The following is a 107,973-nucleotide window of genomic DNA, read 5'->3' as shown; positions in this document are numbered from 1 at the left end:
TTTGCTTATTTTGATGCACAGAATTAGAAAGCAATGGATAGAAGATGGTCTATTTCAAGGAATGAAACCGAAATGTCTATGTATAAGATTGTTTTGCCCATTTGTTTATGAGAGTTGGGTATGACAGGAGAAATGAAGTTGAATACAATAGTTTTCTTTTCCCAAGTCATGGCTTCTTGTGCTCTGTTCTTTTACTCTTTTACTCTTACTCACTTAGGAAGGGAACTGGTTAATTTGTTGGTCAGTCACTGCAATAAATATCTATCTATCTATCTAGAACGCAATACCAAAATGTTATTTTAAAAGTATTATAGAGTTAACAACAAATAGGTAATGAATAAATATAGATTGAATATAAAAGTGTGTGGCCAGTAAAAAAAAAAGTACAGGAAGGTGTTTTGTTCAGAGAGAATAAAGATTATACTAGAAACAAATATGGAGGAAGAGTGAATAGACTGAGAAGAGCAAGAAACTTGGCAAGGTATGATAAAAGCTGGCCAATCCCAATTGGGCTTCCAAGTAAGGAGAATCAGAGCTGGTCAATATTGTAATGAGTAACCACTAGTAAATACCAGAGCTGTAGTTTCTATTGAAAAGGTTTAGAAAAAAAAAGCACAGATTGAAGCATGTGAGGATGTAAACATTTCATACATATGTCAGGAAAGATGCAAAGATAGCTTCATGAATTCAACCAGGAACTGTATATAGTTTCAAGCCATTGTAAAATGTCATTTTATGCCTGTCATCCCTTGCTCATTATTCTGCATTTTCTGCCTAAAAATCCTACCCAAATGCTCAAAATGCATATGGAGGTGCATCTATTACAATTGTTCTGGAAGACAACTATATAGAGAGGAGTTTGCAAAACAAAATTTTGAGTGTATTCATATTATTTGCCAAGCATCCTTGAACATATATCTTGTTTTGTTGCATTATAGATATCCAAGTGCCGTGTCATTGTATACACTATATGTATATATGTATACAATATATGAACTGATAGGGGTATGATGGTTCAACAGTTAAAGATGCTGAGCTTGTCAGCTGAAAAACTGGCAGCCCAGGTTGGAAACCCCAGCACTGCACAACAGGGTAAGCTTCCAATACTTTGCCCCATCAGCTCCTGCCAACCTAGAAGTTTTAAAGCATGCAAATGCAAGTAGATAAATAGGTACCACTTTGGTGGTAAGGTTGCAGTATTCTGTGCACCTCAGCATTTAGTTATGCTGGTCACAAGGCCATGGCAGTGTCTTCAGACAATGCTGGCTCCCTCAGCTAAGAAATGAAGATGAGCACCATCCTCTACATCAGATACAACTGGATAGGAGAAATTTACCTTTATATGAGTTGCAGAAATCCAAATAAATATTAGACAACTATTAAGACTTTTCCGTATCTCTTTTCCATCTTCTCATTTTCATTATATCAGCCAGTCTACATATTCACCTTGGAATACCCCACTGAACTTTTATTCAGAGAAGAAATATATTTCATTTACAGACTGAAATTGCTTTCAGATCTTTCATGTAGAACAGGAGTCACCAATCTCGGTCTGCAGCCCAGTGCTTGATAGCGGTCGTGCAGGTGGTGTGTGAGTAAGTGAAGCTAAATTTGTGCAAGCGGTGAGTATGTGTGAAACTCTCCCTCTTCATCACTGCTGGTCTGCATAGCTGGAAGGGTTATGGACTACTGATATAGAATATATCACACTTCCTCAAGATACATGTCATGTTGTGTTTCATTCTTTTGTTTTTCTCTTATGTTACTATTTTAAAAATAGAAATACATTTTAAAAAAGAAAATATATCAAAAAATCATTTGGCTCAATTTATAAATATATTAAATATTGAGCATACAGAATAATACTGATCAATCTTTGCATTAGACTGATAAAGAGCTAGATTGTAAACAAGATGCAAACACATACTGTGACTAAAATAATCCATAGTCATTATTTCAGTGAAGAGTACTAGTATTTGTTGTCCCTGTAAGGATGAAGCCATTATTCCTGATAAAATGCTAAATCCCAACTTTTACCCCCAATCATTTAAGAGTACATTTACATCTCTAAATCATATTGATTTTTGCCACAAACCTATATGTAACAATTCGGGAAATAGGGGAACAACCCTAGATTTTATCTGGAAATGTCTCCTCACCCATTTTACATTTCAAAATTGTGAAGATTTCATCTAGCTCTCTAAAAATATTCTCTGTCCAGTTAAGGATAAGAAAACCTTTTGTGAATTAGTTTCATCTTAATAACATAAAAATATAAATTGTATTATTTAAAATTCTTATCCATACATTTCTTAATTGAAAAAGAAATCGGATGCTGTTGTATATGGACAGAATTGGAACAGCTTACCTTCAGAAGTTGTGGATATTCCATCACTGCAGGCTTTTTAGAAGAGACTGGATATGTGTCTCCTGCTTGAGGAGGGTTGGACTAGAAGACTTTCCTTCCAGCTGTTATTCTGTTAATTATTAAATCCTACCCTGTTTCCCGTAAAATAAGAAATCCCCTGATAATAAGCCCAATCAGGCTTTTGAATGCATGCACTAAAATAAACTACCCCCCCCCATGAAAATAAGCCCTCCCCGAAAATATTTAACGGCATGCGCAGCTGGTCCCCGCCATTTCCTCTGGTTAAGGTTAGGGAGACAGAGCTGGAAATCAGGTAAGATGTAAGAGAAGCCCTGTCTTGTTCCATGTCCCCCGAAATAATAAGACATCCCCGAAAATAAGGCCAAGCACTTATTTTGGGGTTCAAAAAAATATAAGACAGGGTCTTATTTTCGGAGAAACACGGTATCATATAGTAGCCGTATTTTAGCTTAGATAAATTTAGTGGGTTCTCCTCCCATAGAAAATTTCTTAATGCTTTATTGCTTAAAATAATAATTTTAACATAGAAATATGTTAAATAAATGTATAAAACGTTAGTGTTATTTTGTCCCATAAATTCAACAGAATTTTAATAATTATTTAAGATTTTTGAGAAGGAAAGTAGAATACACTTACATCTATAAAAATGTTTCCTTGGAATAATTACTTAATTTTATTAAAATAACAACAGTAATAATAACAATATTACAGTATTATTATTATAATTATCTGAAAAATTCAACAAGTAAAATCCCACATTTTATAAATGTTCATACATTAGAACCTAAAAGAAATATAACAATGTCACTCTGAATAACTGAATAACCTGATAAATTAACAAATATAAAACTGTTTGGTATATGCATGTAATTTTCAATCATGATTGACATATAATAACAACTCACAGTAATTAGTGTAAGAATGTTTTGCAAGCCAATAGTTAAGGCAATATCTCCAATATCAAAAGTAGGAGAGAAAGAACATCCTTGATGAATTCCGCAAGACCACTGGCTACATAAAGAGATAATTTCATATGTATTAGCAATAGCAATAGTAATAGCACTTAGACTTATATACCGCTTCACAATGCTTTGAAGAACTTTCTAAGTGGTTTACAGGGTCAGCATATTGCCCCCAACAATCTGGGTCCTCATTTTACCGATCTTGGAAGGATGGAAGGATGAGTTAATCTATTAGCCATTTCAAAAGGAGTGGGTAGTTTCATTTTGGTCCAAATAAAAAAAGGAAGAAATCCAATTTTTTAAAAAAATCCATTGCTCCATATTCAAAAATGTTTTCTGAATTCAACAAGATCAGCATTGCAGATTTTAGCTTTTTTGAAATACACAACCGAATTATCAATTATCACATCTTGATTTTAATTTTAGCCACAAGCCCACTACTTATTTTATCTTATGTAAGAGATATAGCCACAAACTTAATTACACAAAAATGGCCTTTTGAGGAACTTAAGAAGATAACTGACTCGAAAACTTTTTTTTCACAATGGTGAACCAGTTCCTACTATGGTACTCACAGGCAGGAAACAGTTTTTCTATCATTGTTCCTCTATAAGTGTATGGAATTATATTTCTCCTACTCACATAATTTTCAAGATTAATGGCCTTGGATAGATTTGACCTCCATAAATTTACCCATTCCTCTTTTAAAGCCATCCAAATTAGTAGCCACATCACTATATTTTTTGTAATTAATTCCACAGGTTAATTATATAGTATGTGAAGAACTTCTTTTATCTATACAAAATCTCCTTTCAATTGCCTTCACTGGGTAGTCTTAATATTTTGAGTAAGAGCGAAAAACATCTTGTCCATTTTCCCAGGCTATGTATTATTTTAAACAATTCATGTCCATTGTCATATTTTTTTCAAGTTAAAGAACCCTAAGCATCCTGATTTTTTTTTGAAAAAAGTTTTTGTTAAAAAAAAAAACCACATACAAATTTTTTGAACAAGATATCAGTCAGGTACATAATTAAACACTTTCAAATTTCACCCCCTCATTGTATTGTTTATTCAATATTTTTCCCTTCCACTCTTAAAATTTAATTATTTGCACATTTCTATCAAAACATCTGTTCCACCCCTTTATCCTGAATGGTATTGAATCAAATCTAGTTCCCACATTTTTGCCCCCTTTCTTGCCCCTTCCTTCTTCATTGAACAAAATACAGCCATACTTATCCCTAATGTTATCAAAGACAGACCAGTAACAAAAAAAGATAAAAACAAGGTAATCTCTATAAAAATCTCTCCTACATTAAATCTCACCTTAATTTCAAAAAGGTCTCCCATCACTTATTATTCCATAATCCCATTCCAAATAAGAAAAAAATTAAAATAATAAACAAGATAAAAAGAACAAAATGAAAAGGAGCAAACATATACCATTTCTCACATAATTCCATAGTTATATTCAAATATTCTATTGAAAGTTTTATCTCAAATTATTTCAATTTCACTACATATGTTTAAAAACTGCATATTTTCTTAACTTATTAGATTCCTTGCTATCCCATCCCTCCTCAACATTTTTATAATCCTCTAATCTTTAACATAAATTTTAGTTTTACATTATTATACCACGCTTTTTATATTCTTCTCTATCATTGCTGCATGCAGCTCATTTCTTTAATATTCCAGTTCTGTAATCATTTCTTATATTTCTTGATTAAACGATAGTTGTATACTTCTTATTGTCCATTGTTTTCTACTTTATTCTTTGATGTTATGAGTCTTAAAGATCAGCCATCTGGTTACAAAAATCCTCCTTTGAAATTGTCCTGAAATCACAAAGACATTTCCCTCCTATATTTCTTCTTCTGCCTTTAGGTGTCAGTCTTTAGTCTATAGTTACAATCCACAATTAACAAAGTATCCATTTTTGAGCTGCACCTTTTTCCTCTTTGTTTCAATTTGTTGCCTCTTTTCAGTCCTGTTTAAATAGTTTCTTATAATCCTTTAAATCCAAATTTATAAAGAATAGAGGAACTGGGAGATGCTCAATTAAAATCCATTTTTAAAATCTTAGTTAATTCCTCTCTTTTTTCTTCTTGCTTATAATCTTTAAATAATAGATAAAAGCCTCCAAAATTCTCCAAAGTCAATTTTAATTAAAAGTCATATTTTTCTCTATTTTCTCCATTCAATTAGGGCTCTAGACTTAGTTCCAAGCCAACTTTTGTCAGGTTTTAGGTATCATTAATTATTTCCGTCCGTTTTCATTTCCTGTTTAAATTAGTCAATTTTTCTTTAAATGCTTGTTGGCAAAATTGCTCCTAGTGCCTCTTCGTGAGCTGGTACTAACTCACCCAGCTTCAATATCTTGTTCAGTACTTATGCTTTATCCTCCTGCCCGTTCTTGTGGCCGTCACGACTTCAGGCAGCTGGTGATGGCTGCGGTCCTCCTCGCTGGGTCGAGGAAAAAATCCGGAGCTACAGGGAATTTGCAACTTCACTGTCCGCTCCAGCCGCTCCCTCATTCTTCGCTGCCCCTGCAGGGCAGCTATGGTCCAGACCAGACCCCCGTATCGAGGGGATTTTCAGCACTCAGCCCGGAGCTCTCGGGGTTCGTGTCCATTCCGTCGTGACGCTGGCCACGCCTTTCAGCATCCTGATATTTTCTTGCAGGGAAAGTAGCCAAGCCTTCTGATCATTCATTTATATTCTTCTGACCTTTCTTACTCTGTTATCCTTTCCAAAGATGGTGATATAAACTGTACCTCAGATGCAGATGTACTATGGATCAGTGGTGGGTTGCTACTGGTTCGCCCCGGATCGGGCAAACCTATAGCAGTGGCAGGAGGTTCCACCCAGATGTTTCTGCGCATGCACAGAAGCATCGCATGCACCCACGAGCAAACCAGTAGCAACAGGTTTTAAAACTCACCCCTGCTATGGATGATATAATGACAGCATCTTCGTTTCCTATCCTGCTATTCATCTCTAGCATGGAACTTACTTTTTTTCCTAGTTGCCAGACACTGAGTCAAAGTCTTCAGTATACTACCCACTACAACCCCAGGATTTATTTTGATTAGTTCAAACTGCAGCTTCAATTTGGATCACTTTACATTTAATTTAAGTCACCTTTCCCCTATAATTGACAGAACATTGTATTGTAATCTTTTATTGCAAAATGCAATCTATATGATAGTATTGTGGGAAGACACACCCATCTGGTTCCAAGCTGGGAGAAAGGCAATTCAAACATGGAGGCTGATTGGAAAGATGATTTATTGATGAAGCAGAATCACATGGGTTTGTGGTTCTGGGCAGCTGACAAAATGGTCTGGGTTTTTTTTATACCTTCTCTGGACTTTGTATTTGAGCTTCCTATTCATGTGTAAGAACATGTATTCTATTGGCTGTTGTCAGATTCCTATGCGGTCATGTAGGGGTTATATAGCGGTCATAGCTGGCTCTATAGGAAAAAGAGGAAATGCAAATCCTAGGTGTTTGAGCTCCCAGGTTTGGTTAAAATTTGGACTGCTCTGAGATGAGGCAATGAAGGGGCTTGCGTTCTGAAAGGGTATTGGGCAATTCCTATTGTGGCTTAATGGCTTTGTCCTGGTTTGGATCTTGAATGAGGGCTAATCAGACTTTGCTGCAGGGAGTTTCAAAATAGCCTGTCTTGAATGGATTTCTGCCTACAGTATTTGTTTTGCCTATGAATAGAACTATCTAGATACTTGTCTTCCTTTTTCAATAAGCTCTTTATCTCTTAAGTGCTGACATCTGCTGTCGGCTCTTAAGGAAAGTGTGGGTTGCTTTCTGCCTCTAAAAAACATGTTTCTCCATTTCTCCCTTTAGGGAGATATAATATTCTGCCTTTTTATTTATTTATTTTATTTATTTATTTATTGTTTGAATTTATATACCGCCCTATCTCCCAAAGGACTCAGGGCGGTTCACAGGCATATAAAAACATCAATATACAAATTAAAACAATCATTAAAAAACTTATTCTACTGCCCAATTAATTAAAAGTAAAAAATATAGATATTAAAATCAATTTAAAAACCCCTCTAAATTTAAAATCTAAAAAACTAAAAAACTAAGCCAGTCCTGCACAGATGAATAAATGAGTCTTGAGCTCGCGACGGAAGGTTCGAAGGTCCGGAAGTTGACGGAGTCCTGGGGGGAGTTCGTTCCAGAGGGCGGGAGCCCCCACAGAGAAGGCCCTCCCCCTGGGAGTCGCCAGTCGACATTGTCGGCCGACGGCACCCTGAGGAGGCCCTCTCTGTGGGAGCGCACTGGTCAATGGGAGGCCACCGGTAGCAGGAGGCGGTCCCGTAAGTAACCTGGTCCTAAGCCATGGAGCGCTTTAAAGGTGAGAACCAACACCTTGAATTGCACCCGGAAGGCAACCGGCAGCCAGTGCAGCCTGTGCAGGATAGGTGTTATATGGGAGCTTCGAGTCGCTCCCTCAATCACCCGCGTGGCTGCATTCTGGACCAGCTGGAGCCTCCAGGTACTCTTCAAGGGGAGCCCCATGTAGAGAGCATTGCAGTAATCCAGGCGGGAAGTGACGAGGGCGTGAGTGACTGTGCATAGGGAATCCCGGTCCAAGAAGGGACGTAACTGGCGTATCAGGTGTACCTGATAAAAAGCTCCTCTGGTGACGGCTGTCATATGTTCTTCTAACGACAGCCGTGCATCCAGAAGGATGCCTAGATTACGAACCTTCTCCGTGGGGGCCAAAGATTCGCCCCCCACAGTCAGCGATGGCCTCAGCTGATTATATCAGGATGCCGGCATCCACAGCCACTCAGTCTTGGCTGGGTTGAGCTGGAGCCTGTTTTTCCCCATCCAGACCCATACGGCTCCAGGCACCAGGACATCACTTCGACGGCTTCACTGGGGTGGTTTGGGGTGGAAATGTACAACTGCGTATCGTCAGCGTACAGATGACACCTCACCCCAAAACCACGGATGATCTCACCCAGCGGCGTCATATAGATGTTGAACAAGAGGGGCGAGAGAACCAACCCCTGCGGCACCCCACATAAGAGCCTCGCAGCCGATCTCTGCCCCCCTGCCAACACCGTCTGCGATCGGTCGGAGAGGAAGGAGGAGAATCACCGGAAAACGGTGCCCCCCACTCCTAACCCCTCCAGCCGTCGCAGCAGGATACCATGGTCGATGGTATCAAAAGCCGCTGAGAGATCTAACAGGACCAGGGCAGAGGAACAACCCCTGTCCCGGGCCCTCCAGAGATCATCAACCAGTGCGACCAACGTCGTCTCCGTGCTGTACCCAGGCTGGAAACCGGACTGGCACGGGTCTAGATAGACAGTTTCCTCCAGGTACCGAGGAAGCTGATCCGCCACCACACTCTCAACAACCTTTGCCACAAAGCGAAGGTTGGAAACTGGACGATAGTTTGCTAAAACAGTTGGGTCCAGGGAAGGCTTCTTGAGGAGGGGCCTCACCACTGCCTCTTTCAGGACGGTAGGGAAGATACCCTCCATCAAAGAAGCATTCACAATCTTCTCACTGAATTAATTAGTTTATTCCATTGATCTGTATCTCCCACTGTCCCCCCCCCCTTATTTATTTATTTATTTATTTATTTATTTATTTATTTATTTATTTATTAAATTTTTATACTTTAATTTTTGTATATTTTTATATACATCTTCTCTGGTTTTATTTGCAAATACAGCATTACATAGGTAAAATTTCATGTATTTTCATTTCCTATGTTTTAAGAATAGAATAGAATAGAATAGAATAGAATAGAATAGAATAGAATAGAATTTTATTGGCCAAGTGTGATTGGACACACAAGGAATTTGTCTTGGTGCATATGCTCTCAGTGTACATAAAAGAAAAGATACGTTCAGCAGCAGATTTATTAACTGGTTGCTGGAGTTGAATTCAATTTGAAGGAGGCTTTACCATTTTTAAAAAAATACTGTGGTACACTCTGTGTTTATTTGTGTATGTGTATATCGACTACCTATGGTGGAAAACAGGTGGTCCTTAGGACCTGGAGGGATCCCAAGGAAGCATTTTGCCTGGCTGGTAAGGCTGTGTTAAGGAGACCTGGAAATGAAAGTAAAAAAGACCAAGAGGCACATGGAGGGAACAGCGGGGGCAGCAGCAGAAGCTGCTCTAGGATCAGAATTCTGCCTTCTGCAATGAAGTAACAGTGACTAATTATTTATAACAATATCTCTAGTACTGCCATACCATTAATCAAGGCAAGTAACCATAGTGAAAATTTCCAAGCAGAAGGGGTGAGTAGGTTAATTTTTTTTGTCTGCTAAGAAAAGGGGGAAAACAAGGTGGAGGGAGAAAGATGTGAGAAATCCCCCCCCCTCCCAGCAATATTACATAGATTCGCAGAACAGGGACAAACATCGTAATTGCAGATGCAGCCCAATCCTCCCCAATCAAAAAGTCTCGGTCGTTCTTTAAAAACACAGCTGGGAGCAAATTGGTAAAGGCGATTTTCCCCGAACGAGATGGGGGATCGGAGGGCTGGCAGGAGTTTGGGAGTGAATGGCGGACCCAGAGCCCTTTTGGAACGATCGGGACTTCCTACTGTTTCTCTCCGATGGGGCCAAGGGATTGTAAGCTGCCTTGCCGGTGTTTGTTTTTTTTTTACTAAAAACACTCATTATATGCAATTTCAGTGAAAGAAAAACTGCCGACTTTTAGTTCTGCTGGATCTGGCATTTTGTAGCCTGACTTATCAAAGTTACTAGTGTAACGGCATGGAAATGGTTTCCTGTGTAGTGTATAAATATTTTTTTATATGTCACAAACATCTTTCTGCGCTGTGGGGCTATTTTAGCTTGGAAATAACCGTGACAGCTTGCTATGAGTTTGGGAGAGTGCCTGTAATAATACTGTGGGTTTTTTCCGTTTACTTCCGCCATAGAGATATATCTTAATGCCGGATCGCTTTACTAAGCGAGGCCGCGGCTTGGAGGCCTTAGATTAATAGGGGTAGGACGGTTTTATTCCAGCGGAATTTGAATTAAAAATCGTGTTTTTAATGAGGGCAAAGTAAGGAGAACGGTTTGAAGAAGCCAAGTAATATAAAATGAAAAACAGTTACTGTTCATAAGTGCATATTGTGCTATAATCTGAATGCCAAAGGCTTTCTAATATTTGTTAATATAACAAACTATCATTCATGCATAAATGTCGTGTGCCTGTTGCATTAATTTAATAGGTTAAGCAAATTACGTTACTAGCATGGAGAATGCATGGTAGAAGAATGGCAAATGTGTTTAAATTGCTACTGAGAATGCAGCATTTTATTCTGCATGACTAGGGGAAAGTAGGTGAGTGTCAGGAAAACAAGTAAATTAGGCATTATAACTTCCAGGTTGATGGGATATACTGTAGTAGTGTATGTCTAGTGTTCGTGGGATAGTTTGGGATAGTTCTATGTTATTCTGTTTTTAATCTGTCTTTTGGTCATTTTAAGAAAACTTCACCTAAATTGTGAAAGTTTGTCATATTTTGTCAAAAATGTTTGAATAAAGTTACTGCACTACTTTACACAACTTTTCAAAACAGTGCTACCATCTGTATGATCCTTAATATATTGGAGGGGTAGGTGATTTGTGACTTGTAAATCATATGTGGTTTAGCATTGTTTGTTATTAGGAGTTTGGTAATCTCCAAATTTGAAAAAAGAATGTCTCTAATCTTTCTAATGTGCAATTAAGATTCTTAATGGCAAAATTGCTTTAAAAAAAAGGAATTAGGCAACAAGTAATCATCCATACATACAGTGTTCAGGGTTTTCAACCTGATTTCCCCCATCTCTGTCTCCATGTGATATATATGTGCATGCAAAGATAAATAAATATATACATATAAAATATATAATATAAATATAATTTGCAAAAATTATAACTGTTGAATTAATGAATATAGTATCCAAAGTTATTGTATATTATATAAATAAATAATACTGTTCTTAGCTAGTGCTTTTTAAATTTCAGATTGGTAAATTTCAGATTTTAAAAAGTGTAACTGAAAAGTGTTAAGTACCTTATAAAAAAGGTAAATAGGCCTTTGGTCGAAAAGTCTTACATTAAAGCTGCAAATAAGCATTCAGGAAAGGTGGAAAAGCATACAGGATGTAATAAAGGCAATTATTATAGTTTGCATTTAATTTAAGCAGTTAATAACAGTTTTAAGATGAATACAGGTAAGGATATTATGGCAAAATTAAAACATTCTTACATAATAGAAAATATTAAGGTGAACAGGAAGGGATGGTACAAATGTGCAGTTTGGTTCTGTGTTTTGAATTAGATGCTGTATAAGGATTTCAAATCTGCACTTAAGACTGAGCAATTGAAACATTCAGACTTTATAGTGCAGCTAAGGCTAATTAAGAATAGATTTTCCTATTTGTAATTTGAAGTATCAGAACCTCAGCTGGTAGTTCTGTACTATATTTTTATTTTTTTTCTGAAAAAATGTTCATTTTTTCCCTCTTTTTCTGCTCCTTGTGGCACCATAAAACTTTACTTTTGTTTATCTTGTAAACATCTTATACACCCATAGAAATATTTTATTTACAAGGTACCATGTAGAAAAGTACCATTCTGAGTAGGATTTTAAATATATTTTTAAAACAACATTGGCAATATTTTTCAAGTACATAACTTTAATTAATGGACTATATCATTAAGGACCAATTTTGGTGCAGCAAAGTTATAACCTTTCTTTTTTAAATTTCAGCAATAGAAATTTTGTACAGATAGTCCTCAACTTAAGACCACAATTGAGCCCAAAATTTCCATTGCTAAGCAAGATGCTTATTAAGTGAGTTTTGCCCTATTTCACAATCTTTCTTGCCACAGCTGTTAAGTGAATCACGACACTTGTTAGGTTAGTAACATGGTTATTAAATGAATCTGGAATTGACTTTGCTTGTCAGAAGGTCGCGAAAGGTGATCACATGACCCCAGGACACTGCAACCATCATAAATTCTGTATATGCCCAGTTGCCAAGTGTCAAAAGTCACTTTTTTCAGTGTCGTAACTTCAAACCTTGGTTACCACATTTAAAGCGCTCCATGGCTTAGGGTCCAGGTACTTACGGGACCGCCTGCTGTTACCTTATGCCTCCCACCGACCTGTACGCTCACACAGAGAGGGTCTCCTCAGGGTGCCGTCCGCCAAGCAATGTCGGCTGGCGGCCCCCAGGGGAAGGGCCTTCTCTGTAGGAGCACCTACCCTCTGGAACGAACTTCCCCCTGGTTTGCGTCAACTACCTGACCTTCGGACCTTTCGCCGTGAATTGAAAACGCACTTATTTATTCAAGCGAGACTGGCCTAAATTTTTTAAACTTTTTGAATTTTAAATAATTTTAATTGGGGTATTTTTATGAATTTTATGGGTTAAATTTGATGGTTTTATATTTTTGGCCATTTATAGAATATGTTATTTTAAATCTCTGTTTTAATTTGTATATTGTATTGTTTTTATAATCTGGTTGTACACCGCCCTGAGTCCTTCGGGAGAAGGGCGGTATAAAAATCTAAATAATAAATAAATAAATAAATAAATAAACAGTCACTAAAAGAATATTTGTAAGTTGAGAACTAGCTGTAAACAATGCACAGTTCTGTTGATTGCTATCAATGTAGTGGGGTACCCCAAGGCTCTGTGGTTTTCAACATCTTCATCAATGATTTGGATGAGAGGATAGATGGAGAACTCATCAAATTTGCAGACAAGAAGTTGGCAGGAATAGCCAACACTCCAGAAGATAGGCTCAAGATCCAGAAGGATCTCAAAAGACTTGTATATTGGGCCCTATCCAAAAAAATAAAATTCAGTGGTGAGAAAACTAAGGTTTTACCTTTAGACAAGAAAAACCAAATGCACAGGTATAGTATATCTCCAATCTTGGCAACTTTAAGACTTGTGGACTTCAACTCCCAGAATTTCTCAGCCAGTTTTGCTCCTTTGGGAGTTGAAGTCCACAAGTCTTAAAGTTGCCAAGGTTGGAGACCCCTGGTATAGATGGTACCTGGCTCAATAGTACCGTGAGAGGGATCTTGGAGTCCTAGTGGACAATTACTTACCGTATTTGTTGCTCCATAAGACACACTTGATCATAAGACGCACTCCCGTTTTTAGCCTTCACGTGCCCCATTTTTTGCCTCCACACATCCCGTTTTCAGCCTTCGAAAAAGTCCTGCGCAAAGGGTGGGGGCCTGCAGGTGGGAAGAGCTTCAGCAATATTCGCTCCATAAGACACAGACATTTCCACCCACTTTTGGGAAAAATGTGTGTCTTATGGAGCGAAAAATAGGTAAATATGGCCCAGTAGTGTACTGCAGCTGCTAAAAAAGCCAATATTCTAGGCTGCATTTATACAGGGATAGAATCAAGATCACATGAAGTATTAATACCACTTTATAAGCCTTGGTAAGATTACACTTGGAATACTGCATTTTGTTTTGGTCACCATGATGTAAAAATGGTATTGAAACTCTAAAAAGAGTGCAGATAAGAGCAACAAAGATGATTAGTTGACTGGAGGGTAAAACAAAGAATGGTTGCTGGAATTGGGTATGTCTAGTTTAATGAAAAGAAGGACTGGGGGTGACATAATAGCTGTGTTCCAATATCTCAGGTGTTACCACAAAGAAGAGGGAGTCATAGCTATTCTCCAAAGTACCTGAGGGCAGGACAAGATGCAGTGGATGGAAGCTATTGAAGGAGAGAAGCAACCTAGGAGAAATTTCTTGACAATCAGAAAAATTAATCAATGGAAAAGCTTGCCTCCAGAAATTGTTCTAACATTGGAAGTTTTTAAGAAGAGAGTGGACAACCATTTGTCTCAAATAGTATAGGGTTATAGAGACAGTTATAGAGGTGCAAATGACAGAGTCAATAATTCCTCTGTAGAACTGAATCAGCAGCTCCTTGGGCAGTTTGAGCTTTCTGAGTTGGCGCAGAAAGAACATTCTTTGTTGTCCTTTTTTGATGATGTTTTTGATGTTAGCTGTCCATTTTAGATCTTGCGATATGATAGAACCTAGAAATTTAAAGGTTTCTACTCTTGATACTGTGTTGTCTAGTATTGTGAGAGGTGAAAATATGGAAGGGTTTCTCCTAAAGTCTACCACCATTTCTACAGTTTTGAGTGTGTTCGGTTCCAGATTGTTTCGGTCGCACCACAAGGCTAGTCGTTCGACCTCTCGTCTATATGCGGATCTTGAATTTTTTTCTTCCTATTCCTTTGCTCTCCTTAGAAATGTTGTATATACTTTTGAGAAGCATAATGAAGTAAGCTTTTGCTTTTTCTGTATTTTTAGGAAGGGAAGTTATTGGAATTTATTTACTCACATTTGTGGACAAATATATTGCTAAGTGCTTATATTTTTATTTCTTTGTTTGAGGATGGAAAGAAAATACTAAATACTAACATATTTCGGAAAGAAATTTAATCATGCTATGTCCATGTTAAAATTTAAACTGAATAGATTTGTACAATTGTAAAAAATTAAAATATTCTTTTTTACTATTGCAGTGATGCAATGGACAGACAAAAAAGAAAAGAAGAGATAGAAAAAGGTCTTCAGTTCATCCAGTAAGTAACCAGATTTGGTAGTGGTGGAGTTTCTGTTTTCATTTATTTGTAATATAAAATCCTACTTCGCTCAATATATCATCAAACATCCAAACAAGAATCAAATCACAATTCTATTATGGTTGCATCAGTGTAAAAATATGGCAGTGCCCAAGAAGTTACTTGTTGGAACTATGTGACCTAATTTAAACATATTACCCTCATGTGGAGTTTGGAACCTAGAAATATTAGACTTCCATCAATGTATTTCAATTAACATACTTGTAATGGAAAACTTCTGAGACCAAGGAGGGATATAATTTCTTAGATTTCTATTTATCTTTTTCTGTAACTTTGAGGTGATGTTCTTCAGCTGATTTATTCTATTGATTGGCTTTATAGGAATGTTATCAGATAAATTGAGAGTTTGAGGCTTATATTCAGTTTTTGTTGCCTTCAGCAACATTTTCTAATAATAGAGGAGTTGAACTTTGTGGTACTTACAAACATTCCTACACATGTGGGCCATGGATACTAGCCATAAATTTTCCTTCTTCCATTTGTGGAGAGTTTACTGAATTTTATTTTTCATTAAAATTGCTCGAAATACTTGACAAACACCAATGTATCAGTCAGCCTATAATATTGGTACCTAATAATACTGTCCTTCTGGAAAACGAGTATCTATTTTACTGTGGAAATTTCCTATCCATGATTAAATTATATGTGTAATATACATGTCTTTATGTGTGTTAGATCGATTTACACATTTTATGACTGTTTTATTCTTTTATAACGGTTTCATTCATTCTTCATTCTAGGTCTACATTACCATTAAGCCAAGAAGATTATGAGGTAACTTTAAGATTTCACATTCTTATTTTAAAGTATCTAATGGTATTATGTAAATTCAGCTTAACCTGTTGTAATGTTGGGGAACAGAAGAATATTAATAGTTTTCTAGAGTGGTTAGGTGAGCATAGTTTTATGTGGAAAAATCAGCAATCATTCTCAGCTCTATTTGGAGCTACAGTAGAATTTCACTAAGGAAAGTTGTATTTATTTATAACATTTTTACTGCTTTTGATTATCATAAAAATAATCTCCAAACAGGCCTTGCACTTTATTCTTACAGGAGACCATGTTTGTATATTTTATTTATTATAAATATTTTACTCAGGTTTACTCATTATTACAACATCTTACAGAACTGACAATGAACTAAAATATATTGTTAAACATAACTATCTTAACTGCAGAACAAAAGCATGCACAGTAGTGAAACATGTAGGAAGTGTAGGATCAGTAATGAGATGGCCCTGCTGAAGAAAAGTTCATGCATTTTTGGAAATACAGCAGAGAAAAGAGAGTATAGACCTCTCAGGAAGAAGCATCAAAATACAGAGGCAGACACTAAGAAGTTCCTGCTGTTTGGGTTAAGTTATTATTAACTGGACTGGATTTTCTGGCTTAGTTAAACAGAATTGTTGACTTTTCTGACAAGGATTTTTTTCATTCATCCCAGTAGGAAAAAATAGAAAAGAAAGCTTTGGATCTTCCTATTCAAAGTCAGCCATTTAGAATGTAACAATTCTTGTGCCCATCCTGAAATGAAAAAGATCAGAATGAAGATGATTTTAATGTGGAATCTTTGGTGTTGTTTGAGCTTAGTTTTTTGCTTGCAGTGTTTTGTTACCTGATTAAGTAACATCAGTGTTAGTGAGTGTCAGGTTTGTTCCCTGCTTATATACAGTAGCTTGCCCTGCCACTGCTGGCTCCTTGATTAGATTTTCTGCTTGATTCATCCCTGAGCTACACATTTTCTCTTCTGTTGGATGATTTTAATGAGAAATTCCATTTTTAAACCAATGATGCCACTGCAAATACAAGTAGCCCTCGACTTAGAATGGCAATTGGAACTGGAATTTCCATTAGAAAGTGATACAGTTATAAAGTGATAGCAATCCAGCAGGGAAGGTCACAAATGACAGTGGTTGTAAACGTGGTGCAAGCTGATTGCCAAGCACCCAGATTGCAATGTGGGATGAAGGGATGCTAGGATATCTGGACTTCCTAGGACTTGTCATAACCACCATTTGTTCAGCACCATTGTAACTTCAAATGGTTGTAGGGTTAGGGTTAGAATCGGGAGTCTTCAACGCCCGGTCCATGGACCACCACCAGTCTGTGACATGCCAGAAACTGGGCCGTGCAAACAAGTGAAGCCCCATTGGCAGGATTCAGGCAGCACATGAAACAACAACCCCTCCAGTCCATGGAAAAACGTCTCTCCACAGTACTGGTCCCTGGTGCTCAAAAGATTGGGGGCCACTGGGTTAGACTATTATATAAGGAAAATAAGACAACTATCAAACACCCAGTATTTTGAAAAATCGGATCAATCAACTAAAGCAAACAAGTTACTATTGGTTGAAGAAAACATTGGGTTTCAATATATGTTAGAAGCTGAATGCTCAATGCAGAGAGGATGGTTTCACCTGAGCCTTCTGTTTGGATATTGTTAGGCCGACTCTACATATTCTTCCCCCTTCCTTGTTTTTCTTCTTTCTCTTGAGCACTGTCCTCATCATTTTATAAAATGTGAAGACTACTTGAAACCCAGTATCTACAGTATGGAGACTGCTTGGTGCTTCAGTCAGTCAAGCAAAGTACTCAGTTTTTAAGTCAGAAATTTATTTGTTAGAGGAACTCACTGTTCCTGAGGTTTGAATGACATGTACATCCACTAGTTTTCAACTGCTGTGCCAGAGGCTTTTTAACAACCAAAGATGATTTCTGTCTATTCATATCTTGGGATTCAAATGGTTTACAAAATGATTTTAATAGCACTATTGTGCCATACTAAAAACTTGGGATTTGTTACATCTGGTCTCTATTGTGTAATAAAAGCATCATGTTACAAAGAATAGGTAGGTCTGAAACAGACTATAGTAGTACAATTGATTATTTAGTGCTTTTGAGCCATTACTGCAAAGAATAATACGTTAAAATGTTGTGGAGGGAATCATAAAGTGAAAGGCTTGAAAGTAATTATTAAGTTTTTTATCCTCCTCTTCACATTCTTCCTTGTAGGCTTTTTTACAAAAATTGGTGCAAAATTTACTTGCAGAGGGCAATGATTTATTCAGAGAGAAGGATTATAAGTTGTCACTGGTGCAGTATGTTGAAGGGTTGAATGTGTCTGAATATGCAGCTTCAGATGAAGTGAACATTCCTGCGGATCTTTTATGCAAACTGCATGTCAATCGAGCTGCCTGCTACTTTGCTATGGTGAGTACCCCTTTCACTATGTCATATATCTGTGTACAGGTACTTGTGGCTTACTGACTGCAATTAGGACCCTCAACGCCAATCCTAAGTGACACCATTATAAAATAAAATGTCATGTGACTGCACTTGACTTACAACATCATTTTGTCAGTTCTAGCTGTGGTTATTAAGTGAATCCCTGTGGATTATTAAGTGCAGCATCATATAACCAATTTGTAACTTCCTCTCGATTTCCCCATTGACTTTGCTTGTCAGAAACTGAAGATTGCAAATGGAAATCAGGTGACCCTGGGACTCTGCAAACATTGCAAATGTGAGCCCATTAACAACTGTCCAAAGTGTAATCACATGACTGCAGAAGCTGTAATTCTGAGGACAAATTTTGTACTTCCAAGTGGTCAATGAATGAGTGGTCGGTAAGCAAGGGATACTTATACTTAATAACGTGATAAATCCAACTTTCACATCCATGGAATGTCACAGAGAAAATTACTGGATGCATGAGTCTGACCTTTAGAAGATGGAAGAAGGGGAGGCCACTTTTGCACTTTCATATTCAAAGCCACAAAACTTGAAAACAAAAGAGGAAGATCATTTGATCAAAGCAAATGACAAGGTGACATAGTTAATTTTTCACTTGGGTCTTTGTAAGATGGAAGCTCTATACAGTCCTCGACTTACAACCATTCATTTAGTGATCGTTTGAAGTTATAATGGTAATCAACAAAGTGACTTCTGACCATTTTTCACACTTTAACAACTGTTGCAGCATCCCCATGATCATGTGATCAAAATTTGGATGCTTGGCAATTGGTTCTTACAGTGTTGCTGTGTCATGTGTTCACCTTTTGCAACCTTCCGAGTAGCAAAGTCAAGGGGGAAGCCGGATTTACTTAACAACCAAGTTACTAACTTAACAATTGCAGTGATTCACTTAACAACTGTGGCAAAAAAGGTCATAAAATAGGACAAAACTCACTTCACAATTGTCTTGCTTACCAACAGAAATTTTGGGCTTAGTTGTGGTCATCAGCCGAGGGCTACATGTACTGTAAAGTGTGAGAGAAATATACAGCTACTATCCCAAAGGTGCTTTTTCAGGAGGCAACTGGACTTTCTTATTTTCTTTGAAGATGTTTCACTTCTCATCCATGAAGCTTCTTCAGCTCTGACTGGATGGTGGGGAATGGAAAGATTTATATTCATTGCAGACAGCTGATCATTTGCATTCTTTTAGAGAGTCATTGAGGCCACTTGGAGGTTTATCTGTGTCCTCGAGGTCACCTGAGTATGGGTGTGGAGCCTTCTTGGCTGCAGGATGTTTTTGTTGTGTCTCGTCCGATCTCACCACAGCCGGGGTCTTCTTATCTGCTTCCGAACACGGAGTAATGTCCTAGTATGCCTCCCAGCCCCAGCCCTGGCTCCATGCCCAGACAGGCTGAAGAGGAGGAAATACCTCCAGCCCCCAGCTCTGGCTCCATGCCCAGGCAAACGGAGCAACTAGACCCCTCCCTCTCCTCCACAGCATGTGAGCCTGAGGGAGGTCAATTACCAACAGCTGCAGACTGGAGTGACCCTCGCGTCAGAAGACTTGATAGGCGGAGACAACAGAAGGAAGGGAGGGGCAGGCCTGGATAAGTGCTGAGTCATGGAGCCACACCCCATGGCCTATATAAAGGATCTGCTTTCTGGCATTCTCTGAGTCAGGCAAAGTCTAAACAATCTTGCTAAAGTCACTTTCTGGTCTCCTGCCTGCCCTGAGGACTTTGCTAGGACTTTGGCAGAGCTGCAGAGGCACGCCTGATTCGGATTTCCCTGACCCGGCTGTCAGCGGAGGAGTGGGACACGACAGTTTTCTGCCCTGTGTCCCTTCATTGTTGAACACAGGCGCAGGCTGTTGGAGATGAGTTGATGTTGTCTGCATCTCAAATTGAAGCACAAATGGTTCTTTGCAATTTTTCTGGAAATCTGTTCATACTCTTGCACCATTTGAAGGGTCTTAATCCCAAAGTTCATAGCTAAATGTCTATGGAGTTCTCAGTCATCCAAGTCATGATTGTCCCAGAGGTGCTTTTTCAGGAGGATAACCATGTCCTGGATGATTGAGAATCTGCATAGATATTTAGCTATTCACTTTGGAATGAACACCCTTCAAATGGTGTGAGAATAAGAACAGATTTTCAGAAAAACAACTCTCTAAAAGAATGCAGATGACCAGCTATCTGCAAGGAATATAAATCCTTCCATTCCCCACCATCCAATCAGAGCTGAAGAAGCTTCTTGGATGAGAATGAAACATCTTCAAAGAAAAACAGGAAAGTCCAGTTGCCTCTTGAAAAAGCACCTTTGGGGAAACCATGACCTGGATAACTGAGAATCTTCCTAGACATTCTATTTATCACTATCTAGTACCTGAAAGGCCACATTGTTAGTTACTTCTGATAGAACCCTCATCTATTTAGGATTTTCTTCGATCCTTTTACCCTTTATCAAGAGCCCATAAGAATAGTAGTGACTTAATTAGAATTATCTTTTGGGGGATAGGACATATGAGTTCTGTTTGTGTTAAAGTTCTTATGATCACATTTATTAATTATCTAAAAGGGCTTACATAAAAAAGCTTTAGAAGATAGTGAGAAGGCTCTGGGATTCAACAAGGAGAACATCCGTGCTCTCTTTCGGAAAGCCCGCTGCTTAAGTGAGCTAGGAAGACACAAGGAAGCTTATGAATGTAACAGCCGCTGTTTGCTCTCACTCCCACATGTAAGTAGTAATTTCCTCTTTTCTAAATATTTTGTATTATTAATAGAAAAACAGGTAAAGGCTTTAAATGACTAAAATGATATTAGAGTTGTAGCATATTTTACAGATAATCCTTTAATTTCAACAACACACGACCAGAATTGCCATTGCTGAGTGATATGGTTATAAAGCACAATATCATGTGACTGCCTCATTAACAGTGGCACTTTGGGTAGTCTCATTTATTGTTGTAACCAAAGACATATGGGTCATTAAGTGCGAAGGAAGGAGTCCCAGACAAGGAGTGTGGGAGGGTAGGCCCAGGGCAGGCTGGGTGAACTCAGGGAGGCTGGGAAAGAGGGTGCGGGGCATATACCTGTATGCAAGTTCACGGAGGCATAGGGAAGGAAGGTGCTGGTGACCACATGTCTATGTGCAAGTCCATGGAGGCAGGGAAAGAGGCCACTGTTGGGTGGGTGCCTATGCGTGAACACAGGGAGATTAGAGAAGGAGGGCACAGGTGGGTTCAGAGGGAAGAAGGGTGGCAGTGTGTGCATGTGAAAGGGTGGGAAGACTTACCTGAGTGACTGGTGATCTTCCCTCTGGCTTTTTTGTGGAAAAACCAGAGAATGTTGGCAACAGCTATCACAGGACTCTGGGATGCTGCAACCAGTTGTAAATACACTTATCAAGTTAAATACACTTATCAAGTGATTATCAAGTGCCTGAACTTTGTTCACAAGACTGCTGATGCACTGCAACAGCTGAAACTTTGATGTGTTTTTGTTCAGTGGTCATGTGATCATCATTTGTAGCCTTCACTGCCAGCTTCCAGTAAGCAAAGTCAATGGGGAAGTCGGCAGGAGATTGTAATTGGTGACCCCAGGATGCTGCATCTGGGCAGTCTTCACCTAATGATGGCAACTGGGATTGCTGGAACTGCAGTCACGAAACATCATGCCTTATAACTTCATTACTTAGCAATGGAGTTTCTGGTTCCAATTACTGTTGCATTAGCAAATGTATTGTAAATATTTACAACAATGTTACAGTCTTTTATGCCTGCAGTATTAAGTTGAAATCTGGTTCTAATGAATAAACTCTGTGTGGTCATGATTACACTCTATATTGAGTTATGATATATAATGAAATATTTGGAGCAAAAAAATCTGCTGATAACATACCATTCTAACTTTTGTACCTATTATAGTTTCCAATTAATTTTACAGTGTGGCAGAGATTCATTTCATAACAATGCAAATATGTCTTCTATGGTTTTTTTTATAAAAAAAAAATAATAGGAGCTACTTAACAGAGTTCAGTTGAATTGAAAGAGCAAAGGATAGAACAATACAAAATTAGGTAAAACTTGTTTCACTGTGTGTACTATGGGCTTTCTTAAAAAAAATGATCAGAATTATTGCAAATAATACAAGATTAAATTATTTACTTTTTGTACTTTTCACTGCCAATAAAATAGATGACATCAGTTTTGTATTATCTGTGACCACCGTATCTGGAAATACTGGTAGTCCTCAACTTACGACTACAGTTGGGATCAGAATTTCATTGCTAAGCAAGGCAGTTAACTGAGTTGCATCCAATTTTACCACCTTGTTTGCTATGATTATTAAATGAATAATGCTAAAATAATAATTTATTTTATTTATTTTAATTTTGTCATAACAATATATGTAGGTATCGTACAAAAAGATTATATAATATATAAACACATATATGAGTAAATATAAGGAGGTATAAGCATATATATATATATATATAGGAAGAAGAAAAGAAAAACAATAGGACAGGAACGGTAGGCACGTTTGTGCGCTTATGCACGCCTCTTATGGTCCTCTTAGGAATGGGGTGAGGTCAATAGTAGAGAGTTTTTGGTTAAAGCTTTTAGGATTTGTTAAGCAAATCCAGCACACACACACACACACACACCCATTGACTTTGCTTATGGAAAGCTGACTGGTAAGGTTGCAAATGGTGATAACATAACCTCAAGACACTTCAGTCATTGTGAATACATGCTGCTTGCCAAGAACTTAAAATTTTGATCACACACCCTTGGAAATGCTGTGATGGTTATAAGTATGAGGACTGGTCCAAGTCACTTACTGGTTGTAAGTTGATGCCATTGTAACTTTGGTCACGAAACGGATAATTATAAGTTGAGGACTATCTGTAATTGTAATTGTTTTCTCTACTGAAGGATGAAAGTGTGGTCCAGTTGGGTCAGGACCTTGCACAGAAGCTGGGTTTAAGAGTCCGGAAAGCATATAAGAGGCCTCAGGTATGATATTTGCATCCTACTTCCCATGACAGTATACATACTTTATTTTCCCCCCAATCCTGAAGCTTGAATCTGTTACATCATTTTACCTACAGAGTCCAACAGAGACCTACAGAGTCCAATATTAGCTGAAAATTTTTGGTCTGTATTGAACGCTCATGCATAGGCAGTATATATGGGTACATCCAAACTAGGCTACCTGTATATCTTATAAACTTTTCCCTTATTAAAGGTGACATTTCTTTATTGTGTCATTTATCATTCTTTTAAGTGTCTTAAACGTCTGCTACTTCCTCTCTCTCTCTGCAGCAGGATTCAGAAACATTTTCTGTACTGAGTAATGGCCTGACATCTGCCTTACCAAATCAGGTATATCGTTATTGTTTAAACAGTGAAATTAATACAATGGATAACACGTTTTCCTGCTTGGGTGAACATAATTTGTTAGGTAAAGTTCTTAATTAAAAATGTGAATTAAAAAAGGCAAGAGGTAGCTATAGCAAAATGTTGTGTTGATGAAGTGCTGCATCACCCACCTGAAGAGCATCTTAATGTTCTCCATTTAGAAGTATGCAGCTAGCCAAAGTTTCCAGACATCCTTGTGGACAAGAATCTCAGAGGGAGAATGAGCTATGTTTATTTTTTTATTTGTTTAAAACAATTATATGTCCATTTATTTTAAAAGTAATCTCTGGGTAACTCACAACCAAATATACATAATTGCGTATATCTGCATTTTTATTTTCTAAATAATTTCTGAGCATTTTTAAATTTTAAAAAGTTACTAAAAGTGAAGGTATTTAAGAGATAAATAACACCATCTCAGTCTTTATAAGATTAACTCTGGCTATATGATTTGAACAAAAAAACATCTTTTTAAGAGCTAGCTCTTTGCTTTTCACTTTTTCTGAAAAATAATTCTAAAGCTTCAGGCCCAAGTACAGTTCTTGATGACGACAGGGAATTCTCGACTTACGACCATTCAGTTGGCACTGAAAAATTGACATGACTGATCCTTGCACTTAACAACTCTAACAACAATCCTGTGGTCACATGATCAAAATTCAGTGTTTGGCAACTGCCACATCCTGGATTAACATGATTGCAACCTTTCCAGGCGGCTTCTGGCATACATACATTGACAGAAGCCAGATTCGCATAATGACCATGGTGATTTGATTAACAACCACAGCAAAAAATCAGAGGTGACTCGTGTAATGACTGCATCACTTAGCAACCGAAGTTCTGGTCCCATTTGTGGTCATAAGTTGAGAACTACCTATAGATCTTACAGCAATAGAGTAATTTGGGAAGAATTGATTTTTCCTATTGTTTGTAATGAAAATTTATTACAATTACTTAGGGCTAGCTTTCAAGGCACAGTCTAGACCTATAAGAATAGCAATTAAGTAGACCTGAGTTTAATTGAGATGCAAATGGAAAATCTTTGAGAACATGTCTGTTCCCATAATGCTAACATGTAAAAGAGAGAGTCCTCCCATATAATTGTCTTTTTTTTTATTAAAAAGTTTTACAAAAATTTTTACCAATACATCCCCTCCTCCTCCCACCAACCCTCCCCCTTCCCCCTCCCCCCACCTTCCCCCAATCCCCCCCAACAACTTCCCAGAGCAATATACAGGGTATAATATCTAACAATCATAAGCTAGAATACACAAACTATCCATAGATTCCCATCCATCCCCTAGAACCTCAACTCCCCTTCTCCATAGTAAAGAAAAAGGGGGGGGGAAAGGAGAAAAAAGAAAATATACAGTACATTCTATTCATTCATAGGCTATTTGATAGTTCTTAATACAATATTTGTTTTAAAAATAGTCGATCCATCTTCTCCTTTCCAATATGCATCTTTCTTGTGAATAGTCTTTCTGGTACGCTGAAATTTCTGCCATCTCCAGTAAGTTCACTGCTTTTAGCGTCCAGTCTTCAATGATAAGCAAATATTCCATCTTCCAATATTGCACAGCCGGTAATCTAGCTACTAATATTTAATTTAAAATCAATTTACGCCCTTAAACGTTATCTTCTTCTTCAAAGTATTTTGTATAATCCACCAAATTTATATATCTACCATATATAATAATAAATAGTATCAGCCCAACCAGATTTCCAACATTTATATTATAAATTCAAATACGTACAATCCAGTGTTTAGAATCTAGATACCATCTCTAAGACATTTTACAAAATTTTCCTCTTAAATTTTTAACTTATATAAATTTATCATTTAACCCAATCCCTTTTATCATACAATCCTTACCTAATTCCATTTCTTATTCTATTTTTATCACCTTATATAACCCCTCAGTTTTTATCCAGAATAACTTAATTTTTAACAAATCCACCATATATAATCAAATATCATTGCATTTAAATTCCAGATACCATCTACAAAACATTTTATAAAACTTAACTAGTTCCATTCCTTATTCTATTTTTATCAACACCTTATGTTCCCAAAATCAACTTTTAACTTATTTTCTAACAGATCCACCACTTATAATCAAATAACATTACTACAAAATCTTCTTCAAGATTTAAACAAATACACAGTACTTTTTAAATATATTCAAAAATTTCAATTATGATTTACCCTTTCCCATTAAAGGAAACTCTTTTCGCTTGATATTGCTGCTTCTTTACTCTTTGTTCTTTTCGTTTAATATCTATTCAAGTCAATATTTGCTCATTTAAATCCCCTACTTTTTCCAGTCTTTCTTCTTCAGCAATTGCCATCCCACCTTTAAATTGTGTGTACTTTACTTCCTTCCCCCTGCGTTTTTCCAATCTCTACTTCGCTTCCCATCTTAGCTTCTAGCAGTGGTGGACTTCCAGCCTTTAATACGTTAGTATAAAAATCTCTTGCTTTAAAAACTGTGTTAAGATGATATTTTCTTCCTTTATAATTTACTGTTAGTCCAGCTGGAACATCCCATCTAAACTGCATCTGACGGTTTCTAAGTTCATCCACCAAGAAAGTAAACTCCTTTCTAGATCTTAACATTTTAGGAGGAATTTCTTTGAACACTAATATCTCTTGTCCTGATATTTGAATTTTGTAAACTTGTAAAATTTCATTCCGAATCCTCCTAGTTGTAAAATAGATAAAATCCAGCACATTTAAAGAGGACTGAGAGCACAACAATGTTAACAAAAGCTTCCTTAAGTTTCACTGAAACGTTTTACTTTGCAACAAAGTCAAATCTGTTCATAAACTCCTTATTTGGATTGGGTAAATAAATTCTTCAGTCCTTCAACTTTTCTCTTTAACATTTCTTCACATAAGTATAAAATCCAACAGAGTTAAGGGCGCTAACGATGCTAACAAGGACTTCCTTAACTTTTGTTTTCACGCCCTATTAAGCAGAGGCGCCATTTCCTTTCTTCTCAAGTATTGTTCAAAGATCGAGTTGAGGTCTGGTGCTTACATCAGCCTGTCCTCCTGCCTTTGCTCTGTCTGCTTAAAGTAAATTAAGATTTATCTTCATCTTTATAGCAGAGATGGTCGCGGTGTTTTGTTCTGTTAATGCAGAGGGTCCCGGATCCGGAGCTTTCGCCAGGCTTAAATAGGGAGCTCTCACCCTTTTTGCCCCTAGAATTTTTTCTGGGGCTCTCGGGGAGCTCTACCTCCGCCTGGCAGCTCACCTTTCCCTCTTCTCCAGAGGGAAAGGCTTCCAAGCTGTCAGACAGCTGATGAGCGCTATCTGAACAACTAACGAGATCACGGGGCTGACGGTCCAAAAGGACCGTCTCCAACGCCTGTGGCACCACCCGGAAGTCCCCATATAATTGTCTTTTTGATAAATTAGAGTCAAAATGGAAATAATTAAATAATTTATGTAGTGCAATCTCTGCCGTTTTAACATAAAAGCATACAATTAGTGTTTGGCTGTTTTTGAAAGAGAAATCAATCTCATAAGAGAAAAAAAGTTTTCTTCTTTCTAAGCATTATTGACCACTGGTGACAGTCAGAACGAATTCCTGCGGTTTTCTAGGTAACGTTTTCAGTTGGTTGGCTACTGCCTTCTTCCTAGGGCTGAGGGAGACCTAAATGTCAGTGATTGAAAGCATGGAGCCCTGCCCTCTTTGAAAGCTGGCAGCCTCATAAATTAAAAAGAAAAGAATAAACTATTTGGGGGTTATCCAAATGAAAAGATAACGAAGGATGTATCTCACCATACATAATTCAAGCGTTAAGAACATATGAATGCCCACTTATACTTCTATTAGCTAGACATATAATCTTCCTCCAGAGAAGTTAAGTAATTATTGCTGTTTTCAGAAGAAGTTGGTTGTATGGAATGGTGATGACTGACTGTTGTAACAATAAAAAAAATCAGTTCTGCAGAATTATTAATTATCATGGGATTCAGCCAATCATAAAGGTACAACTCTCATTCTGAAGCATTTTTCATAGGGAATCCAATCTTGCATTTCTATACATCTAGATTAGTTCTTTGTAAAAATTGGAAAAAGAAACTGAATTTGATCAAAAGAGAATTTATTACGTTTTTCCTGTTGCAGACCAATGGATTAGGCTCCATAGATGACATTGAAACAGGTAATGAATGCATTTATGCTTCTTTGATTCATAGTTATTCCCACCACCACCCTCAACTGGAACAAGAGGTTTTGCTTTCAGAAAGGAATCTGCAAAATATTTGGTTGTCAGTTTAATTTGTCACTAAGGCATCTAACAGGAATAGCAGGAAATACCTGGGAAAAGACGAATCCTTTCTTTTTGAGAAGTCAGCACAGTTCTTTCCATTGTTCTCAATTGAAACAATATAATTGGCTGTATTGTTCAACCAATACAGACTGAAGTTTATAAATATGAATAGTGGCAATGATAGAGCCATTGCTAGAAACATCTGACCATCACCTCTATATAAGAATGATTTGTAGTTCTGAAAAGTGTGTTTGAATTGGCCATCATGAAGCAGTTTCTGAGAGTATAATTCTTGCAAATAGGCTAATGAATCTTTTCACAAAGATGAACAGTTGTTTTGAAGATGAGAGAAATTATTAGTTAAGCAATAGAGGAAATACTCTGCACTCAGAATGTTCTGTGTTCTGACTCTGGGCTCTTCGAAGAGACAGATACAAGCATCTGTCTCTGGAGAGCAACTACTATTCAGAATAGTCAATGCTAATATTTACAAATATATTATTATTTTACATTTGCTTTGTGTTTACTCTCTTGAATGCATTGTATGTAAGGGTGGTCCTTAGCTGTAATCTCTCATACGTAATCTTTCAGATAGCTCTGTGGTCCTTCAGTGCATCGTTACTCCTAGTGCTCCTTCTGTCACTGCCAGCAAATCCAATGCCTTTTCATCAACTGACTTGGATACGAAAACCCTGCCAACATCACTCCCTGCAACTAACCTGCTCCCTTCTACAGATGTGGCATCTATACCAGAGTCTGACAGTGTAGACGACTTTACCGAAGGAGAAGTTCTTGGAGATGAACTGGACTCATTTCTGGATTCTATTGCAGATGGGTCTCAGTACCCACTAGTAAGAGTGACTTTTGTAGATGCTCCTCTGTTTTAGTCACCGTTCTCTTCATCTTAATCATTGCAGGGTTTACTTAATACATTCCATGCTCACCCTCCATCACTGTTTTTTAAACTTCTCCCTTCTAAATAATGGAGGACATTTGTGATGTGTGTTACGTAATGATACATGGAATTGTTCATTATCTCAGAGAAAGGACTAGCACAGTCTTACTATTTGCAATTGTCTAAATAAGGATAAGCAATTGAAGACTAAGATTATATAGTTCCTCTCCTTAGCTCCCACTTTTTTGTGTGTACAATTAATCTTACGATCCCAATTGGCCCCAGAGCTTCTGTCACTAATTGATAACGGTCATAAAGCATGATGTCATGTGACAGTTTCATTAGCAACTGCAATCTCGGCAGTCCCAGTTGCTATTGTAACTCCAGACACAAGCAGGAAGCAGAGGGAGTTCCAAATAAGCACATGAGTGGGGGAGGTCTGGCACAGGTTACATATGTGTTTGTGGAGGTTGCTGCAGTATGGCACAGCCTCAGGGAGACCTGAGAAAGGGGGTGTGAGAAGGCTGGGAAAAGAATATGCTTCTTGGCTGCCACACCCTGGGAAGTCTCAGCAGCACAGTGCTAACTAGCCCCATCCCAGGAAGCACAAAGGAGCTTCTTGGCATGCTGTGGCTCTGGGGTTGTAAGACGTCCTTGAGCTGCAGTGCAGTGCCATTCCTGAGGAATGGGCATAGCTTGTTAAAGGTTACCAGGGCTTTCTAGTAACACTTTTCCCATTTCCCAAATTGTATTTAAAAGAGAGCTCTGATATCTGGTATAGGGAAATCCATCACTTAATGATAGAGCGCACCTGCATTTGCATACAAAAATTGAAGGTTTCAGTCCCTAACCCATCTCAGCCATTATTAAAAACAGTAAAATTTGGACAAATGTAATAGGTTAGCTAGCTAAATCTTTTGGAGCTCAGTCTCAACAGTTTTTCTTTCACAGCCAAAAGGCAGCCATAATAGTGATTGTTTCCATATATTATTCTTCATTTGAGCTGATCTGTTTCCAGTCTATTGCAGTTCCCATAAAAATGCCTGGAGTAGCTTACTGGTTGGATAGGTGTTCAAGCTAATTGTTTTTTTGTTGGTCTTTTCCTTGCTTTATTGTGACTTTCCAAAGCTTCTGTTCCCCCTGGGATTGTTGGGCTATTGTGTGCTTGATTCCCTTTGTTCAGTTATACTACTTATTTCAAGGTTGCCCTGAATACCTAGTTAGCTTTAATCATGGTTAAATTGATGCCAGTATAAGCATAACATTTTGTAGAGCTGTACTTTGTATTCAGAGACAAAAGAGGTTTCAGACTGTGCAGGGTCATGTACAGACTGTAACATTAGTCTGTAACTCTTTAAAGCAGTTGCACATTTTTAAAAAAAGATTGCATAACAAGCCTTCCTAGTTGTTCCTCCATCCTTAAAAAAAGACACAGCTGGTTAAGGAGTTACAGGCAGGTTATGCTCATTCATGCTTTTGCCTTGAGTTCAAAGTGTTGCACACCCTAAGTCTTAAATAGCATTTCAGAAGCATTTGCTTAGTCAATGCTTGATGTTGCTGCCACATCAGAAAAAGTAATTGCGGACTAATTTTAGAGTGAACGGGTTCCCTGTGACATTTTGTCTACCTGGCTACATCCTAACTTGCTTCACAGAGATGGCGAGGTGAATCTGTCATAAATTTCAGTATGTCTGGAAACATAAAGTAGGAAAGTCTGAATTAATGTTTTAACTTCTCCCCTTTAATCATAACACATTTTATTTTTCCCCAAAGTCTCTTGTTCGTGGTGCCATTCCTGCCAATCTTCCGAGTGAGGTGCCCCAGCTCATCCCTGTTTTTCCAGGTGGTACTCCACTTCTTCCTCCTGTGGTGACCGCTAACATTCCAGTCTCCACACCGCTGCCACCTGCCTCCTTTGGCCTAGTGATGGAGGCTACAAAGCAACTGTCATCTTCATCTGTTCTGGATACCTTTGAAACACCAGTTGGGGGCAGTGGCACGTCTCCTTTGGATTCACTGGATTCACTAGATCTGCTCCCATACACAGAGTCTCGGCTGGATATGTTAGATGCTTTTGGAACCAGTAGGGGATCATTGGATGCTTTAGATACCTTTACTGTTGGTAGGTATGGAGACTATTTAAGTACTGTTAACTTGTGAGACAGGAAGAGCCAATTCAGTGTAGTGCTTGCCTAGAAACCAGGAGACTATGAATTCATGTATGGCAGTGATCTCCAACCTTTGTGGCTTGGTGGACTGGTGGAGGCAACAGCGGGGGGAGGGGAGCAGAGGGGATGGTTTAGTGTGTGCAAATACACTATTTTCACAAGTGCAGCACTTGCCCACCACTTCCACAGACCAGGGTTGGAGACCTCTGATGTAAGGCATGAAATCTGGCTTGTGATTTTGGCCCACGTGGTCTCTCAGCCCAACCCACTTTACAGGGGTATTGTGGAGAAAAAGAGGAAAAGAAAGGAATATTGTGCATGGATGCTGCTTTGAGTTACTTATAAAATAATAAAAGCAAGATAAAAAAATAATCTAATGAAGAGTACTTCCGCATCAGTATTTCATAAGTAGAATGGTGTTTCTATTTTCTTTCCCTTCATTGCTGTTTATGGTGTATTTTCCCATCTCCTACTCTTTATTAATACATTGTATTGTGTCATTTTGTATAATATCTATTGTGGTTGATGTTAAAAGTGTTGAATGATAGCTTTAGGAGATCCATTGCTGTTGATCAGTGGTCCCCAGCCTTTTCGGTTCTGCGGATTGGCAGCGGCCACGGCTGGGAGAGGATGTGTCAAACTGCGAGTAGAGGTTTCTTTTGCTGCATATGCCAACAGGACGGTTGACAGGATGGTTTTGCATGTGCACCCGCCACTTGTGCAAATGGAGCTTCTTGTCCTTGCCTGCTGTTGCACAACCCAGTTCCCAATGGGCCGAGGATTGCGGGTTTGGAACCCCTGCTGTATATAGACAAATCTGAAAAAAATGGATGGTTTATAGCAGGAGTGAATTGTCCTGAAAACATTAATACTTAATGCAGGCTATATCTCCCAGGATTATCTACCATTGATCATGCTGACTAGAATGTTAGTTGTTGTTCAGCAGAATTTCACCCAAGGCATGGCAATAAATTTCTCTCTAGAACTGAGCCACCAACAGTGGAAGAATCCAGGCCAAAGCTTGGATAAATAAATGGCTCTTATGGCAGATAAAAGAAACTCTAATAATGAAGATCAGCCATTGATGATTCTAACAGTCCACCCCACTGTATGTGAGAAAATTTAAATATTACAACTCCTTTCCCCATCTTTATGTGGGAATAGATTTCCTGAAAGTCATTTGCATTCTTTTCATCATGTCGTTTCTAGTTTCAGGCTGTTGGGTTCCAGAATTGGGTTTCAGCCCTAAATATATGTGAATTTGAGAAGTACAAAGGCTTGTGTGTAGTACTGCTTCCATAGTTGATAGGATGTTGCATAATTGACATTCACAAAAATCTAAAAAAAATTTTTTTCTCCCACTCTTTAGAGGAAACCAGCACCCAAGAACCCCACCAACCTGCTGGAATTCAAAAGTCACTACCATTGGTGAGTATCCTTTTCCCTTAATTGAGAAGAAGAGAAATGCCTATTAACTGTTTTCATCCAGTCCTCAATTTGATTAGCAAAATATTGCTGCACTTTCATTTTTTTTAACTTCACTTCCCAATCTATTCAGAAGATTCTGTGTTGGAATGATCATAAATTGTCTGAGTGATTTGACATTGGATGAGTAAAGGAACAAAATTTTCTTTTGGGTCTAAACCGTTTTATGACTAAACAAATGAACTTCGAAACATTGCAGAAGGGGAATGTATATCTCTTGCTATAAGAAAAATGCTGTTTAATTTAATATTTGCTAATACTTTCACAATAGGAAAAAGCTCCTTTTCTGTGACATGCTACATGTTGAAAATGAAGCAGGTTAAGTTGCTCATTATTGTTACATGTAGTCTTCGATTTACAACAGTTCATTTACTAACCATTTGAAATTACGGCACTGAAAAAGTGACTTATAACCATTTTTCACACTTACGACCGTTGCAACATCCCTGTGGATCCCCATGTGTTCAAAATTCAGATACTTGGCAACTAGTTCACATTTATGGCAGTTGCAGTATCCCAGGGCCATGGGTTCACATTTTGTAACGTTCTGACAAGCAAATTCAATAGGGAAGACAGGTTCCCTTAACAATCGTGTTGCTAACAATAACTGCTGTGATTCATTTAATAACCATGGCAAGAAAATGGAGGAAGACTTAACTGTCTTACTTAGCAACAGAAATTTGGGTTCAACTGCAATCATAAGTCAAAAATTACCTGTATATTTGTTCATTTTGTTCATTTGAAAAATGAAGAACCCTGGGGAAGGGTAGATGTAGTAGACGTTGCTGATCTCTAAGGAAGCTTATTTTATTGTCTTTTTCAGGCAAACCAAACTGGGCCAAGCACCCACCCCACAGTACCCAAAGTTGTAGAGTTGTTTATGTCTCAGCCAGAATTGGTGATGTCCAATACAACTCTGCTTGTGAAGAATCCCTTGGTGTCTACTCACATCTTCAAACAGGCCTGTCACATCTGCTATCCCAAAACAGGTCATCTGCTTATGATGAAGATGGCCTCAAATGTTTTAGTAAAACTGGACTCTTGTTAATATTGTCCTCTTTTATAGGTCCCAAAGCTGGTGATTATACTTATCGAGAAGGCCTGGAACATAAGTGCAAGCGAGATATACTACTGGGCAGGCGTCGTATATCAGAAGATAAAACTTGGAAGAGAATTCGCCCACGTCCAACCAAGACGAATTTTGTGGGATCCTATTATCTATGCAAAGGTGAATTGAAGAAAGAGGAGAATGTAATAAAATGCAGACTTTCATGAAGGAGGAAAAGTTCAGTGCAGAGTGGGCTGAAGAATGTGAGGGCAATACACTGTTAATTTTTAACTACTTAACTTAATCACCGTGTATACTAATTATAGGGATTTATAAAACTCCCTTAAAATTTCCAGGTATTAAAACATTTAAAACTCAGACTTGAAAGCAAAAAGAATGCTCAAGCTAGTGGTAAAATTGAAAACATGCATAATGAGAACATTTGGGAAATATTCCACTGGCTGTTCATCTAATGGTCATGGTGAGATTTTTCTCCCGACTGAAAGTAAATGCAAACCATAATAAATAGTCAATACTTTGTTGCTCTTGCGTGATGATGTAAGGACTGACACTGGTGAAGTGGGAAGCAATAATTCTCAGGTCTGACAGAACCACACTAAGTATTGAACAGGGATCTCCCAATCAAAAGGCTAGGAAAAGAACAACCAAAAGTCTGACTGAAAAGGTGGGAGGAAAAGTCTTAGGATTTAAATCCGAAGGGCTGACAATTATGTTTAGGATTTGATTTCTGTGTTCTGAGGTATTTTTAATTTATTTATTTGTATCCCGCTTTTAATACTTTTACAAATAACTTAAGGTAGAAAATGAACTTAATATCCCTCCCTCCTCCTATTTGCCTCCAGAGCAACAACTCTGTGAGGTGGGTTGAGCTGAGAGAGAATGACCAAGGTCACCCAGCTGGGTTTCATGGCTAAGGTGGGATTTGAACTCATGGTCTCCCAGCTTCTAGCTTGGTGCCTTAATCATTAGACCAAACTAGTTCTATAGTACAGATCTTCTGTTTGTATAAAACATATTTCTTGTTTGCAGTAAAACAGCTTCTCTGCATGGGTGAAGTCAGCTTCTGCTGTTAGCTGCTGTTAGCAGCTATGGAATGCAAGATTGAGTTCCAGGAGAACAAAGGTTTATTGCTGTGATTGATATGAAATCTAGCAAATGTCAACATACATTTGCATGAGGCAGCCAATTAGTGTGTCTCAGTATAGGGTAGGCTCTGCTACCATTAAATCCCTTCTTGCTAGTCAAGAGGAGCTGAATATAGGTAGGCCTCGACTTACAACCATTTGTTTAGCGACTGTTCAAAGTTACAATGGCATTGAAAAAAGTGACATGACTGTTTTTACAAACATATGACTTCCAGCATCCCCATTGTCAGGTGATCAAGTAAAGTCAATGGGGAAGCCAGATTCACTTAAGAATCTTGTTAATAACTTAATAACTGCAGTGATTCACTTAACTACTATGACAAAAAAGGTTGTAAAATGTGGCAAAACTCATTTAACTATCTTGCTGAACAACAGAAATTCGGGGCTCATTTGTGATCGTAAATCAAGGACTTATCTATAGTAATATCTTCAGTAAATTTCATTAGGGTCTTCTTTAATGAACTTTTCAGTTTCTCTTTATCAATTTGTGAAGCTTGGGGAGGGAGAGAAGGAAACAGTATAAGGGGTAGCAAGAGATCTTGGTTCTGATTCTAGCCTCCACTCCATGTATGGTGGTCTGATGTTTGTTGCTTTGTAGATATGCTTAACAAGCAGGATTGTAAGTACGGGGATAACTGCACCTTCGCGTACCACCAGGAGGAGATTGATGTGTGGACAGAGGAGCGAAAGGGGACACTCAATCGTGACCTCTTGTTTGATCCACTGGGTGGGATCAAGCGAGGTAACCTGACTATTACCAAGATCCTGAAAGAACACCAGGGCATATTCACCTTCCTTTGTGAGGTATGAAATAGGCAATGCAGGCATACAAGATTGTATTTTCATGATATTGTCCACTATGCCTTTACTAATTGCTTATTGGATCACATCATAAGAAAACTGCCCAATGCCAGTTTTGGACATTTAGGTTTTGAAGGTAATCATCACAAGCTAACTCACTGTCACATTTCAATTGAGCTATGAACAGAAAATGTTTATGTGAGAATAAGTGACATTATTTCATTCCATAAAAGTTTATGGTCAGCCTAGAAAAGCAATCAGAGTTGGAAGACTTTTTCAGCTTGTACATGGAACAAGCATGTATTTGTTTTTCAAGTGACTGGGCAGAGAACCATTAAGTAATTAATGTATTGAAATAAATTACAACTTGCTGAATAAACCAGACTGATTGGAAAAACATACTACGTGATATAGCTGTATTCTCACAACACACTAAACACATTACAAACAAATGATGCCTTGAGACTGCGTGTTATATTTGGCTTCAGAAGACTTGTTGTTTTCTTTTTATTGTGAAGCAATTTGAGCTATCATGTTTGCAGATGACACAGAATTAGAAAGGATATAGCTAATACTGAGAATATAGGAATAACAATCAAAATAATAGATAAATTATTGAAAATAATGATATTTGGTAGAATCAAATGCAAAGTATTTTTCTAAGAAAATAAAAATGTATCACTATAAAAATAGGATACTTGGGTTAGTAATAGTACTTTTGAAAAATTCCTGAAGCCCCAGTTTCCAAACTAATAAATTGTTCTGCAATTCGGTATTCATCAAACCTTACCTCATGTGTTATGATAATTCTAGCCATTGCATTTTAAAGGATTTAGACAAATCAGGAGAGGTTCTGTCAGCAGCTGTGAGAAAGAACAAAAGACTCTTAAGACATATGAAGAAAGATAGAAATAATTCAGAACATTTAGCCTTGAGAGGAGAAATGTGGGAAGGGATGAGGTGGTGCTCTTCAAATATCTTAAAAGAGGTCACATACAAAAAAGGAGAAGACATGTCTAAGTTATTCTGGAAGTCAAAATATAAAATAATAGACTAAAATGATAGAAAAGCAGAGCCTCAAGTGTCAAGTTTTGTATGTAAAATAATCTGTAATCAAGAATTGGAGGGAAATGTATATTCTTGGAGGCAAAAATGGAAGTATATTGAAAGAAAACGTCATTGTCTTTTATATTAAGTATGCAGAGCAAAAAAGTCTAAACTACTATTTATATATATATATGTTTGCAGATCTGCTTTGATAGCAAACCTCGAATAATCAGCAAAGGGCTCAAGGACGCTCCGCAGTGTGCTCCAACCTAGCTGCAAAACATAGTTTTTATGATAATAAGTAAGTGGATTGGTCAGCCAGTAATATGTAACTGTTTATTAAAAGCAAACTGAGCCACAAAGTCCCAATTATATTTCTTCTATAAAAAGAACAATGTTACGTTATTTTGTAGGAATGTTTGATAAGATTACTCATTCCTGATCCCACAGACATTATTCAATGGTTATGTTGAGCTGCTCTGATTACTAGCTGGTAGTTTGAAGTAGCACCATACAGTTATGCCTATTTTAATCATCACAAGCTAACTCACTGTCACATTTCAATTGAGCTATGAACAGAAAATGTTTATGTGAGAATAAGTGACATTATTTCATTCCATAAAAGTTTATGGTCAGCCTAGAAAAGCAATCAGAGTTGGAAGACTTTTTCAGCTTGTACATGGAACAAGCATGTATTTGTTTTTCAAGTGACTGGGCAGAGAACCATTAAGTAATTCATGTATTGAAATAAATTACAACTTGCTGAATAAACCAGACTGATTGGAAAAACATACTACGTGATATAGCTGTATTCTCACAACACACTAAACACATTACAAACAAATGATGCCTTGAGACTGCGTGTTATATTTGGCTTCAGAAGACTTGTTGTTTTCTTTTTATTGTGAAGCAGTTTGAGCTATCATGTTTGCAGATACACAGAATTAGAAAGGATATAGCTAATACTGAGAATATAGGAATAACAATCAAAATAATAGATAAATTATTGAAAATAATGATATTTGGTAGAATCAAATGCAAAGTATTTTTCTAAGAAAATAAAAATGTATCACTATAAAAATAGGATACTTGGGTTAGTAATAGTACTTTTGAAAAATTCCTGAAGCCCCAGTTTCCAAACTAATAAATTGTTCTGCAATTCGGTATTCATCAAACCTTACCTCATGTGTTATGATAATTCTAGCCATTGCATTTTAAAGGATTTAGACAAATCAGGAGAGGTTCTGTCAGCAGCTGTGAGAAAGAACAAAAGACTCTTAAGACATATGAAGAAAGATAGAAATAATTCAGAACATTTAGCCTTGAGAGGAGAAATGTGGGAAGGGATGAGGTGGTGCTCTTCAAATATCTTAAAAGAGGTCACATACAAAAAAGGAGAAGACATGTCTAAGTTATTCTGGAAGTCAAAATATAAAATAATAGACTAAAATGATAGAAAAGCAGAGCCTCCAAGTGTCAAGTTTTGTATGTAAAATAATCTGTAATCAAGAATTGGAGGGAAATGTATATTCTTGGAGGCAAAAATGGAAGTATATTGAAAGAAAACGTCATTGTCTTTTATATTAAGTATGCAGAGCAAAAAAGTCTAAACTACTATTTATATATATATATGTTTGCAGATCTGCTTTGATAGCAAACCTCGAATAATCAGCAAAGGGCTCAAGGACGCTCCGGCAGTGTGCTCCAACCTAGCTGCAAAACATAGTTTTTATGATAATAAGTAAGTGGATTGGTCAGCCAGTAATATGTAACTGTTTATTAAAAGCAAACTGAGCCACAAAGTCCCAATTATATTTCTTCTATAAAAAGAACAATGTTACGTTATTTTGTAGGAATGTTTGATAAGATTACTCATTCCTGATCCCACAGACATTATTCAATGGTTATGTTGAGCTGCTCTGATTACTAGCTGGTAGTTTGAAGTAGCACCATACAGTTATGCCTATTTTAATCATCACACTAAACAGCTTTAATTCTGTTTCCAAGAGGCTACTAATCCTTAAGCATCTTACTAATTTATTAAGATACATTTAATTTGCTTCCAGTGCATTTTCTCACAATCTATTTTCTAGTACCCTGAAACAAATAATTTGTAATTTTAATTGTAATTATGTTTAAGATAATAAAACCAACAGCAACTCTAAAAAAACAATTCTCAATGTGCAATAGAATTGAAACCGAAACCAGCAATTTTAGGGCTGGGGTGGAGTTGAGAGGTACCGGGCCAACATTTAAGAAATCTTTTTCCTTTGTATTAATAATATAAATGTTGTTACTAGTGTACAAGGATTAGTTATGCTAATACCAGTCATAATATTTGGAAAACTTAATATAAGTACTAATATGACCTGATTTAAAGATGCATACAAGGAACTGATTTCTGGAGAGATGGTTTAGAGAGCAAGAGTAGATTTCCAGCATCTGGAAAGTTGGATGATGATAGCTATTAAAATTGAACTAACCTACTCATCCATCACTATCCCCGCCCTCAGTATCTGAGGAGTGGAAGTTACCAACTGAAAAATGGCTGGTTTTGTCTCAGCTCTACCTTTGTTCTTAGTAACTAGCTTTTTAATGAGGATTAATATGAAAGAATCTCTCTTTTTTGCAGGTGTCTGGTTCACATTGTTCGTTCCACCTCTCTAAAATACTCTAAAATCCGCCAGTTTCAGGAACATTTTCAGTTTGATGTCTGCAGGCATGAAGTGCGTTATGGCTGCTTGCGTGAAGATAGTTGCCATTTTGCTCATAGCTTTATAGAGCTTAAAGTTTGGCTGCTGCAGCAGTATTCTGGTGAGTAGTCATTTGGCTGGGACTGTCCAGAGGACTGCAGGGAGATTAGTTTCAGGCTTCATGTGCACTGTTTCTCTGAGCTCCAACTGAGAATGTCCTCCAGAAATTGAAGAAAGGCAAAAAAAATGATTTTTTAAAAATTATATGTAAATACTCTTGGTTATAATATGTGTGTGTCTTCTAACAAAATTGATCGGGTCCAATGGGGCAACTTTAATTAATGTCCTACATGCCTGATTATATAATGGGAATGATTTGAAGGAAGAGTTTTAGTTATGAATATTACAAACTTTGCAAAAAGTATTTGCTTTAAATTGGTCCCTGAGTAGAATAACTGGGGATCAAAGATCAAGAGGGAAGGCTGAGAGTAGGCCTGCCTTTTGGACATTTGGCTTGTGTGCCTTGTAATAACTCTTTTGCAACAAGTGTGCTGAAATGAATAAGCACAGGTATTAACAGAACCATTTTCGTCACCTCTGTTTGTAGCCTTGAACACACAATATTTTGGCCATTATTGAATGGAAGAATGCAAACCTTTAGTATTTCATCCAGTGCTCTTTGGATGTAGAAATCAACAGTTCTAGACAGTGCTTTGAATGAGTTTCTGTATGTATTGAAAGAGAAGGTAGATCTACTTCAGTTCTTGAATTTCCACACAAAAGTAGTAGGTCCTTATTAGAACAATTATTATAAGTGGCAATAAGCATAATCCTTGACTAATTTGTGTCCTTTGTAGAACATCGTAGAATGTGCTTGGGGAATTGGTTTGGGCTGAATTGTTAGAATCCTTTGCTATAGCGCGACAGTGCTCATCCAGTTACTCGCTAAGGGCAATAATTCCAATACTAAAAGTTTATTTTTAAATTTCAGGTGGTAGATACATTGTACAATCTCTTAGGTACGCTTATGAACATTTTGTTACTATGAAGTGTCACTTTCTCCAGTTTTTGCAAATATATATTGGATTCTGATTAAATTCAGGAAAAGAAGCATCTCAGAAATACTTGCTGATAGAACAGAGCAGTGAAAGAGTTTTAACTATGTTATAGTAATCTGTTAAATCTCTGAAGCTACTTTTGTCATCCTAGGAATGACTCATGAAGATATTGTACAAGAATCTAAAAAATATTGGCAGCAAATGGAGGCACATGCTGGCAAAGCAAACAACAATATGGTAACCTATCTAGTTTTATTTTAATCCTTATAAAAAGCAGAATTGCATGAATAGTTTAAAGAAGTTAAAGTAAAAGTTTTAAATGAATAAAATAGTGAGGAAATAAAAATATAAGAAGCCTATACAAAAGCCATTATTCTAGTGAAAGCTTAAAATTAAACTATCAAAATCTAAAGTGCTTCAGAGAAGAATAGTGTTTATATATGGTACCCAAAAGAGGTATCAGAGTATTCCTTGTGGAAAGGTGTTCCAACTGAGAAGTCCCTTCCCTTTGGAGCTATCCAAGTGAGAACACGGGGACAAAAAATATTTTATGTAATCTGGCTGCAAGTCAATCAAGAGTTCAATATTCATCACTATTTGAATCTGATCTGGAAGTGGAATGGCAGCTAGCGCCTCTGGTGGCTCAGACTGCTAAGACAGTCTGTTATTAATACAGCTGCTTGCAATTACTGCAGGTTCAAGTCCCACCAGGCCCAAGGTTGACTCAGCCTTCCATCCTTTCTTTATAAGGTAGGTAAAATGAGGACCCAGATTGTTGGGGGCAATAAGTTGACTGTATATAATATACAAATGGATGAAGACTATTGCTTAACATAGTGTAAGCCGCCCTGAGTCTTCGGAGAAGGGCGGGATAAAAATGCAAATAAAAAAAAAAACTAGTAGGGATGACAAAGAATTTTTAGGATGACACAATTGTAGCAATAAATCCCATAACTGAGATTGAGTCTCTCTTGGATTGACTAAAATTCTGAACAACCTTCACAGTTAGCTTAGCATGTAACTCAAGTGAGAGGGGGAAAAGTGCTTGTATAAGAGATTCTATTTGATATCTATCAGTTTGAGCAAATAAACATTATTCTTTGCTATTGAAGCCATTGTGTCCACGGCTCTAGCCTTAAATGGAGTTATTAGTAAATGCCATGAGACATAAGGGACCTGTCATTGCATAAATATGGATAGGCCTGCAGTCTGCTAGATACAAAATATGAATGATACAGCTGAGGTGGTATCTAAAGAATACTATAGATATTTAAAGGTGATGTCCATACATGTTTTTTTTAGTGCACTAACATTTTGACAGAGGGAAGTTGGATTTCTTCTTCTAGATTAAGCCATGGTTAATTTATCTTGTTAGGTAGAACAAGCAGCCAACTGAGGTGACTGATGTTGGAAGGCAGTTATTGTAGAACAAAGCCATGTCTGCCTTGCAGTTTCTTCTATACCTGTAATGGTGAACCTATGGCACTTGTGCCAGAGGTGGCATGCAGAGTCCTCTCTGTGGGCACGCGCACCATCGCCAGCTGCTCTTCCGGGTTTTATTGTGCACCTGCGCGCTGGCCAGCTGATCTTTGCGCAAGCGCGTGCTAGAACCCAGAAGAGAACAGTTGGCCAGTGTGCATGCGTTCTGGACCAGCTGTCATGCGCCTGCAAATGATACAATCCGGACGAGCAGCTGGCCGCCGCGCACATCTGCCCCGGTCAGCTGCTCTTTTCCAGGTTCTGGCACTCGGGGACGCGTGCAATCCAGTTTCAGCATTTGGTGCCAAAAAGGTTAACCATCACTATTCTAAACCATGAAAACCAGTCTGCTCTCTTGAAACCTAACAATGTCCTTTAAGACATTTTCTTCCTACAGTTCCTCTCCCCCCGCTGTTCTTGGTTCATTCATGCTACTTAAATAATCTGTCAAATTGATGCTTGAAATTCTTAGAGACAGGTTCATTTTTCATTGTTTTTTAATTAAAAATGATATATCAAAAAATTTACAGAAGAAAAAGGTTTTAAAACAAAATCTAAAGATTTCATATCTTAAAAACAGCATTTTAATAGTCACAGACATTAATTTAAACTGGTGGTAGATGATGATGATAGATTGATTCTTAGATGTTTATAATTACTAAGGGGGGGAATATATTAATTTGTAAGTTATTATTTGAAAATCCAATCTTTAATTTTAAAGCATTGCCTAGTGATTATAATCTGATGCTCTCACTTGGGGGCATTTTGGAGTGCTCAAAAGGTGCCCATTCCTGGAATTGAATTAAAACAATTTTTGCATTAGAGCACTTAATTCTTTGCAGTTTTCTTTGTCATCTAGATGTTTTTAATTTCTTTTTTTAAAATAATTTTGCTGGAAGTTTTAAAAGCAAGAGTAAAATTAATACAAACTAAAATAGAATAAGAAATAAAAAAGTAAAAGAAATAAAAGGGAAAGCTAAAATTCAAAAAGAAAAATGAAAAAAATAGAAAAGAAACAGATACAAAGAAGTGGCTTCCAATCTTTTTTGCAGTAATTATAATTGTAGATTTATCTTCTTGGATAAAGCAGTGAGTCTTTTCTTTTTATAATGTATCCTGCTGCAAAATAGAATTCATCATATAAGTATCTCTAATTTCGTTTGTCAACCATTTTCAGTTTAGAAAGGCAAGTTATGACTTGACCAATGTATATTTTATAGATTGTGACTTGATACAACTTAGCAATGCAGGGCAGATTTTCATAGTTTGCAGCTGCCTTAGGCACTATTTTGCACCATCATACTTAAACTTTTTGAGAAAGCATGGATGAACATAAGAAATAAGAAATTTGATGTAGCTGATATAAAACCATGAAAAGAATGAAAAAGAATTGTGTAGATTTTGGACTAAAATGAGCATTGTAATAGTCCACCCAAAACAAGGCACCCTGTTTGGCCTGCATTGCCATCTACTTTTATATTTGCTTAAGCAAGTTGAATCAAATAAGAAACAGGTAAAGGTAAAGGTTCCCCTCGCACATATGTGCTAGTTGTTCCTGACTCTAGGGGGCAGTGCTCATCTCCCTTTCAAAGCCGAAGAGCCAGTGCTGCCCAAAGACATCTCTGTGGTCATGTGGCCGGCATGACTAAATGCCAAAGGCACATGGAATGCTGTTACCTTCCCACCAAAGGTGGTCCCTATTTTTCTACTTGCGTTTTTTATGTGCTTTCGAACTGCTAGGTTGGCAGAAGCTGGGACAAGTAATGGGAGCTCATCCCATTATGTGGCACTAGGGATTTGAACCGCTGAACTGCTGACCTTCCAATTGACAAGCTCAGCATCTTAGCCACTGAGCCACCACATCCCAAATAAGAAATAATCCTGCATAATTCCTTTTTTTTGTGGGAAAGTTATATTTTTAAGCATTAAAACATATTGTAGGGTAGAAAAGTGGGGAACTGTATGTGTGTTACGTTCTTCTTATTGCTTGGGTGCCTCATGTATATCATGGTTATAGCTACATGGCAGCCTGAAGGCAACATAAGATTTGTAGAAAGATACCAAAAAGGGATGGGAAAAAGGCTGAGACTCCACAAAATAAATATACAGAGAGAAAGTATCTTTAAACTGTAAAAGATGGCTGGAATGACCTTGCTAGGCCCAGAATTTCCAGGAATTCATGGAATAAGAAAGATGTTGTCATTATGATATTTTGCTATCATGCTAAGTGTACATGGATAACCATGAAGATGTTCATGCTAAAGCTTCGAGAATAATGGATTGTTAATGGGGAGTGGGGTAGATGGTACAATTATGGTCCTGATAGTTACAACAATGCAAGAGACATAAAATGGATCTACTCTGTATAAGTAAAGCATGATATAATGTTGGTTCCAATTCTGAAACTGTTATTAGCATTACTCTGAATGAAAGACCAGCAATGTGGTATCTATACATAACAAAACAATCACAGGACCCCCTAGATAGGAATTGTGGAGACCCAAATTAATGATACGCTGGTGGCCAGACTTCGTGACAGTGTTCTCAAGAAATCTTTCAGGATATCAAAAGAAATGTGAGATTTCAGTAATGAGATCACCAGAATCCCACAGTAGATTTCTGGCAACCATGCAGTTGTGTAAAATTACACACTGGCATTCAGCACTTGAAAAATAATGCTCACTCCTTTGTAATGAGAAGGGCAGACGGCTGTCTTTTCATCATTTGATGGAATTCAGAATAAATGTGCATGGCTTACAAAAGCAGCAAGTTTATTTATTTAAATTTTTTAGAGCTGCCCAATTTCCATCGACTCTACAATAAACACACACACACCTGATTTCCCTTCCCCCATCCATAAACACAGATAAAACCTAAAACTACACAGACGGCATGAACTAAAACAATGTAAAAATGATACAAAAACCCAATAGCCTCCTGGCAAAAACAACAATACATTAATTGCAAGCCTGGAACCAGTCAGGTTTCAAGTACTTTCTGATCCCTAGTAGAGAGGGCCCTGTTCTTATCTAACGTGTGGGAATGTGTTCTTCCAAAATGTTTTGGCAAAGTTGTCTCCAGAATTGGAGTGAGAGAAAACTCAGTTGTCTTGGACAACTCTGCTTTTTCTCCTTTTGATCTGAGGTAGCAGCATACAATGCATGCTTTCAAAAGCTGAGTTAATTCTGGGAAGAATTTCTGGATGTATTTTCAACAAATGTTCCTTGTGGTTAGATTTCCTCCAACTGCTAGTCATGCGCAGGTCTTAGTCGTCGTGCTTTGAGAGTTTCGTACAAATACATGTATTTGAAAATTGTCATCAGTGGCAGTCCATTGGCAAATTCTGATGGAGCTCGGCTAAAACAAAGGCAGGAGAACCTTATATGTCCCTATATCTTACGGGACCGCCTGCTGTTACCTCATGCCTCCCACCGACCTGTACGCTCACACAGAGAGGGTCTTCTCAGGGTGCCGTCCGCCAAACAATGTCGACTGGCGGCCCCCAGAGGTAGGACCTTCTCTGTGGGAGCTCCTACGCTCTGGAACGAACTTCCCCCTGGATTGTGTCAATTGCCTGATCTTCGGACCTTTCGCCGTGAGCTGAAAACGCATTTATTTATTCAAGCGGGACTGGCTTAATATTTTTAAATGTTTTTAAATCTTTTAATCGGGGTTTTATTATTTTAGGGTTTGTAATTTTAAATCTTAAATCTTTTAATTGGCCATTTTTCTAATACGCTTGGTTTTAAATTGTTGTTTTAATTGTACATTTTTAATGTTTTTTATCTTTTGGCTGTACACCGCCCTGAGTCCCTTGGGAGAAGGGCGGTATAAAAATTTAATAAATAAATAAATAAATCTAAATAAAGTTGCCTTATCCCATATCTCTCTAGAAAGCTAACTTACATCAATACTAGACTAATGATCTATCTTGTCAGTATTATAATGCCTGCATTGTTAAGGCTGCAGTTAAGAATCATTTTGAATCTTACTTAAAGATTCAAATATGAGTTAACGATTTTCATGTATATTACATAATTATGAACACAGGGCTATAAGGAAGTGGTATCAGCATGCTAGGGGAAAATTAAGATTTGCAAGAATAGTATAAAATATTTGGGGGGAAATCAAAGGAGCAAAAATAATACAAATGCAATATGTCCATTGACCATGAAACTCAGGATCTTTTGGATGAAAAGAAAGCAAACTGGAAGGAGGATGTAAAGAAAACATGGATGAATTAAAAACAAAACAAAACTAGAACCACTTCATAGTAGTGTGCTATATCTATCCTTTCTTTGAAGTGTGCTTCTTGCTTTATTTGGAATAACAAATCCAGACTTTGCTGAGACAGAGCTTTTAATCCTGTACTTGGTACAGTTTAATTACTAGCTTACAATGTACTCTTGGCCTCATAACAGCAGATGCTGCTGTTCCCTGATGCCTTTTGGGCTCAATTAAACTAGAGCATGCTTAACATAGCAACTTCTAATTTCTAGGTAACATTGTTATGAAGTTAGTCAGTCTGTTGTGTCTTGTTTTTACAAATACAATCATGTCCCCTAAATGTCTTCATACTTAATCTTTTTCTCATGTATAAACAGTTTTATCTGGCAAAAGGTTGTATTGTGCAAAGCAAAGACTGCTTACTTTAAAGCTACAGTTCAGTTGATGTTGTATTGAGTACTTGAAAGAGCCAGTTGAAAGTGATGGATTAAAGTAACTATTCAAAGGGGCCTTGGTGGCTCACGTGGTAAGACGCTTGGTCTGTGCGCCACCTAGGTTGACAGCTCGGCCGCTTGATTCCCGTGAGCGAATAAACCACGGAGGGACAAGAAAGGAGCCTCCCCTGATTGCCTACCGGCATTCAGACATCCCATGGGTAAAGATAACACCACCCGAAAAATTCCTTTCAAGAGGCAGCCAACCACCTTGGTGATTCCTGGCTAACACACTAAATAAATAAATAAATAAACTATTCAAAGCACTATTCAAGGCATATTTTCATAGGCAGATCCTAGACCTAGGCAGTTTCAAGCCACAAAGGCTATTAACATTATTAATATAAATAATAAAACAAAAGACTGCATTAGTATTAAAGGTAAATGTCAAAAGAATAATAATGATAAAATACAAATTTGTAATAAGTTTATTTATTGATACTGCAATTTGGAGGCCATCCAACTCCTGATGACTTCAGCTTATGTTTAAAAATAAAACAAAAATCCATAAACAGCCTGAAGACAAGTAAGTAAATAAAAAACCATCCAACAGGAGCCCCACCCTAAATCAATCCCAAGGCCTGAGAGCTTCCTGAATGTGTTCAGATTGGGAACCATCCAGATCTTGGAGAGAAGGGAAAGTGTCATTCTGGATGGTAGGAACCCTGACAGAAAAAAACTGCCTTCTAAGTCCACCAGACAATACTAGGGACCCTGAAGTATGCCCGCCTTACCAAATCTCAAGGGCAGAAATAGTAAGAAATAGGCAGATCCTAGCCCAACTAGAAGCTGTCGATTAAAGCACAAATATTGCAGGTAAATTGCACTTTCAAGATATGAACTATAATCCCTAGAACTCCCAGCTGCACTATTGATTAGGGAATTCTAGAATTAAGATTTAACATGTCTGAAGGATGGTAGATTGAAGAAAGCTGGCATATAGTAATACACTTCTAGATGAGATTTTGCCATCCTGAAATCCCACTGGAAGTACTGCTCAATTTCCATTGTTCAGTGGAACATAAAGAGAAACCTCTGTCAGGAAATGCTATTGATACAAACAGCATTTTGTGCATTAAGCATCCTAAAGAGAATAGCTTTGCTTAGAGTGTGTGTGTGCATACATGCATACACATATACAGTACATGCAGTATGTGATTCTGTGAATGTTTTTTTTTTCAGTCCTATATGTACAGTCTTCTTAAGCTTCTCATTTGTGGATGATGGAAAATTAGGAGCAAGGATTCTTATCTTACTGGTTGTTTTTATAGCCATGTTTTGTTGTTTGCTTTTTTCATAAAAGAATATATCTTGGAACACAGGTTTCTCTGTTAACTTTGTTTTCTCCTCCTTCCTGATTTTAGGCATCTGTCAGAACTCCCATTTCCAATACTTTTGACCTCCAGATGAAATTTGTGTGTGGCCAGTGTTGGAGAAATGGACAAGTTGTGGAACCAGACAAAGATCTCAAATACTGTAGTGCAAAAGCGCACCATTGGTAGGTATCTTTTCCTTGTCTATTTTCTCCTCTCCTGTGATGCAGAACCTCCTCCTGTGATTATTTTGGTATGTTATATTGAAATAACTGATCGGTTTTATTTTTAATGCAGTCTATAAAGATTCATAACTAGATATATATGCTGCTGCAGTTTTGCTTCTTAGTTAACGCTGATGATGAAAAGTTCATGGCCCATTGTCAGAGCTTTTGGGTGGGATTATGTTATGGTTCACACATTTGGACCCTTCCTTGATTGCCATGAAAGCTGAACTTAGTAAGAATTATCATTTTTAATAGTTCCATTATAATCAGGGGTAGCTTGCTGGGGGTTCTCGGGGATTCTGGAGAACCTCTAGCTAAAAGTCTGTGCAGTTCAGAGAACCCCCAAATCCCACTCCTGGCTGGCCCTGCCCCTCCCAAGAGTCCCCATGTGGCCCGTTTTGGGTGCAGGTAAGTGCAGGGCACGCATGGAGGTTAGGGGAGGGTGAAAAACGGGCTTCCCGGAAATTTGGGAAGGCCAGAAACGGGCCCATTTCTGGCCTCCAGAGGGCCTTTGGAGTCTAGGGAGGCCATTTTCGCCCTCCCAGAGGCTCGAGGAAAGCCTCTGGAGCCTGGGGAGGGCAAAAATGCCCCCGCCCCCCTTCGTGGTGCAGGAGGCCAACTAGGCCATGCCCACCATGGCCACACCCACCCAGCAACCAGGCAGAGAAAATTTTTGAAGCCCACCCCTGATTATAGTTATGTAAAATTTTTATAGCATTTGTTTTCTGACTGCTTATTTTTTTACATCATGCTTCCTCCAGTTGGACCAAGGAGCGCCGTGTCCTGCTAGTGATGTCCAAAGCAAAAAAAAAGTGGGTATCTGTTCGACCCCTGCCTTCTATCCGCAATTTCCCTCAGCAATATGATGTAAGTAATGCTCTTCTTTGCACAGCACTGCCTACCCTATCTTGCTTTCCATCCTTCCGAGGTCGGTAAAATGAGGACCAGATTGTTGGGGGCAATATTCTGATTCTGTAAATGACTTAGAGAGGGCTTCAAAGCACTGTGGTATATACATCTAAGTGCTATTGCTATTGCTTGAGGTCTCGATGCAGGAAAATGGGAGCAAGAGCTCAAATGGTCAAGGAGATGCTCAGTAGTCAGTACTGAAATCCAAAGGTATCTGCCTTTCAATATTGAGCAATTATTTGATACCTATTGACATATGCATTCACATTATTTTGATTGCAGTATTTCAGAATTGCTTGGTTCTGAAAGTGACAAATATATCTTACATTTCTTTCTTTTATGCAGGCTATAGGTAGAGCAACAGATATAAAAACAAGGTTAATATTCTGCTAGAAAAGATATAACGTGTTCTGTGATGTAAAGAGCTGAATAATTAGTCAAGTATTTGTTTTAAAAGGAAGTTTTAAAAAATAAATACAACACTTAAAAATAAAATCAACACAATCACAACTGAAACGATTGCCTTTGGGGGTTACTTTTTTGAAGGTGAATAGAAATAACATTTTATATAAATAGATGAAAAAGTACATGTTGATGCATGCAATGAGATAAGCATTTGCATAGACTTTATGTGTATCCTTGGGCAAATGCTTCCTGAGAATTCTTATATGCTCTATTGTCTTTGGGGGGGAAATCTACAAAATTTAAGTCTAGTATGAAAGGAAATGTTGTTATTCTACCTAATTGTGTCTTTGTTGATTGGTAAAGTTGTGTGCAAAGGACGCGATAGTTCAGTGGCTAAGAAGCTGAGCTTGTCGATCAAAAGGTCGGCAGTTCAGTGGTTCAAATCCCGAGTGCTGCAGAACAGGGTGAGCTCCCGTTACTTGTCCCAGCTTCTGCCAACCTAGCAGTTCGAAAGCACGTAAAAAATGCAAGTAGAAAAATAAAGACCACCTTTGGCGGGAAGGTAACAGTGTTCCGTGCGCCTTTGGCGTTTAGTCATGCCGGCCACATGACCACGGAGACATCTTTAGACAGTGCTGGCTCTTCGGCTTTGAAATAGAGATGAGCACCACCCCCTAGGGTCAGGAATGACTAGCACATATGTGCGAGGGGAACCTTTACTTTTACCTTAAATTTGTGTGCAGATATTTTTGGAAATATCAGTTCAATCTGTTTCTAATTGGAATGTATGCCTCTTTCCTTTGAACAAAAAGCTAAAATATTTTGTTTGCATGTGTGAGTGATGAGTAAGAACAAGAGAGGGAGATATAAACAGTTCATTCTTCTAACATACATGAATGGTTTTAATTATAGAATAGAAATTGGAAACTCCAGTATAACTTTAGGGCGTGGTCTTTTAAGAATTGTAAAAGATTTTTTTCACAGTAGAAGTCTTTCTTCAACTTCTCTTAGGATGTGTGATTACATTTTGTGCCCAAAGATGTCAAACTCATATCAAGAAAACCTTTTTGGGGAGAGAGTTCCAGTCAGGATGCCATTTCTGAATATCCTATCTCCAGGCACTATTTTTCTGCCCAACTCATTTTAGTTGCAGTGGGACTTGAAAAAAGATATCTGAGTTTGAACTTAAAAATTTGACCGGCTTATGTAAAAGAATTTAGCCCTTAACATGTCTGGATTCTAAGCCACATAGGGCTTTCTGAATTTGAAGAAGCAGTTGGAAGGCATTTTAAGTATAGCTGCAAAGCTGCAGCTTATGTACTATATATTAATTAGAGACGATGTCCTTATGTACTATATATTCATTAGAGTATAGTTAATTGATCAAGTAATTTCTGCTGAGGAGTTGTATCCAATCCATGAATTCTAAAACCTATCTGAAAATTTATGTAAAAAGCTTTCTAAGACACAGGAACCTCTTGGGCTTAAAACCTTCACCTTCATTCTACACAACTGTGCCTTTTGCAAGTTTTCATAATCATATTTCATGTCTTAATAAAAAAATACTTTCTTCCTTGCCTTGGAAAATAAATAATATGATTGCTTGGAGATGACATGGCAACTTTGGGTTTTGAATATTTATTTTAGTGGACATTAATTTAAGGAAAAAGTAGCAGTATGCAAGTGAAGAAGTTGTTCTGTAATTTTTCAACCCAATAGATATTAAGTGATAGTGGCTTGTTTCTTGTTCTCAGTTGTAGATGCAGTTCTCAAAAGGTAGAACTGGTATATGACGCTGGATTAGATCCATTTTGGGAATCTAGTCTTATTTGTATCCATTTCCTGAAGACAGTTATGATTTAGTGCAGACCTACTTTCTGATGTGACAAAAGAGTTGGCAAATTGGGCCTTCGGAACCTTTATTTAAATTTTGTCATGGATTCTTTTTCTTAAAAAATGGCCAGCATTCTGAGGCTACTAGACTATATCTGAGTATAGATCCACACCCTAAAATATCTTGATCGGGTGTTTTTGTGTTTCATTTTAAGAGAATGTGTTGAGAGAATGGTAAAATAGTGAAGTTTGAAGACCTTGCCTAGACAATTCAGTACTGCTTAATACTGAGGGGAATATATGAGGGGAACATAATGTTGAGGCAACGCATACTCATATAAACACCTAATTAATATAAGAAAAATGTTGCCAAATAGACTGGTTTAATGTCTCTGTTTAGTATAGTGGCCAGCCAGATCCTTCTGTTCATCCTATAGGTGAAATTGAAGGATCCAGCTTTGCATTGCCAACGAGAGAGGGAAGTGGGAGGGAAAGAGACAATTTTTATTATAAATAAAAAATAAAAATAAAAAAAAGAGACAATTGGTGGAGGCATGGCATTCAGAGTTAACAAACTTTCAGCAGACAGGAAAATGGATTTGTTATGGCTATAAGGCTGTGGAGCTGTGAAGGAGGAGCAGGTTTCCCTCTTCTTGGCACTTTAAGCAGAAGAAGACTGAAGGAAAGGCAAAGGCAAACAGGTGATGTGCAAAGCCAGGGATAAAGGAAAAACATATGCAACGGAGAAAAAGAGAAGGACAGCCTAGTGACATAATTAGATTGTTTTTGAGACTGCTGCATATTGCTTGTAGCAACTTATGAAGAAAAGAGTCATCTTTGCAGGATCCAATCTAGGTCGGTTACCAGGACCAGAGTTTAGCCTTCCAAGCTTTCAGACTTCTGCTGGAGCCATCTTCAGGAAACGTCTCTGACATATTTTGGTAGAGAGAAGTTCCCCCTGGATGGGCTCTAGCATGAGTCTGAAAATTCAGAAGACTAAAGCGCTGGTCCCAGTGACTGACTTAAATTGGATCCTGCAGCATTAACTTGGGACCTATATATTTGCCTTCATTCATGAGAGTCATTCTTGCATATTTTTGAAGGTAGAATGTGGTTCTCTCAGTCTGGAAGAGAAGAAGAAGGAAATTGTCCATAGATCCTATAATGCAAGGAGCACCATTGTATTCTGCATAATAATTGCTTTTTTGCACACTTTATGCCATATTAATCCTGTTATTCCCTGTACAGGTAGTTATAACAGTTCACTTTGTGACCGTTCAAAGTTAACAACAGCACTGAAAGAAGTGACTTACGACTGTTTTTCACACAGCCATTGCAGCATCTCCGTGATAATGATCAAATTTCAGATGCTTGGCAACGGGCTCATATTTCTGACATTTGCAGTGTTCCAAGGTCATGTGATCCCCTTTTTTGACCTTTTGACAAGCAAAGTCAATGGGGAAGCCAGGTTCACTTAACAACCTTGTTACTAACTTAAGAACTACAGTGATTCACTTAACAACTGTGGCAAGAAAAGTCATAAAATGGGGCAAAACTCATTTAACAAATGTCTCCTTAGCAACAGAAATTTTGGGCTCAATTGTAGTCGTAAATTGAGGATTACCTGTATATCTTTTCTGATTTAATGATCAGAAAGTTGAGATTGGCTCATACCTGATGCATGTGGATATCAGGCACACATTGAATATGTGTACTTCATGTGGTAAAGCCTCCAACTGAAAGCTCTTAACAAAGACAAACCTCAGAAAAATGCAGAATTTTAGCACATGGTACAGAAATACTTCCACATGAGATTTTCTAGGTGCCATCTTGAAGATTTGCAATAACTGGCTATGCATATGGCCAAGGCTATTACTTCCTTTTCTTCCTCCCTCTGGCAGCAAAATGTGCTTCCATTATCACAGTATATAGGCCTGAGGAAGCTTACATTTTCCCATCCTGTATGCTAAAGAACATTATTCTTCTTTTGCATTCATCAACAAGCATGTAGGCAGGGAAAGGGAAGAGATGTTGAGATGATTAAATCTCCTACTCGCCCCATAAGCAAGCAGTTGGAGAGTTGAATGTACTGTATAGTAATTCTAATGGAAAATGGAATACTCATGCTGTCTGTTGTGTTTTCAAGTGAGTCATATTCAAAGTGGCAAACAAAGTAGCAGCAGCTTTGAAACCTGTAATAGGTTGTACTCCTCCAAGAAACCATATATGGGCAGTAGCTTGCCCCCATAGAATCAGTACTGGATGTGTAATGAATTCCCAATACTTGGCATATCTTTTCCTTGTTTGATTTTTGCCAGCTTAATTCTCATGAGAAACAAAGTATTTCTGAAGGCCATCATTTTTTTTGTTTCTTCCCAGCTCTGTATTCATGCCCAAAATGGTAGGAAATGCCAGTATGTTGGAAATTGCTCCTTTGCCCATAGCCCTGAAGAGAGAGAGATGTGGACCTTCATGAAAGAAAATAAGAGTGAGTGGAATATTTAAGTATGTATCTTTATGTGTGTTTGGGAGCTACAGATTTATTTATTTGTTTGTTTGCCTGCCTGCCTTCTGGTTTCTCCCCACCCCCCATCCCCAAGTACTCATTGATAATAATAAATGATCAGTGTCAGTATAAATGTCTTCTGGTAAAATATAGTGTGCAAGCTGACAAAGTTTAACTAAGATTTAACATTATATGAATATTAAGTCATTAGTAAATCATTATAATCTCAAACTGGGGATTTATGTTTTGGAATGAATATGCAGATTCTGGTTTCCTGAATTTATGATTATCACCAGAATAAATACCCCCTTGAAAATGTCCAGGTGCCACATTGAAGATTTAAATTAGCTTGCACTAATATTAGCGAAAGGTATTTGACCTTCATTGCAGTAGTGAGGAAGTTGGCAATGTAATGAAGAGGAAAGTTAGCTCTGCCTTTTCAATAGTGGCTGCCTTTGAAAATGTCCCAGGATGTGGGGATTAGGCCAGATCCAGGACCTGAAAAGTGGTTTGGTTGAGGCAGGATCTGGGCTGAATTGTGCAAGTGTTTCAAAGCAACAGGTGTCAATGTTCAAAAGGAGCTGCATTCCTTCTACTTCATTTGATAGACTATGTTAGACTGGCACCTATTCTATGTCAGTCTTCAGATACTGTGGCTGAATAACAGCACATCTATCTTGCATGGAAAAGATCCAAGGTTCGGTCCCTGGAATCCTGAAGCAGAGCTGAGGAAGGCTGTTTGTCCGACATCTGAAGAGTGCTGTCTGAAATTGAGTAAGATTCTGACTTGGTAATAAAAAGCTTTTGATGTTGGCAGCCAAACCAGTCCTGTTTAGAAAGATTGTGTTGGTAGGATGCAAAAGTGTCTTTAGCTAATCCAGTTGATATGTTATTGCAGTTTTGGATATGCAGCAGACTTATGACATGTGGCTGAAAAAACACAACCCTGGAAAGCCTGGTGAGGGAACACCTCTAACATCACGAGAAGGAGAAAAGCAGATCCAGATGCCCACTGACTATGCTGACATGGTAGTGTCATATTCTAGATAATGTTGTGATACTTATTTTTATTTTGCACATGAATATTTTTAAGATAAGAGTGCTACAAAATGAAACCCGTGTCAGCAACTTGCATCTCATATAGATCTTCAGTGCAGCATTATACATGCTCAGCCGCTGCTGGTTTTGTCATAATTTTGCAAAATAAGATGGCACATGACCAGAGCTGTTCTCATTATCTTTAAAGCCCACAAACAGCTACATGATGAGATAATGAAGTAGTTGTTCGCTCATCAACTTATGAAAGCAATGTGAAGAAAAGGATCCTGCCTACCTTTTATACTCTTGCTTTAAATCCTGGTTCTTCTCCATGTGCTCTGCTGGAGATAGTGATGCTCTGATCTCATTACACAGGGAAGGAAGTTTAGACTGTCACATTATACACTGTTACAGATAGAATGATTGTGTACCCTGGAATAGAAGGCTGATGGTCCCCTTTAATAAATTACATGTTTTCCTAAGAAGCTCTGAAGATCTTGGAACCAGTCAGTATATACATTTTGTTAATGTAAGTTTTGTTCACCAGTAAGAATTAGGTCATTCTACATTTACTGATTATATTTAGATGGAAATCAAACTTGTAGGATTTTTTTGCAGAATTTTTTTGCTTCCTGTGAAACAAAAGTTACCCTATTTCATCAATCAACATATCAATTGTAGAATAAAACTAGAAAATATTTAGTAATTCATACTTTTGGTAATGCATCCAGCAGGTCTTTTTCGCTCAAATAACCAAGTGAAAACAGAAAAATATGTGCCACCTTTAACAATCATTATCTTAGGGCTCCTGAGTATTTTTCAATCCCTAGGAAACTTGACTATTTTAATGGTAGAAATTTTTTTGCTGATAGTTAGTTCTATTAACAAACCAGTATGAATCCTCAAAAGAACAGTGGATTTAGCCATTAAAAAGTAGTTTTATTCGAAATAAAGGACTCCTCAGTCATTTTTAGAGCAGTTATCAGTGCAACCTAGTAAAGTCATAAGACTGCATTCTCTTGTTTTTCTGGTGGCTAGATGGGTTACCATTGCTGGCTTTGTGGGAAGAACAGCAACAGTAAGAAACAATGGCAGCAGCATATCCAGTCTGAGAAGCATAAAGAGAAAGTTTTTACATCTGACAATGACTCCAGCTGTTGGAATTACCGTTTCCCAATGGGAGAGTTTCGACTGTGTGAAAGGTACAACCCATAACATTTCCCTTTTTTAAGTCGTATACTCCTGCAGAGTAGGGGGAGCATGTGAATTTTTGGCTGTAGTTTAACTACAGTTTAAAGGAAATTATCTCTGCTAAGTCTCTGACTCACCATGACAGGTCTTTCATGGCTACTGATAAGTCTTTAAATCAGTATTTCTCAATCTTGGCAATTTTAAGATATATGGATGGCAACTCCCAGAATTCCCCAGTATGTTGGCTAGGGAATTCTGGGAGTTGAAATCCATACAAGATTCTATGGTTGTATGCCACGGTTGAGAAACTTAACTTAAATATAGAACTTTCCTGGCAAAGATGGACTTAAATATTCATTCAGATATAATATGCTCATGTTCTTGTTTATCAACTAAAGAAATAGTGTTTTTTAAGCAGATTAATACCTTATATTCTTGCCATTTGATATAGGAACTGTGTTTATTCCTGGGCTGATGATTTAAGGAAGTTGTAAAATCTTGCTCTATAGTTTCTCCTACTATTGATTCTTTAGTTAATCTTCATAAACCTGCTTTCATGTGATTTATTTGAAGGTGGTCACTTTGTCGGCAGAACATTTTGTTAACTGATCTAGATTCCCATGTGCTAGAATCTGGATTGTTTGCTGAAAAATCTGTCCCTTTCATGCTGTGGGCCCTGCAGCTTTAGGGAAAGATCTTCCTGTAATTTGAAATTAACTTTCTGAGTTTGAATGCTAAAGAATTAAAGAAGAGAGATTCCTATTTAAAAAATTGACAGTTGTATACTGCCCTCCTACAGGTTCCAGAAAACAAAAGGCTGTCCTGAAGGAGAGAAATGTCTCTTTGCTCATGGACAAGATGAGTTGACCGAATGGCTTGATCGGAGGGAAGTAATGAAGCAGAAACTGGCTAAAGCTCGAAAGGATATGCTGTTGTGCCCTCGTGATGATGACTTTGGCAAATACAACTTTCTATTACGTGATGGTATATAATTCTGGGTGGTGGTAGAAACAAGCAGACTTTTCAGAACTGGAGTAAGATGAAGCTTGGGCAGTTACAAAGAGCCTGAAAATTGTTCCAATACTGTGGCTTTGATTGTAAGATAATCAAAATGATTCACTAATGTTGAATGGAATTAAGGATTGAATCATCAGTAGCCAGTGGACACAATGCTTCTATCATTTTGTTTTCCAAATTTTTTTGGTCAATTACCAGCTTCTTTTTCTCTTTTCTTTCATAAAAGAGAAGATGTTTTTCTTTTTAATTTTCCAACCAGATTCTTATTTTAAGCATTTAATTTTTGATGGGATATTGCGGTATTACAGAAGCAAGCATAGAGCGAGGAGATATGTCAAAGATGCAGGGTTTTGTTCAAGCCAGACACTTGTGTGCTGGGTCTTTATGGTCTCAAGCCACAGTGTTGAAATTAACAATACAAAACGTTAAATATGAATAAAATATAAGCTTCCCCCACTTCAATCTGGTTCTAAAACGTTCAGATTATTCTGGTGGTTGCTTTTAAATAATAGTAGTAAAGTATTTACTATTTAATACTACTAAGTGGTAATTAAAGAAATACTAGTAAAGAATACATTATGTCTTTTTCTCCTTATAGCCAGAATTCCATCACAGATAAAAGCAAAGAATTTTAATCCTGCCACATGACATTAGAAAAGCCATTGGTTGTCTTTGCAAGCAATTAGTTTTTTCATATTAAAGATTATTGAAAATACAATAGATAATTGATGATTGATTTAGGCCTTGTATGAATATATATAAGTCAAAGATAACTTTTATTTCTGATGGTGTGTCAGCAATCACAAGAGTTAATTTTTGCTTCTTTAGAGAGAACTTTAAAGATATTTGAGAATTTTCCTGTACAGGAACATGTTAATATGTTTGGGTTTCTGCAGAGAACCTACTTGTTGAAAAAGAATACTTTCCCACTATACATGTAGTCTTCTCTCTAGTAGGTACAGTTCTGGTGGCTATGAAAAAACAGTAATAATGGAAATGAGATGAAAGGATTTCGTTTGTTATCCAGGAGTGGGTTTTATAAATCTGATTGTGCCAAAGAATCAGGTTTGTAAACTTTCTTTGGCATTAATAATTTAGTGCTAATTATAAAAGTATCTTGGTAATTTTGACCTCAAGGGGGAAAATAAATTAAACATTTTCAAAATTCATCTGTTTAATTTAAATTGCAAATAAGAGACTTGCAATTAAATGTTTCATATCTCAAACTAATAGAAGTTAAATATAAGACTAGAACATTAAGGTTTCTTCCCTTTTCTTAAATAAAGAACGAGAAAATTTTCTCTAAACCAATATTCAATGTATCTGTGAAAATAACTTCAAGAGGCTGTAATTTAAAGCATCTTTACTAGGAATTAAGTTCCACTAACTTAGTGGTCAATTGAACAATAAAGTCAGAAAAAATATGATAGTAACATTTCACAGAATTATTATAAGAGATTGTAGGGAAAAAATGTCACATTGTTTGATGTGATAGGAGGAAACAAATGATTCATAGTGTATGGATTTTGCAACTGTAACCAAAAAATCCTCAGCATTTTAATGCAATTATTTTTATTGGTCTGATAGGGAAGTACGTATTTGTTTTGGGTATATGGTGCTACAGAATTGGCTTTTATACTTTTGCAAAGTGGATGAAGGCATGGTGTAACCTGAATGTGAAGGTTTCATATAAAGATATCTATCTAAAATCAGTAGGCTTGCTTACAAAATGCTTTACTCTTGATGAAGTGTGAATGCTGTAGAATGTTATATCTTTCTTCTTTTGAAGTAATGACAGTCAAGATGATCTACCCTTATTCATATGAAGAAAAATGAGTATAATAATTATAAAATGTATAATAATTATAAAGGAAATGCAGTTAGTAGGAAGAATATAATGTCAGTTTCTTTTTCTGCTATTATTGATATAGATGGATTATTAACTCACATTTGTCTGATAACTTTAATTACTTATTTCTACCCATTACAAATTTTGGTCTAAAATCATCTGTTCCTTGAATAAAAGCAAGTATTTTTAGTTTATTTTAATGGTGCAAAGATCAGCCTTTCCTGAGAAAAGTTTGGATACTTTTTTCTAAGTTTTGAAGAAGAATATTTTAGCATCAAGCACCTGATGCCCTCTAAATGTGTTAAATTGCTACCCCCATCGTAAATACTGAACATGGTAATTGACTGTGCTGACCTGCAATGAAAGAAATTGCTCATCATTCTAGAGGGTGCCTGAGCTGGGAAATTTGTATATGGGGTAGAGAATCTCTGTATTTCTAAATCTTTTAAAAGTAGTTATGTTCCCCAATTGTCATCCTATGTGGAACTCATAATATCTGGACTGAAAATTGTTTAAACCAGCCTCTTTCCAGTTTGATTGTTATAGAACTTGCAACAAGATTTTTCAGATTCTGTTACATGCTTTCCATTATTTCCATTTTTGTCTCTTGCCTCACTAATTAAATACTGTAGTCTTAATTGTTGATCCTGGATTAAATAAAGCCACAGGACCCAGTTGCAATTAAATGAGCCCAATGCATTCCCTCTTCTCATGCATAGATGTGTTGAGTAAGTTACACAATACACTATTATCTGTTCAATTTGTTGATCCTATTTCTCTAAGAAAAATGGAGGTAAATAAGAGATGGATGCTTAACATTCTAAACTGTCTGCTGAATCTAGAAATATAACCATATGCTGTGTCAACCCAACATTTATTTAGATTATAGAGCTAAATAAAATGTTTTCTTAAAAAAGTAATTAAAATTAGTTGTAGCCTTTTTTCTACCCTCTTCAGTACAGTTGTGCTGGAGGGAAAAAGGCTTTGGACTATGATGTTAGAGCACGGTGGGTGCACGTATTCTGGGCATTACAGTGGAAATTTTCATTTTATTTCCTGATATGATAATCTGGTATGTGGTGTTGCAGTATTTTGTTACCAGACTTGTTCTAGTGTGTATATATGTACTCCTTTCATAAGACATATATACATAGGTATTAAATATATCACTCTATATAATATTATATATGTGTGTGGTATAAGGAATCTTTATTGAGAGTTAAGGAAAAGGACTCAAGCCAGGGAATAGAGCATCTCTCATTGAAAGAAAGAAGATGTGGGGAGAGGATGAACATTTCTCTGGAATTCAATAAAGCATTGATTATTATCCCCGCCAGTCAAGAATCTACTATTTTGAAAAAGCCTGTAAATCTTATTCACAGAAATAAATATTCAGCTAATGAGGAAGTAAAATCTGTTTACTGTTTTGAGGAAGGAGATACCAGACAGGAGTAGGGTTCTCTTTTGACATTTTGTTTCCTTTTCTTCTGTCAACTCAGAGGTTACAGGGATCATCAGTTTCTGCTATATTACAACTTGCTATACCCTTCAGCATTTAAGTCCAGTGTTTTGAACAGCTAAATTAAAACAATAAAACAGGCTATAGTTAACTAAAATTGAATAGGTTGGCAAGGAAGGGATTTTCAGAAAGCATTTTGAGAATGATGACATGTTGTCATTGATTGTATTTATTAATAAATACAAAATGTGCTTCTGAAATCTTGGAATGACCTATTATTCTTTATATAAAAGTGATTCCATATAAGTTGCCAAAGAGAAAAAAAGCTGATAGGCTCCTTTCCTAGACCTAAAAATGGAGCAAGATCAATTTGAAAGGGATGCTGGTTAACCAAGCTTTCTACCAGTTTGTCCCTTAGAAATGTGACGAGAAAGGAAAGCAAATGAAGGGAGATGCTTTATTTCTAAACTGGGTTTGTAATAAGCTCGAGAGTCCTTCAAAATATCTATTAATATATTTTAAGAATACCACACTTTACTATTAAAGAGTAATAATATCTTTCACAAAGTCCAGTAATCAAATAATACTATAGATGTCCTAATAACATTCTTGTTCTTAATAAATTTGTTTCTTTTAGCCTTTGTAATAGAAAATAAAAGCGTGCACTTTAAACCTTCATCCTGTGCTTTGTATACTGATGTTATCCTTCAAGTAAAAATATTAACATTGCCCTCCGTCTCTTATTATTGAACATAACTCACATTGGCTAATGACCAACACCGTAACTCAGACTGGGCCGTTTTATAGGCCTGTAAGCCATATCAAGCCCTTTCGCTGTTCCTATTCAGCCTGCAGTGGCATGGGGGTGAGGGGCAGTGGCAGCCTTCCACAATAGACCTGGTTTCTTATATGGCCCCTTGGGAAAATTAATTGCCCATCCCTGGAGTAACCAGTAGATGGCTCAATTTTGTTCGTTGTAGACCAGTCATTTCATTTCTATTGGGTTCAGCCCAGTGCTGAAATTCAATTTTTTTTACTACCAGTTCTGTGGGCATGGCTTGGTGGGCGTGGTAGGGGAAGGATACTGCAAAATCTCCATTCCCACCCCACTCTGGGACAAGCCAAAGGTGGTAGTTGCTAGTTCTCTGAACTACTCAAAATTTCCACTACCGGTTCTCCAGAACCTGTCAGAACCTGCTGGATTTCACCCCGGTTCAGCCTGTATTTTGCTAGATCTTCTAAATGCTTTAGCCAACTTTTCTTTGAGCAGATCACAATCACCAAGCATGATTTCCAGGACAGTTGATAAGGAAGTGTCTGAAATACCAGGGTCAATACATCTGAATTGCACTACCTGCTATAGACTATTCCTTTTTTAATCATTTCATTATATATTTCGTCATAAATTGAAATTTCCAATATTTGTAGTGCTTTGGAAAACTTTGAGAGGTTTTTTTTTTCCCCAAATGCTAAAGCAATGTCAGATGGCATATACATTTACTAAATAAAAAAGTCAATCATGCTAGGAATGATCAGTGGAAAAAGGAGAAAATATAATTACAATCCAAATAAAGTTTCAGTTAAAATATGAGGAAGGAAGGAGAATGCAGGAGATGGAGTTTCTCTTAATTTATCAACCACCTCCAGCATAATACACTCAATTGGGGCCCCAAGCCAGCTAGCCTAGCTGTCAGGCCTGGAAACCATACTAGACTTTAGGGTTCCAGACGCTGCCACATTTTTCCCCTGAGGGGAAGAAGTGGGGCTGAGGGGTATGTTAACATTCTTCAAGCGGTCAAGGTCGGATGGTGTTCACATCTGCAGGAAGAGTGGCAAGAAGATATTTGAATGAACTGGGAGAACGTGGGACCATGTGACCATCAAAGGAGTCAGGGGGGTGGGACTCTTGGGGTTTGTATAACTGGGAAAAGAATCCGGAAATTCAGTTTTGGAATTTCACTCATCGTGTGCCAGTTTCCTCATGCTAGTAAAGAACTCTGGAAAACAATGGCGTCTGAGTTTTTTTTATTGCAGAAGAGGTTTTTCTGGAACCTTGACATTATTCCAAAATTGAATTTCCAGATTCTTTTCCCAGTTATACAAACCCCAAGAATTTGTTAACCCCTTTTCAAGTAACCACCGGCATGGACTTCGTTCCAATGCCTGAACTCCCTGTGCAACCCCCCACTTCCGTTTCCCTAACGGACTGGATGAATTCGTTGAAAAAAGGTTGGGAGAATACAAAAAAGGCTTTAGCTGTGACAGCTCGGAATTACAAAGCCCAAGCTGACAAACACCGTTCCCTTCAACCCCCTTTTCGCATTGGAGATAAAGTCTTTTTATCTACTAAGTATCTGAGGTTGAGAATACCCAGCAGAAAATTCGGTCCAAAATTTTTGGGTCCTTTCCCCATTGTAAAAATTATTAATCCCATTACCGTCCAACTCAAGCTCCCTCGAATGTTGGGGAAAATACACCCGGTATTCCATACCAGCTTATTAAAACCTGCTAGACAGTCTGGTCTGAGACCTCAACCTGCAGCTCCCCCACCACCCTTGATAATCCAAGGTGAAACCCACTATGAAATCAAGAAAATACTTGACTCTAGACTATACAGAGGTCAATTACAATATTTAGTCCACTGGAAGGGATATCCATTATCTGAATCTACTTGGGTCAAAAGTTGGAAAGTAAATGCGGACAATTTGATTAAACAATTTCATGACACTTTCCTGACAAACCTAAAAACCTCTTGGAGAGGGAGGGGGTGGAAGGGAAGTGTGGACCACTGACACTCTTCTTTATCAACTCTTTGTTTTCTTTCCTAGGATATAGCTTCTTTTCCAAGGGGGGACGCCTGTCAGGCCTGGAAACCATACTAGACTTTAGGGTTCCAGACGCTGCCACATTTTTCCCCTGAGGGGAAGAAGGGGGGCTGAGGGGTATGTTAACATTCTTCAAGCGGTCAAGGTCGGATGGTGTTCACATCTGCAGGAAGAGTGGCAAGAAGATATTCGAATGAACTGGGAGAACATGGCACCATGTGACCATCAAAGGGGTCAGGGGGGTGGGACTCTTGGGGTTTGTATAACTGGGAAAAGAATCCGGAAATTCAGTTTTGGAATTTCACTCATCGTGTGCCAGTTTCCTCATGCTAGTAAAGAACTCTGGAAAACAATGGCTTCTGAGGTTTTTTTTATTGCAGAAGAGGTTTTTCTGGAACCTTGACACTAGCTCTGTTTGGAACATCTTAACCTGTAAGGTGAGATTGGCTTTCCACCTTTCCAAAGGATCATGGTAGAGAAGGCTCTTCTGGACCCTGCCAGCCAAAATTCCCTGATCGATGGAACCCACAGCATGCCCCCTGTGCCAGCAGGGTGGGTGGACCAGTCCCGTGGGAGGTGAGATGGTTCATCAAGTAACCTGGGTCCATGCCATGCATGGCTTTAAAGGTGATATCTTGAATTGCACCCAGGCCATAGAATAGGGCGGCAACAGTCACGGGACTAAAGCTCTTTTTTGGTGCGTTCGAGGAGCGGAGGCTGGTAGTTTTCGGCGCAAGAACTGAAGCCTCCAGCTCGGTTCCGGCTGGCAAAGAGGCAGCAGCTGACAAGCTTCTCGCAATAAGGGAGATGAACAAATGTGGGCTAACAGGGAGTCCAGCAGTGAGGGCTCAGCCCTGGCTTGCCTTCCCTGGCAGCCAGCCCAGCCGTGGGAGGAAGGTAAGTCGCGGGATGAAGAAAGAGGCGGTTGTGGGGGAGGAAGCAGGGAGATTGAATAAGGGCCGGGCCTCTGAAGGAAGGGAAATGGGGTGACATGTGGCGAAGGGAAAGCAGGCAGTATGTAGGAGGTGGCCCCGGGAAGGTTGGAGCTGGGAAATGGTGTGTTCCCCGACCCAGCTGAGGCAGGTGGCGAGCAGGTGGAGGCTTTGGGGCCTCAGGAATGGCGCGTCCCTGGGCCCCAGCCCCCAACCCAAGGTGACGGGCGAGCAGGTGGCATGCTTACCATTGGTGAGCTAAGCAGAGCAGGCAAGGTGTGGAGACGACTAGTGAGGCGATTAGCTGGGCCGTGTGACGAAGGCAACATATTTGGCGGGACAGCGTCAAGTGGGTGGGTGGGGCGAGTGAGCAGCGATCGAGTGGGCAGGGCAAGCCAGCAGCGACCGGGTGGGGGTGGGGCCAACCAGGGGTGGTATTTACTGCTTTGGCGAACCAGTTAAAATTGCCGCTACCAGTTCTGAACTGGCTGAGTACCACCTCTGAATGCAAATATGAAATACAATAACCTTTTCCTCTAAAATTAACCATAAAACCTACTACTTCTATAATCATGAACAGTTCTAATCATCAAACCCCAAAGTTAAAATTTAATTTCTTTGTTTCAAGCAAAAAAAATATCCAAAAGTGGTTTCTAAATGGAAACGGAGCTAGACAATGTCTTTTGTTTGATCAAAGCAATTAATGTTGCCATCTCCACCAACTCCATTAGCCTCTCTATCCAGATGTACAAGGCTTTCAAAAATCCTTCCCCTTTTAAGAAGGGAAATTACAGGGTTACACTGATACAGTTATAGGAAGTGATGCTTGTCACATGCACTGCTGAAGGATACTTGCAACAATCATGCAACCACATTCCTTACATCCCACTTAGAATAGAGGGTATTGAAGTGGGGGAGAAACAATCCAGTCTTAGTAGCCACATTGCCAAGCCTTACTGAGAAGTCTCATGCTGCCTCATGTTCTTCCCTCATGACCTAAGGCTTCATAGCCTTCGGTTGCCTGATGGCTGCAAAAAATAGTTCATGAAAATGAATTATCCTTGGTCAGAGATCCAAGGGACATTTTATCCATACAAATGCTTTTGCTGGTTTACTTTACAGGGTTTATATGTTCCAGTCATAATTGATTCTGAGCAACATGCAGTTCTCCCTTTGTAATTCAGATTAAAATAAAATACAACTGAAAAACCAAACCATACAAATAACAGTATAAGACTCAAGGGGTAATTGCAATCCCTTCTCTCCATATTTTTTTTTTTTTTTTGCCACTAGAGGTACTTAACCTTAATCTTCTAGGACTTGTATGAATAGCTACACTAATGCTATCGGGAAGACCATTCAAATGTGTTTCGGAGGAACACTGTTCCAAAGGAGGAGGACTGGAATAAAGAAAACATGCTTCCTTTGCCTCTATAGATGGCATATCTGAAGAAAACCTGCCTACTTGTGAGAAGCTGGTCCTGCATGTATCCAAGCTTCCCTCTATGCATGGTTTTAAAAGTCTTTAAAGATCAGCACACTGGAAGCAAATAATTCTGTTCCAAAAGTAGCAGTGTTATATGGGTGCAATGAGAAAGCTGTTACATTTTGGTCTAAAGGTAGTTTCCAAATGCTTCTCAAGGAGGGCCCAATATACAGCACACTGCAGTACTGTGGTGGGTTTCTACCAGTTTGTCCCGGTTCGGACAAACTGGTAGTGGCGGCGGCGGGAGGCTCTCCCCACCTGCCCGGACGTTATCATGAACGCTCTGCGCATGCGCAGAAGCGCTGCCCAAGAGCACATAGGCACACTCACAGTTCCAAACCGGTAGCGAAGGTAAGTGGAACCCACTACGGCTGCAGTAGTCAGTATCACTATAGTAGTCCAACTAACTAAAGCATGAGTGGCTATAAGCAAACCCTTCCATTCCAGAAGAGGTCACAAGTGGCACACAGATTGAAGTGTGTAGGAGCTCCATGAGAAAATGTTTATTTTTCTGCTTTTCAATTTCTAAATTAACTGGCATGCAACCATGTATTTCTTTTTTTTCTTTTTTTAATTTTTTATTACTTTTTTCCAACAAACAAAAAAGAAAATACATTATTACACCCTTGTGCTATACAAAAAAAGGAAGATTTGGGTCTTCGGATATATCCTCATGATTGCCAAAATCCACGTTCTCGAGGTACAGGTACCGAAGCATCCAATTTTCCAAGCGCATAGTCCATGAATGGTTTCCAAGTCTTCCGGAAAATATCTTCTTTATACACACCACTTCTAATTTTAATATCACATGTCATTTTATCATTTAAGGCTAATTTCCACATTTCAGAATTCCACTCTTCTATTCTAAAAATCACATCTAATTTCCAATATCTAGCTATTATAATTCTACCTATTATAATCATAATTCTAATCAATTCTTTTTCATATTTTGTTAATTCTATTTCCTTAATTACCAACAATAATATAGCCATGACCGTGGTGGGTAAGGACCTTTCCTTCACTTCACAGGGCTTATTAATGAAGATTTATGAGGATTTATGCTGTTTGGAATGCACCGTTATGGATGAAAGTTAATAAATCATGAAGTGAAAGTGTTAACAGCCCAGCAGACTGAATTTAAGACTGGTAGGTCATCTGAAACTGCTTGAATTAAGGAGTTTTTACAGCGTGGGGGTGACCGAGCCGACTGGCAGACACGATAAATTTGGAATAATTGTTGTCTTTTGCTTTTCCTATTATAACTATCGTGTTCTGTGTTTTATTGCTGAGGTCAAGGAATGAATATTAAAGACTGAATTTGTTAATAAGAAGAATTTAACTGAAGAGTAAACCGATCTTTTGTGTTGGACTGACCGGCAGCAATAGGATTTTACTGGGCGGACAATTTTTTTATGAGAGGAAATTAATAGCTTGTTTATATCACAGATAACAAAAAAAGGATTTTTTTCTGAAGTTTAAGTTGGTACGAAGCAGTAAATTTCTTTCTCCTTTGCTGACGTGAAGAAAAAATGGCGCTGATTATTGTTTAAAAGCTGTGAGGTATCTGTGTTTCTTTGTGGAGTGACTATGAGTCACAAGCTACTGAGAGATAACGAGTGCAAAATAAGCCGCTTCGCTTCAATTAAAAGACTGCCGTCCCTTGATCTTCATTAAGACCCTCTGTAAAATTGGTTTGAAATACTAGTTTGGAAAAATTTTTAAGATTTTTTAAAATGACTCAACAACTTTCAGAAACGCAGCAACTTGCTGCAGCTTTAAATAAAATTGGGGAAAAAATAGCAGGATTATCAGAGCGTATGGATAATATGACATTGGAAATGACATCGGAAATGAAAAAGATGAAACAAGAAATGAATGAAAATTTTGCAAAGCAAAGAGAGGAAATGACAATTATTAAAGATGAAATGGAGCAGATCCATGTACATGAGGTAAAAGTGGATCGGCAAATTGGTGAAATATTTTATAAAAATGAGCAGCAAGATAAGAGAATTTGTCTCTTGGAAGAAGAGATGAGGAAATATAATTTGGTTATCCGAGGGATTTCAGAAGAAAAGGAGGACAAATTGAAACAGCGGGTTTTAAAATGGATTAATGATCTTGATACGCAACTTACGTTTACAATAGCAGATCTGGCAAGTGTTTTTAGAATTGGATATAGAAGGCAAAATGGTTCTAACAGGAATGTGCTTGTCAGGTTCGCAAATCTTGGTGATAAGTTGGAAGTTATGGCAAAGGTGAGAGAGAGGGGAGATGCTTTGAAATTTGAAGGGAAGACTATTCAAGTCTTCCCGGATATATCAAGAGAAGAAAGGGCATGGAGATTTTTTTTAAAACCAATTACAAAAGTTTTGAGAGATAATGGAATTAAATACAATTGAGGCCACCACAACAATTGAAATTTTTTTATAAAGGAAGGATGCGTACAATTACCCCAGACATAGATGCACTATTATATTTACGGGAGCTTGGACTGATTGAGATGGAGGATTTAATGGAGATAAAAGATCAAATGCTTAAGATGGGTGGAACACACGTGGAAACATCAACCCCAGGAGAAGAAAAAGGGGCTATTGGAGGGCAAGACCCTAAAGGGTTAAAGAGGAAAGAAATATCACCTGTGTTGGTTGAACAGAAGAAAAGTCGTGAGGATACAGTAGGAGAAGAAGCAGATAAGAGTCTTGGAAAATATGAAGCCGAATGCGGGAGAGAGCCATCACTATCTTTTTTCTTGAGTGATGAATTTAAATAGCCAGCCCGAAAGAAGTGGCCCGGACATTGGCACGTCCCATCTCCCCCATTCTCTTTATAGAGGCGAAACCAATGAGGATGTGGGGGAAGAAGATTGTTTGTATTTTATTGTTTGTCTTGTTTTTTGTTTTTTTCTGGTTTTCTTATCGTTTTTTATATGTTAAATGTTGGTTATATGGGAGTTTAATGTTGGGTTTTGGGCACAGAAAGGAAGAGGCGGGGATAGGATTGAAAAATTTATATTTTAAATGGGAGTCATAAAAATAATGTCATGGAATGTGAAGGGTACAGGGAATCAGATTAAAGAAGAAGATTGGAATTTAAGATTAAAGAGATTTACCAGATATTTTATTTCTACAAGAAACCCATCAGAAATCTGAAGACTCAAATAGAATGTATATAAAAGGTATGCAAATATATGAAAAAGCATTTGGAACTTCAAAAGCTAGAGGAGTTGCAACACTGATATCAGATAGGGTGTATTTTGAAAAACATCAGGTAATTTTGGATGAGGATGGAAGATATGTAATAATTGTTGGAAATCTTAATGAGGAAAAAGTGACACTTGTTAATTTATATTTACCGAATGAAAAACAAAGAGAATTTCTTGAAAAATAACAAAATTTTGGAGAATGAAAGTGTAGGAAAGTAATTGTGGCTGGGGATTTTAATTTAATCAGAGATAAAATAGATAGTACTAACCCCACCCGCTGTGGAGGAGCAAATAAAATGGGGATTTTAAATACGTGGATGCTTCGAAACGGCGTGGTGGATGTGTGGAGAGAGGTCAAAGGAATTGAAAGAGTATATACTTTTTTCTCTAAGATATATAATACATATTCTAGAATTGATTATATTTTTCTTTCTAAAGATTTGTTGAATAATGTGGATAAGGTAGATGTGGGAATTTTAAAGATTCTGATCATGCAGAAGTTATGGTGGACTTAGATTTTAATTTTGAGAAAAAAGAAGTTATTGGAGATATGAGGAGAAACTGTATAAAATGAAAAGGATAAAAAATGGATACTTAAAAAATTGGAGGAAAGTTGGAGATTAAATGATAACGGGGAGGTTAAATTTGAAACTGTTTGGGATGCGATGAAAGCGGTGTTTAGAGGGGAGAGTATTAAATTATCAAGTAGGAAATATAAAAATTATAAAATTAAAATGGAAAGAGATAAAATCAGATTAAAGAATTGGAAAATCAATTTTGCTTACTAAAGAAAAAAAATTCTTCAGGAGCTTAATATGTTAAGAAATAAAATGATAGAAGAAGATACAGAGTTAGTAAAAAGAAATTTGAGATTTTTAAATAGGAATTTTTTTGAATTTAGTAATAGAAATTCTAAATTATTGGCAAAGATGGCGAAAAATAAAAGAGAGAAGAGAGAAATTGGAGTTTTGATAGATGATAGAGGTATAAGATGTTATAAAAAATTAGAGAAATGTGAAGTGGTTAGAAATTTTTTTCAGAATCTATATTCAAAGAAACCAATTAATCGGGGAAAATTGCAAAGCTATTTAGAAAAGTATGTGGTGAAAATTGATCAAACATATAAGGAATTGATGGAAGAAGATATAACACAAGATGAGATTAATGGAATAATACAAAAATTAAAATTAGGGAAAGCTCCAGGTGAGGATGGATTACCTGTTGAGTTTTATAAAGAATTTAAAGAATTAATAATACCAAGATTGCAAAAATTATTCAATGGAATATTACATGGTGGAGAAGTACCTTCGTCATGGAATAGAACGGTGATATCCCTAATTCCTAAACCAGATAAAGATTTAGAAAGGATTGAGTCCTATCGGCCCATTTCTTTAATTAATCAGGATGCAAAGATATTTACTGCTATTATAAGTAATAGATTAAATAGATTTATAGATAGATATATAAGTTACAACCAAGTAGGTTTCGTAAAGGGTAGATACATGAGTGATATTGTTAGAAGAGTATTAAATATTATAGATGTAGCTGAATATAATGGTGATAAAATTGGTATAGTATCATTGGATATTTTTAAAGCTTTTGATTCTGTACAATGGGAAACTATTAAAGTAATTGTGGAGGCTTTAGGCTTTGGTAATAAGTTTATACATGTTATTTCAAAATTGTATCAAAAAGCAGTGCAAGAGTGAAGGTGAATGGAATATTAACTGAAGAGATAAAATTAGAAGCGGTACGAGACAAGGATGTCCCTTGTCCCCAACATTATTTTTATTGGCTATGGAAATATTGACAAAATGATAGAAAAGATGAAGAATTAGAAGGATATAAGGGTATAAGATAAATTTGTATGCGGATGATACTTTAATTATTTTGAAAATGTAGAGAAAGACCTGAAAAGATATATAAGCATTTGATAGAATTTGAAGAAATGACAGGATTGAAAGTAAATTGGTCAAAGTCAGAATTATTGATGGATAGTAATGGTAATGAGTCTGAGAATATGCAAGAGCAATTTGGGATAAGGATTAAAACACATTGAAATATTTGGGTATAGTGCTTTCACTCAAGGTTAAAGAATTGAAAAAACTTAATTATGATGTGGTGATTAATGAAATTGAGAAGAAGATAGACAAATATAAAATGTTAAAGTTGTCTTGGTTTGGTAGAATTGCAATGTGTAAGATGATGTTGCTGCCCAAGTTTAACTTTTTATTCGAGATGCTTCCGTTAAATCTGACAGAGAAAGATATTGAAGGATATCAGAAAAAATTGGACAAATTTTGTAATGGTGGGAAAAGACCTAGATTAGTGAAGAAAATGTGGTATCAAAATCAAAAGGAAGGTGGATTAGGAATCCCCAAATTATTTAATTATTACTGTGCGTATGGTATCCGGATAGTGGTAAAAATATTTAAAGGTGAAGATAACTATTGGAGAGACTTAGAGTTAAGGGATATAGAGAAATTTGGATCAAGGTGGTTTTTAGATAAAGCAAACTCAAAATGTGTAATTAGAAGTTATTGGTTAAAGGGATTAAGTAAAATGTGGAATAAATTTGTTAAAATTTTAATTCCGGATATAATCTTTTTGGGGGAGACAATTGCAACCATGTATTTCTAACCTGATCCAAATGCTTTAAAATAATAATGAACCATCGTATTTGGCAATGTGCTAACATAAATGTGTCCAAGTCTCTAGCAGCTGTACTTTCTTTTTTCTTTCAGTTGGGTTTTAGATTTATGAAATAATAGTTTTCATGCTGGGTAACACTCTCAGAGTCTTGCTGTATGTTTTATACATTTGTTTTTCATTGAAAAATGTTACCACAAACTTCCCTTTGTTATGTTACTTCGGTAAAAATTTTGCTTTTTACTAACCTTATCTTCTATCTGCTCAAAGATAGACATTAATATAGGTAGTCCTTGATTTACAACAGTTCATTTAGTGACCGTTCAAAGCAGTATGAGTTTGGCAGACCATTCAAAGTCTTGCCAATTCTGATGGCAAATATAAGAGTTTGGTGGAAGTTACAGAAAGATATTCATTCTAAACACATTTGGAAGCACATAAATTATTATTTTGTACCTTCTAAAATGCAATTCTCTCTTCAAAATTACTTGACTGCTATAATAACAATAGAATCTTTTTAAAATTAGGAATATTCTATTTTCTTTCTGTTTTCTGTGTTATTCCCATAGCTACCTAGTATAACATTGCTACTGTATTTTACAATATAAATATTGTATATATAACTATTTCATCACAGGTGCTCTGTTGTAGAACAAGTCTAGTCTTCTTCAAAAGACAGCCTTAGTCTCTCAATATCTTTCATTAAGTATCTCTCTCTCACCACTCCCCTTGTTATTGTTTTTGTCCCTCTCTCTTGTCTCTGCGATATGTCAATTAAATAGTCATATATTTAGCCATTATAGGAGCAACTGGGCAGTTCTTTTGTTTATTCTCCAGAGACAATATCTCTCTTCATTTTTGAAGCAAGGCTATTTAGAAGTAGCACACGCACAAGTGTGAAAGGAATAAGAGAGGTAGGGCAGAGATTTTACACAAAAGGCCTCCAGGCTGAAGAAAGATTATGGAACAGACTTAGAGGAGAGATGCCAAGGAGAAGCTGAGGCTTGTTTGCATTGATTCTGAGTAACTTGCGTGCAAACACAGGATGAGATTGCAAGCTAATTAAGATGTTTTGTCTATCATTGTAAATTGTATTTTCAACCACATAGCATTGTCCATTTTAAAATTCAAAGGCAAAAATAGTTAAAATTAGTTGATTTAAGTGATAAATGTTTATTGTATACCAAGATACAACTTTTGGAATAGAGCCATTATTCTGACAGCAAGACTAAATTTAAATTAGAGCTACATGTACTTTTGTAATGAAAAATACCGCATGTTTCCTGACAAGTCACTCTCCTGTTTGAAAGGATAATACAAGACTTATTTAGTTGTGATTCTTGTCTCTCACCCAGAGGTAGTATTCAGCAGATTCTGACCAGTTCTGGAGAACCAGTAGCAGAAATTTTGAGTAGTTCGGAGAACCGGTAAATACCCATCTATTCTCTGCCTCCCGAGTTTCAGCTGATTGGAAGGAAATGGGGATTTTGCAGTAACCTTCCCCTGGAGTGGGGAGTGAATTTTTACAATATACTTCCCCTAGAGTGGGGTGGGAATGGAGATTTTACAATATACTTCCCTTGGAGTGGGGTGGGAATGGAGATTTTACAGTATCCTTCTCCTGCCATGCCCACCAAGCCAAGCCACGCCTACCAAGCCATGCCCACAGAACCAGTAGTAAATATTTTTGAATCCCACCACTGCTCTCACCACAATCTGTGAGTTCTCTCCCACCCAATCCATAGTGGTAAGGGGTTTCATCCAGTCTCAAGACTATCTTCAGTCTCAGTAATTTAACTTTTTATTAGATTATCAAAGTATAAAATACAAAGGAAAAAAACATGGAAAAGTAAGAAGAGAGGGAGGAAAAAAGAAGGGATACAGTGTAATGGGTGGGGGGAGAAAAGGCACTGACTTCCAACTCTCTTTAGCATAGTAGAAGGTAACAACATTACAACCACAACTTTTTGCTTTTACACAACAATATGCACAAGCCATTTCATAGCTTCAGTCTTGTGTTAGATTCCGGATTGACAGATTGAAGCTCATCCAGTTCCTTCAACTTTAGTTTAGGACTTCACTATTATTTAACTGTTATTACAGCTCCTCACATTAGTCAGCCAGATGTTTAAACTGGATCTAGCATTTTTATTCATCTATCATCATCAACATCATCAATCTGGAAAAATATAATGGCTGATATGATGGAAAAGGCTAGAAAAAATATCAACAGTAAAAATGAATTATCTTTTCAAGAATTATTTCAAATGGCCTCAATGAGAATGGAAAAAAACACATTTAATGAATGACAAATTAATAAGTTTATTTGTACAGATAAAATACTGAAGATCAAACTCAAAATTCTACAAGATGCAGAAGAATAATCTTTTTGCTATATGAAATTTTAAGCTAAACTATTAAAATAATTTTGAACTGGATTACAGGTTGGATCATCTGCAATATTAGGTTATGCAATATATATTGTGATAAGGTTCTATGAAATGTGATTCAGAAATTCAGCTAGTCAAATGTTGCATGATTAAATGATTGAGGAATTTAACAGAACCACTGAGGAAACAATGGGAATATCAAAAACAGATAAATATCAAATCCATTCAGAGAAAACTGGCAAGTTTTTCATTAATATATTACTCCAGTATTGATTGCTAAAATGGATAATACATATTCAAAATCCCGATAGAAATGTAATAATTAAAATTAATCCAGATAATTACAGTATTTCAAGTCTTGTGGCAGTGTAAAACAGCTTGAAGATGATTCATCATAGGATGAAGCAAATTTTGAGCAATTACTTCTTCATGGCAATTATTTTTCTCTTCACTATTAAAAACTTTTTATTAATTCAAATTACTTATATTCAATTTCTTCACTAGAAGACTGGCAGATTAAATCTGGGGAATGCGCTAAATATAAAAAATAATGTGATAGTTAAAAAGATAAACCTGACACTAATTTAATTTCAAAATTATTTATGGACTATAATTCTGTACAGAGATTTCTGTCACTTTCAAATTTCAGGTTTCTTTTAACAAAAATTTAAAATATTAGATATCTGATCAACTTATATTGGTTACTTCAGATTAATTAGAAATTCTTATTAATTCTTATGTTTTTATTAATTTGATTATAAAAGTAAAAATGGCTGGTTTTGCTAGTTTGATTTCTAATAGTTCTTAAAATGCCAAGATGATAAATGATTATAGGTATTCCAAATCAGTGTTACTTGTAAGAATAAAAATGAAATGTTTTTTTTTTTTAAATTTTATAAATACTTTTATAATTTATTTTTTGATCCTCCATTTATTCTTTCTTTTCTTTTCATTTTATTTTTACAATAAAATCTGTGATTTTTTTTTAATTGCAGATAACACACAATACTTTAAAAAATAAAAAGCTCTAAATGAGTCTGAGGGTTAGAGAACTTACTTGAAAATTGTATAATGAATTTTTAGAGAATCAAATGCAAAGTGCTCCACTTAAGAAAAAAATAAAAATGCATAGACATGAGGCATAATGTGCTTAATTTGGTATTAGTATTTATTCCTTTGTGAATTTAAGATACCACTAATTCTACATGGAATTATAAACCACTAATTCTGGTGGTTTATTTAGGATTTACTTCCATATCCATATCCATAAAATGATGAAATCAATTAAAACCATGCCATTCCATAAAATAATCAGGCAAAAGTTACTCCCTTTGGTAACTGCTACTAGAACTCAACCACATTAACCATATTAATTATCATTAATTTATATACATATGAAGCTGTTAATTGATTACTAGCTGAATATGAATCTTCCAAAATGGTAAACACAGTAACAGCTTATATTAACAGAAGGAGAGCATCCCCATAATTGAAAGCACTGCTTTGTTGGTCATAGCCCATATAGAATAGAATAGAATAGAATAGAATTTTATTGGCCAAGTGTGATTGGACACACAATGAATTTGTCTTGGTGCATATGCTCTCAGTGTACATAAAAGAAAAGATACGTTCATCAAGGTACAACATTTACAACACAATTGATAATCAATATATCAATATAAATCATAAGGATTGCCGGCAACAAGTTATAGTCATACAGTCATAAGTGGAAAGAGATTGGTGATGGGAACTATGAAACGATTAATAGTAGTGCAGATTCAGTAAATAGTCTGACAGTGTTGAGGGAATTATTTGTTTAGCAGAGTGATGGCCTTCGGGAAAAAACTGTTCTTGTGTCTAGTTGTTCTGGTGTGCAGTGCTCTATAGCGTCGTTTTGAGGGTAGGAGTTGAAACAGTTTATGTCCAGGATGTGAGGGATCTGCAAATATTTTCACAATATTTTCATATCAAGTAATGTGTCTAGTCATTAGGTTTCAAGAAAGATTCAGAGAAATTGAAAGAGGTTCAGAGGAAAATAATGATGAGAATGAGGCTGTAAACTAAGCCCCACAGGGAATGCTTGAGAGAACTATTATTAAGGGGGTTATAATAAAACTCTTTGAGTATGAAGATGTCGAAGACCTATTGTCTGAAGATGTAAGACCACAAAATAATTGTCTTGTTACTTTGGAGGCTTTCAATATTAATGTCAAGCCCTTTGAGGATGGCAAATTTAGGAAACAAGAACCACTTAGATTTCTGGAAGGGGAATATAACAGAAACTTGAAACCCTGCAAAGCAATTCTCCAGATCAACTTATATTAAGTCTAACTAAGGCAAAGTTATTCTAAGTCTTTTTCTCCATTTCCCTCCACCCTAAACTAAAGAATCTTTTCTATACTGGTTTTACTCCTCCTGGAACAGTCTTGCTCTCTCCATCTTGCCCCCAAGCTCTGTTAGATGTTCTACCACAGCATCTTAATTTCTATTAAATTATGCTCAGCCGCTTTTATTCTTGTAATCTGTGACCAAGCAACTATTGCTATTAACTAGCAGATAGGGAATCAGTTTTTTTAAATTAATGAATACTTCTCTCCCTACATGTGGATTGCTATCCCAAATCAGTGACAATTAATTAATTCCCTAATAATAAAAGGATTTTGGCAGAATACTTCAGTGCAAGATTAGATATTAATGACAAGGTTTTTTGGATATGTCAGTGAGACTGGTTTTACTCCCTCCAGAGTTTCAGAGACCCTAATAACATAGGGTAAAATAATGAATATAGCAATTATTTTAAAAGGAAAGATTGATTGTTATAAATTCTGACTTATCTGCTTGATTATCTTCTAAACTAACATTCAATTAAAAGGGGAAAAATTGCTCTAGGCGTGAAGGAACTACAAGCCACCCAACCAAGCTGAGGAAATACATTAACTTTTTGCTAATCAGTTAGCTGTGTGTGTGTGGGGGAAGCCACTATAGTAATGGAAGGTTTTAACTACCTTGACATCAGCTGCCAAACAAACTCTGCAGCGAATGGAAAATCTAACCCTCCTGTCGTCATGCAAAATGAAATAATAATTTAGTTTATCAAAAGCAGTACCATATGAGATAGATCAGGAATGCAGGTCAAGATAGGCAAGCAATTGGTAAGAGAATGCCAATTTGTTTTGGACAAGTTCAAGAATCCGGGACCAGATGGCTTAAATCCCAGGGTACTGAAGGAACTCCTGGAACATGGGGCAACTGTCAGAGGACTAGAAAAGAGCTGATGTGATTCCAATCTTCAAAAAATGGCAAAAGAGGAACCAGGAAACTACAGATCAATCAAGCCTGACATCAATACCTGGGAACATCTGGAAGATAATCAAGCAGCAGGTTTGTGAGCACCTAGAAATGAGCAAGATGATTACTAGAAGCCAGCATTGGTTCAATAAAAACAGGTCATGCCAAAGAAACCTTATTGTTAAATTAGGGGACCAAGAAAATGCTGTAGATATAGTATACTTAGACTTCATTATGGCATTTGATAAAGTAGACCACAACCTACTTCTTGATAAGATAGAACAATGTGGGATAGATAGTACCACTACCAGATGGATTTGAGAGTTGGCTGATCAACAATACTCAGTATGTAGTACTCAGTGGAACTACTAGACCTATGTGGAGGAAAATATGCAGTGGAGTACCTCAAGGTGTCTTGGGTGCAGTGCTTGTCAACATCTTGACAAATAACTTAGATAAGTGGATTGAAGGAGCACACATCAAATTTGTGAGTGACTCCAAGCCGGAGGGAATTGCAAATTCAGAAAGATCTTGACAGACTTAAACATTGGACCCTATCCAACAGGATACAGTTCAGTGGTGAAAAGGGTAAGATCCTACAATTAGGCAGGAAAAACCAATTACACAATCTATTGGACCATCACTTAAGTATGACTCAGCAGTATATGCTGCAGCTGCTAAATAAAGCCAATACAGTCCTAGGATGCATTAACAGGGTAATAACATCAAGATCATAGGAAGTGATAGTACCACTCTATATTGCACTAATGAGGCCACATTTTAGATACTGCATCCACGGGCCTGGTTTCCATGATGCAAAAAAGATCCTGAGATCCTAGAAAAAAATCAGAACAACAAAGACAAGTAGTCTGGAGATGTGCTTAGCCTAATGAAGCGAAGGCTTAGGGGAGACATGATAGCAATCTTCCAATACTTGAAGAATGGCCACAGGGAAGAAGGATCAATTTATTCTACATAGCACCTGAGGGTAAGACAAGAAACAACGGGTGGAAGCTTGTCAGAAGGAGATCCTACCTGGAAATAAGGAGGAATTTTCTGACAGTAAGAATGATTAATCAATGGAACAGCTTGCTTCCCAGAGTTTTGGGTACTCATTCACTGGAAGTTTTCAAGAAAAAATTGGACAGCCATTTGTCTGGGATGATATAAGGATTCCTGCTTTGGGCAGAGATTGGACTAGAACAGGAGACCCCAACTACCAGGCCGTAGCTCACTACCAAACTATGGCTGGTTCAGAAGTGAGCCACGCAAGCGGTGAGCTGGCACATGTGTGCAGCTCGACTTGCGCGGGCTGATGGCATGCAGCTTGATTCACATGAGTGGCAGGCTGGTGCATGTGAACATACACACACCAGTCCACCACTTGCACAGGCCAGTTCCCTTCTCCCCACCCATGCCCCTGGCCACCAAGCCATAAAGGTTGGGGATCGTTGGACTAGAAGATCACCAATGTTCCTTTCAGCTCTATAATTCTATGATTCTAAGGAAGGATATCAAGCTCATGCTCACCAACACAAACAATTGCAATTGGATACAGATTATTTTTTTCTCTTAGTGGGAAATTATTAATTGTTCTGTGCACTTATCCACTACAGCATAGTCAGTTCCACCAATGGATTAATCAAAATGTATTATTAATCCATTATAACATGCCAGTTCAGAAAGATTAATGCAATTGTGGGATTTTTGTGATTTTGCTTCTGCATATATTGTGCAGTGTCATCCAACCCTTTCCCAACACACATGATTTCTGTGGGGCAGTGGATTGCTACTCAGTTTTTCAATAAGAAATGATGTCATAGCCAAGTTAACCCATGGATGCTCTTGGATTTAACTGCTAGCTTTTTTTCTGCCTCCTTTCTGATATTTGTATTGTATTTAATTGTTCTCTATGTTTAAAAATGCTGTTATATATTCATTTCTTTTATTTCTCAGCATATTCTTTATGTAAATTCTGTTAATGAACACTAAAGTGAACAAACATTAGAATATTAGATAAATATTAGACAAATATTAGATAAATATGTAAAGCCTTAGGAAGAAAATAATTCTAGCCCTTCTTTAGCTACCATTTAAAAAATCAAATATTCAAATAACAACTATTGATTAAAAATAACTTGTACAGTGTTAGTAATGATAACTGAAATTGTGGATAACTAAAATATTCCCTTGATGATAGGGTATAATAGGACATTTTGCTTGGAATAAATACTGTAAACCATTGTAATGTTATGTGATGCTGCCCAAGGTCCCTGTATTTATGTGTGACTGTTTGGTTTGGTTGATTTGACTTCCAGTTAGGTTTCCAAAATACAAAGTGGTCTGGAAATAATCATTTCGTGTTAATCCATTTGAAACTTAGTATTGTTGTATCCTTATTTTATTATTTGTTTATTCAAGTACAAATGTTTGACATGCTATCAAAATCAATTTAATATATTCACAATTAGCACAAAAAATAACAACATCCCACAACAATATCTGTACCGCCATCAAACATTTACATATGCCTATCCCAGGTCCTTAGAAAAGACTTGATAGGTAGACAAAAATGCCAAATCAGGTCTGAATATCTGGCTACTGTGCAATGAACCATAAGCATATCATAACAACAATAATAACGAAAAATATTAAACAGCAGACAGCTCAATCTGGTTAGAATGCTCTCTGGAGCAACTTCAGCATCTTCCCAAATACCTGTGTCTTGTATATCAGTCTGTAATAGGTACTGTAATAGGTACTGACTTATTCGGCATTTTAACAAAATGTTACTTTTCGTATTCAGAATTGTCTAATTTTAGACTCCAAATATTGATCTTTCAAATTATGATCTTCCCACAAAGTAGTTGATTTTTTTTATGTTGTGAGATAAACTAAAAATACACTGGCTGATCAGTAATTATTAAAACCTTTCAGGGCCTCAGACAAATTGGGCTTTTATATTAATACATGTCTTCTACATTAATATTCTTTGTTAGTCAACACTGATGATTATAAGAGAGCACTGGGCCTCAGATATGATTCATCGATCTATTGCAGTAAGCGTATTACCCTTTCAGACCTTCATTTGCTAAGGTTGCTTGTTCGCTCATACTTGGTATAATGCCTTTCTTACGACCAAATTGTTTCCACTCCTTAGTTAGATAACTGTCCCAATTCTCTGTATTCTGATTGGCTGAGGCGGGCCTTATAAACCAGCTCAGGCAGTTCAGCCAATCCCCTTTTATTACTGGCCGATTGATTAAAGGGAAGGTGGGGGGGAGAAATTCGGTGAAAGAATGCTGGTTCACCTCCGATTGGCTTTCCCTTTCTCAAACTCCGCCCTCATTTTCAGATTACGGATTTTAGCAATCTAGTTAAAGATAGCCCAAGCTTTCAAGTTACTTTTGTTATAGGTTTAAAAAAAAAAGTTCTTTGCATTCAGGGGCTCAGGCAGCAACCCAGAAGCCCTTTCCTTGGAAAAGATAGGGAATACTTCCCCCTCCCGCCGGTCCAGCAATTGGCTATGACTAGCTACCACAATAGCGGGGCCGGTCCCGTGGACTTTCCCGAGGTTCTGAAATCGCTTCTGGAATACCATTTACCTTGGACGGGCGCTCTGAAAGGTAGGACAAGAAGTCACCTCCACCCCACGCCTAACTGTTCCCGAGGCTGTAAGAAGGAACGGGTGACTTGCACCTCAATGTCTGTATGATCGTTTGGGCGCCTGACAATTCGTGAATTTCCCACGATCGGGCAAACGGCGGGTGGCGCGAAACGTAACAGGCAGTTTAACAGCAATAATCTAGGGCAGGGGTCTCCAACCTTGGCAACTTTAAGCCTGGTAGACTTAAACTCCCAGAATGCCCCAGCCAGCTTGGGAGTTGAAGTCCACCAGGCTTAAAGTTGCCAAGGTTGGAGATCCCTGGTCTAGGGGGCCTGTGGAGTGGGATAGGAGCCGAAAAAGATGTAAGAAAGTCGTGGGGGGGAGACGACGAAGTGCAGGATTCTGGGCCACTGCTGACCGATTTAAGTTCTCGGCCTTGTGATGTACTTTGAGAACAGTTCAGATACTCTCTTTTCTATTCTCTTTTCCAGAGAAACGTTATTTAAAAGTATTATAAAAAGGAATTTCTGGTGAGAGGTTGGCGCTAGAGTTATAAGTTTTGAAACATTCATTTATGGAAGTTCTCTTGTTTCTGATGGGGGTACAATTTTGCTCACTTCCTGCATGCCTGAATACTGGGCTAATACTTGTCTAAACTGGTTGTAAATTTAAGGTACTGAATTTGAATAAGAATACTCCATAACAATGTAACAGAAATATTGAAGGAGATTGCTCCTATTTCCACCTCTTTCAATATGAGGCTAATGACATTGAATAGATTTTTTATGCACTGATGAAAACAGAGGAAATGGGCAAAAGTTATTGTTTGGGGATCCCTTGGCAGAGATTTTTTTTTTAAATCACTGATAAATCTGTTTTCTTCCTTGCAGACTTTGTTCTGACTGTTACATAAAACCAAGTATCTGTTCTTTGGTAAAATAGATCTGAAGGAATTTGTCCTGTGGAATCAGGGATTAGGGAAATTGTGAGATCTGTAAGTGTTCAGATGTATTTTGAAATTCCATTTTCAGATTATGATGCCATGGCAACACTCTTTAAGGGTGGTCATCCTATCTCATAAAGAAATAATGTTCATCTTTACTGGACGTACTGAATATGATGCTTTGGGATCCCGGCCATCCCATTCAAATATATTTTTACATCAAGCCCTCTTTCTAAGATAATCATCCCTCAGCTTCTAATAATAGATCCACTTTTATTGGCAGGTGAGAAATCAAGCTAACAAGGCATGTGTAATATCTATGGGAGTAATTAAACTATGAATGCAAGAAAGAGGTTTCTTCTGCACTGGACATTTTTGACTACTTACTGTGGGGCACTGTACATTATTGTCCCCTGCTGTATAGAATATTTCTATATTTGATATGTATTTAACTATTCTGGTTAAGCTTTAGAGAGTGCTTGGTGTGTAGATAAATTGCCCAGGCGAGAATATCCACAAAAGTCTTGTCTAAGATTATCAATGTGATTAGATTGACATGTTGGGTAAATTCTATGAAGTGTTTTCATTTTCCTGTTATTACTGTTACACTTTTATGAACTACCATGCATAACAGGTTTCTGCTTGTTTCTTACAGTCAGTGAGATTACCTCTTTTACTTTGCTTTGGGAAAGTCTGCATCACATAAGGTTCATGTGCTTGTAAGCCATTTTTGATTATTTGTTATATCTTCAATGAATTCCAAATATTTTTATTGGAAATTTGTTCAAATATTCAGATCACGGAAAAACAGTGATTATCTTTTTCTTGGATTCAAGAGACACCAAATGGAAATGTTATTCTCTTTTATATCAATCTGTTGCAATTACCCACACCAGAAGACCCATTTTCTCTTGCAAACTACCTATGTGTATGTATATGAATTGCTTGCATACACAAATGAACTATGTTGTTATATCACAAAGTTCAGTATGGAAGAAAAGAGACGGCAATTGGCAAAGTAAAAAGACATGTCTGGAAAGCGGTAGGAGATGAAAGAAAATTGAGGGTGACAGAAAGATACAAAGAGAAGAGAAATCTAAGATAGAAGCAGGAGGGATTAAAAGGAGTGGATACAAAGGGGATGGAAAAATTTATGATGAGACATGAAAAATAAGAGAAAACTGGGAAATTGATGATTAAATGAATGAGCTTTTACACTTTTATTTAGGGTTTGGAATTTAGCTTTTCATTTGCCTGGGATTAATTTGGGACTCAATTCTTGCTTTCAGTAAATCAATATGATTCTGAAAAAAAAGGAAAACAAACATTCTGTGTTAGGCTCACTCTAAGCAATATTCTACAACTGAGTGCCATAGTAGAAAATTTTGTTTCTGGGCATTCCTTGCCTTGTTCTCAAAGACTGGAACTCATGAAATGTTATCTAAGGAATACCTTAACATTTTGACAAGCTTATGTGATCAGAGCTAAATTGAAAGAATCATATTTAATTATTAACTTTTAAGCACAATTAATGCAACTGTTTTAAATGAACAGACCTTAAACTCAGACTTGCCAAAGATTATTTATGTTACTAAATCTACCCTGATAAGTGCAGAAATATATTAAGGCATTCCCCAGTCTATTCCCCTCTACTTCAATACATCCAATTATAAGGAAGCTACCACTATCCTAGTTAACTAACTCAACCACTTACTCCGTTTACATCAGAACTTGTCCTAACATTCAATTGGAACCTGTAATTTAAGGCCAGTATTGCATGTCCACCACTTTGTATTCTGAGTCAGTAGAGTACAGATCCTCCTCCTCCTCCTCCTCCAGGTTTTACCTCTTCAGGCAATTGAAGAGGGCTATCATACCTCCTCTCCCCAATGTGATCCTATAATTTGATGTTAAACTGAAATATATGCATTGATTGATGGGTATAAATTTTTAGATAGCTTAGAGGCAGCGGTCTATTTATATAAATATTTACATATTTAATTTAAAAATAAAAGCAAGAAACACCCTACTTCCTAAATCTGACTGTGATCCTGGATCTGAGACAGTTAACTTAAATCAGATATATAAGACCATAATATAAGATTTCCTAGATACATTAAGAATCCTTTGGCTCAAATTCAGGTTGTCATTGATGCTATGTGTGTGTGTCTGTCTGTCTATCTATCATCTGTCTGTCTGTCTGTCTGTCTGTCTATCTATCTATCTATCTGTCTATCTATCTATCATCTTCATCTTCATCATCATCTGTCATCCTTTATTTGTATGTATAATAATAAATTTTATTTATAAATACTGTTTTATGTTGGCTGTAAACTGCCCTGAGTCCTTCGGGAGAAGGGCGATATAGAAATTTAATTAATAATAATAATAATAATACCATGGAAATATCTTAAAACCTGTCTTCAGTAATAAAACTGTAGAGCCAAAATCTAACATTCATTGAAACAATGTAAATTTAAGATAGCATGCAGTATTGCCAAACAGATGGCAGGCAAAAACAGATATTGATCTCCAAAGACTTGTCAGAACAGCTAGGTTTGACAGCTTTCCAAAAGATGACTCAAGTAGATACTGAGGCCAACTAGATATCTTAGGGAGGGGGTGGGCATTTTAATCCAGTAGATCAGGGCAATAATGGAGAAAATTGTTTCGCTGGTCCTCTCCCCTTCATCTTTCAAACTGAGATTAACCAGGTCATTCTGGTTAATCTCAGTTTGTATAACAAATACAAATAATACAAATACAGAATAATACAATATATAAAATAATAATAATACAAAAAAATACAAAATAATACAAATACAAAAAAGTACAACAAATAGTACTAATAGGGGAGAATTTTTGTAGCCAAGGGTTGAAATGAGGAGCCCTTGGTGCTTTGAGCTTGGTTGTTTTCATGCAAATGTTCCATTACCCAAATTAGGTAGCATCAATGTAATGAAATGTCTGCAAGAAAACAACCAAACTGAAAGAGCATCAAGGACTCCTCATTTCAATCCCTCACAATAAATAGTTTGGTTAAAGTAACTTAGAGGATATAGGCTATAAATATGCTGGGCCTATAACTTCCAGGTGGTTTTTTTTTTTTTTGGTTAAGACCAGCAGCTGAATTTTGTTTGAATTTCAAAAATCTTTTCATATCTAGTATTATGAAGCCAGATGTTCCCCATCCTGTAACTATGCAGAAGTCCCAACTCATAATCTTGTTACTGTATTTTGTATTCATAAACTGATATTTTACAAGGTGCACACAGACTGAACTTTTTTTTCCAGGCAAGAAGATGCATCCTTTAAAAAACTCCATCTCTTCCATACCAATCTTCAGTTTACAGATTTTATACAATCCTCTCTGCCTCCTGATCAGTCTTATATCAGTCAGATTTATTTGAATGTGATTAAAATTGGGTGTCATCTCAGGGGTGAAATCCAGCAGGTTCTGACAGGTTCTCGAGAACCGGTAGTGGAAAGTTTGAGTAGTTCGGAGAACCGGTAAAGGAAATTTTGAGTAGTTCAGAGAACCAGCAAACGTCACCTCTGGCTGGACCCAGAGTGGGGAGGGAATGGGGATTTTGCAGTATCCTTCCCCTGGAGTGGGGTGGGAATGGAGATTTTGCAATATCCTTCCCCTACATGCCAACCAAGCCACGTCCACCATGCTCCCCAAGCCACGCCCACAGAACTGGCAGTAAAAAAAATTGGATTTCACCACTGTGTCATCTGTATAATAATAACAGATCAGCCAAAATCTCAACAAGGCACAAATCTTGATTATCATGTCATTTTTGTGCTGAGGATATATTAAGAATGTAGAAATCTTATTATGACTAATTATATTAATCTCAGCTCCAAATTTCTTGCTCAGAAATAGTTCCATTTTGTTTACATAGGCTCTAGATCAGTGGTGAAATTCAATTTTTTTTACTACTGGTTCTGTGGGTATGCTTAACTTGGTGGGCGTGGCTTGGTGGGTGTGGCAGAGGAAGGATACTGCAAAATCTCCATTCCCTCCCCACTCTGGGGCCAGCAAGAGGTGGTATTTGCCAGTTCTCTGAACTACTCAAAATTTCCCCTACCGGTTCTCCAAACTACTCAAAATTTCCCCTTACCGGTTCTCCAGAACCTGTCAGAACCAGCTGGATTTCACCCCTGCTCTAGGTAAGTTTAATAAATTATTATTGCTGGAGGTGGTGTTACTATTATTATCTGACAAGAAAAAGTTTTCAGTGGGACTGAACATGCAATATCCAGTTGAATTTTTCGAAAATATATATAGCTGATGTTGGCTTAATGATCAAAAGGAATTAGTATGGACTATTTTGTTCTGACTTCACTAGTGTATCCTGGAAAACTAGTCTTTGCCTCTCAGTTTCTTTAAAAGCTTTACTAATCCCTGTTGAAATATTAAAGTAGGGTAAGAGAAGAATGGTATGAATGCTTGTGCCAATCAAAATAACCCATGCGCTAAAGTAATGGAATATCATGAGGACCCAGATTGTTGGGGGCAATAAGTTGACTTTGTATATGATATACAAATGGATGAAGACTATTGCTTGACACAGTGTAAGCCGCCCTGAGTCTTCGGAGAAGGGCGGGATATATAAATGTAAACAAACAAACAAACAAACAAACAAACTTGTAACATTTAATGTTAAAAATTCCCTTAAACCTAATTTAATTTCTGTTTACACATACGTTTTTTGGCAATGATGTGGAAACAGTTTGTAATTATCTTCTGTTGGGATGTTTTTTTCAAGTTCCAGTCTAGTTTATCATATGAGAATTTCCTGGGGACTTGCTGTCCAAGGACTACCCAGTTTTGATCCTGATTAGCTCAGTTACTTGCTGTGACCTGTAATGTTTAATACTTATTTAAAAGAGCATTTTTGAAGAATCAAATGTTAATATTTCTGCAACATGTATCATTCTAGGAAAATCCATCACTTTCCGCTCCCAAGGAAATTATATTCAGAATGGGCAATAGGGAAGACAATCAATGAAAGGATAACTGGTGTGACTGCATATGTAGACCCTTTTCTTTGTATGTCACTATTTTAACTGGTTTTTTTTTAAGGTAAAAAAAAGGGCCCAAGACATTTTGCAGTTTGAAGGACAAGACTGTGTTATCCCTCCCAGCCCATTTGCTAAAACAATTGGATGGTCAACAGAGCATTCTTTTGATGTCATCAAAGGGATAGCATCTTCTCTTGGGCCTATGGTCACACCACCGACTGCCCCGTCCTGAATAGTGTACTTCCTCACCTCATCCTGCCTAATAAGGCTGGCTCTGACATAGAAAGGGAAACATACGGCATGGTCTCCCGTAAGCCAAATTCAGTTGGTGTTGCCTTTATTGACACATCTATTAGGGCTGGGAATGTGTTTTGGTAGCAATACAGGTTGCATTGCAACTGCTTTCTTCTGGGATGTTCTATAGCCCTGTGGTCCCCAGAAGCCCATCCAAACATTAACCCCGACTGACCCTGCTCAGCCTCTGAATTTTGACAAGGCTGGTCACACACTGCCATCTGCTGAGACCAATATAGATAAACAAGCTTCAGAAGGATTGGAAAGGGAAAAAATGGCACCATGTACAAGTTTAGGAAGACACTTCTGCTAAAACATAGAGGATGCATGTGTCATTAACAACATGGCTGAGTACAATTGGTATCACACACAACACAAACTACCCTGGGGGGTTTTCTAGTTAGCCTAAGCTCGTAGGAATATAAACGCAAGGATTTCCATCTACTGTAATGTTCGCAGACCAACTTCTCCATTTTGCAAATATATGTTTATTTTCAACGAGCCTTTGGGACAGGATAAAATGGTTTTCTCCAAGTGATGTTTTCTGAATGACTTAAGTTGTGCGTCGGCTGAGAATGTGTTGATCCAAAGACTCACTGAACGAATATATACATTTGCGAGCGTGACGCTTCCCCAACCTCTGCTCCGGGGGGGGGGAGTTTGACTGGGCTCCCGTAATTGCCAGCCGGTGACGGCTTTTGACCGCCCCACATGAGGAAATATAGTAGAACCCAACCGGCGGGCCACAGGTTGGAGTAGCCTGCTCAACCGCCGCCTTCCTCTCCCCTTCACCCCGGTCTTTTCCGCGCCTCCCGTTGCGTTTGGAGCGGAGGCTCCCGCCCGCTGAGGTCTGCAAGCCTATCTGCTCCTTTTCCCACTTGGCCCCGCCCCAGAGTTCCTTGCAGCTCAGAAGCTCCGCCCCGCCGCTGTTTCTCCAATGGCTGGCGCACCCGCTGAGGTCATTTGAGGTTTAGCGCTGGAGGCGCTCGCCGCGTTTTAAACGATGGGAGTCTCGGTGGGGCTACTGACGCCAGCAGAGGGGAAAGGGGCGGTGCCCACATTCTCGCAAAAGGCTCTTCGCTCCGCGGCACGTGCCGGGCCTCCGTTCGAGCTTGTCGCGGAGTGGCTGCGGTACTAAGCCAATTCCGTCTTTCGGCAGGCCCAGCCAATCACCGCACGAACAACTTGAAGGCGGTCATGAATAATAAGTGTCTCCGGGGCCGTCGGAGGCGCGCCGAGGGAATTGGCGCATGCGCACTCGTCAGCTTCGAGGAGGCAACGGTAGATTTAATTATTTTTCTCTTTTCCGCGGCGTCCGCTCCGCTGGCGTCGCTTCTCGCCTCCTTCTTCCCTCTGGGCCTCCGGGAGGGGCTCGAGCTCCGCCGGTCGGCCCCCTACGCATCAATAGCATGTCTAGCCGCGCCCGGCCTCAGGAGGTAGCAGCGGCAGCGGGGGCCGCGGGAGCCGTGCAGCAAGAACGGGGCCCGACGGGCGCTTTCCCTCTGGTGCTGAAGAAACTGATGGAAAATCCTCCGCGGGACACACGCCTGGGTGAGGGTGGCGGGAGCGTCTCGGAGTAGACAGCCTCCGCAGAAGGAAATGCGCGATGGACGGGAGGGAGGCGGTGGAGAGGGAATTGCTGCTTGCGGCGGCTAGTACCTCAGTTCGGACGGGCACGTCGCATCCATTTTGCCGTGTGGCCTGGCGGGCGCCGGGGTTGCTCCTGGTGGTTGCCGCGGAGCGCTTCAATCGGCCGGCACCTGCAGCCCCCGTCGCTTATTGGCGTATATCCGGAGCTGTTTTTGAAGCTCTGAGCGCGTAAGGCGACGAGTCCGTGAATTGTTTTCTTGAAAGTCATCGCCACATAACAGAGCGGGGCTTCCTTGTGATCACCACGTATAGGACGATCGGCCCCGAAGGGGTGCTGGAAGCACATAGAGCGCTTTGCCTTTGGGGAAGCGGTTGGATTTCAGGTTCCCAATCGGTCTGACCGTTGCACTTATCTATCGCAAAGTATAGGTGCGAAACACACACACACACAGATATACACGCACGTTTAGTTTGGGAGGGGATTTCTTTCTGTTTGATTCTGAAAGTGTAGTGTCGTATACCTCTTTCCCTTATCTGTCAGAGGAATGCTTTGCTGACTTTTGCATGCTATCATTATGTATTTTCTTTTTAAATGCTTTGAATTAGTCTTTTTTTTAACCAATGGCACAAGAGAAGAAAGTAGTAAGTAATAGCTAAACTCAGCAGCAAACGTTAGTGGTGATTTAATTGTCACCACTTTGTTCCTTAGCTTGAATAATCAAATCTTTGTTTTAAATATTCATTTATGTGACAGTAGCTCTGATACCCTCTGTCTTACTCCTCTTCTAAAGAAACAGCAGCATTGTGGACTTGATATTGAAAATATAGTAGCCATGTAACTGAGAGCATATGCACCAAAGACAAATCCCATGTGTGTCCAATCATACAATAAATTATTCTATTCTATTCTATTCTATTCTATTCTATTCTATTCTATTCTATTCTATTCTATTCTATTCTGTTCTATTCTATATTTTACATATTGATAGAAGAATTCAAAGTAACTGGATTTAAGACTTTGTATAATGCTTTATCTGATTAGTCATTTCTATTTTGGTATATGTGTTTGAAAAAAGATTACATTTTTGAAATTCATATTCTTTTGAATTAATTTCTTAACATCTATAGTTTATTTTGCATTTTACATTGCTATAATATTAAGAACTAAATTCTGGTGCTCCTAATGCAGAAAAATTATTCTGTTTAATTAAGATATGGAATTTTTTTAATTGAGCCAGTTCTATATCTACTTAACTAAGAATACAATTAGTTGAACACAAAGGGATAATTTTCAGGAAACAGAAAACTGACCTACGGTATCGATTTGCATCTTTTATGCATCTTTGTATTTTTACATCTTTAAATTAGTACTTACAAATGAACATTTCATCACATATTCCATGCATTATTATATTATTTGCGTATGAAAGGGCTATATAAAACCTCTTCAACCTTATTTTCTGTTGGTTCATACACTCAAAGTGACTGATCAGATTTCTTTAAGAAGTTCAAATTGGCTAACCTCCATATAGATTGTTTTAGCAGCAGTACAGAGTCTACTAGCTTTTGGGGGATCAGCCATGGTCAGCTAGGTGTTACCATCTGTAATATTGATACAGCAAATGGTTCCAGTGCTTGGATCATCATATAAAAACAAATGGTTAAATATAGTTCTAAATAAAACTTAATATCATCGTTCTGTTTTCTTCTAGATAAAGAGAAGAAGGAAAAATTTGAGGAAGATGAAGCAGCAGCTGCAAGTACAATGGCAGTCTCTGCCTCCCTCATGCCTCCTATTTGGGATAAAACTATTCCTTATGATGGGGAGTCTTTTCATCTGGAGTATATGGATCTTGATGAATTCCTGTTGGAAAATGGAATCCCTTCCAGTCCTGCTCATCTAGATCTGAATCAGAATCCCCTCCTGCCTGTGGCTGAACTGGAAGGAAAAGAACCTGCCACTGTTGCTACCACTCCACCTGCATCATCTTCCACAGTGGTCTTCAATCTATCAGAAACAACCAAAAATTCAGGTGTGTTAAGGGGTTCAAAAGGATGCTGTACAAAAAAAGGTTGCCTACAATGCCTAATTGGGTTATTAGTTTAATTGCAATGCAAAAATCAGAAAAGTAATCAAATGGTTATAATGAGCTATTTGCTTACCATGCAAAATTAAACCTGAATTTAGAAATGGGTAGTTCAGTAATACGCAATCTAACAACAAATAATTTCACAGCAAGTTACAGGGAAGAAATAATTAATATTTCACTGGTTCACATTATTGATTCTATTAATATTATGTAAACAGAGATGAAAGTGGTAGCACTATGTATGCTACTTTTTGTTGGAAATATGTTGTTTTAATTCAAATAAGTGTAGAATGAAGAGCTATTGTATAATCTGTCTTGTTTGATTAGTATTAATATATATTGCTTTATATGCTGCTATATTAAAGGCATTTATCACTGAGTTTCAGACTTAATGGTGAAGGAGGGAAAACTATTTTGCCAATTATGCTTGTGATACATTATTAAGGAAGGAACACTCAGTTTACATTTCAGTGGAAATTACATTATTGAAGTTGTATGGAAACTAGCTTGTTGTTGTTTGTTGCAAAGTTGTGTCCAAGACCCATCAGAACCCCATTGAGAAAGTTCCTCCAGGCCTTCCTGTCCTCTACCATCCTCTGGAGTCCATTTAAGGTCACGCCTACTGCTTCAGTGACTCCATCGAGCCACCTCGTTCTCTGTCGCCCCTTTTTTCTTTTGCCCTTAATCTTTCCCAGCATTAGGCTCTTCTCTAGTGAGTCCCCATGGACAGTACAAAAAGGAAACTAGCTAGTAGTTATAATTCACACTATACAATTTTACTTTGCAGCATGCATTGAAAATATGCATTCAAAAATATATATTTGGAGCAATCTAGAAAAAATGCTAGGTCAAAAAGTATTATTTGGAAAAACTAATTTTAAAAATGTTCAAAAAAATAAAGAGAAATGGTAAAAAAGGCATATGAATTTAATGATAAGTTAATGATGTTAATTTACTGATAGAAATGTTATTGTTGTTTTTCCTCATGTTCTAGTGTTCCCAAGTTATCATACATCTGATTTCTTCTATGTGTCAGTCAAATGTCCAAAGGATATAGTACCAAAATATTTCCTTGCAAATTTAACAGATTGTGGTTGTCCAGAATTTATTTTGACTTAAAATTATACTTTGTTGCCTTTATTAAACAATACTCTCACCTCATCACTTTTGTTTTCTAGACATAAAACTCTTATTGAATAGTAATGCATTTGTGAATAATTCAGAGTTCTTAATAGTTTCTGTGGACCTCCTTATTTTGGTCCTTTTTTGTTTCAACTTTATTATTTTTTCTCTTTCCTGAAGAATTTCTATTGGAAGACTATTACTTCCCACTTTCATCTAGAAAAAATACCGTATTTTTAGGAGTGTAAGACACACTTCCCCCCCCCCCAAAGAGGGTGGAAATGTTGGTGCATCTTATACACTGAATACAGCCATTTTTGGCCTCCCAAAGCCCTGCCCTGCTTGTCCCATTTTTGCAAAAAATGGGCCCGTTTTTTGCAAAAACAGGGTACACGGAGGGCTTGGGAGGCCTGCAGTGTGCTGCTGGGGGCTGGAGAGGCAAAATAATCGGTACTCTGCAGGCCTCCCAAACCCTCTGCCTGCCCCGTTTTTTGCCCATTTTTGTGAAAAATGGGGCGTGCAAAGGTTTGGGATACTTGCAGAGTGCTCCTGGGGGCTGGGGGGGGAAATGCCCCCATTTTTGCAAAAAATGGGTAAAAAACAGGGCATGCAGAGGCTTTGGGAGGCCTGCAGAGTGCTCTGGGGCTGGGGTGGGCAAAAGCCTTTTTTTTCTTACTTACCTCTTCGAATTCTTGTTGCGTCCTATACACCAGTGAGTCTTATAGTCCGAAAAATACAGTATGTACTTCAACTGTGTAGGCTCCTAAGGTGCAAGATAAACCTTTGGGAATATGTATGAGAATAGTCCCATACAGATGTTAATTCATAGTTTTAATTCCTGAAATGTTTTTCTGTGCCAGGTAAATTATCTCTAATCAGATTTTTACATATTTATTTGGAGAGCCATTTAAAGTTGCTTTCCCTCAATATTCTTAGTGGACATAGAGAAAATGAGAATTCTGAAAATTAATACCACTGTCTTCCTTAAAGCAAAGTGACCTTTCTTCAGTGAAAATGGTATTGCACTACATAATACATTTTTTTGAATAAAAAAATGTTTTTGTTTTATCATAGTTATCTTCTTCATGCTGCTCACTATTAAATTTGTCTTCCTTTTTCAGAGTCCTCTCCAGAAGATGAAAGATTGACTCCTAGCCCTGTTGATCCAGATTGTGTTGAGATTGATGTGAATTTCAACCCTGACCCTGCTGATTTAGTGCTGTCAAGTGTGCCTGGAGGAGAGCTCTTTAATCCTAGAAAGCATAAGTTTGCTGAAGAGGACTTGAAACCACAGCCTATGATTAAAAAAGCCAAGAAAGTCTTCGTCCCAGATGATCAAAAGGTAACTTTGTTTATTCTGTTATTGTTTAGATGAGTGATCCTATTTCAGAAGTACTTGAAATCATGTTTGTTGGCTGCATTTTCAACTGTGCTGCTGGAGTTTCCCACAACTGAGTCTTTTTAATCAGCAGATTATTTGTCCTAAAATTCTGGTAGATTTAGTGTGAGTTTCTTGAGGAATGGCAATTTACCATCTTCTTACTTGTCCCCAGAATGTAATTTAATAACATGGCTAGGATTTAATCAAGGATACTTTGTTTCATTTATTTCATATTTTTGCAATCTAGAAGGAGGATAATTTAAAACATTTTCCAAGGTTTCCCCAGTGAAAAATAATTATTATAAACTACTAGTAGTCAGGCTGAACTTCCTGTTGTCCCTTAATCTATCCTTCTGAATAATTCTTTGCTTTTCTATCCAGGATTTTCTGCTGCAGTTCAGCTTCAAGAAAATAGGGGGAGGGGGGAGATGGGTCTGGAAAAATAAAAAGAATTATCATTCCTCCAACTATAAAAGGTTTACAAATCTTGCATACAACCTGAAGCACAAGGTGTAGCTGTTTAGTGTATATAGGGAAGATTATAATGAAAAATTCCTTATACTAATTAAGCTAAATCTGTTGATACAAAAATTAATTAAAATAAATGCAGTCAGCCTAGTTTATTTATTTATTTATTTACTTACCTACCAACCTACCTACTTTCAAGTCTATTTTGACTCTTAGCACCTACATCAGAGGTATCAAACTGGATTTCTTCGAGGGCTGGATCAGCATTGTAGTTCTCCTCTGCGGGCTGGTGGCGGTTGGGCAAGACAGATGCCTCCTGCAACACTCTGCTGGCTAAAAACTGGCTTTGTGGCCTGTTTTTAGGCCCAGTTTTTGGCTGGCAGAGTGCTGCAGAAGGCCATAGAGGGTTAAAACGAGGGGCGTGCGCATGCGGCCTGTTTTAGCCTCCAGAGGCATCATGGGCTAGTCCCTTCATATTTCCATGGGCTGGATTTAAGCACCTCAGAGGCCGGATCTGGCCCGCAGGCCTTGAGTTTGACACCCCTGATCTACATGAATGAGTTACAGAAGTTTCCTTTGCAACAATTTTTGCAAGTTTCCAGTTGTCTTTTTCCTAGGGCTGAGACAGAGTGACCCAGAGTCACCTAGTTGGGCTTATGTGTAAGACAGGACAGTCTCTCGGTTTCAGTACTTTTAATTACTATATCAAGCTGAATGTGTTTTTTGTGGAGAAGATGGAGAAAAATCATGTGGGTTAATTGCTTGGAAATTCATAGAATCCATCTTGTTCCTTTTGCTTTTCTTCTTTCCTCTCTATTCTAAGGAAAGGTTACCAGTTTATTGAATTAATCGGTATGAAAGCCAACCTCTTTGAGGGAAGTGACTGTTCCTTTCCTAATTTAAGGACAGTATTCAATTTGTTATGTCTCAGTTTTGCCAGCAGCTAGATATTAATCAGAAATTAAATTCACCTTCCTAAAGATCCTTGATGGAATTAAAAGACAAGAGCTAGTTTGGTGTTGTGGTTACGGTGCTGGCTTAGAAACCAGGAGATGTAAATTCTATTCCCATCTTAGCAATGAGATGGGTGACTTTGGTCCAGTCACTCTTTCTCAGCCCAATCCACCTCACTGGGTGGTTGTTGTTGTGATAAAAACAGGAGGAAGGCACATTGGATATGTTCACTGCAATAAGTTACTTATAAAGTAATAAAGGTGGGATAAAAATCAAATAAAGGCACAATCTGATATTTATCAATTCAATTCAGTTGATTTATAAATGGATTTTGAGAGCATTGTGATGCCACATCAGAATTAGGGGCTTTTCATGTAGATGAACAAAAGTTGCCATTAGGTAAAAGGTAGTCAGAAAATTTAAAATTTTAATTTAAAAATTGGTGTGGTATTTTTGCCTGACTAGTTCTGGTCAACCATAGTATTTTTAGTCAGTTCCTATTCCCATTTTTTCATATCTGTTACATCATAATATTCTCAATGACATTTCTGAGTATCCTTCACATGTAGCCCTCTGCACTTCATTGTGGTAACCTAATCTGAAGGTTACTGGAGCATGGATAACAATAACTGTGGGCAGTAGCTTGCAAACAAGTCCAGTCATATTTGGTCATAAGAAAAACTAGATAATAGATCAAGAATCAATGAAATATCTGCTAAATACTAAGCTGTCAATCTGATTATATCCATATAGGATGAAAAATATTGGACACGGCGGAAGAAAAATAACGTGGCAGCCAAGCGATCTCGGGATGCTCGGCGCCTAAAAGAGAATCAGATCACAATCCGAGCTGCTTTTCTGGAGAAGGAGAACACAGCCTTGAGGACCGAAGTTGCAGAACTACGGAAGGAAGTGGGAAAATGCAAGAATATTGTCTCTAAATATGAGAGCAGATATGGATCCTTGTAAGCAAACTTTCCCTTATTGTATTTAGTCCTGTGAATTGTTTTCTATAGAGATTTATAGAAATAATAAGGCACTTTTGTTATCATTTAACCAAGTCTACCTCTGCTAACACAACTTGATCAGTTTTGATTTTTGTGTTGCAGTATGTCACTTTTTAATATTTTTATACAATACATTTACATTTGTAATAAAAAAATCTAATTTGATGAATCAAGATTGTCTGGGTTTGCTAAACTGATTCTGGTATTGGAAAGAAAATACTTAATGCAAAAGTTATTTTATTTTGCTTTCTAACATATTATATAATGTGGAATAAATGATGCATTAGAATATGCATTCCCTTATTCATTAATGAAAGAAGTATAAAGCAATCTGAAATACTCAATACAATTTCTAATACTATATTGAGGAAAGTATATATTTCAGGCCCAATTTATTTTTAGTCTCTATAAGAAGAAAAACATGTAAAACATATAAACATTATATAAATTATATAAATATAAACATTGCTATTGAGGTGTTATTTTGAATATTATAATTATCGTTGAAAGTTGGAAAACCTGGATGTTTATCTCAACTCACAATAATAATTACCTCTAACTCATTTGTGCTAGTTTTTTAAACTAACATAATGTAGTTATGAATGTATAATTCCAAGGCTCTTGAATACCAGATACAATTGATATAGTAAAATACTTACTTTGTTTTTGAAAGAGTTCAGTTTTGTTACTTTAATTAAAAGTTGAAAAAAGATAATGATTTCTAAACTATGCTGTAAAAGTAGCATGAGTATAGAGATTGTTTTAAATATTTTAAAACAATTCTTTACAAAAGGCTTATTGTTCAATATAAGAAAAAGTTCCTTCTTGCAAGTAGTTTGATTGTAATCCCTTTTTGCAACCTTCAGACAAACAAAGTCAATGAGGAAACCAGATTCACTTAAAAACCATGTTATTAATTTAACAACAGCAATTCATTTAACAACTGTGGAAAGAAAAGTCATAAAATGTCTCACTTAGCAACATACATTTTGGGCTCAATTGTGGTTGTAAGTTGAGGACTACCTGTATAGCAAATAATTGTGTTTATTAAAAAGCAACCCCTTATTTTAGAGTTTTTCTTTATAAAACAGTGTCAAGGAGAGAAGGAAGTTAAATGTTTGAACTGGCTTTTATATATAATGAAAGCTAATGTTTCAGTTATTATGTTTATTTTAGGTAAATAAAGGTCTTACAATGGTTATCTTCTGCTGTACACATTATTTTTCCATCTGTCTGTGTCAGAGAAAAATATACAACTGTCATACAAATAGCTAGTCTCAGATATGGATGAACAATTATTTTCAACTTTGATATTGTTCCTCAATAGAGATGAAAAGTGTTCTGATTTTATGTGATTATGAGAATTTTGTTAGAATTGTTCTCTTTTATTATTATCTTTTTCTTGGTGCAGTTGGCTGCACTTCATTGTTAGTTTAAAATTCCTTCAATAAATGAAAATATACTTTAAAATAATAGGTGATATCGCTGGAAGTGCAATGTAACAAAGTACTGTCTTATAAATAGTCATATTCTTGCTTTGCTTTGTTTAAAGTGACTTATCCGATTCCGAATGATGCATCTTTAAAGACTCTTAAAATCACAAAGAAACTAAAAACTACACATGAAATCACCTGCCATCAAAGTGAACAGTGAGACACATGAGGTATTCTACACAAACCATCTGATGACTCTGCTTCTCTGCAAGTATCTCCTTGAACTACCTAAGGGCTGAGCATGATGAAAAGACTAAGGTCTCTAATTCTACATTTCCCTTTGTACTGCTCTTTTCCATGTTGTGGCAATTTGCAGTACATTGTTTATTTCTTTTCAACCACTTGTGGTGCTTGTGATTCGGAATATAGACTGATCAAGCCATAGCTTTGCAAGTTAACTCTTAGGAGGAAAGAATAAATTTTAATCAAAAATCACTTCACTAAATAAAAAAGTTAAACATTCTGTTTTATTCTAGAAAGAGGCATTGATATTGCCTCCAAGCATTATAAAGTAATAATACTGTTGAAACAGAAAATACAAGAAATGGACAAGAATATATCCAATATCAATATCCAATTCAGTGTCCAATCAGTGGAAAAAAACAAGCACTTTAAGATGCACTGCATATTATCAAATGTTGGCAGCTGTTTTTGTCATTCATAATCATTGACATTAGGTCTTCTTTCACTCATGAGGGCCGCACTGATCTGATACTGTCCTGCCCCTGTGTCCTGTCAGTCTGTGAACTTTGAGAAACTGAACTGATTAACTGTTACTCCTATTATGGAGCAAGACGAAACCCTGCAATAACCATTTGTAGTGTTTCTTTGCTGGTGGTGGTGGGGAGGGGAGACAGCTAGCTTTCCATTGTTGGATCTCATGCTGTGGAAATTCTTCCCTACTGCCACCAATCTCCAGTTTTTTCAGGGGCACTATTATTGTTCCCTGTGGTTGATATGGGTAGTGGGGTATCTGCTATTTTTTGTGCCCTTCCACTAGTCATCCCGAGGAATGCAGGTCTACTTCATGTGGTCAGAGCAGAGTTTTCAGGACTGCTACTCAGGATAGGGTAGGAGAGATGAGATAGATTTGTGCAAGCATCCCAAGATTTCTAAGTTAGCATTTTTCCTTCCTGACATCTGACGATACTCTGATGAGATTACTGTGCTGATGAACTGATGCATTTTCACAGTATATTCTTTGTAATAAACATAGTGTAGTTTGTCCTTCTTTTTCTAAACATACTTTTAACTGTAGTATTTAATAAAAAAAGTATTAAAATTAATAAAGGACAGATTAAAAAAGATGTAAGATGCAATAATTTTAGTCTACATTTTCACTATTTTACATGGAGATAGAGAGGGATGAGAACTCAGTGTCTAATTTTCTTTATTCAGTGAATCATTTAGTTTGTATTAGCCCATCAAAGGAGGGGGAGTTTTTTGGATTTCTGAATTGCAAATAATAATAATGAAATTATTTGTCATCTTTCTTTACACTTCCTAAAGAATTTGTGAACTTTCATAAAAGTTTAATTTAGAATTATAATAATATTACACAGAATAATGAAATGTAATTCTGACACATGCCTGTAAAGTTGTAGAAATAGTTGTTAAACCACATAGCAAAGGTCAAATAGTGATATGGGAATTACAACTCTGTGGAAATTAGAGTTGTAATCTACATTAAATTGTAGTGTGTCAAAATAATACATATTTGGATTTATTTATTAATGATGAACACTCAATTAAAGTTATTTAAAAAGCATATAAGAGATGAAATTGCTGTTTCTGCTATAGTTCGAAAGGTAAAGTAAAAGCTTACTCAGATTGAGCCCACCTTCTGGCAATTTCATGAACATACCCACAGTTTTCATCGTAGCAATACAGACTACTGTTTCCGCTTCTCAGGCTAGTTTATAGAGTTGGTATTTCTTGGTAATTTCCAGTCCTGGTCCTAACAAGATCCTGTTTAGCTTTCCAGGTCAACCAAGGTAGGCTAGAACTTGTCTTTCCTAAAATGCAGGTTTTATTGTTTCTAATTAGTAAGCAAATAAAGATGCTGTTTCAAATTCTGTGAATGTGGACTGTAAAAATCTGAGAAAATTGGTATAAATTAGAACAAAATAATCATAATATCAATCTTATCTCATGCTTTTTTAAAGACTAGGCTGCAAATTCTTATAACTTGCATTTGGTGCCAGATTTCTAATAACTTTATTTATACTATGAGACAAATGCAGCTTATAATAATCTATGTGTCAGATATTCATTAAACTCTCTTGCTATAGTTTGTGAAGATTTTATGAATGAAGAACATAATACAATCTAGGAAAGATTGTAGGAATATGTCAAATGATATTGTATATATTTATGTAACTAAAAATCTTCAGTAGCAGAAATATTATTAATTATTTATGGCCCGCACATATAAGCCTTCAGTAGTGTAGCATACTATGTTTGAATATCATGCTATAAAAATACGTATACAGCAGGAAAATTGCAGTATTTGACTTGCTTTTTAGTTGCTTGGAAGTCTTATAATCACTTTATATTTAACTACAAAACTATGTGAAATTATATAACAATTTCTGAATTTTGTTAGAAATGACATTGTCCCAATTCAAAAACAAATTTAGGAAAATTAAGAGAAAATGTATAGATCATAAGCACGAATAGGCGTACTATCTTTTGTAACTCTTCATCTTGGTAATTCCATTGTGGCAGAAAAATATATATGCTTAGTATTATGTATCCAAATAAGTAATGGAAAATGAAGGCAGTATAGTAGATGTGAAAATTCTTCGTTATAAACTGGTATGATCTACAGTAGACAATAGGAAAAGTTTGTGAACAGCAGTGAGTTTTATATGGGTATTCAGGTTTTATTCACCTGCCACATGTATATGAATAGCCACATGTTATGATATTTATTCTAAGTACTGGGGTGAAAAATTCATGAAATAATACAGGAATCTAAGTGATTTTAAGGGCATTCTAGACAAAATTGCAAAATATTTCTTAAAGGAATTTGAATTCACAAAATAGATAAGCCTACTAGTGTTGTTTTACTTGTTTGGTAGGAAATGTGTGTTTTTAGAGTTTACCATGCGTTATCTTTTTCCCTCAGTTTTCCTTAAGATTTCAAATGAAAGATAGTAAGAAGAAAAACATTTGAAAAATATTTAAAACAATGTATGTCATAGGGTTCTTTCTATATGAAACATTGCCATTACAGATAATTTTTTTCAACCCTTTGCTAAGTACCAGTTACCAAATATTTGAGTTTCTTGATACTGGGAGTTTTAGCCATCTCATTTAGTCAGTTTAGCCATTGGTTTCCCTTTCCTTTTTTACATTCAGCATCCATTCAAAAACAATATTTTACAATTTTGTCTATATTTATCATTTCAATAACAACCAGATACATAATACCTGTTGTGACTCCAGCCCCCGAATCTGGCCCCATGCCTGGAAGTGACTTGGAGCCGGGCCTGTTGCCAGAAAGTGACTTGGACAGTGAGGGGGAAGGGCCATCAGGACTTACCTCGGGAGCACCGGCTTCCCTGGCTCAGCTCCAGGAGCCAGAAGCAGGCCAGGTGAAAGAGATAACGAGGCCTCCTTCCCCTGACTCTTCCCCCAACCCAGGCCACACCTGCAGACCCAGCTGACAGCAATCAGGCTTGGTTTCGTAGACAGGAGAGGAGGGAACAACAGAAGCAAGGGTGGGGCAGGCCTAGGAAGTGCTGAGTCATGGAGCACACCCCACAGGATATAAAAGGCAGCCAGAGCTGCTGTGTCTCTTTGGAACAGGCAAATCCACTGATTGACTAGAGCTGAAGTTTGTGACTCACCAGCATCGTGGAAGATAACGAGGGCTCTTGGCAGACGCTGGCTCTTTTGTCGCTAGAGCTGATAGTGCCGGCTAATTAAGCCATCATTTGGACGGAGGCGGAGGAGGACAGAACAATACCATAGTAATTTGGGGGGGCGTCTCCTACCCTGGCAACTTTAAGACTTTTGGACTTCAATTCCCAGTTGAATTCTGGGACTTGAAGTCCACAAGTCTTAAAGTTGCCAAGGTTGGAGATCCCTGCCATAAAGCAGTAACTCATAACAGTGGAGAATAACATATTCCTTTTTATTCAATTTTTTCCATCTACCTGTTTTAACATTTTTTAAAATTATAAACTAGTATTCCTAAATAATTGATTTGAGTAGGCATAGCATAGTATTTTTTTTAACTGACTATTTGTCTGAACCTTCTTCTTTGGTTTGTCTTAAAGGAGATTTTGCAGTTCTCTGTGATCTCTGTACATGTGTTAAATTTTGATAGAGTCTCAATTTGGTATAATTCATTCAAGAAATAGTTGATGAGACATTTATATTGTGTATTCTGAAGCTTCTTGAAGCTTTGATATTTAATCTATGCTATCTTTGTTGCCATTTTGTATGATTGCAAAAAAATCAGCGAAATCTGTAGCTTTTTAAAAGTATAGTATATATTTATTGGCATTTTTCCATGTCCTTTTTGAGCTATATTGTATTGTGCTGCCTGGAATAATCAAGTATTTTAGATGTAGAAAGTGGAAGAGAAAAAGCAGGAAAGCTTGCAAATATATTATTAAAATGTTAGAAAAATATTCTTTGAATAACCAAAAATAGCTGATGCTGCACCTTAATACTCATAATACTCTTGCTTTGGGTATTTTGTTTGCTTATTTTAGATAAAAAAAAATCCCCAAATATTTGCTTCAAATTAATTAAATCAGCTTATTTGCATTTTAACCGTTCTTTTCTTTAATACACAAGTGAAATGCATTTACATCCAACTCCTTTACAGTTTTTATTACAGTACAGGTAGTCTTTGACTTATGACCATTCATTTAGCAATCATTTAAAATTGGAACGGCGCTGAAAAAAATGACTTATGACTGGTCCCTGCGCTTAACAATTGTCCCCTTGGTCATGTGATTGCAATCCAGGGCGCTTGGTAACTGGCTTACACTTTCAACATTTACAGCATCCCACAGTCATGTGATCACCACTTGCATCCTCCTCAGCTGACTTTCGATAAGGAAAGTCAAAGGGGAAACTAGCAGGAAAAATCACAAGTCACAGTCATATGTTGTCTTGCTTAACAACTACAGCAAAAAAGGTTGTAAAATCAGGTGCAGTCACAGGATGCCTCACTTAATTGTATCATTTAATGATGAATTTTCTGTTCCGTTCTAGTTGTAAGTCAGTCTAAAAATAAGTTATTTGTCTTTGACAAATAGTTTGCCTAAAGCAGAAGGTAGAAGAGAGATACAAAATTACTTCTTAGCTGTACATCCATAACTATCAATCAAACATTTATCAAATGTTTGATTGTTGGCAAAGCAACAGTAAAACAGAGGTCTGTATCTATGGGCACAAAAGCTTCTGGCATTCCCCACACAGGTAATCCTTGACTTATGACCACAGTTGGAATCTTGGTCATTGAATGCAGCTGTCATTAAGCATGACAGCTTTGCTGAATGACTGAGATGCTAGCATTCCCAGTTGCAGTTGTTAATCAGTCCCAGGTAAGGAATGTGGGATGCCTCAGGGGAGTGAGGAAGCACTGGGAGGCGTAGGCAAGCTATGAGTTTGGGGTATGCTGCAGTGTGACACTGAGTGGCAGCCATGGAAAGCTCACTACTTACCTGACCCATAAGCCCAGGCAAAGCTGCTGAGATTTGGGAAGCCTTATTGCCCATATAGCCCACTAGTGCATGCAAAGCACCCCACTTACCTTTGCCATTTTTCTCCACCTGCTGACAGGTACGGCCACCTTATGCGAGATGCAGCCTTCTTACAGAGGCTGTCTTGTGCTGTTTTCCAAGCTAGCACTATTCTTGTGATCCTTTGGAAGCCCTCCTCCAAAATTTTCTGTACTTGAACTAAAAATCCTCTGTGCCAAAATCCAGGCAGGGTTTTCAACCCCAGAACAAAAAGGCTTCTAAATTCTCATCCCAGAAGCTCTTTGGGATTGGCATCACATGGGGGGGGGGGAACTGAAAGCACTTTTTCCCAGCAAAAGGTCAACTCCAGCCACATCTAGGAGCACCTGGGGTTTGTTGTGCACTGAGAAAAAGAAACAAACAACAACTTTTTGTCTTGCTCACAGCTCAGAGTTGCAAAGAACTCTGGGCAGGATTGGGTTTGGCTTTGAACTGCAGACAAAGAAAAAGGTGCTTTTGGCTTCCTTTTTTTTTTTTTTTAGCACAAAATCAGCCCCATATGGGCCAGCAGTGAGGCCAGGCATGCCTCATGAGCAGTAGGAGCAAGAAGATGGTGGTGAAGGTCAGCCAAAGCAGCAAAACAGAGGGCAGCAGTGGGCCTAAAACAGTGAGAAATGTTACTGGTTCACACAGGTTCGGGCGAACTGGTAGTGATAAAAACTACCAGTTCAGGCGAACCGGTAGTAAAAAAAAGCTAACAGTTCCTCTGAATCGGTATTTTCGACAATCAGCTGTGCTGTGCAATTTAAAATTGATAGAAAGCAGGAAATCCTTTCTAGTGAATCTAAATTGCGCAGCACAGCTGATCTCCCCTCTCGCTGTTCTACTTGCCTTCCAAAGCCTCCTTTTGGTGTTTAGTGCGCTTGCACATGCAGCCTGCGTTTTGCACACAGAGCATGTACATGCATGCATGCGCAGCCAATGAACCGGTGGCAAACCGGTTCAGATTTCACCACTGGCCTAAAGGGCGTAGATGGGAGAAGAGAAAAGTGCTTGCTAGTAGTTGCAGCGCCTTTGCAGTCGTAAGTGTGGCTGGACTTCAAAAGACCCAAACTTTGATCTCATGACCAAGGGGGCATTCGATGGTTATAACTTCAGGCATGGGTCATATATCTCCTCATTCAACACCATTGTAATTTTAAATGGTTGCTGAAAAAATGCTCTTATTTGCAGATAAGTTGAGAACTACCAACAGTATCTAAAAATATGAAATATGATGATGCCAAATGCAGTTAGATTACTGAAATGAATACAATTTCAGGTAATTTTAATGGGATGGGCACTCATGGCCTAACTGATTTTGTAATGCATGGACATCTTTCATATTTCTTCTGCCTCCTTCCCTTTGCAATATACTGTAAATGCATCATAAAAATTCTAAATTTGTCTGTAGTGATAGGTGAAACATAACAAACAATGGCTAACAAACAAAAATGAGAATGTAGATATATTAGCATGCTATAGCCATTCTTAGGAATCCTAATTTTATTAGTTTGGATTCATTTATGCCTTTTGATGTGAAAGTTTTAAAAATTGATCATATTTCTTGTGAACATTTAGAATCCAATAACAAAAAAGGACATACTATTTCCTTCCATGTTTGGTACTTCGGGTACACCTTTCTTGCTATGGGGTTTTTATTAATTACTAATCTTATCTAAATTCATAAACAAGACAAATAAAACTGGAAGAAAGGTAGCTTTATTTTATTTTATTATTTTATTTTATTTTATTTTGGCTGAACTGGGATCATTTACTTGTGCTTTGAAACCTTAATTGAAAAAATGCTTAGTAGATTTCAAAATAGCAAAAAATGAATGTTATATTAGTGTCAGAACTATGGTGGTTAATTAACATTATAGAAACATTGCATTTGTATTACAAATATGTAAATACACTTTAATATTAAATCTCAGTCCTCATGGAGTAATAGGTGCTTCCATTACAATCTCTGCAAATTTGTTTAACAGGTTTTAATGTAGCATGGCTTAAGGTGATTTTTTTACGCATTAAATATCAAAACAAAACTAAATGTTGAGTTTTGGATTGTAACACTCTATTTAAAAACATTTAATTAAATACGTAGGGTTAAGAATTATGACAAAAGTTATTTCTTTGATTACTGAATTTATTCATAGTAATATAGTATTTAAAGCAAACGCATTTGAGAACAAAGATTAACTGGCAGTTTTCTCACATATTAAATCTAATTGACAAAAGTATATGGTGATTTCAAAAACAAAGGACCTCTGCATTTTGCCTTAATTTGCACCTTTCATCAATATACAGCAAATTATCATTTATTATATCATAAATTAAATTCCTAACATTTTAACTATAAGAAATTGGACATGCCTCATATTTTGTGCACTTATATTCCTGCTCTAATCATATTTTAATAAGTGGAAAATTAACCTGATTTTTCATGGCAGAATAGTGTTTCAAAATGCTTTACCAGCTAATTGACTATTTTGAAAACTTGGGCAGAAAATATTATAGATTTGAAAACTCAGTTTGTCCTATATTAGTATTTTGTACTGGAAACAGTTGCATGCAAACTCCATGGTTTGAAAGAACAATAGAAAACCAATTTAATGGAGGTATTTAGATGTTTTTAAGGAAATTTCAAAATATCACAATGTTGCAAGTAAACAGCTATCTTTAATGTAATAACATGAAATGTATGTATTGTATGTGGGTACAGGATGTTTTTTTTTAATTCATTCAGTTTAAATTCTTCCTATTTTCTAATAGAATAAACATTTTTAGTCTCCTCTATCATTAGGGGGAAATTAGACAAACTATAAAAAATGAATAATTTTTATATTAAAAGTCTGTACTTGTGTTGCTGTATACTTTTCAACATCTGCATTTCTCTTTCATATGTCTAGTTTGTAGTGAGTGAAGAGCAATTTCTGTATATATATATATATATTTATATTTTTACATGCGTATGTAAACATTGAATTCTGAATAAAAGCACCACAAGATTATTACCATTAAAAAGCTGAGATAAATTATATCTTGCTATATTTGTTATTTCTGCAAATACTCTAATCCTATTTTTTTAAACAAAATATGCAAAAGCTTAATGAATGGCAAGTGAAAAAGTTTAAAGCACAGGTAGGCAGTCTGATACCATTCAGGTAATAGAATTCTCATAAATCATAACACTATACATAGAGATTTGGAGTATGAAAATGTTTAATTATGTAGGAAATATAGATTGCCTACCTCTGATTTAAACTGTTCTGGAAAGGAAGTAACATTTCAGTGATCAAATTATATATGGTATCAATTTTTATTTGTTTCTTTTTTAAAGGATGTAATTAAGATTATGAACTCTCTGAGTGTGAAATAGGGCTGGATTTTCTGAATATATTAAAGTCTCTGCTAAAGTGTTTTTTGTAATGTTTTTGTTTAAAATATAACATTTTGATTGTATTGAATTATGTTAGTATATTTTTCCTTCTCAAAAAAATAAATAAAAGTATATTCTACTAAATTTAAATATTGTGACTACCAATATATTGTATGCCTAATCCATTAATTGAACGTAATGTTTTGATCTGTTGCTAGAATTTCAAGTACATGATACAAAGATTTTATTCATTTTGCCTTTCTTCACATTTATATAAACAAGAAATATAAAACACAATAAATATAAAACACAATAACTGCTGCTCCCAGGAATGGAAAAAAATCCAATACTCTCCTTGAAACATGTGGGCAGCACACAAGCAAAATGCTCCAGTTTATGCCCCTCTCTCAAGTGGTCCACTGTTAATTAAGAATACTGAAGTAATTTACAACGAATATTTCATATTTGAATCATCTTTTAAAACAAAGTAGAAAATAGTATATAAATATTTTGTACAAATTAAATTATGATTATGAAGGATTCACTTTCTCTAAAGTATCAATAATTGATAATCTTAAGTATCAAACAAAATTGTTTAAAATATTAAGGAACTTAGATGCCAGTCATGTAAATCGAGAACTGTATGTATCTGCAAAGGGAAAGCCAACTGCTCTTGAAGCAGGAGTCACTTTTCATTACAATAATTATTTGGTCAGTTTCCAATAAAACTATAAGCCACCTCAATCAATAGGACCAAAGCAGTTCTCGTTTAGAATTTATTAGAATTTTTCATCTTCTTTCCTTCATAGAAATAAGAACACTTATTTGTTACCTAAAAACAAAAGAGCTCTAGAAAAAGGTTTTTAAAGAGTTGTATCCTTGCAGATTTCTCCTTTGTGAAAGGAGATTTGCCCAGACAGCTAAGTTTGTGCAATTGAGTGGGCAGATGACACATCAGAGTAAAGGTACTGGCAGTAGTCCAGGCATGGTTATTAGGTGATCCAAGGCGTGATTTATACAAGATATATTTTTTCTCAAGAATTGAACATATTTATGATTTATGTGGCTGTCAACTATTGACAATTTCAGTTACTCAAAGTGCTTCCAAATACTCTTAGTACAATCAAAGTTCAAAAACAATGAACACATACGCAATTTTGAGGAAAGAGCATTGACTTTGATAGTTTTATGATATTCTGTGTTAAAAATAATAATGCAATTCTTAATACAGCAGATAATAATGGAAATTTATTCTTTTGGGCCTAATTAATTGAGAGACGATAGGGACATGGTGGCTCAGGGGCTAGGACGTTGAGCTTGTCGATCTAAAGGTCGGCAGCTCAGCGGTTCAAATCCCTAGTGCTGCCGTGTAATGGGGTGAGCTCCTGTTACTTGTCCCAGCTTCTGCCAACCTAGCAGTTTCGAAAGCACGTAGAAAAAATAGGGACCACCTTTGGTGGGAAGGTAACAGCGTTCCGTGCGCCTTTGGTGTTGAGTCATGCCGGCCACATGATCACAGAGATGTCTTTGGACAGCGCTGGCTCTTCAGCTTTGAAACAGAGATGAGCACCGCCCCCTAGAGTCAGCAACGACTAGCACATATGTGCGAGGGAAACCTTTACCTTTACCTTTAACTGAGAGACAACTCTGCCTATTTCAGGGTGGCATTGATAAGGCAGTAAGATTGGCATGAAAGGCATAGGACAAGCTTCTCGTACACTATTCCCAACTAAGATTATTACACTCCTACATAATCCATCCCCAGGAAAGCAATTAAAACCTTCCTTTAA

General features: G+C 37.2%; 2 protein-coding genes across 10 annotated transcripts; both read left to right on the top strand.

Moving 5' to 3' along the window:
- Positions 1-9,454: 9,454 nt before the first annotated feature.
- Positions 9,455-61,034, top strand: ZC3H7B (zinc finger CCCH-type containing 7B). 5 transcript variants are annotated; one of them, XM_058189949.1, is made up of 23 exons: positions 9,455-9,617; positions 14,934-14,993; positions 15,794-15,827; positions 18,066-18,263; positions 20,868-21,026; positions 23,227-23,307; positions 23,617-23,676; positions 27,853-27,889; positions 28,589-28,848; positions 30,666-31,014; positions 32,430-32,488; positions 33,369-33,534; positions 33,612-33,773; positions 35,358-35,563; positions 38,248-38,348; positions 39,240-39,421; positions 40,510-40,595; positions 47,923-48,056; positions 48,860-48,965; positions 53,625-53,733; positions 54,650-54,780; positions 55,828-55,991; positions 56,780-61,034. In XM_058189949.1, the coding sequence occupies exons 2-23, from the start codon at positions 14,941-14,943 to the stop codon at positions 56,970-56,972; spliced, it is 3,030 nt and encodes a 1,009-aa protein (XP_058045932.1). In that variant the 5' UTR covers positions 9,455-9,617; positions 14,934-14,940; the 3' UTR covers positions 56,973-61,034. The 5 variants fall into 5 exon arrangements, with proteins under 5 accessions (XP_058045932.1, XP_058045933.1, XP_058045934.1 ...); XM_058189950.1 differs by having other exon boundaries at positions 9,455-9,653; XM_058189948.1 differs by lacking the exon at positions 9,455-9,617 and adding an exon at positions 9,862-9,989 and having other exon boundaries at positions 23,620-23,676.
- A 19,384-nt stretch (positions 61,035-80,418) lies between these two features.
- On the top strand, positions 80,419-106,333 carry TEF (TEF transcription factor, PAR bZIP family member). Of its 5 annotated transcripts, none has more exons than XM_058190248.1 (5): positions 80,421-80,703; positions 90,255-90,575; positions 92,876-93,096; positions 95,311-95,522; positions 97,117-106,333. In XM_058190248.1, exons 1-5 carry the CDS (start codon positions 80,604-80,606, stop codon positions 97,136-97,138), a joined length of 876 nt encoding a protein of 291 aa, XP_058046231.1. In that variant the 5' UTR covers positions 80,421-80,603; the 3' UTR covers positions 97,139-106,333. The 5 variants fall into 5 exon arrangements, with proteins under 5 accessions (XP_058046232.1, XP_058046231.1, XP_058046233.1 ...); XM_058190250.1 differs by lacking the exon at positions 80,421-80,703 and adding an exon at positions 88,084-88,233; XM_058190245.1 differs by lacking the exon at positions 80,421-80,703 and adding an exon at positions 88,240-88,503.
- Positions 106,334-107,973: the final 1,640 nt, after the last annotated feature.

This window comes from Ahaetulla prasina, chromosome 7 (genome assembly GCF_028640845.1).
Source record: "Ahaetulla prasina isolate Xishuangbanna chromosome 7, ASM2864084v1, whole genome shotgun sequence".
Lineage (NCBI taxonomy): Eukaryota > Metazoa > Chordata > Lepidosauria > Squamata > Colubridae > Ahaetulla > Ahaetulla prasina.
This window is presented reverse-complemented; position numbering and strand designations above follow the sequence as displayed.

Coding starts and splice junctions, on each gene's coding strand:
- ZC3H7B (XM_058189947.1), top strand. CDS start 9,919: ATGGCGGACCCAGAGCCCTTTTGGAACGATCGGGACTTCCTACTGTTT. Junction 31,015..32,429: donor TTTAGATACCTTTACTGTTG/GTAGGTATGGAG, acceptor CCCACTCTTTAG/AGGAAACCAGCACCCAAGAA. Junction 32,489..33,368: donor TTCAAAAGTCACTACCATTG/GTGAGTATCCTT, acceptor TGTCTTTTTCAG/GCAAACCAAACTGGGCCAAG.
- TEF (XM_058190245.1), top strand. CDS start 88,362: ATGTCTAGCCGCGCCCGGCCTCAGGAGGTAGCAGCGGCAGCGGGGGCC. Junction 88,504..90,254: donor TCCGCGGGACACACGCCTGG/GTGAGGGTGGCG, acceptor GTTTTCTTCTAG/ATAAAGAGAAGAAGGAAAAA. Junction 95,523..97,116: donor GAGAGCAGATATGGATCCTT/GTAAGCAAACTT, acceptor CTTTGTTTAAAG/TGACTTATCCGATTCCGAAT.